At 44.8% G+C, this 121,896-nt stretch overlaps 1 protein-coding gene across 1 annotated transcript; it reads right to left on the bottom strand.

Annotated features, from left to right (window-relative positions):
• Positions 1–10,195: 10,195 nt before the first annotated feature.
• Positions 10,196–83,567, bottom strand: GLDN (gliomedin). Its single transcript, XM_008016609.3, has 10 exons — positions 82,887–83,567; positions 41,339–41,390; positions 35,330–35,347; positions 34,889–34,996; positions 23,616–23,762; positions 20,965–21,093; positions 18,279–18,362; positions 18,056–18,181; positions 16,812–16,962; positions 10,196–14,222 (listed from the first exon to the last, which is right to left on the bottom strand). The coding sequence occupies exons 1-10, from the start codon at positions 83,247–83,249 to the stop codon at positions 13,745–13,747; spliced, it is 1,656 nt and encodes a 551-aa protein (XP_008014800.1). The 5' UTR covers positions 83,250–83,567; the 3' UTR covers positions 10,196–13,744.
• Positions 83,568–121,896: the final 38,329 nt, after the last annotated feature.

The following is a 121,896-nucleotide window of genomic DNA, read 5'->3' as shown; positions in this document are numbered from 1 at the left end:
TTTAAATTAGAAAAAAAAAGTTACATGGCAGGAAATAAGTATATCTGCCATGAATTGGGCTCATGTGCAAATGTGTATAATTACTGGTCTTGTGTCATCTGGACTACTTAGAAAAAGGATGAAAAAGACCCTGTTTAGCTCCAAAAAGGAGAAAGCAGCCCCTCCTGTACAAGTGGAAACTGCAACCTCTTGAAATTAGTAATTACAAATCCCTTAAACCCAAGGTGGGAAAAAAGAGAACACGTATCTCTGGGCATCGATGGAAAAGGACTAAATCCTAGAGTAAATACCTTACTAAAAGTGGAGGTTTGTAAACTCTCTCCAGAACTGGTATTTCAGACTTTCTATGATGAACTAAATGTGCCAGTACCAGAGACTCCAGGAAAAACCAGAAATTTGTTTTTGCAATTAGCTGAGCATGTAGCCCAGTCTCTAAATGTCACTTCATGTTAAGTTTGTGGAGGAACTGTAATGGGAAATCAATGGCCATAGGAAGTCCAAGTATTAGTGCCTACATACTCAGTTTCTGATGAATTCCTGGCCCAAAAGAATCACCCTGATCATTTCCGGTTCTAAAAGTCTCAATCATTAGACAATATTGCATAGCTAGAGAAGGGAAAGAATTCACTTATCCTGTAGGATGACTTAGTTGCCTGGGACAAAAACTGTATAATGGTAACACAAAAACAGTTACATGGTGGAGTTCAAACCACACAAAGAAAAATCCATTCAGTAAATTTCCAAAGTTGCAGACCATTTAGGTCCACCCAGAATCCCACCAGGACCAGACGCCCCCCACTGGGCTACACTGGATATGGGGACATAGAGCCTATGCTAAGCTGCCTGACCAGTGGACAGGTAGTTGTGTTATTGACACTATTAAACCATCTTTCTTCCTACTGCCCATAAACACTGGCAAACTCCTGGGCTTCCCTGTCTATGCTTCCATGGCAAAAAATAGCCATAGATAATTAAAGAGATGATAAACGACCTCCTGAAAAAGTTATACAATACTATGGGCCTGCCACCTAGGTACAAGATGGCTCATGGGGATACTGGACCCCCATTTACATGCTCAACCAAATCATATGGTTGAAAGCTGTCTTGGAGATCATCACTAATAAAACCAGTAAAGCCTTGACTGTTTTGGCCCGGGAAGAAACTCAGATGAGAAATGCTATTTATCAGAATAGATTAACACTCAACTACTTGCTAGCAACTGGAGGAGAAGTCTGTGGAAAATTTAACTTTACTATGTGCTACCTGCTCATAGATGACCAGGGGCAAGTAGCTGAAGATATAAAGACATGACAAAACTGGCACATGTGCCTATACAAGTGTGGCATGGATTTGACCCTGAGGCCATGTTTGAAAATGGTTCCCAGTGCTAAGAGGATTTAAAACTCTTATAATAAAAATTATAGTAGTAATAGGAACCTGCTTACTGATCCCTTGTTTACTACCTGTACTCATTCAAATGGTAAAAGGTTTCATCACTACTCTAGTTCACCAGGATGCTTCAGCACAAGTGTACTACATGAATCACTATCAATCTGCCATGCAGGAAGACATAGGTAGTGAGGATGAAGGTGAGAATTCCCGCTAATAAAATGAGTGAGAGTCTCAAAGTGGGGGAATAAGGGAAGAGACCACCCCTCATATTGTCTTATGCCCAATTTCTGCCTCCAAAGAAAGAAGAAGTAAAAACTAAAAGGCAGAAACGAAATCTACAGGCAGACAGCCTGGTGCCGTGCCTTGGGCCTGGTAGTTAAAGATCGACCCCTGACCTAACCGGTTATGTTATCTATAGATTCCAGACACTGTATGGAAAAGCACTGTGAAAATTCCTGTCCTGTTCTGTTCCGTTCTGATTACCGGTGCATGCAGCCTCCAGTCATGTACCCCCTGCTTGCTCAATTGATCATGACCCTCTCACCTGGACCCCTTAGAGTTATGAACCCTTTAAAGGGACAAGAATTACTCACACGGGGAGCTCGGCTCTTGAGACAGCAGTCTTGTCGATGCTCCTGGCCGAATAAACCCCTTCCTTCTTTAACTTGGTGTCTGAGGCGTTTTGTCTGCAGCTCTTCCTGCTACAACAGGACATGAGACTTCACAACCTGCTGAAAATGAGCTTTCCTAATAACTCGGGACTTACCCATCTAGGGAATACACCATCCTAGCCATGAAAGATCAGATAAAATCTTAGACCAGAGACAGATTCATTTTATTCTAAAATACTTTCTCCAAAATATTTTAAAAAGGGGAGAAAATGTGAATAGAAAATATATTGGGCCCCCAAATACAATAAGCTAAAGGAAAAAGTCAAGCTGGAACTGCTTAGGGCAAACCTGACTTCCATTCTATTCAGTCACCCCGCTGCTCACTGAGACAAATGCATTATATGTTTGCCTCCTTTGGAGGGGCTAATCAGAAACTCAAAAGAATGCAGCTTTTTGTCTCTCTTCTACCTGTGACCTGGAAGTCCCCTCCTTGCTTTGAGTGGTCCCACTTTTGCTTCAAGTTGTCCTGCCTTTCTGGACCAAACCAATGTTTATCTTACATATGTTGTGTCTCATATCTTCCTAAAATGCGTAAAACCAAGCTGTGCTCTGACCACCTTGGGCATATATCATCCGGAGCTCCTGAAACTGTCATGGGTGTGTGTCCTCGACTTTGACAAAATAAAATTTCTAAAATAATGGAGACCTGTCTCAAATTTTGGGGGTTCACAAAAGCCACAGAGCTGCAGCTGCCTTAGGCCATGGGAGCCCACCTCTTACATCAGTGTGACCTGGAGGTGAGACATGGATTCAAAGGAGACCATTTTGGAGCTTTAATATTTGACTCCCCTGCTGGATTTTAGACTTGCATGGGGTCTGTAGGCACTTCACTTTGGCCAATTTCTCCCCTTTGGAATGGGTGTATTTACCCAATCCCTGTACCCTCATTGTAACTAGGAAGTAACTAACTTGCTTTCGATTTTATAGGCTCATAGGCAGAAGGGACTTGCCTTGTCTCAGATGAGACTTTGGACTGTGGACTTTTGAGTTATTGCTGAATTAAGACTTTGGTGGACTGTTGGGAAGGCATGTTGGTTTTGAAATGTAAGGACATGAGATTTGGGAGGGGCCGGGGGGTGTAATGATATGGTTTGGCTGTGTCCTTACCCAAATCTCATCTTGAATTATAGTTCCCATGATTCCCACATGTCATGGGAGGACCCAATAGGAGGTAATTGAATCACGGGGAGGGGGGCGGGTCTTTCCCATGCTGTTCTCATGACAGTGAATAAGTCTCATGAGATCTGATGGTTTTAAAGGGGGAGTTCCCCTGCACACCTCTTTTGCCTGCTGCCATGTAATATGTGCCTTTGCATCTCTTTTGTCTTCTGCCATGATTGTGAGGCCTCCGCAGCCATGTGGAACTGTGAGTCCAAGAAACTTCTTTCCTTTATAAATTACCCAGTCTTGGATATGTCTTTATTAGCAGTGGGAGAACAGACTAATACAGGTATTTATTATGTTTGTTGCTTGTTCGTACCTGTCCTTCTTGGAGAGGCTTTCCAGGTATTCAAAGGGACTTGGGTGTTGTGATTTATGTATTTGCTCACTGCAGCTGTATCTGCATTAGGAGGCACTCCATGCCGGAGAATACTGTGGCTTGTGCAGACTCAGAGGTACTACCTTGGTGGGCTTGGATGAGATCCAGAAGAATTCTCTATTAGCAGGCAGAGAATCTTGTTCTCTTCCTTTACTTTCTCCCAAACAAATGGAGTCACTCTGTCTATGCTGTGCTGCCTGGAGCTGGGAGAGTGGGTGACATAAGCACCCTTATTGGCCACCACCACTGGGACTACACTGGGTGAGCCCTGAAGCCAGCACAGCACTGAGTTTCATCCAAGGCCCACTGTAATGACTATGTGGCTACCACTTATGCTTGCTCAAAGCTCTACAATCAGCAGGTGGCAACACCAGCCAGGCTTGTGTTCTTCCCTTTAGGGCAGCAAGTTCTCTCTATCCCTGGATGGGTCCAGAGGTGCTGTCTGGCATCCAGGGCCTGGAGTCAGATACCTTAGGAATCCACCTGGTGCTCTATTCTACCGTGGCTGAGCTGGCACTCAAGCTGAAGGACAAGACTTCTCACTCTTCTCTCCCTTTTCCACAAGAAGAGTCTCTTCCCATGGCCAACACTGCCACAGGCCAATGGGGAGTACTGCCAGGCTACTGCCAACGTCCACTCAAGGCCCAAGGGCTCTTCAGTCAGCTTGTGGTAAATGCTGCCAGACCCGAGACTCACCCTTCAGAGCAGTGGGCTCCCCTCTGGCCTAGGACAGGTCCAGAAATACCATCTATGAGTGAAGGCCTGGAATCAGGGACCCCAAACCCCCACTTGGTGCTCTACCCCACTGTGACCAACCTGTTACCTAAGCTGCAAGACAAAGTCCTCTTTGCTCTTCCCTCTGCATTTTTTTTAAACAAGGAGTTTTTCCCCACAGCCACCACAGCTGGGAATGTGCTGGGTCTCGACTGAAGCCAGTAAGTCTCAGAGGTTCAACCAAGGCCCCCGACATGTACTACCTGGTGACCCCTGATTATTCAGGGCCCAAAGGCCCCTTTACTCAGCAAGTGATGAATCCTGCCAAGACTGGGTCCTTCCCTTTAAGACAGTGGGTTCCTTTCTGACCCAGAGTATGTCCAGAAATATTGTCTGGGAACTAGGCTCTAGAATGAGTGGCTTAGGACACTGCCCATTGCCCTAGTCTACTGTGGCTGAACTGGTTTCTGAGTTGTGAGATAAAGTCCTCTCTACTCGTCTCTCTCCTCACCTCGAGTAGAAGGAAAGTCTCTTTCTGTGCTGCGAGCTGTGTGGCCTGAGCCTGGGGGAGAGCAGGTGCACACACCCCCTTGGCTGACCCGGCTGGCTTCTCACCAGATTGTGTGCCCCCCAAGTTCACGGGCTCGAAGTGCAGCACAGCACAGCATTAGAACTCACCTATGAGTTTTAGTCCTTGTGGCCTAGACTGCTTCTCAAGGTTAGTTGGAACCCAAGTCACCTTAGCCTGCAGCGGCGAGGCTTGCGGAACTCAATTCTGGCCACTGGAAGGGATGACTCCCCTCTGGCTTGGGCTCATCTAAATATTCTTTCTGTGGGGTCAATGATTTCTGCCTGGTGTTGCTTTCCACTGTGACAGGGCAGCACTGAGTCCAAATGCAAAGTCCCACAATTACTGTCCTCTCTCGCCCCCAAGGACAGATTCTCTCCGTCATGGGGCCACTGTGGCATTGGCAATGCAAGACAGTCTTTCTGACCCGCTCCAGTGCCTCTTTCGGTGATAAAACCAGGTACTGTGATGGCTCACCTGATTTTTTGGCTTCTTAAGGTGCTTTTCTGTGTAGATAGTAGTTAGATTTGGCGTTCCTGTGGGGACGATGATTGCTGGAGGCTTCTTTCACCATCTTACTCCGCCTCCTTCCGAAAAACTAGTTTTTAAAAAGGCTCTGAAAAAATATACACATTATAAACCCTAAAGTAAAATAACACAGAAATAACAATTACACAAATTATAATGAAAAAGCCAAGAAAGGAAATAAAGTGAAATTTTAGAACACATTCAGTCAATTCAAAAGTCATCAGAAAAAGAAAAAATAGGGAACAAAGAACAGATAAACAATAACAAGGTGGTAGATTTAAACCAACCATATCGATAAATGCGTATCTGTTGCATGAAATGTAAATGGTCTAAACTAAGGAGTTGGGAAGAAAAAACATGTAAATTGTCCAGACCAAGAGTCTTCAAACCTTTTCTTAAAGGGGCCAATCATAAATATTTTAAGCTCATAGACCATAAAGTTTCTGTTGCAACTATATAACTTTATTGTTATAAGCATAAAAGCAGCTATGGAGAATACATAAATAGATGTGGCTGCATTTTGATAAAACATTAGTTACAAAAACAGGCAGCCCACCAGGCTGTAGTTTACTAATCCCTGGTCTAAATATCTCAAAAGGCGAAGTTGTTAGGTAAAAAAAGAAAAAAACCCACAAAGCTTAACTATATGCTGCCTACAAAAAAAACCCACTTTACTATGACACCCATAGATTAATAGTAGGGAGGAAAAAGTTATACTATGCTAACATGAACCAAAAGACAGCTGGAGTGCACATGTTTGTATTAGCCAAAGTATATGCTAGAGCACAAGTTGGGGGATGGAGAGACAGTGATGGCAAGAGTGAAAATAGAAATATAGAGCCAACTTTTACCAAGGGGATCAGCTTGCCAACCTCACATGACCTTGTCAGACTCCTAAGGACAAGAGAGACCAAAAGACAAAAATAGAAAAGGACTTGCTGAGTCTCTTCCTATGTGAATGTCTTTAGCCCTTATCACTACAGTAGAAAGGTCAGAGGGAGCCAATGGAGGAATCCTAGGTATACTTAGAGGCGAGAAAGAGTAGTTGCTAAAAGCATGAGCTCTGGTGTCAGACCGCCTGAATTTGAATCCCAACTTCACCACTTACAAACTGAGCGACAGTGGGTGAAGCTTCTTAATTTTTCAATCTGGAAAATTAATTTAAAAATGACTATCCCTTATAGGCTTCCCATGATAATTGCACGAGTTAACACACGTGAAGCATTTAGTATAGTGCCTGGCACATGGTCAGCACTCAAAAACGTCAACAACATTGATGTTGCCACCACCATAGTATTTCTTGTTTAGCTTCTTTGGAGAAAGCAAAATAAAAACTATTGTACCCTATGTGTGCAGCTATCTTTAAGTTGGCACAGTGGCTCCCATCTTCTAGCAGTGGCCAAAAAAATGTTCTTAATGGAAAGTACAATTTGAAGCAGCATGATTATCCCAGGGGTTGGCAAACTATGACCTTCAGGTTAGCTCTGGCCCACTACCTGTTTTTGTATGGTCTGCAAACTAAAAACGGTTTTTATATGTGTAAATCGTTTTTAAAAGTCAAAGATGCTTGTCGAAAGTTTGAGAAAAGAAAAGGTCAAATGAAAAACATTTTGTGAGATGTAAAAATTATATAAAATTCAAATTTCAGTGTCCATAAAGTTTTAATAGAATAGAGCCATGCGTATTGATTTACATATTATAGTTTTCAATTACAATGGCAGAGGTGAGCAGTTCCAACAGTGACCATGTGGCCCACAAAGCTTAAAATATTTGTTATCAGGTCTTCTACAGAAAAAGTTTGCCAACAAACTTGATTTAACCCATCTTTGAATTTCCCCTTTATTTCCAAATGCCCACGAAGTCTACACAAACGGCAACTTGGAAGTGGCCAACACAGACATTTTATCCCATATGTCAGAGCCCCAACCTGTCCCTGCTCACGTTCTAACCTTGGCATAGCAGGTCTTCTTTTGTTGGGAGTTTAACCTTCTTTGGAGGTTGGTAACTCTGATCTTTAAGTCCAGGGTGTGATCCCGAGCTTTTTCTCCCCTTCTGCAGGAGACAAGAGCCTTTTTGTAAGCTGGAGGTGTAAGGAGCGGGTTAGGAGGCCTTTGGCTTTCTCACTCAGCTTTCTATTGGTGATTAGTCACGCTCAGCTTTTTATCTGTTTCCAGTGGGTCAATCAAGCTTAGCAGTAGCCACCTGATTTTATTATCCCTTCAGTCCCTATTTCTCCCATAATCTCAAACATCTGACACATCACATCAGCTAATGCCTTCCTTTCTACCGCTATACATGCCAGTGGATCACCAATGCAAGTTTGAGCAATTCGACGAGTTCCTTGTCCCATTTGCTATTTGTGCTTTATCTATTACCAACCTGGGGTCCTCACTGAAGGAAGAGTGGTGAGTAATCCAGGAAGGGTGGTGAGTGATCCAGCACCAAAGCCCCACATCAGTGGCTTCTGTCTGCGGCCATACCTGGTCAGGCTTGCCAGATTCAGTAAATATAAATACAAGGCTCCCAGTTAAATTTGAATTTTAAATAAACAAATACTTTTTAAAGTATATTTCATGCAATATCTAGGATATATTTTTACTATAATTTTTCTGTCAATTTGAAATTAAAATGTAGCTGAGCATCCTGTATTTTATGTGGCAATTCGACAACAGGTTGGGTTCCCTGGGAAGCAAACTCTGAGATGGAGTTTAGCCAGCATGATGTCATTAAGAAGAGCCCTTAGGATCAACACCTGTGGAAAGGAGGTGCCAGAAGCAGGAAGGACAGAGAAAGTCAATCTGCAGTACAGGCCCAGGGACAGACTTGTCTGAACCATGGGGTGCTCTGGCTCTAGAATTGCTCTTTAGAGTAATTCCAAGGTGGGCTGAGGTGTCTAGGCCTTAAATTCTCACACTGATCAGTCATTGGATGATGAGGCGTATCCTTGGGCTAAGTGGTTCTCTGCAGCACTGACCATTTCTGTAGGTGCTGACAGCTGAAAGCTATATGCTGACGGCATTTCCAGCACCAAAAGCAAACTGTCTTTTCTGAAGTAGAATCCAAGTTGTGAGTGCATCACAGTGTTCACTGCATTTGTAATGAGGATTTAAACATCATGTAGAGAGAAGGGATGATATCTAAGGACTTTTCCACTCGGGCATGATTGAGTGAAATCATGTGTGCTGATTGCCCAGAAGACACCACGGTATAGAGATGATGAGCACTAAGTGGCAGCTACTTTGATGTTTCTAAAGCACTGGGCAAGGAAGGGCTGTCCAGTGGTGGGAATCCTGAGAGCAACAAGTAGTGTTGGACTTGGGCGTGTGTATCTGCTCCAGAAGGTGAGGCTGGCCATTACCGAGTGATGGACCTTCTCTGCAAGACGAGGCTGGGTTTGGCATATTTCTCTAGACATAGTTTTTTAAAAAGGAGTGCCCTAGAAAGCATTCAAAGTTAACTTTTCCACTTTCCAGTTATAAGAACCAGATCCTATCTTTGGAAGCGGTGGGATGAGCTGGAAAACATAAAGTCAGGAACAGCGCTTCCTTTTGACTCTGGCACTTAAGCTGCACGTGGGGTGAGTTAGTCATACATCTCCTCTGGTCTCACTTTCCTAGACTTTAAAATGAGAGTGGGATCGAGTGCTTTGTAGGGTTCCCATCCAGTGTTGACCTTTTTTCATCCTGCAATTGTGGATGTGGCCTCTTGGCAAGCAGCTTGGGACATTGACAATGTCATGTTGCCAGACACAAAAATCTGAGTTTAGAAGTAGTTTAAACCACTTCTTTATTAAAGCTTAACTCAATTGTTGAGCTCGATCATACCAGAGTGTTTGCAGGAAACAGTAATGGAACTGAAAGACCAATTTCACCCTTATTTAAAATCTTTACAGTGAATAGATAGAAGATTAGATATCTTAAAATCACATGCACGGTCAGAATGGTCCACTTAAAGGGGTGAGACTATTATTTTCTCCTTGGACTTTTTTCACTTTGTAATATTTCAATTACAAAAGTCCAGTAACAAGCACTTCTAGGGAAGGTTATAAAGAAGCTCCATAGGTCAAGGTAACAGGTACTTGAACCATTTTTTCATTATTTGGGGAGTTTTATGTAAATCTGTTGTATAACTGAGGGACCACCTTTTGGTGTTGTGACAGTGTTACCTGATGTAACAGGGCTTTGGTCTCAGCCCATGGAAACTATTCACATGGTGTCCCTAACCATTTCTGCAGCCCTAGATAAGGCCATGAGAACAACAGGGTCACTCTGGTTCCCTGCAGGGAGGAACAATAAAAGTAACTATTATAATTTGTCAAGAACTGTATAATTATCAGAGCATTTCACATAGAAAAACCAAGGGAAGTAAATACTGTTACTTTTTTTTAGACATGTTTTACAGATGAAAGAGGCTCTGAGGGATTAAGAGACTTGCCCAAATTCACACAAATCCAGTTTTAAATTTTTGTTCTTTTAATTTTTAGCATCAAATATGTCCTCAGTTGCCTTGCCCATGCTGATGAATTGGCAAATCTTCATTGCATTTATGTTTACGTATAACCCAGTTCTAGTATGATATTTCCATTGCTCGTGTTTTCTTACAGAGAAAAGACAGTCCATATCAACAATTTTCCAGTACTGTATTCAGAAGGAGCTAGCAAATTGAGAGTTTCTGCAGAGGAGCAACTGATATTCTACCACAATATTGTTTTGGATTTTTTCTTTTAAATGTTACATATAGATTAACAAGAGGTAAAAATAACAACACACTTGTTTGAACATGTGATTGTGCTCAGCAATGATTATTTTATTTGACTTGTTAAATTACAACCAAAAAGACATTCATCATTATTCATTTGTTGTTCAGAATCTGTGCAGGTCGGAAGTTACGGCTCTTAATGCTGTGAAACACAAGGCCACGGCATCTGGATGAAAATGAAAAGCCCTATCACTCACTTCTCCTTCACTTGCCATCAGATGATCGTAGCCAAAACGTCCTCCGTGTGACGGGAAGATGACACCTGACTCATTAAGAATTGTACTGTTTCATTTGACTTTTTGCCTTGTGACTGTTAAGACGCCTAAGATCAGAACTCCTCATCTTAAAACTTCCACCCCAGAACTTTTTCTGTGATAGCACCTGTGCCTAATGATACTTTGAGACCAGAACCACCTGTTTGGCTTCAGGAAGCCACCTTATCAGTTGAAAGAAAATGCTTTGAAATAGAGTGTGGCCTAGCTTTGAGGTTGGGAGGGATGGTGTTGTTTACTCTCCAGTGGGAAGCTATCTACTTTAGATGAAAGAAGAATTAGAGAATTATCTGGTTTGATTCTGACATCAGAAGTGCAGATATTTGGAAAGTGCTTTAGAGGAACTTTGGTTATAAGTAAGAGGGCAAACTCCTAAAACAGTATCTTGACTTAAAAACCTTAGGTTGCATAATCTATTTTAGCAGTGAGCCCAAAACTTTTTTAAAAAATCAAGTAATGTTTACAAGAAAGAATAAAATCTTAATCCTTTTCACTTTTAAAGACAATCAGATAAGATTACCCACTGCCATTAAACACTGATCAAACTCAGTTCCTTACATTAGCATTATTCTGTTGTAACAAAAAAAAAAAAGAAAAGAAAAAAGAAAAAAAGTCCCAGTGTAAGCTTCTCCAGCGGTGAGCATGATCCCTTACTCACAAGTAAGGAAGCCAAGATAGCTCAGATATCAAGACTGAGGTTTCCAAACCATTTTTCTAAAAGGAATATGTGCTAATTAACCTCTTTCAGTTGCTACCGTATATACAATTAGTATTGTATATACTATTACTATGAAACTATATCCCTATCCCGGTCTCCTGTGTTCAGCAACGGCAACATATATATTTAAATACTTTAAAAGGACACCAGCACTCATTAGACATATCGATCTTGAACATGAGACTGTTTGTTATAGAACGTGAATCTGAAAAGAGTATTTTTGCAAGCTAAGGTAACATGGCATAACCAATCTAATGAAAAAGTAGGGGGAGAAGTTTCAAATACCCATCATGTTGACGACACAACAAACAAGTCACTAACAGCTGCCTGGGGACTTTCAGGGGAGCTGGGAGATTTGAATATTTAAATCTGTACATCCCCTAAGTTTTATTTACTTATATTTTATTTTTTAGAGATGGGGTCTTTCTAGGCTGGTCCTGAGCTCCTGGCCTCAAGTGATCCTCCCATCCCTGCCTCCCAAGTAGCTGGGATTACAGTTATGTACCACCATGCCTAGCTCATCCCCTAAGTTTTAAAATGCTGCTGTTAATAATGTATTGAACTCAGGGCCACTGAGAATGAATTTGGTCCCAGAGAAAAAGTTTCAGAACACACACAAATTGGGGCAACTTGCTGGAAAATCTTTACATAAGATTTGTCCTGGTTCCCCTTCCTGGCTGCAGAGCCCCAGGAACTTTTCCAGCTTCGTCTCTATTCGCAGTGGCCTTTCCGGGGGCCGCAGCGCTGGACTGAAAGATGTTTAAAGAAGTGAGTTGGCAGAAAATATGCATATTTAAGAGCATTTAGGAGCAAGTTCAACCGGATTCTCTCCTGGCATCCGAGGGGACCAGATCACATCCTTTAAAACTATGTTAAAGAACAGTCCCCTAACCAGCCTTTGTGGAGGGCCACTTCATTTTACGCCGTTATCACCCTTCCCCTCTACTCAAAATGCAAGTCACTCCTATGTGGCTTCTTAGTTTAGAATAAAACAAAATAGGCTCTGGTTCTGATTTTTTCAAGAATCAGGCTCACTTTATATTCTTTATCAGGAGTCAGCAACCTTTTTCCATAAAGGGGCGGCTAGTCAATATTTTAGGCACTGTGGGGCCATACGCTGTTTGTTGCAATGACTCGATTCTGCTGGTGCAGAGCAGAAGCAGTCACAGGCTGTGCTGCATAAACAAATGAGCATGGCTGTGCTCAGTAAAACCTTATTTTAAAAAACAGGCAATGGACTGGCTCTGGCCCAGTTCTACGTAATAACCACAAATGGCACCTCTCCTCTGAACACTGGAAAGTGCTTCCCATGGTTCCAGCCAGATTAATGTCTACTTACACAGCATTTAGTACTTTGATAGTGGATCCACAGAAGAAGCATAAGAAGTCAGCGTGATCTGAGGATTCACTGTTCATGATCCACAGCTACAAATCAACATGATAAGAAGTTGGGGGGAATCTGGAAGATTGTGATTCTCTTTTATTAAGAAACCTGGGGCCGGCGTGGTGCCTCATACCTATAATCCCAGCACTTTGGGAGGCCGAGGCGGGTGAGACCATCCTGGAGAACACGGTGAAACCCCGTTTCTACTAAAAATACAAAAAATTAGCCGGGCGAGGTGGCGGGCGCCTGTAGTCCCAGCTACTCGGGAGGCTGAGGCAGGAGAATGGCGTGAACCCGGGAGGCGGAGCTTGCAGTGAGCCAAGATTGTGCCACTGCACTCCAGCCTGGGTGACAGAGCAAGACTCTGTCTCAAAAAAAAAAAAAAAAAAAAAAAGAAAAAGAAACCTGGGCCAGGCACACATGCCTGTATGCCAGCATTTCGGGAGGCCAAGGCAGGAGGATCACTTGAGCCCCAGGAGTTCAAGACCAGCCTGGGAAACATAGCAAGACTCTCTATTTAAAACAAGAAAAGAAAAAAAAAATAGCTTATTGAAAAAAAAACAAAACCAAACCTGAACATGTAGCTGTCCCTGGCTTTTGCTAATCTCAGAGCTGCCCAGTCAGCAGCTGAGGATAATGGTTATTCTGTGGTGGCAGGTGCAGATGCAAAGAAAAGCAATAAATTATGGATAATGTGATACTTTAGATTAAAGAGTTAATGCACCTTTTCAAAGAACCAGATCTAAGTCAGCACTGAGGGATTCACTACTCAAGCCACTGGACTTCTCAACTCAAAGGGAAATTTGGTCAGCATGTGGCTAAAAAAGCTGAACAACAGAAGCAGATACATAAAAGTTGTGAGAAGAGAAGCCGCCAAGAATCACCAAATTTCCTACAGGTAGAGAAGATCTTCCCAATCATCTTAGCCAGATGGTTCAGATTACCAATGGGGAAACTAAGGCCCAAGGAGAAAGAGGTAACTTGCAGAGCCAGTTGTGGGGAGATCACCACATTTCAGCCATTTCAACTTCCAATCTGTTGCTATTTCACTAAGGGGGGCTCAATGACCATATAAACACCTATGTCATGAGGTTATGTTCTAAATATCTGGCTGCCGTTAAATAAACAAGTTTCCTGTTGGCAGAGAACTGGTCCCAGAAAACACCTGAAATTTGCTGAAGGGAGCAGAATGCAGCACATCACTCATTTAAGGTAGTTGACAAAAACTGCACAGGATAAAGCATTAAATGGCCATCTTCCCACGAATATAAATGCTGATCTCTCATGTTGTATGCTAACATGGCAAGAACAGACTGGGAAGTTCTTAAATAAAAGTTTGCATTGATCTGTTTCCCTCCTAACAAATCAAAGGCAAATGTGACCCTCAGATCTTTGGTGTCTGTGACATAGAGGATTCCTCGGGCAATGAAGGCGTTGCCGGCTTTGGATTTGGGGTACGTGGTATTGATGTGTTGCACCACTGAGAATGTCCTCTCATCCAGCTGTGCTACAAGAATGTTTGAGCCGTCCACACTTGACGCATAGATAATCCAAAGGCCCTTTTCATCTACAGCTAGATTGAAGTAAGTCTTGGAGTTTGCAAAAAGGTATTTTCGATCAAAATACAAGGCATTTTCAAGCTTCAGAGTTTGGGATGTTTCCTTGCCAAATTCAAATCTGAAATATGCAAACAAAGAAAAGTACACATGAATCATTGTTTCTGTGGACAAAGGTGGTTTATTAGGCTCCTCTATTAAACTGAGTTAGTGGGTCAGGGGTGAGGGCTGGGATTTTGCATTTCTTACAAGCTCCCGGGTAATGCCTGCTCTGCCGGTCCTTGGGCAATGCTGTGAGCAGTGAGGATGTAAGAGATGATGACTGGCTGTGCTAGCAGAGGCAACAGGGAGACAGTGGTGTGGTGTTAAAGAGAATACTCCCTATAGTCAGAATGAATTTGCATCTGAGTGACCACTTACTAGCCACGTGACCTCCACTTCACTACTGACCAGATGTTTGTTGACCTCCTGAAATGCCCCCTCGAAGATTCTTAGAGCTGCAAGGGGGCTGTAAAAGAGGATCTAGTCCAATCTTTTCATTTTATAAGCAAAAAATGAGAAGCGACTGGCCCGAGAATACAAGTAAGAGGCAGAGCCCGAGGTTGAACTTAGGGTTTCTAACTCTAAGTGTGGTGGTTATTCCTTTACTCCCTGCTGAAATTTTTTAAAAAGTGTTTCACAGTCTGCAAAGTTGAAAAGAAAGTCACCAGGTGAGAAGGGCTGTTGCAAAGTCATGACTGTGAAAACCATTTTCTTGTCAAGTAAGTGGCTGGATACATTAAACTATAGCATGGAATGTCATGCCCCTTAGCTCCTGGAGGCTGATTTGACAGATTCCAACTCTAGGCTGTAGCATAAAAGTGAACTATAATTCAAAGGGTACTCCAGGAATGAAAATTCAGGAACATTAGGGCTAAAAGAAAACACCAGAGGGTGCCATTGAGCAGCAGAAGAAACATGAAATGTGTGCATCTGTGGATATGCGTTTGAGCATAACAGACTTGAAGTCTATTAAGAAACCGTGAAGAAACTAGAGAAGAGTGAGACTTGGGAAGGTCCCTGCACATCTCAGTTCACGGGAGTTCTTCCTCTGAATGCCTGGGGTTTAGTGCTGCCATTTGGCTGTGTCTAGTCCTGCCACCTCACAGCTGCATTCCTTGGTGAGACCCATCTCTCCCAGCAATTACAGGGTCGAATTCAGCTCTGCCTCTCTGTGAGGTCCCAGTCAGTGGCTTGGCATAGAGCAGTACAGCCTCCTAACCACTGCATCCAAACTTAGCTTCCTTAGAAGATACACCTCCTTGAAGAGGCCAGTTCTCACTGTGGAGGTTATCCACCGCAGAACTCCCCCTGACTCCACCTCCATGTGGCAATAGCCCTATAGAACATGGCAGCAGGGGACCACAAGATTCAGTGAGCAGCATCGGATGAAGGAGTGTGTCTTGAGAGCGAGGACTGCTGAGCAGGTGGTAGGTCAGTTGCCTTTTTCTACTAGCACAAGACTGCCCAAATGGGGCGGCCAGGGAGGTATAGAGATGATGATGGGGGTGTCGTGTAGAGATGATGATGGGGGTGTCATGTACAGGGAACTGAGAGGCAAAGGAGGGGATGTTTCCTGCCACAGCTGACGCCAGTGTCCAATGTGTCTGATCAGATTGCACATTATACTAGGAAACTCACCCCATTCTAACCTGAGCACTCAAACGCCAAAAGTTGTTAAAGCTGGACCTCACTAAGGGTAGGGGAAGGATGAGGGAGAGAGAAGGGATCCAAGTCCTCCCTCAAGGTCACTGTCTCTTGTTTTGAATGAGTAGGACTGTGGCATTCATAATACTGGGTTTACTGTTTCAGACGGGGAAGAGCTAGAAGGACTCAGAGGCTGTAGTCCATCTTTTTATTTTTAGTTGAGGACAGGGAGACACAGGAAGTGCTGTCTCTTGGTCCAAGGCCATAGAGGAGGCAGACGAGTTGGAGCCAGAAACCAAGTGTCCTGGCTTTCGGTTCATTGCTCTCTTGATTTGCCCAAGACGATCTTCTTCTGCCTCCAAAGGCCAGAGCTTGATTTCCTCTTCTTGAACCCTAAATACAGAACTTCAGCAACTCTTGTGGGGAAGGCTCAGCAGCTGCCTTGGGCAATGTTTACTCTGGTGACCCTCCTCGCTTCCCCGTGGGAGAGCAGAGGGCAGCCTGGGAGGACTCCATCAGGATGACAGATGGATCTGAAGGCAGAGATGCCTGACTTGGGGTTCGTTCCCCAGTCTTCAATGATCTCAGTCTTCAATGATCCCCAGTCTTCAATGATCTTCAATGATCTCAGGAAATTCCCCACACCCAAAATTTTCCAAAACAAAACTTCATCAGGGAGCAGCAGCACATTCCACCAGGGGGAGCTCCAAGTTCAGGCTGCTTCTCCCTCAGAAGAAGGGGAAGCTGCCGCCATCACCACTCCAGGTCCACTTCTCCCTGGCTCTGACCTTCCTCGCGCTATCCAGACCAACAACAAATGCAGACCCCAGGCAGGGGCTGGGTCATGGGGCTCACTAACATATCCTGTGATTCATTCAATCGACAAACCCTGACTGACCTCTGTGTGTCAGCCCTAGGGACACAAAGATGATGAAAACACAGTCCCTACCCCCAATTGCTCACAAAAGCACCATAGCGCAGGTGCTGCCTGAGAGGCATGAGAAGGTGCTGTGGTGCGACTCACCTCACTATGGTGTTGGAACCCCCTTTGTGGTAGTAGAGAGAGTTGTTGTAAACCACGTGCCCACAGCCATGGAAATAATACGGAAGGTGGATGAACGTGTAACTGCCATTCAGAAGTGAGGGCTGGTCCTTGAATTCCTTCACCATGATGCCTGTAGGAAGGAAGCCAGGGAGAGGCCGTTACCTACCTCCAGCAATCACAGCTTGGGAGGGAGTCCTTGGGAGGAATTTCAAAGGAGGGAAGTTGAGAGTGAAGTGTTCCCTAAGGTCCCTTCTCCAGTGTGAAGAGTCTAAGACTCCCCATCTCAAAGTCCAGCTCTCCATATGGATTTCTGAAATGTCTTTCAAATGTGGTAGGCATTGAATTGGCCTGACTCCTCCTGGAAGAACTATGTATCACACTCTCCCACCCCACTCTATACTGTTTATCACTTTCTATGAGAGTGGTGTAGGCCTTCACCAGGAATAGCAGATACTTGGCGCTTGGACAGTCACCTCTTGCCTCCTCCCACCTCTTCCTGCACTGTGCAGCAGCCACTACTAATGCACAACATTACTTTCTTTTTGAGTCCCCAAATCCTGGTAATCTGGGCACTTACTACCAGCTTCCCCGTTTAATAACTGGCCTTGATAAAACAAAGAAGTGATTTCTTCTCAGCTATTTCTCCAACCAGTGAGTATGGTCAGACCCCTTCTTTAATGAGGCCACTGTTACTACCACCAGCAATTCCTGGCCACCTCTCTTTGGGACAGTACAACTAGGGTCCTGCTCAGATACAGTGTAACTGCAAGGTGGACCTTCACCTTCTCCCTGGGCTCTCTGTCCCACAGGTGGCTGGGAAAGATGTCCAAAAGTACTCTTCTGGGAGAGGGGGCAACCTTAGAGAAAGATGGGTGGTCCACAAGGATTTTGTCTTTGATATTTTTTTCCCATGATGGTTTGGAGGTTTATGAGGCCTGCAGTCATAATGCTATTTGTTTCCTTCTGGATACTTGTCCTAAAACAGGCGATCTCTGGGTTACCCTCGTCATGCTCCTGTGACCTGAACTTCAAAGCTTGCCACCAGCATGTTCAAAGGAAGAAAGTTTTCTGCCCACTCATTGGTCTTTCTAAAATAAAGAGACATTTATCACACCAGCTACTGAGGATTTCAGACACACACAAATGGAATACGCCCAAAGGTAGGCAACAGATGAAAAATACAGTTACCACACAGATATGGGTCATTGGCCGAGTGTAAGTACCTGAAAAATGCTCTGTCACCCAAATCCGGTCATCGCTCTTGTTAGCAGACTCTCTTATCCAGGTCCCAAATGTCTCTGTCACTTTCAGCACTTGCACTGGGTTTCCAATGGAAGTGATCATGGATTCTGCCAAAAGAAGAGAAAAGAAAGTCACTTACCTGCCAATTATGACTTGAAGGCATTCAATTTCTGACTTTCAAGACAGGATGCTTTGTTTCCATACCTGCTTGTGGGGAATGGTGTTCACTGGCTTTCTCATCAGCTTTTCCAACCAAGGTATCATCATTTGGTATGGCACAGGTCTCACCTAAAATGATGACAATCATCAGAGCAAAGACAGCTGGCACAGTGAGATTTGTTGGACTTTATAGCTGCTGCTCTTCCCCACCTCATTCCAGACTCTAGTCTCATAAGCATCCCTTGCAATAGGTCACCAGATTCCTTGCTTGCTTGCTTTTAAGCAACTCCAAGTCATAGCCTTCCAAATTCTTCGCCCTGCTTGTTGAGCTCCCAAGAAGCTTTTCAGGAGTACAGTTGCTAAGATAATACAATCCCAAAAGGATGTCAGTAAAAGCAACAAAGTGGCCTGAGCCAGCCTGTTCAAGGCCTCAGCAGTTTGGGGGAAATGAGAGGCTTGCTGACGCCCTCCTGGCCCATCTGGCAGGTGGTATCACTATCATGATTGCATTGTTCTGGAAGGATTTTTCACTTTCAGGGAAGCTGGTGGAAGCTGTGAAATAGCAGCCCCAGAGAATGGGGTGGTCCACTTTATGTAGCATCTTCCTGGGAGAGGCATCAGGAGGGGAAATACAGATATAGAGGAAGAAGTAATCTAGATTCCATCCAGCCCAGAGACACAGAAGTCCCCTCATGACCATTTCCCCGCTGTCTCTGTCTAAGGGCCTACATGGGAGTCCCCTCATGACGGTTTCCCCACTGTCTCTGTGTAAGGGCCTAGAGAAACACAGGTCCTTGACAGGGGCCTGGTTCAAGTTGGCTTGAGGCTACAGCTGAGCTATGATTCATCCTCCTCGGCTTATTGGTGTCCCCCTTAATGAATGGGCTGAATTTAGACCTTTGGTGAAGAGGTGCCTTAGGGCAGCAGAAGCAAGGCTGAGAGAGAAGAGGGAGGAGGATGCATGTGGCCAGGGTGAAGAGGACAGGACATGGACTGAACCGCAGGCCCACTCAAATCATGAGGGTTTCAAATCACCCTGTGGTTGCTTGATGAAAAGGGTAATCTGAAGGGGCTCCCGACCCTCCGTGATCTCTAAGTTTCCTTCCAGCTGGATAAGCCTGTGTTTCCCTGAAGTCCTTCTGTCACCTGATGAGAGCAGTCTCAGGGATCTGTTACAACTTCCCACGGACAATCCTGCTGCCCCCAGGGTTTCAACTGGGGTTTCCACTTAGGGAACTATAGGGTATTAAAGACATGGAGTTGGAGCAGGAGAGAGGGCCAAGTTCAGACGCAAATGCCTGGCAACCAAAGACTCATTTCTAGAAGGCAGAGTGGAAGATAATGCCTTTCATTTAAAGCCATTTTTCTTACTCTGCATCCAGCCCCTGCCGATCCAGCCACCTGGTAGATTAGGCTAAGCCCAGAGACTGCTTCTCCAGACAAGAGCTGTCACTGGCTGGCAGAGCCTGTGGCAAATTAGAATTCTGCAAAAACTCGGGTCAGAGCCCCCTTCTCTCAGGGGAGGTCCCGCTCAGTTCATTCTTCAAGGGAAGCTGAGCAAAGGGCTGATGCTAATGGCTGGGGAGGCACTGCACAGTAGCCCAGCAGAGGAGCAGCTCTGCCGTGGTCTCACGTTGCAGAATTACAATCAGGCTCTACTGAACTGGGGAGGGCGATAGTGCCATCTTTGAAAGCACAGATTCGCCCACTCTGACAGCTGACTGTGTGCCCCCAGATGTCTTCCAGAAAGAACAGTGCACCAAACAGAACTCAAGACTGTTTAGGAAAATGACAGCAATGGCCACAGCAAGGCTGAGAAATTCCAGTGAGGATCCTCCTTATGAGTGCAATTGAGGAGATGGCCACAAGTAGCCCTCCTCATAGTTTCAGTTAGGTGACAGATCCTAGGTCACCCCTTTGGGGGAGAAGTCCTATCATCACCCTAGAAGTATTTTCCATTAATATAATCCGTGATTTCCAGTTAGCTTTCAACCCTGTGGCCACTGTGCCACAAATTGGCTAAAGAACAAGTCCACCAGAGGTCAAGTATTCCTTGCTTTTGGTTGGCTTGACCTTGGGTCAGGTCTCAAAGTGTGAATTTTTATCTAAATGGAAGATGCCCTGAGAGCTGGGACTTTACAGTTAGGCAGAACTGAGTTTGAATCCTAGCTCCGCCATTTACTCCTGGAGCGAGTTCCTTAGCTCTTTGGGGTATCGGTTTTGTTATCTGTAAGTTGCACACAATAATGATTCCAATATCATAGGATTATTTTGAGAATTAAATAAGCACATAGCCCTGTGCCTGGCTTAACGTAGCACTGTTGTTACTATTCGTGAGGACTTAACCAATCCAAACTTCCCCTTCATTTCATGAGCATCAGTCAAGCTTCTCACTTCCCAAGAGTGCAAAAATAGCAGCTTAGCTTTCCAGACTGTTTCAGGGGGAAGGGATGGTGGACAGGGCAAGGAGGAGGACTGGGCTGCTGGTAAATGAAGGAAGCAGGAGGAGGGAAGGGGAGTGGGAGGCCTAATTTTAAAACTGTCCCTGGTCTTCAGCCCCAAGGCAGACTACGAAGACCTCCTGTGAGAAGGTTGCAAGAAGGGAACTCTCATTTTGGACAAAACCCTCCTCCCTCTATTAAAACAAATCTGGTCACAGAGCCTGGGGTCCAGACCAAGAGTTTGGAATAATTGACAGAGGAGGCGGGCCCCATGGGGGAGAGGTGGTGACCTGGGCACTGGCCGTTGAACATGTTTGGCTGCCGAGGGCCTTTGGCTCTTCTGCTTCCAGGGGGGCCTGGAGGACCTGGAGGGCCTGGGGGCCCAGGTGGACCGGGTGGGCCTTGGTCACCTTTGGCACCTGGAGAGAGAAAGAGAGAAAGGGAGAGAAGGAGGGAGGAGGGAGAAGGTGGAAGGGGAGAGAGGGACAGAGAAGGGGAGAGAAGAAGAGAGAAAAGAGAGAGGGAAGGAAAGGGGAGGGAGGAAAGGAGGGAGGGAGGGAGGAAAGGAGGAAGGGAGGGAAGAAAGGAGAGAGGGAGGGAGGGAGGGAGGAAAGGAAGAAGGGAGAGAGGGTGGGAAAAAGGGAAGAGAGTGGTCAGCTAAGGTCTCTTTAGCTGCCTCCTCGCAGTCAGACCAAATAAGCCTTTTCAGTTTCTCTACAAGTGGACAAGTGGGGCCACAGAAGCCGGAGGCAGGTCTCTGTCCACCAGGAAGGGGCAGAGATCTGCAAGCAGAGCAGATGAGGCCCAACCTCCTACGCCCTCTCCAGTCTCCTCCAGGGGACACCCTCTGCTCTGACCTGGTCTTTTCAATTGGGGTTCATAAGGGATGGTGCTTTTCTGAAGGGTTTGTCATCACCCCTCATGTGGTCAGCAGCATGGAGGAACACGGTACTCTGGATGTGTAGATTTTCTATGTAACGGAAGTGTAACAGAATTTTATATTTTTTCAAATACATTTATGTATATTACCCTGTCGAAAACACCTCTTAAATTATACATGTTTTGCATAGCAACATCTGCTGTTCATGAGACAAGATGTACTAAACCAAGTTTGATCTTTCCTTGATACTTCGGTCTAAGCACAGTGCCTGGTAAACAATAGGCACTCAATCAAGTCTGAATGGATGGATAGATGGTTGGATGGGCAACTGATTCAGGGTCATTATTCTGAACATTTAGTATCATCCTTGCTTCCTGAGGACAGACATTATGTCTTCCTCATTTCCAGCTACTAGCAAAGTCTCTGATTCAGAAATGGTGTTCTCTGGTATTTGATAAATCTGTATTGACTACATAGTTATATTTACATGTTATATTTTTATCATATAGATGATCTCCAAGGTACTGTGCTTTTAAAATTCTTCTGCCTCCTGCTCCTCCATGAGAGTCAGCTGTTACCTGCTCTTTCCCCTGTGCTGTTGCTTTGTGACTTTCTGCCCCTTACACCAACTATCTGCTTTTACCTTGGGCTGGAAAAGCAGCCACTGTATTTGTAGGGGAAACGCCCCTGATGGCAATAACTGAAGTGTATCCTTAGAATGACCCTGGACGGCAGATGCATCTGAATGTGTGCTCAGAGCTAGGGAATCTGGGAGTTGCCAACCCAGAGCTTTGTTCCTTGATTTGAGGAATATCTGAACCCCCAGCCCATCTCATGGAAGAGGGGCTGTGCAGGCACTTGAGGCCCTGAGTTTGGGTTAAGTGAAGGTTGCCAGGTGGAGGTGGTTAAGGGGAGGGTGTTGATGTGGTGTGGATATCCCACGCAAATCTCATGTTGAATTGTAATCCCCAGTGTTGGAGGTGGGGTCTGTGGGAGGTGTTTGGATCGTGGAGGCAGATCCCTCATGAATGGATTGGGTCATCTCCTTGGTAATAAGTGAGTTATTGCGAGATGTGGTCATTTAAAAGTGTGTGGCACTTCACACCCCACTCTCGTTCTCTCTCTCACTCCTACTCTTGCCATGTGATGTGCCTGCACCTTCTGCCATGATTACAAGTTTCCTGAGGCCTCTCCAGAAGCCGCGCAGATGCCAGCATCATGCCTCTTGTATAGCCTGCAGAACTATAACCTTTTTAAAAATATATAAATTACCCAGTCTCACGTAATTTATAGTAATGTGAGAACAGACTAGTACAGGTGTTAAGTGAAGATGCCAGGTAAATTGCATGCTGTTTGCAAGTGGCTGCAGTTTTCCTGCTCAGTCCACTGCCCCTGGGCTGCAGGTAAGGCAGTTAGCTCATCCAGCCCACTGCCCCTGGGTTGTTTTTGTCCTAAGTTGGTTCTCCTGTCCAGTCTGCCACCACTGGACTCTCTCCTCTGTACGAAGCCCCCAGTAAAGCTCCATGTCACATTTGCTGGCCCTGGATTTCTTCTTTAGCTTCTTGAATCTGTTGCCATCCCTACTGAGGTTGATCAGGGCTTGGCACAACAATATTTTGCCCCAATTATATGTAAAAAGTCCATTAGGATCAGGGCCTAAGGATGGCTCGACCTCATCAGTGAAGCAAATGCTTGTGCTTCCTGTCAGTTGTCCTCTGAGGTGTCGTAAGTTGCCTGCTTGCTTGTCTTATTCTGGATTGTGCTGGATTTCAATATATCTTGGAAAAGAAAACTTCCTTTATTCCATTCAAGTCAACTGTGGCTTTTAGACCCAATTACCTGAACCACTTATGCTTAGAACCCAGATCTGGTCTTGCCACATGGAGTAACACGCTCAGGTTTCTCCTCTTTGAAAGCATAGAACTCCAAAACAAGCTGCAAAACAGATGGCCACATAAGGCCATAAAGGAGAGAAGACACAGGAGCAGCCCTGGTGTTCGAAGCCAGGAAGTTCTCTGGGCACACAAGCCCTCAAAGAGAGCCAGAGCGCACCCCTCTTACCTGCCAGGAGCACATCGTTGGACACATCTCCTTTGTCACCCTTTTCTCCCTTCTGCCCTGGTGGGCCCTCATTTCCCTGCAGGCCCAGTTCACCATGGTCTCCCTTTTCTCCCCTTTCCCCTGGATTTCCTGCAGCTCCAGGTATCCCTGACCAAAAAAGCAAATGACATGTTAGCCTATGGTGCAAAAAGTTCTGGCATACCACTTTATATTATTGTACTTTGTGCTTTCCAGGGAAGCAGTTTTATACACCAAATACACAGCTTTTCATACTGTTTTAGAGCAATAGTGTGACCATACATTCATTAAAGAACAGCATTTCCGGGTGGCTTTGCTGGATTATTTATTTATTTATTTTTTGAGACGGAGTCTGGCTCTGTCACCCAGGCTGGTGTGCAATAGCACGATCTTGGCTCAATGCAACCTCTGCCTCCTGGGTTCAAGCAATTCTCCTGCCTCAGCCTCCCAAGTAGCTGGGATTATAGGCGTGAGCCACCACACCCATCTGATTTTTGTATTTTAAATAGAGACAGGGTTTTGCCATGCTGACCAGACTGGTCTTGAACTGACCTCAGGTGATCCGCCTGCCTCGGCCTCCCAAAGTGCTGGGATTACAGGTGTGAGCCACTACTCCTGGACTGCTGGATTATTTTTAGAGAAATTCGGCTGAGCCAACAGGTTGGAGAGAGGAGTGAACCGCAAGAGGGGGCGATGACAGCAACAGTGGAAAGAAGGTAAGGAAGGCCTAATAAGAAGTCTGCAACCATGATGCTCAGAGGCATGTGTCTGCTGCCATAATAGTGAGTGTTAAACACATTATTTAGTTTATTCCTAACAACATATTGGAGTGGTAGGCTTGGCAGTCATCCTTACTCTCATTTTATAGATGTTGAAACTAAGGCCTACAGTGGTTTTAACAGATGCTGCCAAGTCAGAGCAGCAAAGCACCTCTGATTCCATCTCTGGTGCCCTTTTCTGTGACATTCCAATGCAAAATACTTTCAATCACAATAGGAAAACAGGTAAAGTTGCTTTAGGACAACCATTAATAGGGATGGTGAACAAAAGGTAGTGGGTGAAATTTCTGCCTCTGTTCACAGGGAGCTATGACTACCGGAATTGCTGTCCTCCCCACATTGCTAGAAACCAGTCAAGGTCTAAGTAACAGCTTGTGTCAGCCTTGAACCCTGAGCAATGAAAGCACCCTTGGATTGTCCCTGTTCACTGCTGGGAGGTAGTTCCCAGTGGCACAGGGAGGAGGATCTCAAATAGCCTGTCAGTCTCACTAAGTTGAGGGGCCAAAAACCAGAGTTTGGGGAGATGGAGATGGCTAGAATTTGCAAGATAGAAGAGCAGAAAGGAGACAGCTGTGTGAGAGAGCCCTGCGGATCTGCAGAGGGCTCTCTTGAACCTGTGACTGAGGGATGACTTCCACACATGAGGGAATTCCAGAGGGCTGGGAAAGGAACTCACACACTGTTCGCTATAAAATTCTCAGGGCTCACACAGCAAAAAGTTCTCATTCCCACGGCCAACATGGAGAAATCTCATCAAATACTGAAATACTGGGTAGAGTCCTTGAAATAATCTAATTTTAGTAGTGGGGCTAAATTAGCCCCAGGTTAAAGGCTGTGGTAGACCCCATCATTACAAAGTTTCAACACAAGTTTCTAAAGGATCAAACCTATCTGCCAGTGATTTAACTGCCTGACTCTGTGCCTGCTGAGAGTCCAAAATTTGAATCATTCAGTTCATTTAACTCAGCGTATTAGCAATTTAAGCAAGAAAAAGTATATGATCATCTCAAGGATATAGAAAAGGCATTTGATACAATTCAACACCCATTCTTGATTTGTCAACAAACTGGGAATAGAAGAGAACTTCCTCAGTCTGGAAAAGGACATTTACAAAAAAACCTACAGCTAACATCATCCTTAATGGTGAAAGACTGAATGTTTTCCCCCTAATATCAGAAAGAAGGTGATGGTATCTAATCTCATCACTTTAATTTAACATCCTACTGGAGGTCCTAGCCAGTGCAATAATGCAAGGAAAAATAACTCAAAGGCGTACAGATTGAAAAGGATGAAGACTGTTTGCAGATGTCATGATTGTTTATGTAGAAAATCTCAAGGAATCTATAAAAAGGCTTCTAGAACTCTTGAGTATAAAGTTATACAGGGTCTTTGAGAGGGGAAGTTTTTATCCAATATTGTACAAAGCTATTGCCAGATATGGATCAATTACCATGATACCCTATTTCAGAGAATATGTGCTCATTTTAACAACCGCCCCTTGGAGATATTGCTTAACAGAGGTATTGCCCAAGTGGCAGAGATTTCAGTGATGGGGAAGTGAGCATCTCACAATACCCCACAGTTCATATCCAAATGCCCTGCATTGCCACCAGATTAATTATTCCCTGAAACAGCAATTCCCAACCTTTTTGGCACCAGAGACTAGTTTTGTGGAAGACAATTTTTCCATAGACTGGGGTGTGGGGAGGGATAGTTTTGGGATGATTCAAATGTATTACGTTTATTGTGAATTTTATTTCTATTATTACGTTGTAATATATAACAAAATAATTATACAACTCACTATAGTGTAGAATTACTGGGAGCCCTGAGCTTGTTTTCATGCAACTAGACAGTCCCATCTAGGGGTGATGGGATACAGTGACAGATCATCAGGCATTAGATTCTCAATAGGGTTTGTACTCCTATGAGAATCTAATGCTGAGATCTGAAGGGAGCTCAGGCAGTATGTGAGCACTGGAGAGTGGCTGTAAATACAGGTGAAGCTTCGCTCAATCATCCGCCGCTCACCTCCTGCTGTACGGCCCAGTTCCTAACAGGTCATGGACTGATATGGGTCCGGGTGTTGCGGACCCCTACCCTAAAACATAAACCTGGAGCTCTTAGCACCTTTCATTTACCCCAGAGCAGTAATAAATATTCAAAATGGTTTCTGCTCTTCCATATTCATGTTCATATTCCATATTCAGGGAAGTGTCTGCAGACTATTCTAAGGACGACAGCAGTGCATGACAAAGCCTCAAAGTGTTGATCACAGTTAGAAGAAATCTGTAGTGAACAAAAAAATTTGCTAGATTTCAACCAACCAATAAAAAAAAAATCTTAGTGAAAACCATGAAATTCAGCTACAGCTGGGAGTCAGAAGTCCCAGGGTCCTCACCACTACCAGTGGTAAGCTTGGGCGGCGGCTGCCTGTCCAGTGGAGCTGGGGAGCACAGTAGAAGAGGATGTGAAGAGGAGCAGGGGATCCCTCCATTGTCAGTGGTGGCTCTGCCATGGATTCAGTGATATAGGGGTCAAATCATGCCTCTTTGAGGGGTCATGGCTTGTAATACCTCCCTCACGATAGCACCAAAAACCCATTGCACTGGCTCCTCCCAGCCCTCTGTCATTGGGACATCTGGGTGAAAAGTGGTTCACTCACTTGAGAAGAGCCCTTCTGCCAGGCCCTCTGTGTGAGAAGACATTCTTTTGTCAGTGTTTTAAATAGGCAATTTGGCACATTATCTGAAGGAGACAAAAGACAGGGCATTGCCAAAGAGTCCAGCCCGCACAATGCACCAAGTGTAACTGACACCTTCGAAAGTTTTCACGTGACCCAGATTTAGCAGTGCTCAGGGAAATGGTATCTGCTGGTTACTGCAGGGATATCTTCTTCGGGCATTTATTCTAGTCACAAACAGCCTTCTGCATCATCATCTTATTTCCCCTTCCTTTCTTTTCTTTCTTCCTCTTATGTCTTTTATTTTCTTTCTCGGAAAGGCCATATGTGAAATAGGGGGCAGCTGTTGTAATGCGCCCCCCACAGGGGCAGGTATTTAACGCTATTCAAGGCCTTTGCTTGAGGCTGCATTTTAACTCTAGTTGGGAAATGCATGATCATTTTATAGCTTTCATTAAGAAAGGGTTGGGGGACATTTTGTCTGTATAGAGTCTGCCTTTGCCCTCTTGTCCACCATAGCTCTGACAAAGCATCCCCTCGTCTTTGTTGGTAAAATTGCCCTGGCTGTGCTTTCGCCGTGGTATGTCAGAAATTAAATACCACCTAATCGCGATTCACCATCAGGAACCTGTGTGTGGCATTTTCTGCCCTGCCCTGTCCCAGGGAAGGTCAGGGATGCCGCTGTGCACAGTGACACTGTGACACTATGTGATGTGGACCCCTGGCTGGCTTTGAGTCGGCACATTCTGCCAGAGAAGAAAGGCCAGACTCTGCCTGCCTAACTTGTGCTAGGAGCGGCTCTCTACTGTTTTTCTCTGGTGTCGCCCACTCAAAACAGTTTCATGAGCATTCGGGTTTGGAGTTGTGTGATATCTCGAGACTGAGGTCAGCTCTCATCTTCACAACATGGGGTGAAGGAGGATGTTTTATTTTCAGCAGTATCATCTGTTGCTAAGGCGGGGAAAGGGGCGAGAGGGTGTCACACAAAACCCAGTCCCGAGACACGAAGATGGAGGAGGGCTTTCATTTCTGTTTTTATAAGAATTTGACTTTTAGAGAAGATACTGCAGCATTAACTCTTAAGTGAGAAAATGAGAGGCAGCTGGAAGGAAAGAAACTGCTTTTGAGGCAATGGAACATCAGACTTCATAGAAGATGCTGGTTGCACAATTGACAACATTTAGGTTTCTTTCAGTTCTGACCTTTTTCTTTAGATCTAGGTTGGTGTTTCCAAATGAATACAGAACACTTCCACTTAGATTTCCTTTTGGTTTAAAACAAAGTTTCTCCTTCCCCACTTTTGAAAACAACAACAATAATAGCTAATCCCAGTATAGCACTTACAATGTGTCAAGCCCTCTTCTAAGCACTTTGTATATATTAACTCATTTAATCTTCCTAATAACACTGTGAGGTTAATATTATTATTGTTCCCATTTTACAAATAAGGAAATTGTGGCACAAAGTGATAACTTGCCCAGGGGCATACAGCTCGTAAGCGGAAAAGCCGGGACACAAATCATCTGACTCCAGCTGTGGCTCTGAGCTATTCCACCGTCATTCATCTGACTCCAGCTCTGGCTCTGAGCTATTCCACCATCATTTATCTGGCTCTGGCTCTGGCTCTGAGCTATTCCACCATCATTCTTAGCTTTTCTAAGGTCAGAACCTGAGAAGCTTTGATGTGTCAGTCTCCTGGAAGCAACTGTTAGGCTACAGAGCTTAACCTCTGGCTTCATCAGGGTAGTCTTATAATGGCTCCTGGTTGCCTCCTGCGTATGTGGAGCTGAACCCCCTGACCTCACTTTGAAGGCCATTACCCTCTAGTCCTACCCCAGTCTAGCCAGGGTCCCCACTAGTACCCAGGGGTGGCCTCATAACCTGTGAGCTTAGGCCTTTCTGTTCTCTCCCTGCGGTTAATGCTGCTGCAGTATCTTCTCTAAAAATCAAATTCTCATTAAAAAAAAAAAAACCCAGAAATGAAAGCCTTCCTTCTTATTTGTGTCTTGGGACTGGGCCCCATTCCCCAGCCTTTCCCACCGCTCCTCTACTTATTTCCAAGGTGCTGATCCCTCTTCTCTCTCTCGTCCTTTATGCTTAGTTCTACTGCACAATCCATCCTCTACACAGGGTCCTGTTTGCTCATCTTCTGCACAGGGGAGTTTGGCTTTTTCTTCTGGCAGTACTGCCTGCTGTGAAGTATAAAGCAGTCTTCTAACCGGAATTAGTAGTTACCGAGTACCTGCTGTTACATGATGTATCTTCTCTTTCAACTGGATTGTAAGCCGTTATATACAGACACGATGTTCTAGTCTTCTCATTCATGCATTCGTTCATTCATTCATGCATGCATTCATTCATTCATTCTTCATTCATCAATTATTTATTGGGTCTTAGCTGGCCCCTAGCTAAGAGATGTGATGAATAATAAAATGTATAAAACATAGTCCCTGCCTTCATTGACAAACACTATAGTGGACTATTTAAAACCAGAAACCATAGTAGAGTTGCCATAACCCAACCTCTTCTGGCTACAGATAAGGAGGTCAAGGCCTTATCTTGGAGTGACTTGCCCAGGGCCTCAGGGCCAGTAAGGGATAAAGGCAAGAGCTCCTAGAACTCCTTCCACTGTTCCCCTCTGCCTTGAAGGCAGGGAACAAGAGGGACAAAATCAACCATCTCTGACTGGCAGGTTATACTCATTGAACTGTGTGTTCTCAACAATGTCCTACAGGCCTCTCTGAAGGGCTGGAAGGCTCCCAGCCCTCCCAGGAAGACTCAACCTTGAAGCTCAGGTTGGAGGGTGTCTGAAGCCCTATATTCTCAATCATTAACTGCACCAGCGCTCAGGGCCCTGGCTTCCTTTCTGTTTGCTCCTGCTCTTCGGCACCTCCTGTAACCCTGCTCTCACAACAGGGCCCAAGCCCCTTGAGCACGGAAGTTGAGCGTCACTGTGGTTAAGAGCAGGGGTCCAGAAGTCAGAGAAACCTGGATTCAAGTCCTGCCTCCTTCACTTATTAGCTTTTGACATTATACAAGTTATATCCAATAATTCAACAATGAATTTATTGAGCTCCTTGGCTGTGTGTTCCAGGCACTGAAGGTAGGAACTAAGCAAGACAGACATGGCCAAGCTCTGACAGGCCTCACATTCTGCTTGGGGAGTCAGCCCATCAGCACAACAGCAAATAATCCCCATGGGGTGATTTCAGGGAGGGATATTTCGATTGATTCCGATTGGGGAGTCAGACCATTAGCACAACAGCGAATAATCACCAGGGGATGATTTCAGGGAGGGATCAATATTTTAATTGATCCCACTTGGGAGGTCATACCATTAGCGCAATAGCAAATAATCACCACGGGTCGATTTCAGGGAAAGATCAATAATTTGATTGATTCCACCTGGGGAGTCAGACCCTCAGTGCAGCAACAAATAATCACCATGGGGTGATTTCAGGAAGAGGTCAATATTTCAAAAGAGCAGGGGATGTGACAGAGTAGGTGAGACAGGGGCTAGACACAGAGGCCAGGGATGATGATGTACACGAGGTGACATCTGAGCTAAGAGCTGCACCATGGGAAGACAGGGGAAGTCAGGGAGAGGGCATTCTGGGCAGTTGGCACAGGCCACTATGCCCTAGTCCCACCCCAATCTACTCTGGGTCCCTAGCGGTACTCGTGCTATGGTCCTGGGGCAAGGGTGGACTTGGCCTGTTTGAGAAAGACAAAAGTATCTCCATCTGGAAAAAATATGGCTAACGAAAGTATTCATGCCCTTGGTTGTTGTGAGGACTAGATGAGTTGAGTGTATGGAGACCTTAGTGGAGTGTCTGGTAGTAAATGCTGGCTGCATATTATGGTTCCGAAGGTTGTTGCTAGAAGGCACACCCCACCCTAACTGGGTCCCTAACTCTGTGGAACCCAGGCCTTTTTTCCTTTTCTTCGAAACAACACTTGCTCCCTCTTTGTGGAATGCACTCCCACACCTCTCCTACCCCACCCCTGCCTGGCAAACCACGAATGATCCTTTAACTCTCAGTTTAAATGACAGTCCTTCTTTCTCTACAGTCACAGCAATGGCCTGGCAGGTTGCATACCCACGTGAGGACCTGCAGGGCCATCCTGGGAGCTGGCTGCTTATCCAAAGGTCTGGAAAGGCCTGGGGCCAGCCTCCAACCTCGCCTGACTGTGTGACCCCACCCTCTGTGTGCGCCAGGCCTTCCCTTCATGTCTGGCCAAAGCTGTTACCTCCTTGCCCTCCCTCTCTATCACTGTACCTCGGAGCACCTTGTTCTTCCCTTCAAACACACGTCTCATGTTGAGATGGTAGGTGGATGTGACTGTCGACTATGGATATTGGCCTCTCCACCAAAGATGGAAAGTTCCAGAACAGTGTCTGTGTCTTTTGTGGTTCCCCAACAGCACTCGACGTCTGTTGAATAAGTATTTGTTGATGAATGTCCCTACCCTCTCCTGGTGCTCCTCTTACTGCTCAGTCCCCTGCTCAGTCTCCTTTGCTGACTCGTCCCCTTCGCTGACTTGTCCCCTTCTACTTGGTCACTTGAGGTTGGAGCTTCTCAGGGATGAAACCCAGCCCCTCCTCTCCTGCCAGGCTCTCTCCCTAAGTGACCTCACCCCCTGCCCACATGCCCAGGTGCCTCGATGACTCTCTGATATATATCTCTCACCCCAGACCTCCTCCGACTACAGACCTGTTTTCCAAGGCCACCGTCCCACCTCCTCCTGGATACCTCAGGGCATCTGAAACTCAGCACATCCCAGGCGGAGTCCACGATTGTCCCTTTAGATCTGAGTTGAGTGCGGGGCTGCCCGCCTCATGCAGGAGCAGCTCATCCATCCATCCAGTCGAGCATGACAGCAACCTCAGAGTCAGTCTTGGTGCCTCCCTGACCCCCTAACTCCCTGTATCTACTGTCCACTGGGAACTGCTGGCTTCACCCCTAAATATCACTTACCCCTGTGGGTCTTTCCACCCCTGCCCACTGTCCCCCACCTACGGAGGCCATCTCCCTGCCTCTACGCTGGCTCACTCGCCTGCCGGTTCCAGTGCGCTCTCCACGCAGCAGCCACAGTGGCATTTAGAGAGGCAGATCTGATCCCATCAGTCTCTCCCACCTGACAACCCTCTGGGGCTTCTCATGACCCTCAGAAGGAACCCTGTTCCCCTCAGTGGCCCTGCTGCCTCTGGACCCTCCTCCCTATCCGTTTCCTGCAAATGCTGGGTAGGAAGGGAATCTGTCCCAGGGCTCAGGAGTGGGTGAGGAGGGAAAGTGCAGCCTCGGGGCCTCAGCAGGGTTAACAGGACAGTGTGGCTCTTGATCTGCAGCCTGAGCTGGCCCATGAAGTGAGTGACCCCATCGAGCTGGGTTCTTCAGATAGCCTTTGGTGGCTAGTCTCCCACTTCCCCTGGCCTGGGACAATGGACTCCTTGTGGGGGCCTTGGGGACTCAACTTCCACTCTCAGTATGAGTGGAGGCTTCATGGTCTAACGCTGCCGACCCCCAGAAGCCTTACTCTCTGGGGTACTACTGTAGAGAAGGGGGTCTTTGCTGTAGTTCCTATGAGATCTCCCAGAAACCAAGGATTGGGGTCACCCTCCAGTGACAAACAGGATCCAACACCTTCTCCCTTCTCTGCTGCTGTCCTCTGCTCCAGCCTCTTCCCTTCCCTCCTATAGCCTCTCAGCACAGCTGTCGGGCCAACCTCTCATCCATATGTCAGGCATGGCACTGTTCCACTTCACATCCTCCCTGTTTTGCTCTGAGTACAAACCACAGTTCTTGAAATGCCCAGGGCTGACCTGATTTGGCCTGATTACCTCTCTGATCTCAACTAGACTAGGTTAGCCACTCATCCCTTCTGTCCAGCTGCCCTGGCCTCCTTGCTGATCCTCAAACTGTCCAGGTACCCTGGTGACTTACACGCTCTGCACAGAGCCCTCTGCCCCAGAAACCCTGAGACTCTCTTTTACCTCCTCCTGGTATTTGCTCAAAGGCCCCTTCTTAGGGGGTCTTACTGGCCTCCCAATCTGAACGTACCGCCTCTAACCCCACTTAAACTTCCCACCCCTTTCTATGATATTTTTTCTCCTTACCATTTATCACCATAGACCAGACCATGTATTTTGTTTATCTTATTTACTATCCATCTCTCCCAACTAGAATGTAAGCCTCGTGAAGGTGGAGGAGGGGGCTTATTTCTGAATCTCCAGCATCTAGAATGGTACCTGCCACACAAATATGTGCTCCATAAATGAATGCACTTTTTCTTTTCTGTACTCCCTGGGTTGCAGACTGCATGCAAAGCACATCCTCAAGGCCAGGGATCTGTCTCAAGCCTTTTTGAAAACCACCCCTTTCCTACATGCCCCACACCCAGCTCTAGCAGGGTGCCCTCCTGCCCCTGAGCCTGCCCTCATCATGCCCCTTGCCAAGGCCTCAGGACTGAATCACATTTTTGGAGTCTTCCTGGGATAAGCTAATAGGCATCATTATTCTACAGCGATGCTCACGTATAATTATAATTATTATCCTATATGAACGATCCATTGCTGCTCAGTAATTCCGATGGTAATTGCTGGCCTTCTGAGAACTGAGCTGGCTTGGACGGTGTGTGCCCATTTTCTCTGAAGCTGCCCTCTGGAACACAAGCAGGTAGGCACTGCCAAGTGGCAGAGGTGCTCGACAATTTTTCCCTCTCCACTGGCCCTTACTTCAATTGCTAATGAGAATAAGAGTGGAGGTGACCCAAGGAGTAATTGCTGTCTGGAAGAAGTTACTACCATTTCTTCTAGTCCAGGGCAAGTCCAAGTGAGTTTGGGTAGCAGAGCCAAGAGGTTGAAAATGAGACGGTGCAGTGGAGTCTCTGGCCGAAAACAACCTCCCTCCCCTCTCAGCAGTGGCCTTGACGGGTGGTTGAGAGCCAGGCCTTCATAGGAGCCTTCTGAGTAGTTTTTTATCCTCTGTCTTTGAGCTCCCAACACACCACGTGCTAGCTTTCTTCAGGTGGATCTGCCCTGGGGATCCCAGGACTGGGGCTCAGAGACCTTCAGAATCTTCCCCTCTGTGCCCCAGCCTCCTGCCAGGCCCTGCACCAGCCCCTGCTTCTTACTGCTCCCTGGGCACATCTGATGCCTTGGTGCTTCTGGGCCTTTGCTCCAGTGGTGGCACGGCCCTGCTCATAACAGGGCACAGGAAGCTCCTCCGAGATGCCAGCCATATCTTCGTAGTTATCCTGTGCCCCTGAAGAGGAGACCCTTTGACCTGAGTGCCGGCCTCAGGGACGCCGGGATGCTGCCTTTCCACTCAAGCAGTTTGAGCTATTCCTCTAGCCAAGAAAAGCTTTACCAGGGGCCAACATCAGTTCATTGATTTTCAACCAAACACAGATTCGCTGGGCAGGCGGAGGCAATAGAGGGCAAGGCAGGAGCTGAGGCTCGAAAGAGCATGTGCCAGCAGCAGCTGTCACACGGCCCACAGAGTGCCCCTCCCAGGGCTGTGGGCTCCTGCTCCTTCCACCTGCCGTCTGCAGAAGGGAGTCAGTTCCCAGGAGACGGCTTCTCCAGTTTGAAATAAACATCTGTCAAGGTGGGACCAAGAAGCATACCCTTGGTATCCCAGAACACAATGGCTTCTAGGTAAGAGTTAAACCAGTCTTAAACTGTGCAGAGATGAAGCACCTTACCCCTGCTGCACACAGCTTTAGTCAACCCAAATGCAATCATGGAGATAAACAACAGGGAAATTAATAAGAAGAGTTGCCAAAAATACCCATTTTTCCTCTTTTTCCATTTGCTCCTTTTTCTCCTTTTGGGCCCTGAGGACCAGGCTGTCCATCCGATCCATTGTGTCCTGGCAACCCGCCAGCTCCTGGAGGTCCTGCATCAAAACACAGAAACAGGGACATTAACAACAACAACAAAAAATATTCTTCACTGAAGTTACTGTAATTTCCTTTACCGATGAAACTGAGCAGGCATCAATACCTTTTCCACATCCTCTCCCACTTCTTCCCTTCCTTCTCTGGCTAAAGCAGTGCCAAGTAGGGGAATGGTGATGGCGGAGCCTCAGGTGAGGGGCACAAAGAAGGAGACACATAGCCAGGACTGCCTCCAGGCACTTGCCCTCCCCTCATCTGTCCCATCAGAGAGATCCTAGGGGTCTGGCCACCCACAGCCTCCCCTTAAACTAGAAAAGTCCAAGGGCTCTTACCTGGTGGTCCAGGAGGTCCTACAACAGAAAAAAAAATTTAGATGAGAAACCATGGGTGGAAGAAAGAGAAACCAGCACCGAACCCAGAAAACAAAGATCACCTCCAACCTTCGAATCTCCTAATTATTTACTGACCCTAAGCAACGGATTCTACACCTTGTATTTAGAACTCACTATATTTGGCCAAAAGACCCTTCCTTTAAAGCAATTCAACAAAGACCCATTTGCCAATCAAACCACATTTGCTTGTTTCAATGAACCAAGATTAACTTCTGAGCTGTCCTCACTGTAGATTGATAAATTAGTCATCTCTTAAGCAGTCAACCTAATAAACGGAGGGCCAGTAACAATACTGGTGGCCATGAATGCAGCCCTAGCACAGGGGGTTAGCAAATGATGGTGCTGTCATTGTGGGGCTGAGATTTGGCTGTCCCAGGAGGCCTCCAAGTGCTCTCATCTAGCTAGCTTGTCTCATCTGAGCCACTGGGGGGAGTCGGGAGTGAAAGCTGGCTGGCTAGATTTCTCTTTTGTTACATGAACTAGCCTGAGGAAAATTGAGAGCCCAGATCAGGTAACACATACCTTCCTTAGCGTGTAATTACCCAAGGATCTAAGGGGTTCAGATGAATCCAAATTGATTTTGCTCCCACAAATAGGGGTGTCTTATTGTTGACTATTCTATTTGAGTACTCAGACAAGCTAATGAGGTTGTAACATAAGCAGTTGAATTGCTTTTCTTTTTTTTTTTTTTGGAGACGGAGTCTCACTGTGTCGCCCAGGCTGGAGTGCAGTGGCGCCATCTCGGCTCACTGCAATCTCCACCTCCCGGGTTCTCACCATTCTCCTGCCTCAGCCTTCTGAGTAGCTGGGACTATAGGCACCCGCCACCACACCCAGCTAATTTTTTTTTTTTTTTTTTTTTTTGTATTTTTAGTAGAGACAGAGTTTCACCGTGTTAGCCAGGATGGTCTCGATCTCCTGACCTCGTGATCCACCCACCTCTTTAGACCACATATAATGATTACCAATATTGGAATGGCGAGGTCTTTCTATAAATCTAAGCCTGTGACCATTCACAAAACAAGCATTAACTAAGCAGTTACTACGTGCATCAAACTCCACCAAGAAATCCTGGTCCCTGTATCTGTTGTGTTCACAGTCTATGTGGGGAAGATGGACTCTTTGAAATCATAACGCAGTATGAGAGAGCTACAGTGAAATGTTCACTACCATACCCCTGACAAAGGGTATTGGGGAAGTGTGGGCATGCAGTGGTCTGAGAAGGCATCTCATGAAGATGATCCTGGAGCCATGACATTGAAGAAATGGGGCTTAAGATGGCAGCAGATGAGGTCTGACATTTCCATGAAGGGGCCACCAGGAGTACAGGTACAGAGGTGGAGACTCATAAGAGTCAGGGTGGGAGGAAGTTAGAGGACTGGTCAAGTGTGTAGCGATGAGGCTGAAGAATGACCTGTGTATGGTGGGTGGCACAAGCACTTGAATATCAAGCCAGGAAGTGTAGATGGTATCTGTGAGGCAGGAGGGAGCCATGGGAGGTTCTTAGGCAGGGGGATGATGCTGTGAAAGCAGTGTGGGTTTGATAGCCTCTTTGTAGCTGGAAGATGGATAGAACTAGGTGCAACAAGACGAGCGAGATAGTGACACAGACACAGGAAGAGAGACATGGAGGATGGGCATTGCAGAAAAAAAAACCCTAGGGGATCTTTGTAGTTAAACTCGGTGACAAGGTTGTGTATAAATGAGCTGACTGTAGAATTGTAGAGAAAGCTAGATATTCAAGAGGTATTTCAGCAGAATGAGCAAGAATCCACATCTGATTGGGTAGGAGACAAAGGAGGAGGACTTTCAGATAACAGTGGGCCGGCAATACAGATAGATAGAGGCTATTTTGACTGGCGTGGGGACTCTTGGGATAAATAGGTGTTTGAGGATATGCTTTCAATACATAACAGCCCTACTCAGGGCAAAAATGGCTGGCTAAGACGGCACCACATCCTCTAGGGTCAGTACAGCCTGTGTCTCCATGACTTTACCACCAGATGGCGCACACGTACTGGGAAGGGGGAGATGTGGCCAGTTAACAGAGGTCAGAGGAAATCAATTGATCATCGTTCCTGATGACAGAGGGAGCCAAATTCGGATACAGAGATTGGTGGAAGGAATAATTTGACTGTAAGACACAAGACTTGCCTGTACACAGTAGGTTTCAAGAGTTCCCACGACAGTCCGATAACCATGCCCATGCATCAGTACTGTTGGCGAGAGCTCCCGGCTGAAGCTGTATATTCAGGACATATTAGCCGTGGCCAAGGCTGTAACTATGGTAATTAGATTAGGGTGTCCTGCAAGAGCTCCACTGACGCCCTATGGATAGAGTTCCTCTCATATGAATCCACAGAATTGCCTGCAATGCCTATTAAAATGCAGATACCCAGGCCCCATCTGGGGTTCCTAATTCAGTTTAGATTTAGAGGCCCAAGAATCTGCATTTTTACCAAGCATCATAGGCGACTGGAATGCATCTGGACATGGGCCCTCTGATGTGGTGTGAAAATTTTCCGGGAAAAGAATCAGTCACCATCAGCAGATCCTTAGAGGGGTTCTTGACCCTAAAAAGGTTCAGAGCTACTAGTCTTAAGGCAAGAGTAAAAAGTCTGGGCTAGAATTGGGGATGGAAGAGTGGGAGGGCCACACCCCACCTGGGAAGAGGCAAGTGAGAGAAGAGGCACCAGGAAAGAGAGCTGTCAGAAGACATGTGGAGGAGGAAATCCAGCAGGTCTAATGCCCCACAGCTAGATGAGGAGAGAATTTCAGAAGAGAAAGGAAGACAGCCCCAGAGAACTCAGCAGTCCAGGCAGACATAAAATGTGCTGAGGCATAGGGAGCTATGGTGATGGCAGGATGCCCCCCGTCCTCTCAGAATACCAGCCCAGCTCTCCAGGGGCCTGACATCTGGAAGAGCTCCTACATGTGTCAAATAATGTCAGATGTCATGATGTTTGCCAACTGAGTGTTTAGAAAACTGTTTCTCAGCTCCTGACCCTTCTCCCTTTCTTGAATAGCACATCCTCGAGGAATGTGTGCAGACATCCATGTTCATGCTAACAGTGCATGCAAGGCTGGTGTCCGGGGCCTGCCACCCACGCAGGTGCATACGGTTTCACCTCACAAGGGGGCTTCAGGTGTGGGCTTAATGCTCTGCGGTCGCCATCTAGAAATTCCCAGTGATCTTGTCTTTGAATCTGTGTTTTGTAAGTGAAGTCCAACGGGTCAATAAAGTATGCAAAGCGGGCTTGGTGGGGTCTCACCTCCCACCACCTTCCTAGGACATGCCACCTGCTCCCTTGCCCCATGATGTACTCTTTGTACTCTCTGTACTCCTTGCCCCATCAGTAACTTCTGCCACCTTCCACCCTGGTAGGGACTGGGGCACAAGTGCAGGAAAGGTGGGACTGAGTGGTGCCCTGCATGCCTGAGTCACAAGGCAAGACCCCTGGTGCCTGTGAGGGTCTGTACTTGCCCCAGAAGTATTCCATGCTTCGCGGAGTATGACATCAGGTAGCAGATAAAAACTCACACCAAAACAGGTCAAGACTGTGGAAGAAAGAAGAAAGCCTTTTTCCTGCTTCTTTTGGAGAAGAAACCCTGCATTTTCATTTTGTACTGGGCCCTGCAGATTATGTAGCTCATGCTAACTGTACCCACCCCACACTCCTAACCAGAATCGATTAAAATTGGGTGGATGCTTGATAAGAGCTGAGCCACTTAGATATTTTTTTTTCCCTTGAAATCTAAAATTGGCCCACAATGCCCCTAGTTATGTAAACTTGAGGCCCGTGATGGCCATGAACACTAAAAACAAATCAGTTTGCAGAGAGAAGTGCCAGTTCCAGTCAACTAGTGTTGACTTTCCGGAACAGCAGAAAAGAATGCTGTGAGGCTGTGCTCAGAAGCATTGATCCATGATTGATATTTGCCTAGGTACAGAATGAGAGAGTAGTGACACGTATCATAACTGGGTTAGGGTCACTTGGCTGCAAGGAGAATGTGTAGTGCTTCTGCCCCAATATGCAGTTCAGTAACGTGATGATTTAAATGTTTTCCAACAGATACACATGAAGAGGATGCAGTGAGTGAAGAATAACCCAATAACACGGCTTCTTCAAGACACCTGGTCTCCCAGAAGATACGCTTCTGGGTTCCCAAGGAAATCTGGGCTCCAGAGTAAGATGCATTCAGAAAAGCATGTGTTGTTTGACAAACTCTGTACTAGCAAAAATAACTAATTTCTCTAGCTAGGGGATTACCCTCACAATCCACCTGAGATGTTAAAGGTTGCACAAAATCACATAGCATCTGTCCTGACTGCCATAGCAGCATAGCAGCAACAGCTGGGCAAGGAAGAGGGATGGGAGCCGGGTTACCTGGTCACAGCTGGACTAGCCTCAAGTTATGAGTACCTGCTTTTTCAAAGATGAATCCAGTGGAACGATAAATCTTGTTCCCAGTCCCCAAGCCCAGGTTCTGCTCTGGCACATCTTCCTGCCAGGCATCCTCTTAGGGCTCAAGACCAATGCTCTCTGTCCACCCTCTGAAGCTACCCAGTTCATTCCTGGGTCCTGTCACTCACCCTCCTGCCCACTACCTTGCCCCCAATCCGGACCTCATGGTCTATCCCAAAGCATCCTCTCACTTTGCAACTTGTACTTTTCACATCTAATTTCAATTGAAGAACTTTCTGTGTAAAAGGAGGCCCAATTTCAAGCTGGCATGAAAGGAGAAGGTGCTGTCTTTTGAGAAGCTTTTCAAAGAGCTAAAGAAAACCTACTCAACCCACTTCCAGCGCGGATGTCATCCCCTACTCCCTGCCCATCTCTCCTAAGTGGTCTCAATAGCTCCGTCCCGTGCATTCACTGTACAGCCTGGCTCTCAGGTCTATCACTATTAAAAAAATAAAAAAGGAAGAGGCTTTTCCTGTGCCTCTCAACAGGCTTTTGTGCCTGTAATTCCATCCATCCATTTCTCTAGCACTCATTACTGTCGCATGTAACTCTGAAAAGGGACTTCCAGAGATGGAAGAAAGATGCTTAAGCTACAAGAGTTTCAGAATAAAGGACCAAGCTGTTCTGAAGATCTTTAATTTTCAGTGAGGGCCGGAATATGACTTGAGTTATTCAATTAGCATTTCCCAAGAAGCCACAGGATTATAGTTTTTCTCTCTGAGGCCAAAATAAGTGAACGAGAGTCAGACTTGGATTTGGGGTTCCTGAGGGGAGTTTCTTTCTTACCATCTCACCTCCGTTCACACACTCATATACCCACAGGTTTATTCACTCAGCAAACTCACATTGCACTCCTAATACAAGGCAGGTAATGAGAGGGAGGTGGGGGAAGTACTGTGGAAAAAGGCTAGGCTTCCTACGACATGATGCAAACTGTGCAGGGTTTCTCAAACCTGAGAAGCTCTAGCCCGGCCTCCCCAGAGACTGGGACCATCAACTGAGAGATCCAGCAAAAGCTTCAGGTGGCTTCAGGTCTCATGGTCATGTTTTACAGTCAGAGGGGACTGCTGTAGCACTCCACGACATACAGTTTTGGCCACCACACCTGGCCATTCTGGCCAATAAGTACTTCTGATAAAAGAACTGTATCAATTAGCAAGGTCTTTTCCCTTCCTTTTTTTTCCCCCTTTTAAAAACTAATGGGAATAAGAAAAACATCTATGGCTCTGGTTCAAGGTACCACACGTTTCTAATTACCCAAGTCCTAGTTATTTTCCATGGCTATATTTCTATGGCAATACTGAAAAATATTATTTTTCATAATCATATTACAATGGGCTTTCAACTCATTAAAAACATCTGGTAAAAGTAAACCAACATGTATTTTTATAACACGAAGTGTCCCTAGGCGTTCATTCTGCCACGGGCCTTCGGCGGCGCAAGTCCTTGTTGTGTGAGCGGCTCTGCTCAGCGGCCGGCCTACCTGTGAGGCAGATGCCCTTGGTGCTGTTGCACAGGTCCACCATCACTCGAATCTGCAGGGGAGAGAGGGTCATCAGAGCAGACAGTGGGCAGCAGGCCCTGGGCTCACCCTTTATTCAGACGAGCAGAAAGCAATCATAAAAAGTCACCAAGTAACTTTAGGAGAACTCGTGGAACTTCAAGCAAAACGCAGTGATATCCCACCTAGTGATGTTGCAGTCAACGATGAATCGTATACAATGGTGATTTCGTAAGATTACAATGGAGCTGAAAACCTCATTTGTCTAGTCACGGGATAATGTCTTGGTGCAATGCGTGACTTCGTGTTTGTGGTGATGCTGGTATAAACAAAGCTACCACACTGCAGATTATAAAAAGCATAACACGTACAATTATGTATGGTACATAATACTTGATAATATGTGACTATTACTGCTTTATGCATTTACTATGTTATACTTTTCAAAATCTTTTTAAAAAGTTTCCAGCTGACATCTTGACTCCACCATATTTTGTATTGTTATTTTAGAGTGTACTCCTTCTACTTAGAAGAAAAAAGTTAACTGTAAAACAACCTCAGGCAGGTCTTCAGGAGGTATTCCAGAAGGCACTGTTCTCACAGGAGATGACAGCCCCATGCATGTTATTGCCCCTGGAGACCCTCCACTGGGACAAGATGTGGAGGTGGGACCCAGTGATATTGATGATCCTGACCCTGTGTAGGCCTCAGCTAACGTGTGAGTTTGTGTCTTCATTTTTAACAAAAAAGCTTAAAAAGTGAAAAAACAAAACAAACAAAAAAAACACCAAATTTTAAAAATAGAAAATAGCTGACATAATAAGGATATAAAGTATTTTTGTAGATCTGTATAGTGTGTGTTTTAAGTGTTATTACGAGTCAAAAGGTAACAGAAATTAAAATTTTATAAAGTAAACATGTCACAGTAAGCTAAGGTTAATTTGTTGAAGAAAAATATTTTAAAATAAATTTGGTGTAGCCTAAGTGTACAGTGTTTATAGAATCTGCAGAGGTGCACAGCCATGTCCTGGGCCTCCACATTCCCCCACCACTCACTCACTGACTCACCCAGAGCAACCCCAGTCCTGTAGCTCCATTTATGGTAAGTGTCCTATACAGGTGAGCCATTTTAAATCTTTTTTTTTTTTTTTTGAGATGGAATCTCGCTCTGTCGCCCAGGCTGGAGTGCAGAGGCGCGATCTCGGCTCACTGCAAGCTCCGCCTCCCGGGTTCACGCCATTCTCCTGCCTCAGCCTCCCGAGTAGCTGGGACTACAGACGCCCGCCACCTCGCCCGGCTAGTTTTTTGTATTTTTTAGTAGAGACGGGGTTTCACCGTGGTAGCCAGGATGGTCTCGATCTCCTGACCTCGTGATCCGCCCGTCTCGGCCTCCCAAAGTGCTGGGATTACAGGCTTGAGCCACCGCGCCCAGCCTTTAAATATTTTATACTGTTGTTTTAGGGTACCTTTTCTATGTTTAGATACATAAATGTTTACCATTGTGTCACAGTTGCCTACAGCATTCGGTACTGTGACACGTTGAATAGGTTTGTAGCCCAGGAGTAATAGGCTCTAGCACATAGCTGAGGTGTGCTGTAGGCTATAGCATCTAGTTTCGTGCAAGTACACACCATGATGTTTACACAACGAAATTGCCTAATGACACATTTCTTAGAATGTATCCCTGTGATTACATGACATATGACTGTAGTTAACACTTGAAAGAAACTCTTCAAAGATCTAAGAATATTTGCTGTCAGCAGCTTATCTATCAACATCATCAACAGAATTTCCTTGAATTTCTATGGCATTCTGACAGAGGATGACGAGGGAATTGCCACATCCAACTTTCACCACTGTCATGAGCCAGCCCCCACAGCATCTGGAGGGCTCCATTTGTGGGCCTGAATAAAAGGGGTGGTGAACCTAGTGGTTGGGAGGAAGCACCGACTAACTGGGTGAGCACAGATGAAGTACTTAACCTCTCGGAACTCTGATCTCCCCCTCTGAATAACGTAAGCAGCTGGCCTTGAGGACTGACCTGCTCGGTACCCGGCACGTGGAAACTGCACCTGGGTAGCAGTGATTCTCATGCCATATGGACACTTCCCGCTGGATGACCACCTGTGGCAGGTGGTCACTGCAGCATGGCATTAGCCTGATGTTTTCAAAACCACTGGGAATAAGGAAAACATCTGTCTGCCTCACACCCACTGTATACCCCTTCCCATTCTCCACGCTGCTCCAGTGAGCTTCAGAAAAAACAAATCTGTGCTAAATTCATAGGCTGATACTGAAAGATCTCTAAGATAAATGAAAAAAATGCAAATATAAAGCAGCACATATAACATACTTTTGTTCATGTAAAACAGTGCTGCACACAGAAATGCTTCTATAAGCTTCTCTCTTGGTGGTTTTAAGATAATTTCTTGGTCTTTCCGGAATATTTCTGGAGATAGATCTAGAAAACCACAAGTGAGGGGAAAATGGAGGGCCAGGGTGGAAGGGAGCTGTACTAAACATGATACAGTTTTTGTCTTTTTCAACAATGTCACTGATTACTCTTTCCATTAAACTATTTTTCAAAATGCCATGTTTTGATGTGAGGGGAAAATGATTTTTGTCTTGTATCTAGATTTATTCTTTTTTTTAGGAGATCCAGAGGAAAACTCATATTGTATTTACTTTTTGTCGAGTATGTCAACAGCTATTTATTGCCTGTTTTAGAAACTTATTATGGAATATATCATACATATCACACATGAAGAAAATGTGAACATGATGTGGTGGATCACATCTGTAATCCCAGTGCTTTTTTTTTTTTTTTTTTTTTTGAGACGGAGTCTCGCTCTGTCGCCCAGGCTGGAGTGCAGTGGCGTTATCTCGGTTCACTGCAAGCTCCGCCTCCTAGGTTCACGCCATTCTCCTGCCTCAGCCTCCCATGTAGCTGGGACTACAGGCGCCTGCCACCGCGCCTGGCTAATTTTTTGTATTTTTTAGTAGAGACGGGGTTTCACCGTGTTAGCCAGGATGGTCTCGATCTCCTGACCTCGTGATCTGCCCGTCTCGGCCTCCCAAAGTGCTGGGATTACAGGGGTGAGCCACCGCGCCCGGCCATCCCAGTGCTTTTTTAGGCCAAGGTGGGAAGATTGATTTGAGCCCAACCAGCCTGGGTAACATAGTAAGATCCTTTCTCTGTAAAAAAATGAGAAATTAGCTGGATGTAGTGGCATGCACCTATAATCCCAGCTACTTAGGAGGCTGAGGCTGCAGTAAGCAGTGATCCCACCACTGCACTCCTGCCTGGGTGACAGAGCAAGACCCTGTCTCAAAAAAAAAAAAAAAAAAAAAAGGAAAAGAAAGGAAAAAAATGTGTACAGATATTTAATGATGAATAATATGACAAACACATATATATGAAATGGAAGTTTACCAATGCCTTGGAAGACTTCCGGATGTCCCCTTACCCCCAGTAGCTCTCTGAGTTGGAGTACACTTACCCATTTTATTCAGATAAGAAAATAGAGGCTTAGAGAGATGCCATCATTTACTGAAAATCAACAGCTTGCTGGTAGAAGAATGGGACTCAGCTCCAGGTTTCCTAATTCCAGGTCCACTCCACTTGTCTATTATGGCTCTGGTGATTATCTTAACATCACCAGACAGAAAAAAAAATGATTCACTGCCTTTAGTCATTTTCATAAACGAATGTAATCAGCTGCACTAGAACAAAATTTATTGTCTTAAAAAATGTGTAATTGCCCATTGAAAGGACCAGAAAAGACTTCACAATGGCTTCATTTGTTGCCTGGGGGATCACAGCAGAAGGGGTGGTCAGAAACAACAGAAGCATCAATAGGGAAAATTAGCCTTTCTCTTTGGTACTAATCACTGATCTGGGGCAGGTGCAGCTTTTGTAAAAACTATGAAGCAGTTTTCATTTCCTGACCTTTTGGTTTCATTTGTATGCTAAATGTCAATTTAGATATTTGCCAGTAAATTATGTTAATCTTTACTCGAGAATAGTCTTTTAACGAAATTGGGCTGTATATATAAGATTGTATTGAGATGAAACATATGGTATATGAAAAGGTGTGGCCATAAAGTTAGAAACTTTTTTTTCTGGTCATAGGATTAAAAATTGGAATGAAAATAAGAAAACTCCCAATTGAAAGTCACAAAATCTAGATGGTCAAATTAAGGAGTCATATTTGGCATAAAGAACCTCTTAAATCTTGAAGTAGGTCTTGAGAAAGTTGAAGCTGGAAGAGTCCTTAGAGGTCATTGTCCTGGGGTACTGGGCATGACCCATCCATGTTGTGGCCCTGCCCCCCAACCTTGTAGAGCATCTCCCAGTGCTCTCCCCCTCCCTGCCCGTCACTGTCACTCTGCTCCAGTCACACTGGCCTTGTCGCTAGTCTTGGCTGTGCCTAGTGTGCTATGCAGCACATCTTTACCTGGTGAGCTTCGCTGATGCCTCAAGTCAGGCTATCCCTGGCTCTTAGCTGATGGGAGCCCAGGCAGCCACTCCCCATCACCTAATCTGGCCTTTTGTGTTTGTAGCACTTATCATTATTCAGTACAGTTGACCTGGAATGATATAGGTTTGCACTGTATGGGTCCACTTGTACACAAGCTTTTGTCAGTAAATACAGTCAGTTCTCCATATGCACAGGTCCTGCACCTGCAACCAAACATGGATCGAAAATACAGTATTTGAGGGATGCTAAACTCTCAGAAATGGGTGGCTGAATTTTCATATACTTAGGTTCCACAGGGCCAGCATCAGGAATTTGAGCGTGTGCGGATTTTGGTATTCACAGGTGTCCTGGACCCAATCCCCCACAGATACTGAGGAATGACTGTATTCTCTTGCTTAAATGTTTATTACCTACTCCTGCTCCCCAGAGAAAGGAAGCATTTTGAGAGCAGAAAAACTTCTTTGTTTTGTCTGCATCTCCTGTACTATGTTTTGAATATGTCCTCCCAAACGCATGTGTTGCAAACATAATCCCCAACATAACAGTGTCGGGAGGTGGGGCCTAAAGGAAGAAGTTTAGGTCTGCAGAACCCACCCTCATGAATGAATTAATGCTGATTATAAGAGGGCTTGAGTTCACTCTCTTGCCCTTTTGCCTTCTGCTGTGGAATGATGCAGGAAGAAGGCTCTCACTCGATTCCGGTCCCCCAGTCTTGGACTTCCCAGCCTCCAGAATTATAAGAAATAAATTTCTGTTCATTATAAATGACCTGTGTTTTTCCATTATAGCAGCACAAAAGAGACTAAGGTACCCTGTGTCTAGAATAGTGCCCGGTCCCAAGCCTGGAAGTTCTCTGCAAAGGAGAAGGTTCAGGTGTGAAAACACATCAACAGTCTCCAAGGGAGAGTTTCCCTGAGAGAAGGTGACAGTAAATTGCTAATCAGTTCACGGTACGAGAATCTGGTGGTGCTGGGGAGAGGGTGGGTGAGGCACAGGAAAAAGTCCAATCCAGCCACGATAGCATGGAGGACAGACTTGGTGGGAACAATGGGCTGTCAACCCAAGTGCAAGATAATAAACAGTAGCCCCAAGAGCTCAGGATGAACGCACTGTTGGCTGTAAGCATCACTGAGGAGTGAGAATTATCTCCCAGAAGAAACACCGGGGCCCATCAGGTTCATCTCCCAGGTGGGAAGATCAATGCAGCAATGGACAGGGACACATTACATTGTATGAGGACTTGCTTTCAGCATTCAACGTTTGGTAGCTGCTATGGTTTGAATGTCCCTTCCAAAACTCATGCTGAAACTTAATCCTGAATGTGGCAGTACTGAGAAATGGGCCTTTCAAAGAGGTTATTGGATCATGAGGGCTCTGTCCTCAAGAATGGATTAATCCATTCATGGATTAGTGGGTTATCATGGTGGGGAAACCGGTGGCTTCACATGAAGAGAAAGAGAGTCCTGAGTGAGAACACTTCAGTCCCTTGCTACGTGATGCTCTGTCTCACTTGGAACTCTTCAGAGAATCCTCACCAACAAGAAGGCTGTCACCAGATGCAGCCCATCAACCCTAGACTTCTCAGTCTCTATCACTGTAAAAAATAAATTCCTGGACAGATGCGGCAGCTCATGCCTGTAGTCCCAGCACTTTGGGAGGCCGAGGCAGGCGGATCACCTGAGGTCAGGAGTTCAAGACCAGCCTGACCGATATGGCAAAACCTTGTCTCTACTACAAATACAAAAAAATTAGCTGGGTATGGTGCCATACTCCTGTAATCCCAGCTACTTGGGAGGCTGAGGCAGGAGAATCACTTGAACCCATGAGGCAGAGGTTGCAGTGAGCTGAGATAGAGCCACTGCACTCCAGCCTGGGCAACAGAGTGAGACTCCATGTTGAAAACAAAAATCCTTTTCTTATAAATCATCTGGTTTCAGGGATTCTGTTATAATAAACAGCAAGTGGACTAATACAATAGCATTAGGGGAAAAGATAGCACAAATGGGCCCTACTGGTAGCCTAACCAGATTTTCCAGTTTTTTTCTCTGAAAAGGGATTCTCATTGGATTAGCAGAACTCTTGGGGATCTTGGCCAAGGTAGAGGCCCCAGGAGAAAAAGAACAGACTTCTTGCTAACCTGGCGTCAGATGGCTTGAGCTTGTTTTAATTCAAACTAAAGAGAGATGGGACATAATTTGGCGGTATCTGTTAAAAAGAAAATGCTACAAATGAGGAATCCCACCTGGAAGAGTATACAAGGATATCTGGACAAAAATGCTCAAAGCAACATTGTGTGGCAGAACATGCAAAGGCTCATCAATAAGGGTCTTGTTGAGCAAATTTTAAAGGATGAGGTAGATCTATATGTACTATTGGAAAGACAGCCTTGGCATGGTGTTAAGTGACAAAAGCAAAGTGCAGCCCAAGCCACACAATGCAACACAACTTTTTGGTTGAAAAAGAATCCCTAGATGTTTTTGTATAAGTACACAGAAAAGCTGGGAGGTTCATGAACCCAACCAACCGATATTCTTTCCCCTAGAGACTGAGACTAGAGAACAAGAAGGGGATACTTTTTTCTTTTTTTTTTTTGAGACGGAGTCTTGCTCTGTCACCCAGGCTGGGGTATGGTGGCGCGATATCGGCTCACTGCAAGTTCCGCCTCCTGGGTTCACGCCATTCTCCTGCCTCAGCCTCCCGAGTAGCTGGGACTACAGGCACCCGCCACCACGCCTGGCTAATTTTTTGTATTTTTAGTAGAGACGGGGTTTCACTGTGTTAGCCAGGATGGTCTCGATCTCCTGACCTTGTGATCCACCTGCCTCGGCCTCCCAAAGTGCTGGGATTACAGGCGTGAGCTACCGTGCCCGGCCAGAAGGGGATACTTAAAAAAAAATTTTTTTTTAATTTTTTGAGATGGAGTCTTGCTCTATTGCCCAGGCTGGAGTGCAGTGGCACCAACTTGATTCACTGCAACCTCCGTCTCCCGCGTTAAAGCAATTCTCCTGCCTCAGCCTCACATGTGGCTGGGATCACAGGCATGTGCCACCACACCCAGCTCATTTTTGTATTTTTAGTAGGGACAGGATTTCACCATGTTGGCCAGGATGGTCTTGATCGCCTGACCTCAGGTGATCTGCCCACCTTGGCCTCCGAAAGTGTTGGGATTACAGGTGACTGTACCTGGCAGATTTCTTTTTTTCACTTTTTAATTTAGATGGTTTTAAAGGCATGTTGGAATAATAGGTGGTTTTTTACTTTGCTGTGTTTTTAGTAATCCAGAGAGAATAGAAACCATGTTAGTGTTGTGTGAACCCAAACAAGACATTCTTACAATTACCTCCATCACTTGAAATTACTTGGACAGATCTCTGTTGTTTCTAGGCAAATGAATAGAATGAACTAGAACTCTTGTCTAGTCCAGTGATTTTCAAATTGTTTGTTAGCCATAAGACTTTTCTTTTTCTTATATAAGTACCAAATCCCAAAATATAAAGCAAATAAAAATAAAGCTGCTCTGGGTAAACATGTGGGGTTGACTTTAGTTACTTGTCTGTAAAATGAGAGAGTTGGACATGACAGATGATTTTCAGACTCTGCTCCCATCAAAGGATGCTGGGTAGGAGGTGGGGAGAAACACTCAGAGGATGTGGGAAGGAAGGATGAGAAAGCTGATGCCCAGAGAAGCCAGGGAGTAGCTGGTTTAGGCTCACCTAGCTGGCTTCCAGAGCTGAGACTATTTCCCCTTCATCTACCTTTTTTTGTTTGTTTGTTTTGTTTTTGTTTTTTGGAGAGAGTGGCTTGCTCTGTCACTGAGGCTGGAGTGCAGTGACATGAATGTGGCTCACTACAGCTTTAACCTCCCAGGCTCAAGAGATCCTCCTGCCTCAGCCTCCCAAGTAGCTGGGACTACAGGCATGTGCCACCATGCCCGGCTAATTTATTTATTTTTTGTAGTGATAGGATCTTTCTACGTTATCGAGGCTGGTCTTGAACTCCTTGGCTCAAGTAATCCTCCTGTGTTGGCCTCCCAACATGCTGGGGTTATAGACGTGAGCCACTGCTACTTTTTTGTACTGCTCAGCCTTTGCAAAAGGAATTGTCCAAATTCAACTTGAAACACAGATTTTTGCTTTAGTGTACTTTGCACATAAACAGGATATTAAATTTTTACTAATAGATGTGTAATTTAAAATGTGCCAATTTCTGTGTGCAGGTGAAAGGCTTAAATCAAAAGCATGTCTTTCTCATCAGAATGAATAGAGCTAAATGTGGTAAGCTGCTATTGCTCATTGGAACTCAAAACCTCACAGTGTTTGGCTGGCTGCTCTCTTGAACTCCCCTTCTCTCACCTTTTACTCTCAGGATGAATTCATGCAAAAGTAAGAGAGCAAACCTGCTCATTCTCATCAGCTACTCTGGTTTGTGTGTTGCTAAAACAATGAGGCCTGTCATGGTTTCTCTGAAGTTCTCCAAGCACAGGTTACAGTTTGCTAGCTGGAACACTGTTTACACGCTAAGTCATCTTCCGGGTCTGACCTATTTTGTAACTTAAATTCCACATCTCTTAGACAACTGAATGCTTTGTATGACTCCCCTTAATTATGCAAACTGCTGTTATAATGTGCATGCAAATGATCCTGTTAAAAAAAGCTCCAGGAGCTGATAATTCACCTTACCATTGGCTGAGATTGCTTGGACTGGAGAGATGGGGCTATGAATGTGGTGGTCCATCTGCTTGTCACTGGAGGGCTAGACCACAGATGTTAGAAGAATGCTTCATGGGATCTGAAGCTGGGGTCAGACACCCTGGATTCATTTCTGGGAAAGGCAGGAATTCACACAGGGGCCAAGACAGGGTGAGGGCACTCTGCAAACACCAACGGAAATGTGGGTCTTGCCTTTGTTAAATGTAAATAAATAAAACTGGAGGCCACAGTTTAGTACCCAAGGCCAATTACTCATAGCCACATAACCAAAACTTAGCTCTTACTGATTCCCTGCCCCCCAAAACATAAACCTTCAACATAAACAAAACATTCAGTAAGCTTTTCATCTTATCAGCATGATTCAATGAAATTAAACCAATTGGCTGTAGGCAAATCAGCTTACATAGCCATATGCCTTAAGAAAGAATATAGGACATTCAATCCTGAAACAGGCCAAAATGCTTCCTCCTTTATGCTCTTGAAACTAAGCTGTAACTGCTGTAAATTTGAGACTTTCTGCCACTTTCCAGTTTGAGGTCTCTTAGTTCATGAACTTTTCTTTGTATGCACAATAAACTCTTAAAATCCTAACTTAATTTTGATATCCTGTATGCAGCTGCTTGGAAACACCACAGTAAATTCTGGGGTGTGACTCCTAGGTCCCAGCTCGTATTGGGCTGCAGGCATTTAACAGCTCATGTGAGCCTGTCCAGCCATCTTCTGCCATCCCACATCAGCGGCCTGGGGGTCAAGTGTTCTGTCAGTTCATTCTGCCAGGGATCTGCAGAGTTCAGCGGAATCTTGCTCAGCCTTCCCAAAGAGCCCAGTTCCTACTGACTGCCCACTTCTGAGTCCAGCAGCATGGCCAGTCACTGGCTCACTTTTTCGCTGTTACGCTGACTTCTCGACTAGGCTCTGAATGGTAGAGGCTATTTTGTCCTTTTTCTGTTTGCCACATTCACTCATCCATTCCCTTTCTCAGCACCAGAATGGCATCGGGCACATAGTAGGTACTCAGAAAAGACTTCAGTATTGATTACTTGCTCAACTGGGAGGGGAATGTGCTCCCCAACAAATGATACTCTTCCTTTCAGACAGGCAGTCACTTTGTTCACAGAAACTGAAAATCTCTCATGGGGATACCTGCTTCTCTTTGTGCCTGCCTGTTTAGGATAATTTTATTTTTGCAGACACTCCAATCATCCCTAGAAAACAGGACCTTGGAGATGCTAGGGTTATCTAATTAGGGTTCCTGAGACATGGCTATCCCCCTCCTGTCTCTATTAACATCACAGCAAAACCAGAGACCATTGATGTGGCCTGGTCTGTAGGGGAATAATACACAAGCCTTTCACACTATCTTGAGTCAGGGCACTTGCGTGAGGTTCTGCAGCCAGGGCTGGTCTGGGCTGGGTCAGCCAGGCTGACACTGGGGTGCTGACATGTAAAGGAGGCTAAGACGTCACTGAAAATGCAATGCAATGGGGAAACCATGGTATTCACTAGATCTTCCTGCTTTGCTAAGTGGATTAGGATGGGGATGGAGGCCAGCCTGCCTTTCAAGGGGTAGGGCTTATTCTTGAGTCATTTGTTTTGCTGAGTCAAGTCTGCAAAGCTGAACTGAATTGGTGGAGACTGGGTAGAACTTCTAGCAGCGCTCCTTCCCACCCTGCCTCAGTCATTGCCCTGATTCTCTAATAAAATCTTAAACAAATAATTACCAAGTGTTGGTTTGAAGTCCACCCACAAGCCCTGGCCAGCCCTCTTGCACGCAAGGGCTATGGCAGTCACAGGAGCCGGGGCTCTGCTCAGGATTCCTCAGCAATCTCATTTGGAAGAGGCAGTTCCAGCAAACGCCTGCATGCCAATGTCTCCGGCAAAATTACTTTCAGTTGAAATAAGGGCTTTGGAGAAACACTCCATATGACATTGATTAACATTGGGAACATCTGAAAACGCGCGGCTGAAGTCCCTGAAGGAGGATTTCCCCCACCAGGTGTGCTTCTTCAGGATCCAACCCTAGGTCAAGGGGAAGGCTGAATAAGCCAGCAGGGGCAGCAGATAGCCTGGTAGGTTCTTCTTACTAACCGCAGCAAGACCCTGGACAGGTTCCCAGCCTCTCTGATGAAATAGGAAATGCAATAGGAAAGGTGACAATCCCCAGGGAGTGGCTGTGAGGATTAAGAGGTCCTTATAAAAGCAATCTTTGGCCGGGTGCAGTGGCTCAAGCCTGTAATCCCAGCACTTTGGGAGGCCGAGGCGGGTGGATCACGAGGTCAGGAGATCGAGACCATCCTGGCTAACACAGTGAAACCCCGTCTCTACTAAAAAGACAAAAAACTAGCCGGGCGAGGTGGTGGGCGCTTGTAGTCCCAGCTACTCGGGAGGCTGAGGCAGGAGAATGGTGTAAACCCAGGAGGCAGAGCTTGCAGTGAGCTGAGATCTGGCCACTGCACTCCAGCCTGGGCGACAGAGCGAGACTCCATCTCAAAAATAAATAAATAAATAAATAAATAAAAATTAAAAAAAGCAATCTTTGCACGTTTTTACTGTTATAAACACATTTGGTCATGATTTAAATGTAAATCAATTAATTCTGCTTTCTGAAAAATCCTCAATTCATACTTTTGCTTTTCAAACAGGGTCTTACTCTGTTGTCCAGGCTGGAGTGCAGTGGCAGCCACGGCCTCCCAGGCTCAAGCAATCCTCCTAAGTGGCTGGGATCACAGGCACGTGCCACCATGCCTGGCTGGTTTTTAAATTTAATGTAGAGATGGGGTCTGCCTATGTTGCCCAGACTGATCTCAAACACCTGGGCTCAAATAAGCCTGCCTCAGCCTCCCACAGTGCTGGGATTACAGGTGTGAGCCACCTCGCTTATTTGAATTCCTGCTATTTTAATAAAGATATTCACGAAAGTCTAATCACCAGCTCAGTTTAACAACTGAATTCAAAATGTAATCTGAATAAACCTTACTGAGTAAGACTTATAGACACAGCCAGGCATAAACGGATAAGTGCCTTAACGCACTAACTGTAAGTCGTCATTGGTCATTATAACCACCTTCCTAACCTTTCCCTTCTCCCACCTGGAGCCCTCCAGGCTCCACCAAGCCCCAGGTTTTCAGCCTTGCCCAGTCTTCAGTTCAAGCCACCACCACTCAGTAATGACAAGTCCTTGTGCTTTTCCCTCGGTTGCCTGGTTAGATGGCAGCTGCCGGCAGCAAGGCCTCTTTCTTGCATGAACTGGCTGACCCAGGTCCAGAACCAGAAATCCTGGGCCACTCTCAAAGGTGGCCTCCGACCGTGTTCTCCCAGTATGGCTGTGTTTGGATTGTTCTTCCTCCTGGTCAGAAACACACACACACACACAGTGACAACTTGACATTCTATCTGCTTAACTACTGCAGCTGACCCTGAGATAGTTCTTCCCCAGTCACAAAAAAGGAAGCATTTCTAAATCAACTTACTAATCTCACATCCTTGCCCTGACTTTATTTTTAAGAAGTTGTTTGGTAGTGAATTGCCTATTTGTGAGTCCTGCAACTTATTCGGGACAATTGTTTCTTAAAGGGGACAGACTTTTTTTAAATCTCTGTTTTAAACACATACAAATGTAACAGAATAGCTTTCAAGTGAAATTATATGTATTTATGAGAAAATGCAGGTGAATATTTACCTGATCTTGAGATCCTGAGGTAGGAAAGAACATTCTACACATAAAAGCAGAGGAAGAACCCATGAATAGAAGATTTTATAGATGTGACTACATGAAAATGAAAAATGTCCAATCTCTTCCCAAAATACCCATAAACAAAATTAAAATGTAGATAACACCTTAGGCCAAAGGTGTAATGTAAATATTGTGGACTTTGGAGTCAGACATACTCTGAATTTCAACTCCTTCACTCACTGGCTGTGTGACCTTGTACAGGATGTTCAGCCTCTCCAAGCCTCAAGGACGTGTCTGTAAAATGGGAATAATAATGATGATGATAATAATAATAATAATGACTGCCTCACAGAGTTATTATCAGGATAAGATAAAGACCTTTTTGAAACACATACCTAATGCTGTTACCATAACACCTGGCATGTTGTACGTTCTCAATAAACATTATAATTATTATTATGGGAAAAATATGGAAACATAGGGAAAATATAAAACAAAAAACTAATAATGTTCCTATATAAAGAGCACTTGTAAATTAGTAAAAAAAAAAAAAAAAAAAAAAAAAAAAGACTAAAGGCTCCAATTAAAAATAAAGAAAATTAATGAAAAAATCTCATACAATGAAAAAAATTCAAATAACCAGTGAATATATTTTAAAAAAATTACTCTCACCATAATCAAATACCTGCAGCCCCTTCTTGGTGTCAGTGGTCCAATCCATCAGGAGTTGGGCTCCCCTCTTTTTTGTTTTTGTGCTTTGATTTCTTATTTGACTGCTAAATAAACAGTAGGACATTTTTGGCATGAGGCTAGAATGTGTAGTTTCTGGGATGGTCAGCCATGTGGAACTTACTCAAGGCTATTTCTTCCCCTTGGTAATTAAAGGGTGCCTCACTGAGCTATAGCACCCAACAAGGTAAAATTCACAATGTCTACCAGTCAATAAAAATTACCAGACCTTCAAAGAAGCAAGAAAACACAACCAATAATGAGGGAGAAAAATCAATTAATTGAAACCCACTCAGAACTGATACAAAACAATTAGTAGACAAAGACAATAAAATAGTTATTTTAACTATATTCCTATGTTCAAGAAGCTAGAGGAAAGATTGAACATGCTAGACAGAAATATAAATGATATAAAAACCACCCAACTCCAACTCTGAAAATGAAAACTACAATGTCTGACATGAAAAGTAAACTAGACCGGGTGCAGTGGCTCGCACCTGTAATCCCAGCACTTTGGGAGGCCAAAGCAGAAGGATCACTTGAGCCCAGGAGTTCAAGGCTGCACTGAGCTATGATTGCGCCATTACACTCTAGTCTGGGTGACAGAGCAAGATCCTGTCTCTAAAGAAAAAATAAGTACAGGACTTATTTTGGACAGGACTAAGGGCAGATTAGACATTGCAGATGAAAGGCTAGTGAACTTGAAGACATAGCGGTAGAAACTATCTGAAATGAAACATACAGAGAAGAGATGCTTTTTAAAAATGAGCAGAGTATTAGTGAGCTATGGGACAACTTAAAGTAGCCCAGTACCTGTGTAATTAGAGTCCAGTGCTGGCAGGGAGGACAGAAACATTTCTGAAGTACCAAGGGCAGAAAAAATTTCCAAAATTCAATATAAACTATAAGCCCGTAGATTCAACAAGCTCAAGAAGCCCCAAAGACAAGAAACATGAAGAAAATGACACCAAGGCATATCATAATACAACTGTTTAAAACATGTGATGAACAGAAATTTTAAAGGCAGCTAAAGGAAAAATGGCACATTCCACAGAGAGAAACACAGCTAAGGATAACAGCAGACTTCTTCAATGGAAACAATGCAAGTGAGAAGATAGTAGAGTAACATTTTTTAAGTACCGAAAGAAAAACATGTTCTGTCTAGAATTCTATAGTCCAAATAATTTTCAAAAGCAAAGGTAAAATAAATAATCTTTAGACATTTTTGCATCTACCTGTATCATGCTCAAGCTAAAGTGAACCACCTGCTGTTCAAGGGCATTCCCCTCTCCCATCCTTCAAGATTTGACTGGTGCGCTACCTCCTTCTCAAAACCCTTCCTGATCGCCCACTGGACTTTATTCATATCCCTCTTAGGGTCCTATTATCTATTGCTTGTGTCGTAAGTGTTTGAGGATTTTTCTTTTCCCTCCCACTCGCCTGTGAATTCCTTGAGGGTTCCTTTCTTGTTCTTCCTCAGCACCCACAGTGTGCACCCACATGCCCATAACAGGCGCTGAGTGTTTGTTATATTGATTTACATTTTACTTGGTTGCGAAAAGGCTTCTTTTAAGCTTCTTTCCAAAATATTTTTGACTGATTTAGAAGTGCCGATGTATTCATCAGCAAACACATGATAAGCCGGGCCCTGTGCTTTTAAAAATAAGGCAAAATCTGTGGGCACAAAAGACTCACAGTTGATTGATTGAATTTCGTTGTTTATAAAGGACTTGAAAAAATAACAGTCTGGGTTTCATAAGGAATAGACAGACTCTTGATGAAGCCTCCCTAAGTCCCAGTAATGAATAATATCATGCTTAGCATCTCCATGATTTCCTGACTATGCCTCCAGCTGGGACCCCCTCCCAGACCCAAGTATGCAGCTACTTCTTGATGACATCTTCCCTTGGACATCTAATGAACATCTCAGTGTTAACAACCTTCAAAACTGAACTCTTGATCTTCCCCCTAAACCTGTTCTATCTGCAGTTTTGCCATCTCAGTTAATGGCAATTCTTTCCTTCCCACTGCTCAGTCACTGACCTTGAAGTCCTTCAATTCCTCTATTATTTTTCTCTCACATCACATTTAAACTGTCAGAAAATGTTATCAGCTCAAGTATCAGACATATCTATACACCATTCACTTCTTATCATCGCCACTGCTTCCACTTGGTCTAAGCCACAATCATCTTTCACCTGGATTATTGCAATGGCTCTGTAAATAGCCCCCCTATTTCCACTACCTAACTTGCCCACCCAGAGTCTATTCTCATCATTGAAAAGTCAGATTCTCATCACTGAGAAGTCAGAGTGATTCACTGAGAATTCAGGTGAGATCATGTCACTCTTCTGCCCCAAACCCTCCAAAGATTCCCCATAAAAGTCAATGTGCTTACAATAGCCTCCAAGGCTCTACATGAACTGGTCTCTTGTTCCTCCTTCCCCCACCCCACCCAATTTTCTTTCCTTCTTTCCTTCTTTCTTTCTTTCTCTCTCTCTCTTTCTTTCTCTCTCTCTCTCTTTCTTTCTTTCCTTTCTTTCTCTTTCTTTCTTTTCTCTCTCTCTCTCTCCCCCTCTCCCTCCTTCCTTCCTTCCTTCCTTCCTTCCTTCCTTCCTTCCTTCCTTCCTTCCTTCCTTCCTTCCTTCCTTCCTTCCTTCCTTCCTTCCTTCCTTCCTTCCTTTCCTTTCTTTCTTTCTTTCTTTCTTTCTTTCTTTCTTTCTTTCTTTCTTTCTTTCTTTCTTTCTTTCTTTCTTTTTCTTTCCTTTTGACAGAGTCTCGCTCTGTCACCCAGGCTGAACTGCAGTGGCACAATCTCGGCTCACTGCAATGTCTGCCTCCCTGGTTCAAGCGATTCTCCTGCCTCAGCCTCCCAAGTAGCTGGGATTACAGGCATGCACCACCATGCCCAGCTAATTTGTGTATTTTTGGTAGAAATGGGGTTTCTCCAAGCTGGTCAATCTGGTCTCCAACTCCTGACCTCAGGTCATCCGCCCACCTTCTACTCCCAAAGTGCTAGGATTACAGGCATGAGCCACCATGCCTGGCCCTGACCTCCTTTGTTATTACTCTTCTTCCCATTCACTTTGCTCCAGTCTCCTTCCCTGAGCTCTCTCACCTCCGGGCCTTTGCACTCGCTATTCCCTCTGCCCAAATGGCCCTCTCCCTACGTATCCACATGGCTCATTCCCTGACCTCCTTCAAGTCTCTGTTCAAATGTTGCCTCCTCAGTGAGGCGTTCCCAGCCCCACTACGTATAATTACAGCTTCCTATTACCCCTCCCTAATCCTCCTCCCTGCTTTAGTGTTTTTTTTTTTTTTTCTTTTTGTAGATGGAGTCTTGCTTGCACTGTTGCCCAGGCTGGAGTGCAGTGGCATGATCTTGGCTCACTGCAACCTCTGCCTCCTGGGGTTCAAGCAATTCTCCTATCTCAGCCTCCTGAGTAGCTAGGATCACAGGCATGTGCAACCACGCCCAACCACTTTATTGTTCTTCATAGCACTTATCACCTTCTACCACTATAGATAAATTACTTGTTTGCTTTGGTTTTTGTCTCCTTCCCCCCAGAACATAAACCTCAAGAGAACAGGGATATGTATGTTTTGTTTACACTGTTTCTTGAGTACCTACAATAGTGCCTTGGATATAACAGGTGCTCAGTGACTTCATATTGAATGAATGAATTTTTGATCAGTAGAGCAGTTCTCTAAGTCAGTCTTACCAATACCTGATCTCATCTCCTATTTGGTGAGTAGCACGAATTCCTAGGAAGGAATTTTTTTTAGTGTTCTGGGACCCACCTCCAAAACTCTTAGTATGGCAAGAAGCCAGGTTCAGAAACTGGCAGATACACAAATTTATTATGCACTCATCGAGTCGTGGATCTGTCTATAGTCAAGAGGTATTCATCAAATACTTCAGTAAAGGCATAGTAAAAAACTGTAAGACATATTTAAAGAGATAAGGTGACTAAAGGTGACAAATTAGAGGCTAAAATTGTAGAAAACCAAAGTTTGAGTTGTATGATACAAATAAGTGCAGAATAAGTTAGGGTAGGAAGGGATGAGTGTTTTGAAGTGAGCTGAGAATCACTTGTCTTCCCCAGGCCTCTAATGGAGTTTCTAAGCAGGAGTACTGCTGGGATCATCTTTCAGTAACCGCTAACAGCAATATTTTGTACTCACATGGTTCCCTTCAAAAACAACTTCAGATACTTTCTGATTTTTATCTAAGCATTCTTACATTCATCCAATAGTCAGAAATCATAGTTAACCAACTCGTCTGATGTTGGGAGGAATGGACAAAGAATTAGACCATTATCTTCAAATGCTGCCCTGTGGTGTCCTTTATACAGAGCAAAAACATCTGTAAGAGTGTTTTCTCAACCTCCTCCCTGCTCAGCCCCCTCCTCCCTCAACGCAGGGGATAGCTACCTGTGTACCTGCTGCTCAAGCAGGTTCCCCTCTCCCATCCTTCAAGGTGAGACTTATACCCTGCCCTGGGGTGATATGATATATGATATGATATGATATGATATGATATGATATGATAATTCCAGGAAACATTTGAGTAAGATCCTTTGGGGTATAGTAAGATGCTTACCCATGAAACAATTGTTGATGCTGTTAGCATCAGGACACTGGCTGGACGCAAGCATTGGTCTAACCAGCATGCAGATTTAGTCAATAAAAAAAATGAATGCGTGAGTTCACATTGGACATAATGAATAAAAAATATTTGCAATTAAAATAATTTTAAATTTTTTTTGTGAGATATATATACTTATGGGATATATAGGATATTTTGATACAGGCATACAATGAGTCATTGTGTAATAAAGCAGGGTAAATGGGGTATCCATCACTTCAGCATTTTTTTTGTGTGTTATGAACAATCCAATTATGCTCTTTTATTTTAAAATGTACAATTAAATTATTATTGACTACAGTCAAATATTTTCGTTTTTTTTTTTCTTTTTCTGTGTGGAGGCAAGATTTATTAAAGCAAAAGTGAAAGGAAAGCTTCCACGTGGTGGAAAGGGACCCAAAAGGGTTACCATTTCTGGCTTGGGTGTTTTATGCTTATATCTGCTTGTGTCTCCTCCCCTTTTCCTTTTTCTGTCCTATCGGATTAGCTTATTTTCTATCTGCTTGTGGGTTGGCAGGCCTGGTTGGTTAAAAACGTCAGGCTGCAGCTAGAGCTTAAACTCCCTATATGATTTGTTGAAGTTTCAATCCCTTAGTTTGCAGCTGTGACTCATTTTTGCTTAGAGGAAAGTCCGTTTGGATTGGAAGTTTCAATCCCTTAGCTTGCAGCTATGACTCATTCTGGTTTAGGGGAAAGTCCCCCTAGGGAAGTCCCTACTGATGCAGGAAGTCCAGCCAACTTAGCCACGTAGACCCTCAGTCCCCCCTCTCAACAGGAAAGCCCAAGTGCTGTTGGGAAGTTGGACGATGATCATTCTAGCTATTTCCTGCTGAACTGGGGTGAAGAGGGAGCTCTGCAGTTGAGGTTTCCTCAAGAGGGGAGTCTTCGGTGTCATGGTACCAGAACAGGTTGGCGGGTCGGTCTAGGGGTCCTCGAAACTAGGTACTAGTGGTGGTCATTTGGGGCTCCATTTGTAGAACCATTTGCAGTTTTATGGTTCTATTCTGGAAGAGACAGATTTTACAGGGAGGTTAAAAATGCAGGGTCCAAAGATAAGCAACATCACAATAGCCACCAAGTGTCCCAAGAAGGGGAGAAGCCAGGGCATCCACTGGTTGACAATACTCCAAGGTCCTGTGTCTTAGAGCTCTTGTGCTCGGCACTGTATCCGGTCTCAAAGCTCTTTAACTTTCTCGGTGACAATTCCGGATTGATTAATGAAATAACAGCACTCTGCTCCTAGAAAAAGATAGGTTCCACCTCTTTCGGCTGTTAATAAATCTAAGGCTCTCCGATTTTGAAGGGCTACTGCTGCTAAAGAGTTAAACTGGCTTTGTAAGGTGACCAGCGAATCTGCAATTCATTCCATGTCATCATTTAACTCTTGTGATAATTTGTAATAGAATTGGGGGGAGGTGGTAATGCCTCCAACGCCGGTTCCTAGTCCTCCTAGTATCCCAGCCCCGATAATGAATGGCAGGACTAGTGTCCGTTTATAACGGGGTTTGGGTAGAAGAAAATTATTTAACTCCTGATCAGTATAGATAGTCATAGGGGGCGCCAAAAATGAGAGAAAGCGTAGACTTTTGGAGGAACTGTTTAAGCAGTGGTAAGCTGAGGAACCACAAACAAAAAAGATTCCTGATGGTAAGCAAGAGAGTTGTGGAGGTAGGGTAATCCGTGTTTTGCACTGGAAGGCGGCTGTGTCAATGGTTGTGCTAAACTTTACACAGGTGAGATTTGATGTATGTGTTATTTCTAGATTTGAAACTAAAGGGCCCACCAGGCCTGTGGTGTTTGTTTTCAGTTCAGTGGCGTTCCAACGTTTGGGAACAGGAACTGGGACATATGGTTTAAAGCGTTAAGGGGAGGCACATCCAGCAGTCTGTTGGATTTTGGCTGGAGGCCTTGTGAATTTCGGTAAGGGTGACATTAAATAAATTTAGCAAGCGGGAGTGAATGACTAATCCCTGTACTTTTAGGTCTTTGACGATCTTTTGTAAGCCTTGTTGGGCTTCTGGTCTGAGGGGGGTACTGCCTTTGATAAGGAAAGGAGGTAGGATCATTTAATTTAACTTGAATTGGACAAGCGTTTTTGGTTCGTCCATATTGTCCTTCCTATTCCCAGATGTCAGGATTAACTCCCTCCTCAAGTAGAGGGTAGCAAACAGGTATTCCTTGTCCTATATTTAAGTATATAATGGCCCCTGCTTTAGCTAGTACATCCCTCCCTAGTAAAGGAGTAGGGCTCTCAGGCATGATAAGAAAGGCATGTGAGAAAAATAAGGTTCCCCAGTCACAGTGTAGTGGGTGGGAGAAATATCCAGTAGTGATTGGCTGTCCTAGGACCCCTTTGATGGTGACAGACCTGGAGGATAGTTTTCCGGGACAGAAGAGTAAAACTGAGAAGGCCATGCCAGTGTCCAGGAAGAAGTTAGTTTCCTGGCCCTCAATGGTTAAGCTTACCCAGGGCTCTCTGTGAGGGTGATGGCATGGGCTGGTGCCTGCCCCGGGCACCCTCAGTCCTGTTGTTGTACCATCTGGTTAGTGGCCTCTGGCCCAGAGGACCTTTGCCCTCAGGGGCAGTGTGCCTTCCAGTGATCCCCCTGGCACAAGGGACATGGACGAGGGGGTAGCTTGTTTGGGCAGTCCTTTTTGAAGTGCTCCTGTAAGCCTCACTGATAACAAGCTCTGTTAGGCGGGTTGCCTGCCCAGCCTTTCTTTCTTTCAGAGCCACCGAACTTCGTCTGCCTGAGGGCCACGACTAAGGTGGATGCCTTTTTCTTGTCTCATCTGTCTCGTTCAGCCTGCTCCTCCTCATCTCTATTATAAAACAGCAAAGTTGCCGAATTCAATAGAGTTTCCAAATTTTGCTTGGGGGCCAGGGCAGACTTTTGAAGTTTTTTTTCTAATGTCTGCAGGTGACTGAGTGATAAACTTATCCTTTAAAATTAGTTGACCTTCAATAGAGTCAGGTGACAAAGAGGCATACTTTCTCTCTTTTTGATTTTTTTGAGATGGAGTTTCGCTCTGTCACCCTGGCTGGAGTGCAGTGGCGTGATATCGGCTCACTGCAAGCTCCGCCTCCCAGGTTCATGCCATTCTCCTGTCTCAGCCTCCCGAGTAGCTGGAACTACAGGCACCCGCCACCATGCCTGGCTAATTTCTTTTGTATTTTTAGTAGAGATAGGGTTTCATTGTGTTAACCAGGATGGTCTTTTTCTCCTGACCTCGTGATTCGCCTGCCTCGGCCTCCCAAAGTGCTGGGATTACAGGTGTGAGCCACCGTACCTGGCTGAAGTATGCTTTCTTAATGCCTCCCTTAGCCTCTCTAAAAATGCCATAGGGTTTTCTTCCTTTCCCTGTGTTATGGCGGACATCACTGAGTAATTCATTGGCTTTTTTCTGGTCTTTCTTAATCCCACTAGTATACAAGTCAGTAAATGCCTGTAACTCCAGTCTCCATGCTCCAAATCAAGGTCCCAGCGGGGGTCCACACTGGGAACCACCTGTTGGCCTGTGGGGAATTGTTCCCTTTCTTCTGATGTCATTTTATCATTTACCTGGCTTAGGTACCAGAGATCCCCAAACTTGGGGGCCCCAGCTAAGGCAGACTCTTTTTGGTTGGGAGTTAATGTTTGACCTGACGACAACATAATATCTCTCCATGCTAAATCGAAAGATTGTCCTAATCCCTATAAGACGTCTATGTATCCATCAGGATTATCTGAGAATTTTCCTAGGTCCAGTTTGATCTAAGTCTGAGAGGGAAAAGGGGATATATACTTGCACTGGGCCAAAGTCTCCTCCTCCTACGGCTTGGAGGGGGCACAGTCGAGGGTCATTGGCACCTTTCGGTTCCTTGACTATCTTTTTATCTGGTTCCTTTTGGGCCGTTAGGGCCAAAGGAGAGTCTTTACTAGTGGGAGGGGAAGCCGTGGGGAGACCTGAGTACGGGGGTAGGCTTTGAGGACCCCCGGTAGGATGTAAATTACATTTTTTACATAATTGTGGGTTATCCCTTAGTGAGAAAAAAACCTGTATATATGGCACTTCACTCCATTTGCCCTCTTGTTTACGAAAGACATCTAGTGTAGGATGGTATTATAGTTTATACTTCCCTTGGGTGGCCACGTCTCTCCTCTGGGAAGAGGCTATTGTGGCCAGGCAGTGCTGCAGAAAAATATAAGTCACTTCTTCTTCAGCGTTTGAGGGTCAAATTAGCCCCAATTATCCAGAATACACCTCAGGGGTGGTTTCACTTTTGAGGGATGTCTCCCATCTGAAAGGAGAACATAGGAGTGCCCACACCCCTAGTCATCCACTAGTGAGCACTAGCCCTAGGGTGTCCCCTATGGTTCTAATGTCCTTTTCTTTCCAGGGTGCACAGCCACCCATGGAACCCTGTTTATCGGATTTAATTGTGCTTACTGACGTAGCAGTTTCACTCACACTTGTTTCCCGCCCTTTTTTAGCCACAAAAAAAAGGGGGCTGGGGCTGCTGGATTTTAGTGGCTCCTTAACAGCGTGCCCACAATTGCCTTTGCACCTGCGAGTGGGTCTTAGGTTTAGGGTATATTTTGAGTTCAGATACCAGGCACCAGTTAGCATATTTCTGGGCTTAGAGCTGGCCCAGCAAGATAAATTCCTTGAAAATGGCACTGAAGCACAACAGTTTTAGGGTAGGCAGCGGCAAATTGGAGGACCAAGGTTGGAACAGTGCTTTTCGTACCTGAATTTTCTGTCCCCTATTTGACCTCCTAAGAATATTCATTGACCTTTGGACTTGAATCGGGGGACCTGTTGTCTATTATATTGTTTTCGGCCCATATGTCTGACTGCTTCGAGTGGAGAAGTTCTACAGTTCTAATCACTGATCCCAGACGGGAAAGGTGGTAATTAAAGTAGCCTCTATAATCTGGAGTCAGTTTAGGGCAACAAAAGGAAAAATGTCCTAGGCCTTCTATCAGCCACTGACATGCCTTTTGATGTCCCAGATAGTGCCCAGGGTACAGGTTATGAGGGACAGGTCCCGTATATTGATACCCATTTGAATAAGAATAAGCCTGGGGGCACCATGGGCAAGGGTCTTTGGATTGCCACCCCCCTCGACTTAGGCTCCTAGCCCAAAGATTCTTAGACTCGGGTAGGAAAGATCCTAGAGGATAGGGCCTCTAGAAAGTCTTCTCTAAGGACGTTAGGACCCAGGAGGCATGGGTCAGAAAAGGCAGGGAATGCATGCATGGGTGGCTGTGGAGTAGCTTCTGGCTGTGCCATGATCTCAACTGGGTCAGTGCTGGGAGTTCGGGATGACAGTTTTCTGCCTCTAGTCAGCCCTTGGCTTTTCCCAGGAAAGGTAGAGAAAGGTGGAACTGGTTCCAGGCAAACCAGTGCTCCCAGCCCGGAGGGCCAGGGGTTGTTAGAGAGCCCTTGCCCAGAAAGCCTCACACCTGTGTCTTTAGTCCAGTGGCCATGCTAATTGCTTTTATTTTTTTTTTATTTTTTATTTTTTTAATTTATTTATTATTATTAAACTTCAAGTTGTAGGGTACATGTGCACAACGTGCAGGTTTGCTACATATGTATACTTGTGCCATGTTGGTGTGCTGCACCCATCAACTCGTCATTTACATCAGGTATAACTCCCAATGCAATCCCTCCCCCCTCCCCCCTCCCCATGATAGGCCCCGGTGTGTGATGTTCCCCTTCCCGAGTCCAAGTGATCCCATTGTTCAGTTCCCACCTACGAGTGAGAACATGCGGTGTTTGGTTTTCTGTTCTTGTGATAGTTTGCTAAGAATGATGGTTTCCAGCTGCATCCATGTCCCTACAAAGGACACAAACTCATCCTTTTTTATGGCTGCATAATATTCCATGGTGTATATGTGCCACATTTTCTTAATCCAATCTGTCACTGATGGACATTTGGGTTGATTCCAAGTCTTTGCTATTGTGAATAGTGCTGCAATAAACATACGTGTGCATGTGTCCTTATAGCAGCATAATTTATAATCCTTTGGGTATATACCCAGTAATGGGATGGCTGGGTCATATGGTACATCTAGTTCTAGATCCTTGAGGAATCGCCATACTGTTTTCCATAATGGTTGAACTAGTTTACAATCCCACCAACAGTGTAAAAGTGTTCCTATTTCTCCACATCCTCTCCAGCACCTGTTGTTTCCTGACTTTTTAATGATCGCCATTCTAACTGGTGTGAGATGGTATCTCATTGTGGTTTTGATTTGCATTTCTCTGATGGCCAGTGATGATGAGCATTTTTTCATGTGTCTGTTGGCTGTATGAATGTCTTCTTTTGAGAAATGTCTGTTCATATCCTTTGCCCACTTTTGGATGGGGTTGTTTGTTTTTTTCTTGTAAATTTGTTTGAGTTCTTTGTAGGTTCTGGATATTAGCCCTTTGTCAGATGAGTAGATTGCAAAAATTGTCTCCCATTCTGTAGGTTGCCTGCTCACTCTGATGGTAGTTTCTTTTGCTGTGCAGAAGCTCTTTAGTTTGATGAGATCCCATTTGTCAATTTTGGCTTTTGCTGCCGTTGCTTTTGGTGTTTTAGACATGAAGTCTTTGCCCATGCCTATGTCCTGAATGGTACTACCTAGGTTTTCCTCTAGGATTTTTATGGTATTAGGTCTAACATTTAAGTCTCTAATCCATCTTGAATTAATTTTCGTATAAGGAGTAAGGAAAGGATCCAGTTTCAGCTTTCTACTTATGGCTAGCCAGTTTTCCCAGCACCATTTATTAAATAGGGAATCCTTTCCCCATTTCTTGTTTCTCTCAGGTTTGTCAAAGATCAGATGGCTGTAGATGTGTGGTATTATTTCTGAGGACTCTGTTCTGTTCCATTGGTCTATATCTCTGTTTTGGTACCAGTACCATGCTGTTTTGGTTATTGTAGCCTTGTAGTATAGTTTGAAGTCAGGTAGCGTGATGCCTCCAGCTTTGTTCTTTTGACTTAGGATTGTCTTGGAGATGCGGGCTCTTTTTTGGTTCCATATGAACTTTAAAGCAGTTTTTTCCAATTCTGTGAAGAAGCTCATTGGTAGCTTGATGGGGATGGCATTGAATCTATAAATTACCTTGGGCAGTATGGCCATTTTCACGATATTGATTCTTCCTATCCATGAGCATGGTATGTTCTTCCATTTGTTTGTGTCCTCTTTGATTTCACTGAGCAGTGGTTTGTAGTTCTCCTTGAAGAGGTCCTTTACATCCCTTGTAAGTTGGATTCCTAGGTATTTTATTCTCTTTGAAGCAATTGTGAATGGAAGTTCATTCCTGATTTGGCTCTCTGTTTGACTGTCACTGGTGTATAAGAATGCTTGTGATTTTTGCACATTAATTTTGTATCCTGAGACTTTGCTGAAGTTGCTGATCAGCTTAAGGAGATTTTGGGCTGAGACAATGGGGTTTTCTAAATATACAATCATGTCGTCTGCAAACAGGGACAATTTGACTTCTTCTTTTCCTAACTGAATCCCCTTGATTTCTTTCTCTTGCCTGATTGCCCTAGCCAGAACTTCCAACACTATGTTGAATAGGAGTGGTGAGAGAGGGCATCCCTGTCTTGTGCCAGTTTTCAAAGGGAATTTTTCCAGTTTTTGCCCATTCAGTATGATATTGGCTGTGGGTTTGTCATAAATAGCTCTTATTATTTTGAGGTACGTTCCATCAATACCGAATTTATTGAGCATTTTTAGCATGAAGGGCTGTTGAATTTTGTCAAAAGCCTTTTCTGCATCTATTGAGATAATGATGTGGTTCTTGTCTTTGGTTCTGTTTATGCTAATTGCTTTTAAATGGCTGACAGGTGCCCGGTGTTTTCCTCCAATTTCTAGCGAGAAGATAGAACAGAATAGCAAGCGAAAGCGGTCTAGTGTTACTCACCGCTTTGGAGAAATCCCCGACAGACCCCCAGAAATGAGACGAGAAGTCTTCTCCTGATCAAAGATTTTTCTCGATTGAAGGGTTCGTGGTCTCACAGGCTTCAAGGAATGAAGCCGTGGACCACAGTGGCAAGTGTTACAGCTCGATTAGAGAAATGTGCAGACCCAAAGAGTGTGCAGTGGCAAGATTTATTAAAGCAAAAGTAAAAGGAAAGCAAAAGCTAAAGCAAAGCTTCCATGTGGTGGAAGGGGACCCAGAAGGGTTGCCTGACTCCAGTCAAATCTTTTCAAATTATGCTTGGTATAAGTAATTTCCCTGAATCCAATATCCAAAACACATTTTTCCTTTTTAGTCCCCATTAACTTTCAAAACACCTATCTGGAAAACAGTATTTTTTCTAGAGGTCTGTGTGTTGTCCCAATCACCCAAGATTCCAAACTTTAGGGTCATTCTAGAATCTGCTGTTTCTCTGGCAAGTTCTTTTGATTTATCTCCAAATTCTTTTTATTACAAGGCATCCAAATTCCCTGAAGCACAGAATGGCAGCATTTGAAAAATACTAAAATAATATCGATGAGTGAACACATATTGAGTTTTAGATACTGTAGTAAGGACTTTACATAGATTATTGAACTGACTTCTTATGATAACTTGTAGGTTAGATACTGCTATCACTGCCTTTTTAAAGCCGAGGGAACTGACATGCAGAGGGGTTGAGTGACCTGCCGAAGGTCACACGGCTGATGGGGAGCCACAAGTGAACTCACAGTATGATTCCAGTGCCCATGCTCTTTATCATTATAAAGGCTTAGATCATTTTGGGGTCTGCCTTTTACTTTTTAATTTGCAAAGGCCTCTTACATGGAGAAGACAGAGTTCTCCTTGGAAGTAGGATGTTCTCCTTTCCCTGAATATTCTTTCTTATCTCAGTTTTCCTTCTCTCTTTTAACGTCATATTCAGTCCCAAAACAAACTCAGCATCCTCACTTCTAAATTAGCCCGCTTCCATGTTTCCTCACTTCTGTCCATAGCACCACCATCCTTGATGTTAAATGCATCTGGACCAAGTGGCTCCTTTTGTCAGAGGTGTTCTAACCAGAGCGATTCCATCTTGAATAGGGGGTGGGTAAAATAAGACTGAGACACCTGCTGTGCTGCCGCCTTCCCAGAAGCTTAGGTATTCTTTTTTTTTTTTTTTTTTTTTTTTTTGAGATGCAGTCTTGCTGTGTTCCCCAGCTGTAGTGCTCTGGTGTGATCTTGGCTCACTGCAACCTCCACCTCTTAGGTTCAAGAGATTCCCCTGCCTCAGCTTCTGGAGTAGCTAGGACCACAGGCGCACACCACCATGCCCGGCTAATCTTTTGTGTTTTTAGTAGAGACAGGGTTTCACCATGTTAGCCAGGATGATCTTAATCTCCTGACCTCATGATCCGCCCACCTCAGCCTCCCAAAGTGTTGGGATTACAGGAGTGAGCCACCACACCCAGCTGAGGTTAGGTATTCTAAGTCACAGGATGAGACAGGAGGTCAGCACAAGATACAGGTGACAAAGACCTTGCTGATAAAACAGCATGCAGTAGGGCCAGGCGCGGTGGCTCATGCCTGTAATCCCAGCACTTTGGGAGGCTGAGGCACGCAGATCATGAGGTCAGAAGATCAAGACCATCCTGACTAACACGGTGAAACCCCGTCTCTACTATAAATACAAAAGATTAGCCGGGCTTGGTGGTGTGTGCCTGTAATCCCAGCTACTCAGGAGGCTGAGGCAGGAGAATCACTTGAACCCAGGAGGTGGAGGTTGTAGTGAGCCGATATCACGCCACTGCACTCCAGCCTGGGTGACAGAGTGAGACTCCATCTCAAAAAAAAGAAAGCATGCAGTAAAGAAGCCAGCCAAAACCCACCAAAACCAAGATGGCAATCAAAATGACATCTGGTCGTCTTCACTGCTCATTATATGCCAATTAATAATGCATTAGCATGCTAAAAGACACTGCCACCAGCACCATGACAGTTTACAAATGCCATGGCAATGGCTGGAAGTTATTCTATATAGTCTAAAAGGAAGAGGAACCCTCAGTTCTGGGAAATCCCTGCCCCTTTTCCCAGAAAACTCATGAAGAATCTACCCCATATTTAGCTTATAATAAATAAATAACCATAAAAGTAGCTAACCAGCAGCCCTTGGGGCTGTTCTGCCTCTGGAGTAGTCATTCTTCTGTTTCTTTACTTCTCTAATAAGCTTGCTTTCACTTTTTTCTGTGGACTCACCCCGAATTCTTTCTTGTGCATGATCCAAGAACCCTCTCTTGGGGTCTGGATCAGGACCTCTTTCTGGGAACGCTTTTCCTTATATCCAATTAGTTAGCAAGATTAATTCATGCTTCTCTTTTGATTTTTCTATGATATAACCCTTCTTCATTTCCAATGCCATTATCTTAGCCAGATATGAATTGTTTCTTGCCTGGATTCATGTAATAACTTTCCAGTTTTCTTCTTGCCTCCCTCTTTCCCCATTTCCAGTCTTTCCTGCCTTGCACCAACAGATCTGTCCTCCTATAACACCACTGTCTTTATGACTCCTCCCTGGTAAAGGATCTACAATGGCTCCCAGTTGTTCATTAGGTTCATTCTCAACTTCTCAAAAGTAGAAATTCAAGCCTCTCTCTAACCCAGCCAACCTTCGTTCCCTTCTCGCTACTCCAAACTCTCCAGTACAGGAAGGTCTGTCTGGCTTCTTATTCTTTCTGACTTGCACCATTTTCATTTCAGTCCCTAGACCTTGGCTCAAATTATTGCCTATACTTGGAATGATTCACCCTCCTTGCCTGCCCCAGTCTCAACAACTCTCCATTGCCCATTTTGAGTTCAGTTTCCTTAGTGAGGACTTATTTTCTCTCTTCTTCACTGCCCCATGCTCTCCACATAGTCACTGTGAAGGATTTTCCTCTAAAGGTCTTCCTGTTCAGAGACTGATTCCAAGGTCCCCAAATGTGGCTTAGGTTGGGGTAGGTATTTTCCACCTTCCAGTAAAAGGGATTCCAGACTCCATCACTCATCCACTGAGTAACAAAAAAACTGGGGAATTATTTTTGCCATCACCAGCTCAACATTTTAGAGTGCACTTATTCACAACTCATTACAAAGTACTTCACAGTTTTTATAGAGAGCCTAGGCAGGACCTCCAAATTCCCCAGCACTTTGGCAAGCACAAACTTTTTCTGAGTGGTAGATGAAGGGGTTACTCTATTGGATTCAGAACAAACTCCACAAATTGCATTTTGAATGATCTTTAATTGGCTTTGTTGTTTTAAGGCTACCTTTCAGAAAAGAAAATTGTGTCTTCAATTTAGATAACTAGAAGCAGATTATATCTATTTAAAGTATAGAGCTGTTAAAATCTACATAAAAGCAACTGATGGGCTGCAAAATGCTCCCTTTGTAGCTTAATTACAACTTAAAAGTTTCAGCTTGTTTTAAACAACATGACCTTTAGTCTGTAGATAAAATGCATGTAAATTAATCTTGAATGTCAAGTAGATTTGGCCAAGAATTTCTTTTTTGTGTGTGTGGTGGTGGTGGTGGTGGCGAGTTTGAGGAATGTAGAGGGAATAAAAGAGTATCTTTTTTTTTTAAATTGACTGTTTTTTTCTTTCTTTAATCAAATCTGAGGACTGTTCTGATAGTTCCCACATTGGCAACAATATCCTGGAGAACACAAGACCCCTAAGAAGTAAAATTGTTCTTTCTCAACCTGTTTTTGCTCTACCTTCCACTCACATTTTCTCAATTTTCCAAATGCAAGCATGCAATAATTTTTTCAGGAATGTCACCAACAGGAATCAACAGAAGTTGACAATAGCTGAGAGCCAGTCGGAGAGTGGTGAAGATGACTGCCTTTCAGTGAATGTCAAACCTCATCACCAGTGGCCACACAGAGGTATAACTACCCAACAGGTTCACTTGCCTGCTGTGCAGATAGTCGATTTATCAAGACAGGGGAATTGCGACCAAGAGTTTAATACACATAGAGCTGGCTAAACAGGAGACCAGAGTTTTATTATGACTTGAATTAGCCTCCCCAAAAGTTCAGAGGCTAGGGTTTTAAAAAGATAGTTTGGCAGGTGGGGGTGGGGGGGCTAGGGAATGGGAAATGCTGATTGGTTGGGTCAGGGATGAAATAACAGGGAGTCGAAGCTCTCCTCTTATGCCAAGTCTGTTCCAAGGTGGGGGCCACAAGACCAGATGAACCAGTTTATTGGTCTTGGTGGTGCCAGCTGATCCATCAGAGTGCAGAGTCTAAAAAATACCTTGAACACCAATCTTAGGTTTCCCAATAGTCAAGTTATGCATAGGAGCAACTGGGGAGGTTGGGAATCTAGAGGCGTCTGGCTGCATGACTCTTGAGCCATAACTTCTAATCTTGTGGCTAATTTTTTTGTTTGACAAAGGTGTTCCACTTCCCAAGCCAGGAGGGAGTACATTTTGGGGAGGGGCTGATATCTTTGTTAAAAAGTTGAACTATAAACTAAATTCCTTCCAAAGTTAGTTCAGCCTACTTTGAGGAATGAATGAGGGTAGCTTGGAGGTCAAAAGCAAGATGAAGCCAGTTAGGTCAGATTTCTTTCACTGTCATAATTTTCACACTGTTATTATAATCTTTGCTAAGGCAGTTTCAGGGGGGTGGGAGCTGAGAAATCCTAAATCTCTGAAGAAGCCCTGTTGCCATATCAAGGGGAACTCTGTTTTGTTGTCAATGGCAAGATGATTTAGGTTGGTATGATTCCAATCCAGACTTTAAGAGGCCAAATATTATTCCAAAGCAGCAGCTGCTAAAAGCACAGATGAACAGACAAGTTGGCACCCTGAAGGAAATAGAAATAAAGAGTAAACCCAGAAACAAGACACTAGCAGCATAGGGCAAAAAGGGCTAATGGCAAAGCAATATTGAGTGCCTTGGTCTGAATATTTGTGTACCCCCAAATTCCTACGTTGAAACCTAATCATCAATGTGATGGTATTAGGAGGCAGGGTCATTGGAAGGTGACTAGGTCATGAAGGGAAAGCCTACATAAATAGGATTAATGACCTTATAAAAATGATTTTATAAAATCATAAAAATGATTAATAACCTTATAAAAATGAGGCCCCAGAGAGCTGCCTTGCCCTTCCACCATGGTGGAAGGTGAAAAGGTGAGAAGGTGCCATCTATGAACCAGAAAACAGACCCTCACCAGACACCCAATCTGTTGGCACCTAGATGTTAGACTCCCCAGCTGCCAGAACTGTGAGAAATAAATTTCAGTCATTTATAAGCTACCCAGCCTATGGGTATTCAGTTATAGCAGCCTGAATGAACTAAGAGCATGATAAATCTTAGTAACAGCAACAATGAACACTTACTGAGAACCTGACTATACCAGGCACTGCACTTTACCTATATGATCTCCCTTAAACATCCTAACAACCTAATGAGGTAGGTACTATTTTCTCAGTCATACAGATGAGGAAACTGAGGCTTGGTGAAGTGAAAAGATTTGCCCAAGATCACCCAGCTACCAAGCTGTAGGGCCAGAATGTGAATCCATCTGACTTCCAAGTCCACACTGCTTACCACCGTCACATACTTCAAATAATTAGGGAGAGAGAATGGGGCTGGGAACTTAACAATGAAGAAAGATCCCAGGTTACTTGAGCTAAGGACAGGTACATGAGGGCTGAAGTTGGCAGCAGTACCATGTGCAGGGGAGCCTACAACTGCCATAGGGAGATCCTGGCACAAGAGCTTGGGAAGGATGAACCAGCCTTCTGCTTTGAAGGACTTGTGATCTGAGAAATTGTTCTGAAACTCACACAGGAAGGGACCTTTGCCTAAGGATCTCTCAGCCTGTGGTCTAGTGGGCAGTGCTACTAACCAATTGGCTGATCACAGGGTACTGCTGTCTCACCACGGTGGAGAGACAGTTTTCAGGTACTTTTAATGTGGCTCTGAGTTCCAAGACAAAAATCAATTTTATCCCTGGCGTAGTGGCAGGGAAGGTTGAGGGAAAGGCAGGGAAATAGTGTGGATAAAGACATGAGCAGCTGGGCATGGTGACTCATGCTTGTAATCCCAGTACTTTGGGAGGCTGAGGCAGGATGAACACTTCAGCCCAGGAGTTCCAGACCAACGTGGGCAACATAGTGAGACCCTATCTCTAAACAGATCTAAGAGAATGCTGGCTATCAAGAGATGCAAGCATTTTGAACTGGGAGGAGATAAGAATAGAAAGGGCCAAGAGATCTCATTTTAAATGTCATCTTTTGTTTTATTATGAAGACAATAAAATCTTGAGTTTATGTTCACTTAAAAAAAAAAAAAAAAGACAAGAGCACACAACTCACCAAGCCCCAGAAGGTTCTACCCTGCTCAGTCTATAAAGCCTTGGTAGGCTCATTCCTACTGCCCTCACCTCTGCTGCTTTGGATAGAAAGAGACTGGAGGCTTTTAATAGTTCTGGGACATGGGAGTAGGTCCTGATAGTTTCATGCCATTCATTTGGTCAATACAACTGCTCTATTGGGTCCAGATGATCAGCCTTGACCCACCTGTTTCTTATATATGTCCCTAGAGAATCATGCCAATAATTTCTTACATGGAATGCTTTATTTGTGTATGTGCAATGGATCTCAGGGACCAGCTCCCTCCTGTCTTCCTTGTGCACCATCATTGCCTAAGACATGAGTTAAGCTTAAAGGTGTGTTCCCATCACCAACACCACTAGACACAATCTTAGCAGACATATGGCTGCAAGCTCTCTCCCAACCCTTAATTGATAACTAGAGGTGGCTTCTAACATGGGAACAAAGTACACAGTGCCGGGTGTGCTCAGAGTACACAGCCCTGACATCCTAAGTGCACCTGTGCACATGCTGCCGTGAGAAGGGCCACAGAAACCCACTTCCCAGGGTCTGCATGGGGTTTGACTTTGGCCACCCTGTCTTTTTTAATCCTCCTGTATCAGGCCTCTAATCTCTCACCAGTTCCCCCAACCCCTCACTCCGCAGGAGCTAACGTGGTATGCATCTCTCTCCTTCAATCAAAGGGAACAGAGTTTCAAACAAGGCCTAGATTTGGGAATAATGGATGGCTAAAAGCTCCCCTAACATTGTTTGCTCTCAGTCTGGGAAGCCAGCAAGCAGCCTGGCTCAGCCCTCCAGCCTCACTGTAGATGGAACAGCACTCTTAGTGTGTCTCTGTCTCACATTCCATCGCCTTGGGAAAGGTGTTAGACCCCCGAGTTACCCAAGGCTGGAGCACCCCTGATTGAGTAGCCCAAGCTACTAAGGATCAACCCTAGGCCAGGCGTGGTGGCTCATGGGGGAGGCCGAGGCTGGCGGATCACGAGGTCAAGAGATCAGGACCATCCTGGCTAACACGGTGAAACCCCGTCTCTACTAAAAATACAAAAAAAAAAAAAAAAAAAAAAAAAAAATTAGCTGGGCGTGGTGGTGGGTGCCTGTAATCCCAGCTACTCGGGAGGCTGAGGCCGGAGAATCGCTTGAACCCAGGAGGCAGAGGTTGCAGTGAGCCAAAATCACGCCACTGCACTCTAGCCTGGGTGACAGAGAGAGACGCTGTCTTAAAAAAAAAAAAAAGAAAGAAAGAAGAAAAGAAAAGAAAAAGAAAGAATCAACCCTAGTGCTGTTCCAGGGAAATACGATGTAAGTGGAGCTCTGGCAAACTTTTTCTGAGAAGAACAAGACAAAAAGTATTTTAGGCTTTGTGGGTCACATGGTCTCTGCTGCAGCTACTCAACTCTGCTGCTGTAGTGCCAAGGCACCAATAGACAGTTTGTAAACAAATGGGCATGACTGTATTCCAATAAAGCTTTATTTATGGTTACTGAAATCTGAATATCATATCATGTTCACATGTCACGCAATATTATTATTCTTTTGTTTATTCCCCACCCATTTATAGATGTAAAAACCACTCTTCATGGCCTGTACAAAAACAAGTCAAATAGCAGGCTGGACTTGGCCTACAGGTCATAGTTTGCTGACCCCAGTCTAAATCCTCAGCTTTTACAACGTTTGGAAATAACCCAGTCCAAGGAAGTGGGAAAGGGAGATAAACTCTGGCACAGCCAATTTAAGGAAATACAGCACCCATGCAAACAGGAGCTGTGATTGCAGGTAATCTGATTTTTTTCTCTATAAATAATAGAATTTCTAGATTCATATCAGTGTAGCTTACAGCAGTCATAATGCAAAGCTACCTGTTTGCTATAATAATGTGTTACTGCTTAATCCAGCTGGAATCTCCCACTCGGGAACTACCCTGAGAATCAGGAGCACATGCTTTTGAAAAGCCACAGTGACAGGAAATCTCCATCCACTGAAGATGGAGTTGATTTTTAGAAACAGCAAAAAAACAACAAAAACTGAAACCAAACCCAATGCAAAAAACCACATCGACCTCAATCAGTAATAGCAACAATCACAATGACACAGTAACTACTATACTTTCAGAGTCAGGCTGGTAAATAAGGGCATTGTGGTCAAGCTAAATAAAGCCCTTTGGGTTCAAAGCCGCTCATGATGCTGAGATGAGACTCCTGCAAATGCATGATTGGAAGTCCTAACATGGCCCCTAACAATGTGAGTGTTGTTTGGCCAACATTCTGTCAGCCAACTTAAAAAAAAAGAAAAGAGAACTTTTTTGAATTGCTGTCAATATTTAAAAGCCAGGAGATTTCACATAAAAAAAAAAACAGATTTTGTACTTCTCTTAAAAAAAATAAATCAGGCTGGACACAGTGGCTTATGCCTATAATTCCAGCACTTCGGGAGGCTGAGGCAGGAGGATTTCTATAGCCCAGGAGTTCAAGACCAGCCTGGGCAACATAGTGAGATCTCTACTAAAGAAAAAAAATTTTTTTTTAATTAGCCAGGTGTGGTGGCACACACTTGTCCCAGACACTCAGGAGGCTGAGTCAGGAGGATCATTTGAACCCAGTTAGTCAAGGCTGCAGTGAGTTATGATCACTCCACTGCACTCCAGCTTGGGTGACACAGTGAGACCTTGTCTCTAAAATAAAAAATAAAATAAAATAAAATAAAATAAAATAAAATAGTAAAGAACAGAACAGAAAAGAAAAAAAAAATCAGGCACAGGAAGCAGAAGGCTTTGGTTCTTGTACAGTCACCATCAGCGGGAGCCTCTCCTTTAGACAAAGCAGAGGAACCTCAGGTTGGTGCAGTCCCTACCATGCTCTATTGCTCCCCAGCCCAGGAGCAGCTACCAGATGACCCGGTGGGCAAGGCCCCTTTTACTCACATAAAGAAGAGAGTAACACAGTCACATGATTCAAAAGTCAAAATGATACAGAAAGCTATACAGTGAGGGGTTCATTCCTCCCTTATACCCTCCAAAAGTAAGCCCTTTTGTTAATTTCTTCAATTAGTTTTCCCTTTCTTGCTTACACAAAGTAATACAATATATATTTTTCTCTGCCTTGCTTTGTTCACTTAGAATATATCCTGGGGATTGTTCCAACTCTCATTATAGAGATAATTTCCTCATTCCTCTACAGCTACTTAGTATTCCAGTGGGTGTGTACATTCATTTAACTAGTACTGAATTGGTGGATATGGGTTATTTACAGTCTTTTGCTTTTGCAAATATTCTACAATGAATATGCACATATGTCATTTATAGGTGATAAAATCTATGGTGAGATTGCTGAGTCAAAGAGTATTTGTAATTTTTTCCAGATTTTGCCAAAGTGCCTTCTGTACAGGTTCCGTCATTCTGCACCCCGAACAGCAATGCAAGAGCTTGTCTGTTTCTCTTCATCTTCCCTAATAGAGCGTGTTGTCAAACTTTTGTAGTTTTGTCTTTCTGTTAGGTTAGGGGTGTCCAATCTTTTGGCTTCCCTGGGCCACAATGGAAGAAGAAGAATTGTCTTGGGCCACACATAAAATACACGAATACTAGAAATAACTGATGAGCTAAAAGGAAAAAAAATCACAAAAAAACTCATACTGTGTTAAGAAAGTTTACGAATTTGAGTTGGGCCACATTCAAAGCCATCCTGGGTCACAGATTGCATAAGCTCGTGTTAGGTGAAAATTACATTTTGGGATAGTTGTAATCTACATTTTTAAATGAAGAGATCTTTTCCCATGTGCTTATGAGACATTTGTATTTCTTTGCCTGAGAACTGTCTGTCTCATTTTCTTATTGGATTCTCATTTCTGTTGCTGATTTTTCTGTTAAATTTTTTTTATCATCTTTTAGGAATGCCAAATGTATTAGAAAGATTATGTATCTATGAGATATGATATGAGTATTCCAGTTTGTTTTGCTTTTTTTTTTTTTTTTTTTTTGAGATGGAGTCTTGCTCTGTCACCCAGCTGGAGTGCAGTGGTGCCATCTCGGCTCACTGTAACCTCCACCTCCCGGGTTCAAGTGGTTCTCCCTCCTCAGCCTCCGGAGTAGCTTGGATTACAGGCGTCCACCCTCATGCCCGGCTAATTTTTGTATTTTTAGTTTCACCATGTTGGCCAGGCTGGTCTTGAACTCCTGTCCTCAGGTTATCCACCCACCTCGGCCTCCCAAAGTGCTGGGATTACAGGCGTGTGCCACCACACTCAGCCTTCTAGTTTGTTATTTATCTTTTGCTTTTGTTTGTGGTGTTTTTATTTTTGTTGTTGTTTGCTACGCAGAAGTTTTGTTGCAGTTTCATGTGCTTTTAAAATATAGTCAAATTTATTTATTGTTTGTTTGCATCTGGCTTTTGAGTTATAACTTGAAAGAAAAGCCTTCCCAATTCCAAAATTAAAAATGATATACTCATATTTTCTTTTAGTTTCATATTTTAAAAATGTAAATCTTTGACCCATTTAGAGTTTGTTAAAGTAGACATTGTGAGAATAAAACTATTCTTTTCCAGCCTTTATCTTTTCCCAGAGGGCTTGCCCGTTGTCTCAAAATCATTTATTAAATTCATTCTTCCTTGCTGGTGTGAGATACTGTCTTTATTATGTACTAAATTGCCATATGTATTTAAGATTATTTCTGGACATTCTACTCTGTCCCATTGGTTTATCTATTCATATCCCACTCTGTTTTAATTATATCAGGCTTTAATTATATTTTAATATCTTGTAGAACCTAGTGTTCCTCCTTGTTCTTTTTCAGTGGTTTCCTTGCCAGGAACGCTTATTTTTCCATGTGAACTTTTGAATCAGTTTGTCTAATCCTAGAAAATAAAACCTATTGATAGTTTTATGTTGGGGTGGCATCAGATTTCTAAGTTAACTTTCAGTTAACTCATTATGATGCTAAGTTTTCTATCCAAAAACATGTTATTTTTTCCATTTGGTTTAAATATTTTGTGCTCTACAAGAGTTGTCCCCCAGCCCTTTCTTAACGCAAAAGATAAGTGTATAGATACACACACAGGTTTTGCACATCTTTTCTTTCATTATATCTTTCAACAGATGATTTGGTATAAGAAGTCTATTGATTTCTTAGTAATATTTTAATACCTTGTTTCCCACTGAATTCTGTTATTGTTAGTGGTAGGTTATCAACAGATTCTCTAGGGTTTTCCAGGTATATAATCGTATGATCTGAATATAGCCAGACTCTCACTTCTTAACATATTTAGACCATTTTCCCTTGTTTGTTGCTCTGGCTGATCCTTCTGGGACAATTCGAGATACTATTGGTGATAGTGGGCATCCCTGTCTTAATACTGATTTTAGTAGAACCATCTCCAGGATTTGACAATTCAGTGGAAAGCTATAGTCTTGGGGGCAAGACACAATTGCATTTTATCGTGTTAAGAAATAATCCATTGATTCCCATTTTATTGCATATTTTTAAACTTAAGCATAGATGTTAAATTTTATCAAATGCCTTTTCATCATTTGACAATTATGGAATCATATTTGCCCTCCTTAAAAAAATCATTTGAATTGTAACTCCTGCTTTAAAATAGCCAGGCTAATTTTCTTGTTAGAGAGGTTCCAAGGACATTTTGAACAATATCCTGGGCGTAGAAATGCGTATGGTCCCTCAAGGACAACAATTATCATGGATACGTAATCACCAGTCTCAGTGTATTACATCTTCTCTATGTTTGTTTAATTTATGAAAATATTTATGAAACTCCCTGTGGGTGCTTGACCCTAGATTTTGGACAAATAAAGATAGGATGACAAAGCTACCAGAACATCAGCAAATGTGAGACAGGAAGAGAGGAACGAGAGAGGGTAGCTGATGGGAAGAGAACAAAAAGAATATGAGAGGAGATCAGAGAAAAAGAGAATAAACAGAAGTAGCATCTCCCGCAGGAGTTAGTAGCAGATGGGTCAAATTTTCTCTCTCCCCACTCACGCTCACCAGATCCCCATTCCCATTATCGGCCTAATTCAGTGGTTTCCAAGCCCCATCCAGGGCCCCTTTTATTACTTTCTCTCAAGAGTATGCACATGGTTTTAAAGATTTAATGTGCTTCTTGGCTCTGTCAAATTAACTGTACTTAATAATTATCTTGCCTTTTTAATGAAGTCATTTACAGCTGCCAACCAGGTTCTGGTAAGAATGTGCTCAGCTAAACAGAATTCTCATGCTGAGTTGATGTATTTTCAGCCAACCAGTACAGAAACTCAAACTATCAGTTAAATTGAGGTTCATCTTGGATAAATGAACCATTTTGGAAGGCTTTTTGAAATGTTGACATTAGTCTGCATGGAGTTTGTTTCTTTGTTCCTAGACCTCTAAGGACATAAGACCTCAGGGTGAGGACCTTGGATCTCACTCTCATTCAAGATCTGGTGGTGTATAAAAGGGCGAGGGAAGGTGTAGCCTTCACCTATGAGAAGTGTGTACACTTGCCTCCACGATATACACTAGATCATTCTCTTAACTTCTCTCCAAGAACTACCAAATGAGGTTTTTTAAAAATTGTTTTCTTATATGAATAATTGTTCTGAGAAAAGCAGAGAGTAAAGATGAGGAAAACTGTGAAGCTGAATGGAAAGAATCTTGCTGTCATAAATTTAAAAGCTTTTCAGTAATAAAATTGGCTCCTCAGCCTGAAGCAAAGGCCTTGATGGGGATCTGGTGGGAGTGTGATGCCTAACACAGCTACTATCCACAGGAAGTCATGCCAAGGTCCTTCCTGCTGGAGAGTGAGCCCTCCACCCCCAGGCAGGGGCCTAACAAATTAACTCAGAATCTCTCAGGATGGGATTCAGCATCAGTAAGTTTGAAAGCTCCCCAAATAGTTCCAGTAGGCAACCTTACTACTCAAAATGTGGTCTTCAGGCCAGTAGCATTGGTAGCAGTGGGAGCTTGGTAGAAATGCAGAATCTTAGGCCCCAGCTTAGACCATCGGAAGCAGAATCTGCATCTTAACAAGATCCCCAAGATATTCGTGTGCACAATAAGGACTCAGTATTAGAGACTGAGTAGTGTGTCTTAAAGTGTGGTGCCTGGACCATCTGCATCCAACTCACCAATGGCATAGGAGGTGGGGGGATGAGGGTCAGGGGACTTCTAATAAAGAAGATTCTGGAGAGGATTCTATAGGTCTGAGGGAGAAGCCCTGGAATCTGCACTGTAATATGCTTCCAGTTGACTCCTGAGCCTACTGTTTGAGAACTGCTCCCAAGAGGAAAGTCAGTAGTAAGATGATTGCCTTCTCCTAGCCTCAGGGACAGGCCCTCATGACTCTAAAAGGTCAAAACATACCCATTGCAGGTGGGGGATGAGTTGATGATAATCTACTAATAGTTTCCAGTCTGAAAAATGTGATAGTTCTGCTCTCTGCCCTGTAACAGAGTTAGTGGTAGCACTGCTAGGTCACCTAGAGTTAATTTGACACAGAGATGAGTGTCTCCATTCAATTTGTTAGTGACAGAACAGGTTGCAATTTGGATACAAAACCTTCTACCTTAAAAGCAGGATTAAAAATATAAAACAATCATGCTCATGAGGGTTTGAGGGTTTTTAAAAAGCCTTAAAATGTAGGGTAGAGAGCTGAGAGGGAGAGAATGAATCCCCTAAGGAGGCATTTTCATCTTACAGAAGTCCTTTTTGGAAATTTCTGCTTTGGTCCAGATTTTTAAATAACATGAGTTTAAAAAACAAATGAAGTGAGGAATGGAAAACTTGATCTCTCTCAAAAGATGTATTTGAAGTATGCAGTGCTTTTACGTAATTTTAAAAGCATTTCAGCTCATGTAAGATATTTAAAAGCTTCTATGATAATGGAAGCTTTAAGTCGATTTATTTTCAAATACCTAGGATTCTGAAGTATGGCTCACACTTGACTGGAGGTAATAGCCGAAATCTTTGTAAGTATAAAGTGAAATAAGACTGTCGCAATCGTAATAGATAATGAAATGGGATGGGGAACTGCAGTGTGATCTAACAATATTTGTTAAATACTTACTGAATTAAAAGCGGCAAAAGCAAAGAAACTTAACAGTGGAAAACAAATCTTTGAGGCTTTGAAGACTTTCTTCAGAGCAGTGTTTCTTAAACCTTTTGGGGGCGGCATGCAATGGGGGACCCGTTGAAGATCTAGTGAAAAGCTGCGGACCCTCATCCACATGGGCAAGAGGGCACAGGCACACACACTGGGCAATTTCTGCAGTTTCATATATTCCCTGGAGCCCAATGGGGAGAGTAATCCACAGGCCCCGTGTTAACAACTTCAGCTTTGACGCTGCATTTTAAGAAAAAAATTGCACCGTATTGATGTCTCTCATTTGGAACTGCTTGAGATCCAGGGGCAACTTTCCCAGCATCTAGGTCCCAGGTGGGCAGTTAAACTAGGGATGTTTTCACTTAAACGGAAACATTTAGGCCGGTCATCTTGTAGGAATGAGGTGATGCCAAGTGAAAAGCCAGACCACTAGTTGATGCCAGAGGAAGAATCCCTTTATTGAAAAAGCCTACGCTCTTTCAGAAACCGCCTCCATCCTCTCAGAGGGCCCCACCCACAGGCCAGTGGCACAGGCGGAGCCCCAAGGCTGCTGTGGCTCCGTTCACACCAGAAGACGAAAACTTGTGTAAGTAGAGGAGGAAAATAGGCTTTTAAAAACACTGCCTTCGCCCTTCATTTACATGCGGACTCAAAGAATGTCAGAGGTAGAAGAGACTCCCTCCTTCACCCTCTCCCCAACCTCGCAGATGAGAAAACAGACTCCAGTGGGTTGAGGTGCTTGCCAAGGTGACATCCCCAGCTACTCGTGCCCACAGCCCTCTCTGCAGCACCTCGCCGCCTGGCCAGGGGAGAAGAGGGCGTCGGCGTTCTCGCCCCACACCCCTAGCCGCCCACCCGGCAGGGGCGCCACGGGGAACCGAGCCCCCGCCTACCGGCACCATGGAGTAGGTCATCATCATCAGCATGTCCTGGCTCTCGGCGCGGATATGCGGCGCGGGCTCCCCGCTGTGGCTGCGTTTGTTGCGAGCTGAGCTGGTCGGGTCTTGGGGTGGCGCAGGCGCCCTGCGCGGCGCGCGGCTCAATTCGGCCAGGAAGGAGCGCAGGGCACTGTCCTCGCGCTGCTCCAGGCCCCGCTGCGCCTCCAGCGCCCGCAGCGCCGCACTCAGCCCGCGCCACTGGCACAGCGCGAACACCGTGCCCGCAGCGTTGAGCGCCGAGAGCAGCGCCACGGCCGCCAGGGCTCCGCGCAGGCCCCAACCCGCATCCCCACGGCCTCGCTCAGCGCCTTGGGCCATGCTCTGTGCGCCTTGGGCCGGGCAGGGCTTGGCAGCCTTCGGCCCTGGCAGCCTTTATACGCCTCCGGCAAGCCGTGGGCTGGTGGCTGCGCCGTGAGTCAAGTCACCCTTTGGCCCAGCTGGCGGGGCGGGATGGGGACAGTAGTGGTGGCGCCCGAGCAGCCCAGAGGGACAGGCGGGCAGAAGCAGGAGAGGAGCCAGCAGAGACAGCCCGCGGAGGAGGGGCTGGCAGGGCTCACACTGCCAGAGTCCCGCCAGCTGAGCAAACCCTCTCCTCCTCTTCCCATTGCTCTGCCCGTGGGCACTGCCGTGGCCCAGACAGGCAAAGCAAGGGTCAGACTGAGGGGGAGAGCAGGAATTCTTATGGAGAGAAGTCTCCGGATTCCACCCCCTTCTACCCCCACACTGCCCTCTTTGGAGAAATAGATCAGCATGCCCAGATGCTAAGGCACGTGCCCATTGTCCATGGGAGGTCTGGTCCTGGCCCCAGCCCCAGGCTGCCCATCGGCTCCCCACCCATGGCCATGAGGCTCCACGGGGCCACTGAAGACCCAGATGATCTTTCACAGGAAGGGGATCGATAGGGGCAGGAAGACACTTGGCACTGGAAGGCAAAAATGGCCACCCATCAGAACCAGAAAAGCCCAGGACTGCCTGGCCAACAGGGCTCGTCCTTGAAGGGAGAGTTCCAGGATTTGACAAGCCAGGAACTCTCCGATGAGATCCATATCCAGAAAATGGCAGGGTGATGAGGAAAAGAAAAACAGGAATCAGGAGACCTTGCTCTAAAGTCACTCTGTTGCTATTCAGCTGGGAGGCTTTGAACATGTCCCAAGACCATGAGGAGGTGCTTTCTGGCCTAAGGGTTGGAGAGCTGGGCCAGGGTTGGGTTCTTACCTAGTGGTGGGAAAGCATATTGTCCCATGCCTCTCATTTACTCCTCACAACTATTATGTTGCCCAATACCTGCTCTGCCTCGAGGGCCACTGTCAACCAAATGCAGAGGCACTTTTGAGCCTCCTCAGAAAACCTCTTCACTCATGATCTTTCTCAGCTTCTCCTAGAATGGCTCTGCTTCCCTGGGGCCCCAGGGCCTATGGAAAACTAAAGTAGATAGCAATCTTCAAACCCCATGTTAAGAACCTCAGGTCTGACATTATTTAAGAAAAGAAAAAAAATCACTTTGTATGGATGTCTCTTTGGGAGACCCAACCAGAAGGCAGGATTGCTGTTTCCATAGCCCAATAACTCAAGGAAGAGGTGGCTCCCCGCCATTGAGCCAGTTGGAGCAGTTATAGAGAAAGGACTTCCTCTAGCAGAGGTCACACTGTTTCAGCACCTGGGGGAGACTAGTAGAATGATCAGAGAGCAAGCACCTTTTGACTTAATGGTAGGAGCTCTGTAACCATCTACTCCCCAAAGATTTGCATTCCGATGTGGTTTGGATCTGTGTCCCCATCCAAAATTCATGTTGAATTGCAATTCCCAGTGTTGGTGGTGGAGCCCAATGGGAGGTGATTGGATCATGGGAGTGGTCCTTCATGAATGGTTTAGCACAGTCCCTCAGTGCTGTTCTCATGATAGTGAGTTATCATGAGATCTGGTTGTTTAAAAGTGTGTAGCATCTCTCCTGCCCCCTCTTCCTCCTGCTCCCACCATGTGAGATGTTTCTGCTCCTGCTCTGCCTTCCTCCATAAGTAAAAGCTCCCTCAGGCCTCCCCAGATGCAGGTGCTGCCATGCTTCCTGTTCAGCTTGTGGAACCATGAGCCAATTAAAATTCTTTTCCTGTAAGTTACCCAGTCTCAGGCTTTTCTTTATAGCAAGGCGAGAATGGACGAATACACATTCCAATTCTTGCAGGTAGGTATTTTTGGCCCAGCAGAGAAAGCTGGGTAGCATCTGACTTCTTGCCCCCTACTTTCCAGGGTGAGCCAGGGTAGAGCCTCTGAGAATGCACAAAGAAACTGACGTGACATCTCAATCAGAAATTCTGGGTCAAGGTTTAGATTCCTGAGTTTTAATAGGAACATTGACCAACTTCAGTATTCTTAGAAAAGCATCCAGGATAAGGAGAAATTAGGAAAGCATGAAGGTCCAAGTGTTTCATAAAGTACCCCCACTGTGGGAACATGATGACTGGGAGGGGATGGCAGCGATGTAAAAAACTTTGTGCAGGCCAGGCGTGGTGGCTCACGCCTGTAATCCCAGCACTTTGGGAGGCCGAGGCGGGCAGATCGTGAGGTCAGGAGATCGAGACCATCCTGGCTAACACGGTGAAACCCCGTCTCTACTAAAAATACAAAAAAAAAATTAGCCAGGCCTGGTGGCAGGCACCTGTAGTCCTACCTACTCAGGAGGCTGAGGCAGGAGAATGGCGTGAATCCGGGAGAGCGGAGCTTGCAGTGAGTCGAGATCGCACCACTGCACTCCAGCCTGGGCGGCAGAGCAAGACTCTGTCTCAAAAAAAAAAAAAAAAAAAAAAAAAGCTTTGTCCATTTCCTCCCAACTCAAACAACGTTCTGTGACCTACTTGAAGAATTGTCATGTATTCTTATCTCTTTTCATCCAGGTATCAGGTTTAGGGCCAATGGGGAGGAGCCACTGAGAGAGAGGATTGGCACTTAGCATCAGTCAGATCTTCATTTAATTCAGTAAACACTTAACTGAGCACTTCCTGTGCTAGGTGTGGTAATGGGCATTGGAGATACAGAAATAAACAAGACAAGCAGCTTACCCTGTGAGCAGCTGGAACATCATGGAGCCTTCTGGGCTTCTCTTTATCCTAACATTCATTACAGTTACTGTTGACTGATCATCTGTCACCAATACCCACCATTAACCACGGAATAGAAGGCTCCCGAGGCTAGGGGCCATGTCATCCCTAACACATAGCACAGTTCCTGGTTTGGAATTCAATATTACCCATTGAATAAGTGAGTGAATAAACGAATGAATAAATGAAAGGCTGTATCGTGAAGGCATTTCTATGTAGAACAATGTGGTGTGTGGTAGGGGGTGTGATCTTATGATTACATGTATATAGGTTTTTGTCCGTGGTTCCTGGTCCATAACTCCTATGACACTTGTTGTGGTCTTTTGCTGTCATGTAGAGGTGCTTTAGGCCTCAGGAAACAGAATGTTTCTCTGACCTTCTTTGCCCTCCTTTCATCCACCCAAGGCGGGACTCTACAATCTGACTGTGGGTCATAAGACCCTCATTCCAGAGGAGGTCATGCCCCGTACCCTGGAGGAAGGAATGCTGCACAGAGAGATGAAGAAGAATCTGGACAGACAGACCTTGCTGGGATTATATCATACCCTTTTTGTCCAATCGCATTTTGTTCAATCACATGCTTCAGTCATGGACAACAAATGAAATCTCCATAAAAGACCCAGAGGACAGGGTTCAGGGAATTTCTGGAGGGCTGAACACGTGGAGGCAAATAGGAAGGTGAAGAAGAATTTATCCTGTCAGCACAGAAGCTCCTGCACTCAGGATCTTCTAGACTTCGCGTATGTATCTCTTCATCCGACTGAACCCTCAACCTGTGGGATCAGACGCTCTTTCCAGGTAGATAGTGTTGGAGCTGAGTGGGAGGACACCCAGCTGGTGCCCGCGACTTGGTGTGTGTGGGAAGATCCCCACACATTTGGTCGCGGAAGTCTTCTGTGTTGATGACTGGTGTCATGGTGTGAGAGCAGAGGGAAAACTTGGCTTGAGTGTTTTTCTGAAATAGGAGAGCCTAAGAACTATACTGTTCTATGCCACAGAACTGGCCCCTCACCTTCCTTGCAAGGCTGGCTATCCAATGGTGAGGAGAGGAAGTGATAGCCTGAACCAGTCTCCCCACTTCCCCGCCTCCCACCCCAGTTCAGAGCCCAGATCCAGTAGACAGAGCAGACATGAGGCCCGCTTGGAGCCAGGCAGGCTCTATCAGACACCTTCAGGCCAAGAAGTTGCCCCTCTCGGGCTGCAGGACTCAAAAGGCTTGTAGCATGGCCACCCGGTGGGCTGGGTGGGTGGAAAGCCTGGGCTATTACTCTGGGGCAAGAGAGGGGCAGAAGGAAGGGCAAAGGAAAGGCCAGACTCCTTTCCAACCAGACTCCACTGTCGGATCCCTCTACAATTCTTCCTGTGTGGGATGATGGCATTTTTCACAGAAGAAGGGGGACATGTCGATATGGCCTACAAGGTAGACATCTTCACTCATCCCTCATCCTAAAGTGGCTGTGCCCAAGCAGCTGCCATGCTCTTCCCCTTCTCCTCTATCTTCTCTCTCCAACTCTCTTTCCACCACAGTGCCACACAGTGACCTATCTCCATCACTAGCCTATTTCAGTGTTGCCCACTTTAAGGCCTAGCTCAGAGCCCCCTTCCTCATCCAGCCTTGACTTCCTAGGCCAGCCCCAAGCACTGTGAGCTCTACAATCTGCAGGGGCTCTGTGGTTATACACTTGGGTTTTGGAATCAGACCTGACCTTGAAACTGTTTTTTAACTGCATGACTTTAGATACTCAAGTTCTTTAAAGAGACTGTAATTGTATCTATTTCATAGGGTTATGGAGCTTTAATGAGAAAATACATGTAAAGCACTTGTTGTATAATAAATGTTCAACGCAGGTTGGTATTGTTGGATATGGGCCGTATGAACCGGCTGAGACTTACAGTGTGTGCCTTGTGCTGTTAGTTGATATCTTAGTTCTTCTGTGCCTTATGCTGTTAATTGTGCCTTATGCTGTTAACATCTTAGTCCTTCCACATCCTATTTCTTCAGTTGGGTTACAGTATTCTTAAGGCAGGGACTTATCTTAACTGTGTCCTCTCACAGCATGGACTTGTGCCAAGTAGGAATATTTGATTAATCGATTGACTAATCATAATTTGTAGATGCTTTTTGAGGAGCAGAACTTTTGAATGCATGATAAACTTGGGTTCTTATCTGAATACAGTGGCTTTGAGGTTGGTTATATGGAGCCTTTCAGTGTGGATCCCTAAGCCTCCTGAGATTTCTCGAGAGGCAGATATGCCTGCATAGGCTGCCCTGCCTGCTACTTCACAGAATGGGCTGCTACTTTTTACTTATTAAAAAAAAGTCAGCTATCAATCTGGCCTGTTTTGTTGACACAGGAGGTTCAAGATATAGTGGGGACACAGGGAGATATCTCAATTCCCTTTTTTTGGAGACCAAAGCGGCCAAGAACATGGTGTGCTATCTGTACAATGAGAAGTAGGTTTTCCATTAAAAGGCAGATGCTTCATTTCCAAAAGTTAAATAGAATGGTCCTTAAAAATGATTCCAGCTGGTTAACTTTAGGGCTCTGGAGAATAAAATCAAATTCAAGAATATACCCCTACTTTAGTTCCACAGCATTTCTTCCTGATTGTGAAGTGAATAATTTTCCTGGCCTAGCACTCGGGTATTCTTGTCTTCAGTGATGAGATTGACAGCTACGCTGTGACTTCTGATGGCTTTGCTGCCCCACTGCCCTTCCACCCCACTGGTGATTAGGGAGAGAGCCACCCTAAAAGTTGTCACCACATGTACCTTCCACTCAGCCTCTTCTGGTTGTAACTCCCCATTCCTACTGTTAAACCCCAGGAAACCTCACACCACCCAACCAAAGTCAGCAATTCTCCCTTTTTTCTTTCTTTTGTTCTTTCAGGTATTCATTTACTCAGCAAATGGTAATTTGGTGCCTACTATCTGCCAGGAACTGTGCTAGGAGCCAGTCATAGCATGGCGAGCAAAGCCAGGCACCATTCCTGAAGTCTAGAGTGGGGAGACAGATTTACCAAGCAATATTAGACATGAGGGTGCAGTTCTAAATGCGGCCACGAGATAAATGCTCTGGAAGAAAGGAATGCAGTTCCTTGAGATCGTATCACTGAAGAGCCTGTCCTAGAGTTGGATGTGTGGTTCAGGGAAGGCTTCCCTGAGAAAAGGATGCTTGTGTTGGCACCTGAAGCTGAGTTGTAAACTAGGCGAAGGTGGGGGTGAGGAGAGATGCAGAGAGGAGGAACAACATGTTCAAGGCCCTATGGCAGGAGATGACATGGCTTATTTGAGGAACAATAGGAAGGCAATGTGGTGCTGCATGGAGTGTCAGGAGCAAGGAGGAGGGAGTGAAAAGAGACTGTAAGCAAGGCCAGACTCTGTGGGTGGGACGTGCCGTGTAGGGTTGAGGCCTTTACTATAAAAGCAATGGGAAACGAAGAAGGAGTTTTACATGTGTATGGGATGGGAAGGAGTGGGTAGATGGATGACAGATTTTCATTTTAAAAGACCACCTTTTGTTGCCAAGACTTGCAGTGGCTTCTGTCACTATGGAAACCATGTATGGTCTCTGACCTCCACCAGGGCCAACTTTAGGCCTTTAAAACCTTTTAAAGGTTTTAAAACCACCTTTAAAACCACCTTTCCAAACGAAATAGGGAAGTGCTGAGTTCTACAAAATGTCACTTTCTCTTTCATCTGTATGTAAAAAAGTAGTTGAAAAACAGAACTGTGACTAACATTTAGATCATTTAGCCAATCTTGATACTAGTAGGGGTCTTTGTATAATACACAGCGTGTTGTTAGCATTTTCTTAGAAGTTAGCCTTTGGTGCTTCCAGGTAAAAGCACCAAATCTGCTTATCTCTAGGGTTGGGAATAAGAATAGACAATATTGCTTCCCTTGTGAGATTTTAGTCCAAGTCGGGCTGGTAACAACAGATTTCCACCTATCGTAGCAGCAGTGTCTTAGACCTTTGAGTTGCACACTCATTGTTCGACGTGGAGCTGTCTGTGGTTGGGAAGGTGATGCCATTTCAAATCCCTGCTTTCCATTGTTTTCTCTCCTTCTTCGCAACAAACATGCCCTCCCACCCCACCCCACTCCACCTTTCTAGTGTAGTGTACCCGATTGTCACAGGTTAGATTCTCTGGAAACAAGTGCTGAGGTGGAATTTGGAGTACAAGATGGTTATTAGGGATCAGCACCTATGAAGGAAAGAAGGAGAAGCAGGATTGGGCAGAGGGAGAAATCCAGCACAGTCCAACCCTGTGAAGCCTCAGCCAACCCACTGGGAAGCTCTGGATTTGTATTGCCCATCAGAGTGTCCCGTGTCAGGCCAAAGTGACTGGGCTTTTACCCACTTCACTCAGTCACAGGACAGATGTGGGCTGCCCTGGGGCCAGGTGGCTTTCTGCAGCTGAAGCATGCTTTAATCTTAATCTCTGCAGCCAGGTGGTCAGTCCTTTCTTGAAAGTGCTGTGCAGGTCTACCACATCAACCACCTGAATCTGCCATTCCAACATTAGCAGGCTTTAAATTGTAACCGTGTCAGGCTGTAGAAAGAAATCTTTTCCTTTTTCACCTGGAGTTATGGCCTTTCAATGAATAAAAAAGCGATTGTTTTCAGAACAATGAAAATATAAAGGGAAGCTCTAAGAGTGGATTCTGTGAAATCATGAGAATGGCTCATGAATTTGAAACTGCTAAATCCACAGAAGTAAGTTAATACTGCAAAGCTCCACTTACGAAACTCGAGTCACTGTTTTTGAAAGGATAAAACAAAGCCTTACATGTGTAGAGCACTTCAGTTTTCACAGCACTTTCTCTTGTCATTTGAGTCCCATAATAAGCCTGTGAAGGGGGCAGGGCAGGTTTTATAAGCATTTCACAGATGAGGAAGTCAGCGCTCAGAAGGTTTAAGTAATCTGCCCAAGGTCACATTGTTGAAACCTCATCAGCGTTCACCCACGCCCTGTTTATCAAAAGTAGGAACTTTTTTGGCCCCCATCTCAGGCCACTGAGGAATGCTCAAAATGATGGACAGGAAGTGAAACAGTAGAGCAGGGAGGTGATTCAAAGTGATGGAGTGGAAAAGGGCTCAGACTGGCACTTGGCTCCAAAGCTTAAAAACAAACCTGGAGCAGGTGCTGAATGCTAGAATGTGTAAGCTAGTCAAGAGAGAAAGCCCAGCCTGGTCTAGCAGAGTAAGGAGGGTTTTAAGAGAGCAATGATGTAACAACATGATTTCCTAAAAACCATGTAGGGGAACTGTCATCTCTGCAGTGAATAGGTGCATAGAAGTCCTAAAAAAAAAAAAAAAAAGTGATTTTGGGGTCTGGTAGCCTAAGACCTTTCCTTCCTGGGTTGCAAAGGCAGAGTAACAAACTAGAATAGATATGCCTTACCTCTCCAGAGAGACTGGTTGGGAGTGACCAAAAGGGATTCCTGCCAATATCAAGCCTAAAGAAGATGACACCCCATCTGCTGAGCCTGGAGACTCAAGCCAGGGACCAGAGGAGCGGCCCCAGCTAGGGGAAGCTTACCTTTTATTGCCAAGACTTGCAGTGGCTTCTGTCACTATGGAAGCCATGTATGATCTCTGACTTCACCAGGGCCAACTTTAGCCTTTAAAACCACCTTTCCAAATGAAATAAGGAAGTGCTGAGTTCTAGAAAATGTCACTTTTTAGGTCAAACTGTGGACCCTAAACCCGTGCTACTTTCTTAAAGCTGTGTGAGCAAACACATGGTCTCCAAACCACCCCCGATTCTGTAATCATAAGAGGGCACCAGTATCCGGGCATCAGTGAGTATCCTGGCAGATGGACCTGGCTGGATGAGGTAGGGGGGTTGTACAGGTGTGCTGAGTCTATTTCTACTCCTGAGCCTGGGAGATGTGAGAAAACAGGAAGATGAGAGTCTCCCCGCAGTGACTTGATAGGGGATTGATAACTACCATTTGTGGATCTGTCCCTTCTGAGAAGGCACCTCAGCTGCTGGGCCTGAGCCTAGAGAGCAGACAAAAGAAAACATTACCCTCATACCTAAGGGGCATAGCAATGCTCTTAGAAGAGGCTCACATGAAACCAAGCCACTAGGGAACAGTAATACATTTTAAAATATTAACATTAGGACATAAAAATTCCAGTAGCGCACAAAAAGACTTTCTGCAACCAAATGACAAGATCTGCAGACAAATTCAGTAGCTGAAGGAAAGAGAGGTGGTAGTTAATAGGAAGTGAATTTTCCAAGTTAAGAAAGGGCCTCAGTCTGCCTATTGGAAGGTTTTGGCAAGTTATGGGCAGGACAAATGATTCACAGGTTGGGAAATTCCAGAAGTCTAAGGATGAAAAGAAAATCCTACAATCTTCCAGAAAGTACAAGTGACTTATAGGGGAAGAAGGATCATGGGAGCATCAGCTTTCTCTTCTATGACACCTGAAGTAGGGATGATTGAGGCCAATTGCGTGAAGATTACTGAGAGAAAAACACTACACACCAAGAATCCTGTAGCAAGACCCCACTTCTCTGTCCGGGTCAAGGAAACATAGTTGAGAATATACAAGGAAAAGATTTGTCACCCATATCTTCCATCAGAGAAAAGGGTGTTAAGATCTAACCAAACAATCGACGCATCAGCTTCAAGGCTGCAGGATGAAAGGAGGAAAAGGGAGGAAAAAATTAGTGGTGAGCAAGGAGCCTTACAACACATCATCAGTTAAATTCAGACAGATAATAATAGACAGTTCAGGAATGTGTAATTGCGAAAATAGAAGAGACATATTTCAAAGGAAATGTTAACAATAGCCTGGAACAAAAAGTTCTAAAGGAGAAAGAGGGGAAGTGAAGTTTCCACAGGTCTCACATTGGTGTGTGAGAGTGGGAAGTGAAAGCACTCTAAAGGCCTCATGCTGGGGGAGGAGGAGCAGCAGGAGAGGAGAGAATCTGGGGAAACAGTTGAACTCTTATGTTGGTATAATGGAGTAAAAAAATGAGTTTGACTACCAGTGACAAAAATGAGAAAGAGCTGGTAGAATGAAAAACTAGACTAGAGCTCCCAAATTAAGAAGAGAAAGAAAATAATGAATAGCAACTTGATAACTAATTAATACAAAGAACATCAAGGGGGCCTAGATGAGTAATACATATTAAGTAAAATAGAAGAAATAAAATTCAGTGTATTATTAAATGTGAATAGAATTATTCTTAAAAGAGAGACTATTAGATTAATCTAAAAGCAGACAGTTATATGCTTTCTTGTTTATATATATATGTATATCTATATACATACACACACAAACACAAGAAAGAAACACATTTAACAAATGTGATAAAGGTTGAGAATAAAAAGTCAAGAAAAAATACCAGGCAAATACAAATAACAAAGCAGGAAAGAATTACTATGTTAATACCTAACAAAATGAAATGTAACGAGCACTGAATAAGACAGAGTTGCTATGTAATGATAAGATAATAATTTGCAAAAAGTCACTAACCAGTATGTGTTAAAAATCAAATGTGAAAACTAGTAAAGCCATGTGTGATTCCAGTACCTTTTTTCTTTACAGACAGCAAGAAATTGCGCCCCCCTGAACTCGATCCCATTCTATCCAGTTCTACTCCATAAATAACCATTCTGGGTCATACAAATACATATGCACTTGCAAAGACGCAGACAAAAGATGCTAACTATACTTATCTCCTTCTGGGTCAGTATTTACAGATTTGCCCCCATTCCTTATTTCCATGAGGAGAGATTTCTCTAAAATGTCCCATGTCCTCTTTCCCCTTCTCCCCCTTTGCTTCTCCCCAGAGAGGAGGAATGTCTTGGCTGACTCATCTTCTTCACCTCTCCTCTTTCCTCTGTGTAGCCAGCCTTATCAGCAAGCTGTCATTCTGGTCTACACTCACGTGGTTCCAGCTCTCCAGGGGCAGCCTCTGTGCAGAAAGGCCTCGGGTGTTCAGTGCTGCCTGTGATCAGTGGGTCTGTCTTTCTCATTTTGAAAAATTGTTGCTGAGCATTTAATGTCACCATTTCCAATGTCAGCTTTATCCCTAATAAAGTTGATGTTTTGATCTCCATCTGCTTTGCTCTCATCCTACCACCTGATTGGTTTAGAATTCTGGTAGAGAAAACAGGAACTCAATTCTGGGGGTCTCCTTACAACTCCAAAGCCACCTTCTTCTTCCCAAAGTCAACCAGCCATCTTTAATACGGCTATACTCCTCAGCTGCACTTCCTCACCCCTCATTCATTCCCCAAGTCATGGCCATATAGCTTCTCCTCCCACCAAACATTGAACCCATCCTGCCAATGTCGCTGATGACTTATTTGCAAAATACAATGAAAACTTTTCAGTCTAAAGGTCAATCTTACTTGAACGTCTCTGCAACTTTCAAAGCTCTTCATCACTTCCTCCTCCTTGACATCCCTTCCTTTCTGAGTTTCCATGACATTACTTTCTCTTGGTTTTCCTCCTACTTCTCTGACTGTTCATTCTTAGCCTCCTTGAACTGTTCTTCACCTTCTGTGCACCTCAACTGCTAGTGTTCCCCAGGGTTGTGCCCTACATCCTCACGCTGTTGACTCTTCCTTGATGATTTTATCCACTGCCAAGGCTTCTGACCACCACATACACAAACCCTGCCTGCTGCCCAGGCAAGTACCAGTGGTGTGACTCCATGTGTGACGGAAGAAGGTACCATATCATTTTATTTTTTGTTGTTTTATTAATGACAGCAAGATGTTTTCATATTTTACTGATCAGTTGTGCATGTTTGTAGGTATATGTGTATAAATCCTTTCCTGACTTGACATTTCTTATGCTCTTCCCTCCTCCTCTTCCTTTCTGTCCTGCACCTTAGTTTGGGTCCACAACACACCTCAACGATGTCACTGTGCCACTTCTCCAAGTGCACCTTCTACTCCCAGTCTGCTAGTTTGTAAGCCCAGACTCGATTCTTCAGTCCGTGTGATATGTTCACACACAGGGCCCTCCATGCCCCACCTCTGCCTACTCTCTCTCTGCCCTGTCTCTCACCATTCTGCCCTTGTGCCTTATGTTCCTTCTTCTAGCTTCCGGGAGGTGCCTTCTCCCTCCCTGCTCCTTGCCACTGTCATGCTTATTTCTCTGCCTGTTTTCCTCTTCTCCCCTTCTCTGACTGGCTGACTTTATTCTTTAAAACACACATCTGGTGTCCCTTCTGGGGAGCCCTCCAGTCCCACCTCCCAGGGAGGGCTAGCTGCCCCGACTGTGCGCTCCCACTGCAATTGTATTTACCCATCCTGGTGTATATCTGGTCATTTCTCAATGGCCTGTTGCTCCCTGTCTGTCTCCCTGCCAGGCTGTGAACTCCTTGGGGATACGCCTGTATCTTGCTCATCTAATACTCCCAGTACCTCAGGCATACCTGGCATGTAGTAGATGTTCAATACATTTTTGAATGAGTGAATGTGTGACAGAGGGCAGTGCCCTTGCAATTTCTTTTGGAGATCTCCCTTCCTGACCACAGGATTCACTCGCTGAAGGGCAGTGATCAGTTTCATACCAGCAGCACCCTCTGCCCACTGAGAGATGGTTCTCCCCTGGGAAACTTTCTTCATCCCTGGTGGTATTTGAAGGGAGTTCTCTATACGTGTTTACCTTGTAAAATTTCCCTCTGTCATTGGCCCTGGCCTTGCTGGCCTTCCCATTACGCTTCTTGGGGGGCACTACTAATAGCCATGTCTTCGGCTGTTTTTCAAAAGGCCCCTATCCTTAATATCCAAATAGACACTGAAAAGGAGTGGAAATCCTGGGGGCAGTCAGCTCTCAGAGGGTGCCTTGTTGGTGCCTCCTGCCCCTCTGGTTTGCCATTGCCTGGCTCCTGCTGAGTCTGGAGTGGGGCCCTATGTGTGAAGCAGTAGCCGCCTGTTAGAGTGCTCCAGGTCATCTCAGCATGGACCAAGGGCTGTTATGGCCAAGAGCCTGGCATCCCAGAGTCAGTGATGAGAAGAGAGGAGGCAGGCCAGGGCAAGAACATGGCTCAGACTCGTGTGGGAGTGTATTAGTCAGGGTTTTTCAGAGAAACAGAACCAATAGGGTGTATACAGAAAGAGATTTATTATAAGGAATTGGCTTATGCAATTATGTAGGCTGACAAATCCCAAGATCTGTAGGGTAAGTTGGCAAGCAGGAGACCTACGAGAGTGTAGGCCTGGTCTGAGGACCAGCAGGCTCAAAGCCCAGGAAGAGCCAATGTTTCAGTTTGTATCTGAAGGCAGGAAGAAGCCAACGTCCTGGCTTGAAGCCAGTCAGGCAGCAGCAATTCTCTTACTTGGGGGATGGTAACTTTTTGTCTATTCAGGCCTTCAACTGATTTTTTGAGGCCCACTTGCACTGGGGAGGGCAATTTGCTTTACTCCAACTCATTCCGTTTAAATGTGAATCACATCCAGAAACGCCCTCCCCAACACACCCAGAAAAATATTTGACCAAATATCTGGGCATCCTATGACCCAGTCAAGTTGACACATAAAATTAACCATCACAGGGAGCAATAGGGTGATCAGGTAACTCTCAACTCCAGCTATTGGAAGGCACATTTAACCTACACACACATGTGTGCGTACACACACACACACACACACACACCCCTGCCCTGTAACTCAGGATTCCCAGTGAGGGTGGTTCCATCAGTTAAGAGGTGTCTTTGGAAATTTATGGAGGCATTTGTTACTATCACAGTTTGTTATGATGATGAATGTGGGATGCCATTAACATTTATTGTCCAATAAATGTCGATGGGGGACAGGTGGGGGGGATGTCAGATGCTCTGTGGTGGTCAGGACCATCCACATCACAAGTGACTGTCCCTCATGACTTTCAAATGTCCCACTTGATGTTTATGTCCATGAAAACCTGTGTATACTTAGGTGGATCTAGCATCCAACCCCATTTTACATATAAACACACACGAATTTTTTTTTTTTTTTTTTTTTTTTTTTTTTTTGCAGTTTTAACATACACTAAATTTTTCAGGAATGCGGCATAGAGTGAAGATGGTACATGTTTGTTCAGGACTTTATGAAGATTGTTCACCATTTTGGAAAATCATGTTACGTATGGCAATGGTGATCACAGTGTTTGAGCCATCCTAAAAACACATGTGAATCTGTGTGCATTTATATCTATTGCATTCATGGCGACTCTACACATAGGTGCAGACATCTAACTACACACTTGGTTTTCCAGTGTAGTCATGTACAAGTTTTTTCAGATACTGAAATGCTTATTTTTCTATAAAATTGCTTTTCTTTCTTTCTTGATTATAACCCAGTGAGTGCATTACATTTTTTTTGATATTATGAATTTTGGGAGAAAATGTTGTGTGTAGGTAGATATATTATCTATGGGTTTCATCTGAGCATAACAAAAGTAGAGTTACAAGTTATGTGGTGTTGGTTTGTTTGTTTTCATTGGTTTGATTTTTCTGAGACAGAGTCTTATGTTATAAGAAGGGACACTGATGTGGCAGAGAGCCACTGTTTCAACTGAACTAGTGCCTGTGAAGAACACACATCTGTCTGTTGGGCTGAGCCTGGCCCCAAGGGGCCTGTGGACACTGGATCCCAAAGACACTGGATCCTTGATTACCTTATTTTCCACTTCGAGGACACTTCATAGATTAAGTCCCCAAGCAACTGACTGATAAGTCCAACTCCTCAGTGTCACTGGAATATTTCTGTGTTCTACCAAGGAATGGAAGAATCAAGAGGCTTCACACCTAGCTCCTCCCAGAAGCTTGCAGGCCCTGCCTCCTCCGTGAAGGCCTCCCTGATCAGCTCCACATCAAGGAGCCTCTTTCTCCACTTCTCTGTTCTGCCCACTTGCTGCACCTTAACTTTTTTTTCATAAGTTCATTTCTTATGTTCTCAAAATGACTGTAAACTCCTTGAGGGAGGAAATGGATGTGTTCTGTGTCCTAAGGCATTCATTAAGAATGTCAAATGGGCCGGGCATGGCAGCTCACATCTGTAATCCCAGCACTTTGGGAGGCCAAGGTGGGTGGATCACTTGAGGCAAGGAGTTTGAGACTAGCCTGGCCAACATGGTGAAACACCATCTCTACTAAAAATACAAAAATTAGCTTGGTGTGGTGTGTGCCTCAGGAGGCTGAGGCAGAAGAATTGCTTGAACCCCAGAGGCAGAGGTTGCAGTGAGCTGAGATCATGCCACTGCATGACAAAGCAAGATTCTGTCTCAAAGGGAAAAAAGAAGAAAAAAGAAGGAAAAAAAAAAAAAAAAAGAATGTCAAATGAATTAGTGAATGGATGGATGAGTGAATGCATGATTTGGGGGATGAGAACATTAGATGGCTCTACTAATTTAATCCCAGTGTCTGTGGAAATCAAACACAGGAAACTGCTTTGTGCTTTCTACCAACCAGCTCACCAACTGAGCCCCTAATGGTGCCTTAGGCTTTACTCAGGAGTTTAATTAAGCCCTGGCACTTGATTCTGAAAGAAATGGAGAACAGTGATGAACACAGACAGGAGAGATCTGGGCAGTAACCAACCTGGCATATGGCGCCGTGGATCACCCACTGGCCTTAGGGCTGGACTAAGTCCTAGGTAACTTTACTTCTAAATGTTACTCGTGTTTATTCTTTCAAGATGCTAGACGATTAAGACCTTTTCTTGACTACCCAAAACCAAAAACTACGGGCTGCATTTGGATCATTACTGGTGTATGCAGAGTCATTGGAGATGTAGTGGGAGTAGGGAAAACAGTTCTGGGTTTGGATGCAAAAGACTGAGCTTGACCCCAGACTTTCCCCACAACTAGATGTATGGCCATGGGCAAGCTAGTTCATATTTCCAGGTTTAAACCTATGGTTCAATGAAATGCAGTAAACAACGATGCAGAGGAATTACACAGCGATGTGTTTACAGTAGATACGACATGAAGTTAAAAATACTTGTACTTTCAGGCCTCTCATTGCCCCGGCCCCTTCCAAAGCCCTGTGTTGCATTTTGTTAGACGGTATCACTATCCTAAACCTGGGTCTCATATTAATTTCTTCCAGGTTCAAAATTCTATGTTTCTGGCCAATGAATTTGAAAAAGAACATTTTCTGTTATACAACTGCATTCTATTCCATAACTTGTCATTTTTTATTTTCAAGGACACCGCTGTGTCATATATACATTGTTCCTTTCTTTAGGTACTTAGCATGATTTTGGACAAATCTGATACAGAAAATTGAAAGTCTAGATCCCTGGGATTTACTAGTATAATGCTTAAAGTTGAGCCACATTCTCAACTTTATCGTAGTTGAAAATTCTACAGCAAGAATTCTTTAACTGTAAGGTCTATGTTGGGTTACTATGAGTTTTGTTCTAGTCTCATTTTCATTGTTCAGGAGTTCTGGACATCTGATGCTGCCCATGCAATTCTCTTCCTTTCTTTTTCTAGAAGAGCTTCGCCTCTGGCCACTTGGAAGCTGGGCCGTGGGAGGTCCAGGGGTAAACTATGCATTGAGCTGACAGTGCTCAGTAAGACAAATCTTTACTCTGTGACAGTCTGGTTTGGACACCTACCCTAATCAAACTGGGAACATCTGGGGAGGACTCAGGAGTTATCTTAATTATAGACACCTCTGACTTATAGTGATTCAACTTGTGATTTTTCAATTTTATAATGGTGTGACGTTCACTTTCAGTAGAAACTGTACTTCGAGTACCCATACAACCATTCTGTTTCTCACTTTCAGTACAATATTCAATAAATTACATGAGCTATTCAATACTTTATTATAAAATGGGCTTTGTGTTAAATGATTTTGCCTAATTGTGCACTAATGTAAGTGTTCTGAGCACATTTAAGGTAGGCTGGGCTAAGCTATGATGTTTGGTAGGTTAGGTGGACTCAATGCAAACCCCCCCCCCCCTTTTTTTTGAGAGGGAGTCTGGCTCTGTCACCAGGCTGGAGTGCAGTGGCGCCGTCTCGGTTCACTGCAACCTCTGACTCCTGGGTTCAAGCTATTCTCCTGCCTCAGGCTCCCAAGTAGCTGGGATTACAGGCATGCGCCACCACGCCTGGCTAATTTTTGTATTTTTAGTAAACATGGGGTTTCACCATGTTGGCCAGGATGGTCTTGATCTCCTGACCTCGTGATCCGCCTGCCTCAGCCTCCCAAAGTGCTGAGATTACAGGCATGAGCCATGGCGCCCAGCCTGCACTTTCAATTTACAATATTTCCAACATACAGTGGACATATAGGGATGAGCACCGTGGTAAGTTGAGGAGCATCTGTACTTGTTGGATAAGTATGAGGCTCAGTCCCCATGGTTAGTGTTGTACTCTGCTAGCCCAAGAGGCTAGAACAGAGAAAGTGGATGGTAGGGAGGCGAATATCTATGGACTGCAAGTCCTTACAATGGGCTCTTTCTTCCCAGACTTCAGTCCTCACCACCCCTACACCCTGCCAGCAAAGAACACCCACAGGACATCTGTCTTCAGCTTGCTGTTCAGATCCACTATAAGGGCTTCACCCTGTAGCAACTTGGCTTGGACACTAACCCTAGGCAAACAGTCAATGTTTTTTGAGATAGGGTCTCCTGTTGTCCAAGCTGGCCTCAGCCTCCAGGGCTCAAGCAATCCTCTGGCCTCCCAAGCAGCTGGGACTGCAGGCACATAACTGTGTGCCCTAAACTTGTAAATTGTGTCTGGTTCAGGAATTCTCTTAATTATTTTGTTTTTCTTGTAACTGGTATTTTGTTCCCTTTGTGAGGAGGGAAAAGGAAGTGTTTTCTTTATTTATCCTGTTTTGTCATTTTCACCAAAAATGAGGTTACAAATCTACTTCTGACTTTAATTTGTAACAAACCCCAGAATTTTGTTATTGTTTTGCCTCTGACTTTTGTTTTCCCAACGACTTTTGTTTTCCCAACATAAAATCACTTCCACCTCAGATTTATAACCCCTAGGGTCCCTAGAACTCTAAAAATTCCAGATCAGTGGACAGCTTAAAGGGTTTCCCGTTAACATTTACTCTACCTGTCTGAAATTTGCATCTTCCATTGCTCTTTCTCACTTAATTTTAATTTGTATGTGTTTGTTTGTTAGTTGGGCTTAAATAGACATTTCATTTTTAACCAGTTTTAAAGTTGCCTTTTATTTTTGGCTCATAATTATGTTTTAGTTTATATTATTTTATTGCCATTTCATTCTCAACCAGCCAGGAGCTGGCCTGGATTAGAAGAACTGGGTTCTAACCTACCCCTCATTGGTCTGTTACATTGTCACACAGGATGCATTACTTAATTCATCAGAGTGGGGCTCAGTCAATGTGATGGCCCCTCTCTTTACAATGTTCTAGTAGCCTATAAATTGGCTTTGTTTTATTCACTCTGATTTCTATGTTAGCATCTTTGGAAAAATTCCTAAACTTATTTGGGAACAAATTGTTATTATATGAGGCTAATGGTAACTAGAAATAACTATAATAATTCCCAAGAAGTTATGACTTTATAAAATATTCATCTTTGGCAATGACTAGAAATGTCTACCTTTACATAAATAAGTGTGTCCACTCTTTTTGGGGCTGGTGGGGAGTCTTCTGACTGGCCTTCATGTGTGGGAATAGCCCCATTCCAAGTGCTGCTTGCTTGTAAAATTGGACCAAGCCTGTCGTCACACTGCCCAGTCTTTGGGTGGGGGGAGCTGAGAGATTCTGTGAATATTGTCAGAAGGGACACGTTTTTGGATAGGGGGAAAAAAAAGAAGCAAGATCCCCAGGTCCCCTGATTTTAGCCATGACGTAGAAAAGCTCCACACAGACCCTCCTCCCTTCCGCCCTGGCACAAAGTCCCGTTGTCCTTTCATAGGCGGTGTCAGAAACCCTGTGGTGAAATTCAGCTTGTGGATTCCAGAAATTTGGAGTGTTCTTGGGGGGAAAAATCCACACACACAAAGCAACATTTGGAAATCCCTGTGGTGAGTTGGGAGGTGGGGACGGGATGCAGTGTGGGAAGGTTGGAAGGGAAAGCGCCGGTGTACATCCTTCCCTCTTCTCTCCAGGGCTCTGAGTGTCAGGGCTGAGATGACGATGACACCCTGGCAGAGGAGGAGGCAGGGTACTGGGGGCGGGGCATGGACATTGAGGTCTGTGCTGAGCTTTACAGTTTGCAAGCACTTTCACGTTATCTTGTGGGGGTAGATCAGTGGCTCCATAGCCATTTTATAGGCATAGACATAGAATTTTATGGTGGTTAAATAAATTTCCTAAGACCACATGGTTGAAAAAAAAAAAAAGTAAGAGACACACCCAAATCCAAAAATTTTGTGCTGGAAGGTTTTCATGCCATAAAACATTTCCATCTCCGTTTATCATGGATCCCACAAGTTCTACTACTTTAATTTCTTCGGAAGCTTAATTGACTTTTTCCTTCTATAGGACATCTGCACTTAAATTCTTCAGGAAGTATTATGCCTGAGTGTGGCTACTCCCTACCTGAGAGCAGCTTCCTATAAGGAGGAGCTTCTCAACAGGCAAGGAGAGAGACAGCTGGAGAAAGGCCAGGCATGGCGAGCAATTGTGGGCCACCCAAGGGCCTGGACTCTCAGGGTGTGATAACATGGTGGTAGAGGTTTGGGAAGAGGCCCAGAGACAGCGGCCCTGGAGGCCCCTGCAAGGGAAAACAGGAAGGTCAAGTTCCTTCTTCAAACCAAACCAACTGAGCCCTGTCCAGGGCCCTTCCTCTGGCTCCAGCATTCATTTGTTGCAGAAGAAAACACTGAATTCCTTGGAGCCATTATTGAGGCTTGAAAGTTTGGAAGCTCTATGTTAGCAGCATTTTAGGGACAGTTCAGCCAGAAGTGGATGTGTTCCCTACAGACATAAAATTCTAGAAACTGCATTGTTTCCTAATGGGATCACTGGTTATGGGCTCATGGAGCTGAAAAAGTCTCCACAGTGGGAGAGGAACTGAGAGGTGCTGAATCCAGCTGGTGAGACCCAGCACAGTAGGGGCTGGCTCAATGCCACCAGTGAGTTAGCGTCCCCTAAGGTTGTGACAGTCAAATGCATTTGCAAAATCATAGTGGGGAAGCGGGCAGTGGGGGTGATGCAAGTACAGAGAGCATTTTGTCAAGCATCAGATTATGACAAGGGCTCTTCCTGAAAATTAAGAATGTGATGACTGAAAGGGGCCTAGGATATATTTGGAGGTGGTACTGGCATTTGAGTATTTCTAGTTGGCTTTTATTATCTGGATGATGAACAGTAACAACAGCAGCATCAGCAACAAACTCTTACATAAAATTTATCTCTAAATGCCAAAGCAGTTTGTTTCTCTAAATATAGCATACAAAAAGAGAGAGGCATTTACATAAAGTGACTCGCTATTAATTGTCACTTGCACTTCCCAATCAGGTAAGGGTTGCACAGTTCAGGCGAAAGCCTCCACTGGCTGCTTGTTCTTTGCTCAGCTCTTGGGCACAGACACCTGCCCTGCCTTGTAATGAGGACGCCTTCCTCTGACAAAGGCAGACATCTCCATACTCACTGAAAGCTCCTTTCCATGTACAGGGAGGCAGGAAGGGGCGCGCAGGTTTCCACTCAGCCTATTTCAAGCCCAGCCTAAGCAGCCCCTTTGCCCGTGGAACCAGGTCTGACCCCTGGCCCGTGGCGGGAAGGCCACACCAGATGCAGGTGTGGGACGGGAGCTGTAGCTCCATCTTCTCATTCTCTTGCAGAAGGGGATGAGTGTGGTGCTCCCTGGCTTAGCAGCTGCTCTCAGGAATTTTATTTATCATGTTTTTTTTCCTAAACAGCATTTCTCTCCATTTAGTTCACAGGATGTTGATGGGTTTCTCTTCCTTTTGGGGCCCCTCCCTGTCGATGAGAGTCTAGGCCTTCCCCCTTCCCAGCGTAGTCCAGCCTGCCTGGATATTCTTTCATGGGCCTCTGGGGCCAGAGGATGAGTCCCTAGTGCTGTCCATCTGCTCTGTGAATGTCTGTTCAGTTCAGTACACGTTCACTGAAGAGCCACCCTGGGAGGATCCAGATTAGGCCTGGAGAATATAGCAATGGAAATGTTTGATACCTGACTTCATGGAGCCTGTAGACCAATGAGGGACACAAGTGGGACCTTAAAAATCACCTACAAGACAGAGAGAGATATGATCAAGTTAGAAGGTCTTTTCTTAAAGAACTCAGAGATAATCTACCCCTAGATATGCAGACGAAATTAGAGCCAAAGCGGGTGGATGAACTGGTTTGTGGACTCTAAGGATGGCACAAGTGATTTCAAATCGAAAGATGGGGAAGGAGCTCCTGGAGAAGGTGGCAACTGGGCAGGGCATCATGAGGGAAATTGGATTGTGGCAGAGGGAGAAGGGTGAGCAGAGGCTGGGAAGACAAGTGTGGTGGGCTCCCCCCGCCAACAGTAGGCAGTCATGGGGGGTCTAGGGGCATGGTGGGTGGATGGGGAAAGGTGCTCACAGGGTCCATCAGCGATGATTGTGAAGAGCCTGAATTCCATGTGCAATGGAGAGGCACTGGTGGGTCACAGATGACTTCTAGAGGGGGCTTGGCCAGCAGTGTGCAGGGTGGTTGGGAAGAACAGGTCTAGTTCAAAGGCTATAGCTTGGATGTGGGCAAGAGACAGCAAGGCCCTGGAGTAAGCTGGCTGGAGTAGGGAGACAGGAATGGGTTGAAGGCACAGGGAGGAGAGAACCCACCCATTGGGTTCCAGCTGCACTGTACAGGCCACGAGCCGCAGGTGGCTCTCGAGCACTGGAGTGTGGCTGGTCTGAATTGAGATGTGCGCTAAGGATAAGACACACACTAGGTTTTGAAGGCTTGATGTGAAGAATGTACAATTCTCAATCATTTTAAAAATATTGATTACATGATGAAATAATTTCACTAGCCTATACTGGGTTGAATTAAATATATTATTAAGATTAATTTCACCTGTTTCTCTTTTTAATCTGTGTGTTACACAATTTAAGATTACTTACATGGCTCACATTCTATCTCCATTGGACAGCACTGGGTTAGAGGGGAAGATAATAAGGCAAAGTTTTGGGGACAGGAGGAACAGGGCTGAGAGGAGCACCTGAGAAGCGGGGTTAAGGAAAGAGGAGAGATGATGCAGATTTGGTGTCTTCCCAGATTGAGGCAGCTTTTGGGCCTCTTGGGGCCACAAGGAGCTTCAGAAATTGCCGGTGTCTTTACATGGAGCACCTGGAATGTCCCTCTGGCATCCCCAGTCACCTGGCACCTAACCATGTGCTGTTTTTGTTTTTTGTTTTTTGTTTTTTTTTTTTTTGAGACAGAGTCTCACTCTGTCGCCCAGGCTGGAGTGCAGTGGCGCGATCTCAGCTCACTGCAATCTCTGCCTCCTAGGTTCATGCCATTCTACTGCCTCAGTCTCCTGAGCAGCTGGGACTATGGGCACCCACCACCACGCCTGGCTAATTTTTTGTATTTTTAGTAGAGACGGGGTTTCACCGTGTTAGCCAGGATGGTCTCGATCTCCTGACCTCGTGATTCGCCCGCCTCAGCCTCCCAAAGTGCTGGGATTACAGCTGTGAGCCACCGCGCCCAGCCCCATGTGCTGTTTTGTGCTTGACTGTTGCTTACCTGTGTCTCTGAGTCCTTGCCTCAGCCAGATGAAAAGCCTTCTTAGGGCAATGCCATTGTATCCTGTCTGTTCTATCCAGTGCTTACTTCACCCAGGCCTGGGGGTAGCAGGAGCTCCCTGGAACTTGGCAAACATCCTTATATTGGGAGGAGCTTGGCTGGTTTTCCTTGATCTCCCTCTTCCCAGTGTGTGGCTCTTGACAACCGATTGGACCCCAGATTTAAGGTAAGACTGTATGATGTGATGCTCACAGTATGCACATGATGCAGCTGTGAGCAGGGATGGGAGCCGAGGATGGTGCCTGGGCACAGAGGGGAAGAGCATTGGATGGGGAGATCTGAGTTGGAAGGTCAGCTCCTCAAGAGTCTACTCATTGGAGTCTCCACATCTGTGAAAGGAGGGGATGATATCTACCTCCTAGTGTTGTAGGAACTAAGAGTTAATATATGTTTACAAAGGATGGCTGGCATTCAAGTGTTGCTCTGTAACCCACAAAAGGTGTTCACATCCATGAGCTCATCTGAACTTCACAGTAGGGCAGGCATTATTATAATTTCCATTGACAGACAAGAAACCTGAGGTTCAGAGAATATAAATGACCTGATAGAGATCACCTGACTATTAAGGTAGAGCTGGGTCTGGAGCCCAGCCTGACTTCTGCCACTGTCTTTTGTTGTCCACTTAAAAGAGCAGCTTGCACACATGCAAGGTTACATAGGGTTCAAAGGCCTGTCATGCCCATTAACTGCTTATTCTTCCTAGAAGGATGCATAAGCCCAAAGTTTTGCTATATATGAAGACATGATTTTCATGAGATTCCTGCAGCCAATGAAGAAGCAAGCCTTCAGTCATCATGGGGATCCAATGGTTTAACTGTCACCTATGGGTGACAGGTGATGGATTATGAGGATTAGATAAGAGCTATTTGTAAGAATGTCTACAAGGTACAGTGACAGGCTCTGGTCAGATATTTTCATCATGCTACAGTGCATGAAAGTGTAAGAATTTCATCACGCTACAGTGCATCTGTATCTAACAGGATCTGCTTATATCTTCAGAAAACTTTGTCATAAATTTAAATTACTTAAAGTGTCTGATCTTCAGACACTTTAGTGCATTTGAGAATGGGAATATTGATTACAGTATGTATAGGGAAATAGATGAATATTCCATTAATAACTATTAAAATCTGCTAAAGCTTAGGCCAAGCTGAATATATTTAGTTATAATAAAATTGGGTGAACACATTCCAACTTCAGCCAGATTAAGGGAAAGGGTGTAGGGGTGAGACACATAGGCGGAGCCTGAAAAGGAATGGTGAGAGTTTGGCCAATGGGAAGGGAGGCTGTGCCAGACAGGAATCATGTGGGCTGATGACAACTGAGGGCAAACTGCTTGTCCCCTCATAGTTGCGCAATGAATGCAGAGGGGCTGAGGTTCATCTGTCGCCTTCAGCTCTGCAGGCTACATCTCAGGGTGTTCCCTGTGAAAGTTCCAGAAGAGAGCCGTATGGTCAGCTTGGGGAAATATGTGGTTCATGCTGGAACGCTGGACATACCACATTATTGGAAAGATGCACATTGAATGACTGACAAAATGAAACTCAACTTTCCAAATGCTGGTAATGAGAGAAGATTCTGTTCTAACGACCAGTTGTTTCCTGAAAGAATGTCAGCTCGATTCATAATTAATGCATTCTAACCATGACAGCCACAGTCAGGACACAAAAAACAAAGTGTCCTTGATCCCAGGAAACAGCCCTCTGGAATCTGTGAACTCTAGAAACTAGATTGGGAAAACTCTGACACCCCTGCCCCATGACCAACCAAGACTAAGAGTCCCAGGAAGATTGAGGTCACAGAAGGCAGGGGCCTGCCCCCTGTCCAGGAGATCCCTGACCCATGTAGGGTCATGGGCGGGGCATGAGTGATGTGATTGATGGAGGGGAAACTGGCTCCTGGCTCCAGGTAGAACGTGACCAGCTGGCACCCGACAGGAGGTCCCTGGCACTGGTCAGCCCATCAAATCAGGTAAGTTCTTGGAGTCTGAGTAGGGACAGGAGACTGTTCTATGCTTTGGCAGGGATCAGGAAGATGTTAGAATGTGGTTGATGGAACTTGTCTTTGGAGTTGAACAAACATGGCTTTGCATCTCCACTTTGCTATCAACTGAGTGGCTTTGAGTAGGTGGCTTCATTTCTTAGATACTCAGTTTCTGCATCTTCACCTATAAAATAAATATATTTTTAACTTTTTTAGACTGCTGAGGGCAGTAAATTAGACTATGTACATAAAGCACCCAGCACTGTGCTAGACACATTGATACTTATTCCATAGTGGGATAGCACCACAGCTGTGATAGCCTTGTGAGGGGAGCTACACAGGAAGCCCATGGAGTGGGCTCTGAGTTAAGGATAGATCCAGATCCTAGACTTGTAACAACCTCCAAAACCTCCCTTGAACCTGTTGGGGTGTGATGGGGGTGGGGAGATACAGTCCTGTTCTCTGGCTGTGTCAAAGTGTGACACCTTTATTCCTACTCTGTCTGCCCCAGATTCAAAGAGCACAAAATTGAAGGATAGCACTGGACCAAGGGTCAGGAGAATTGAGATGGGCTCTGCCACTGCCTGGCTGGGTGACCTTGGACAAGTCCTTCAACCTATTGAGGTCTGGGCTTCTTCATTTGTACATTGGAACAAGATTATCTGCTCTGTCACAGGATGAACTCCAGCCTCATTAGCCTGGCATTCAAGAGCCTTCCATCATACTCCTTCACCACATCTCTTCATGCCCACATTGTTCTGCCATATCAAACTCTTCTGGGCACTTCTTTCACCCCTAGACAGAATGTTCTTGCATTCTGTCTAGGGGTGAACACTCTTGCCCAAGTCTCTAAGGCCCATATACATTGGCATCCCCTGCAGCATCTAGCACAGGGGCTTGCATAAAGCAGATCATTGTTTTCTCAGTTAGGATTAGGTTTGGGACAGGAAAACAAACACAATAGTTATTTAGCAAGTTAGAAGTGATTTTTCTCTTGCCAGGTGCGGTGGCTCATGCCTGTAATCCCAGCACTTTGGGAGGCTGAGGCGGGCGGATCACGTGGTCAGGAGATCGAGACCATGCTGGCTAACATGGTGAAACCCCGTCTCTACTAAAAATACACACAAAAAAATTAGCCGGGCGTGGTGGCAAGCACCTGTAGTCCCAGCTACTTGGGAGGCTGAGGCAGGAGAATGGCGTGAACCCAGGAGGCAGAGCTTGCAGTGAGCTGAGATCATGCCACTGCACTCCAGCCTGGGCGACAGAGCGAGACTCTGTCTCAAAAAAAAAAAAAAAAAAAAAGAAAAAGAAAGAAAAGAAAAGAAAAGAAAAAGTGATTATGCCAAAGGATCCTAAAAGGAGGATAGCCCAGGGCTGGGAAGGTAGCTCCTTTTGTTGGCTCCTTTTTTGTTGCTCCCTCTGTCTTGCCACACCAGCACTCTTGGCACCTTACCCCATAGTCCCATATGGCTGCCTGGGTTTCAGACATCTTATTCTCATTCAGCCAGCAGAGGATGAAGAGGGCAAAGCATGTATTCTCTTCCTTAAGGGAGGCTTCCTAAATGCTGCACATGACACTTCTGCTTATAACTTTTTGGCTACAATTTAGTCACATGGTCATATCTAGCTGCAAGAGAGGCTGGGGAATAGAGTTTTTAACTGCACATATTGCCCTTCCTTCCTTCTTTCTTTTTTTCTTTTCTTTCCTTTTTTTTTTTTTTCTATTTTGAGACAGGGGTCTCCCTATGTTGCCCAGGCTGCTCTGCAACTCCTGGGCTCAAGCAATGCACCCACTTTGGCCTTCCAAAGAGTTGGGATTACAGGGGTGAGCCACCATGCCTGGCCATATTGCCATTTCTAATAAAATTGATAGGGGTGGCTGGGAGAACAGATATTGGCAACCCATACAGTTGCCTCTGCCACAGTTACTGAAAGAATAAAAAATATAAAAACTCACTAAGAAGTTTAAAATTTTATCTAATACATGAGATTATTATTACAAAACACTTCACTCATTTTAGGTAAGTTAATTGTCCTGACTTTTAGGTTGAAAACAGCCCAATTTTTCTTCACCTCTAGTGGAAATATGGTGACATATTTTTTCTTTTTTATTTTTTGTAGAGGCAGAGTCTCGCTATGTTTCCCAGGCTGGTCTTAAACGCCTGGCTCAAGCAATTCTCCTTAGACTCCCAAAGTGCTGGGATTACAGACATGAGCCACCGTGCTCAGCCAACATACTTTTTTCGTAGAATAATAACTCAGAGTTGTAAGTGAAGATAAATTATTGGTTCTTCCCCTTGCCTTACCACATTTTGCTACTGAGGAAACTGAACTCCAGTGAGGCTAAGTGATGTGCCCATGATAGCACAGCTGAATGGCGAAGGAACCAGAACTGGAACTTGAGTTCCTGGACTCCATCAGGGCTGTTTCCTCGATGAGCAGCCCATTCGGGTTCTGCTAACTGTCACTCGGAGGCCTTGAATTCCATGCATCTCCTAACCCTGCATGAGGGCCCTGCTCTGCCAGCACCCTGGAGGCAGATCCAGGTCACCGTGTTGTCAGCCACATTCCTGCCAGTACGCAGTTCAAAAACTTTCCATCTGAAGAGAGGGAAACATGAAGAAATAGAGGAGCATGCTATTAAAATAACAAGGCTTTTTTGCTAAGAGCAAACAATCACTTCTTTTCCTTGGCACCCAGAATCTGCAGGGCCCTGAATTAGGCACTGAAGGGAGATCCAGGGAAGCAAGAGGAATGGTCACTGCCTTTGAGGGCCTGGATGTATAGGTTCATTCTACTTTTCATCCATTTATTCAAGAATTATTTATTGAGCCTCTACTAGCAGCAGACACTGAGCCTGGCACTGGGTTTAGAGCAAGAACCATGTAACTGGGTATACAACAGTAAACTGTGCAGATATGGTTCTTGCTCTAAAATTGCTTGTAGTCTAGTGAGGGACAGAGGCAAGTAAACAGGCAACTACAAAATGGAATGAAGATTGCAGTGATGGGAAGATTGCAGTGATGGAATGAAGATTGCAGTGATGCAATTACAAAATGGAATGAAGATTGCAGTGGTTACTTTGGGTGTAGACTGGGATGGCATGGCAAGTCCGAGTGGGTGAGATATCATTACAGTGGAGACCTGAAGACTGAGTATGTGTAAGCTAAGCATGCACCAAGAGGGGTGTGGCAGGTGGGAAGGAAGTGTATTCCCCGTGGAAAGAATGTGCAGGAGCACGCATAACCTTCTGGCCAGACTGCGGCCGGCCTGGGTGATGGTGGTTGTAAAGGTGGGGAATGTTGAGAAACACCAGAAAGGTAGGCAGGGGCCCGTAAGTGAAGGACTTTGAAAGCCTGTTGAAGAGTTTCTGTGTTACCTCAAGGCCAGTGAGATAAAGGACTTGAAGCAGCAGATTTGTATGTTAGAGTCCTCTGGCCTCAGGATATAGAGTAGATGAAAGCAAGCAGGACTGGATTCAGAGAGGTTAATTAGGAGCTGTTGCTGGGATGGTGGCTTGAACCAGGAAACAGCCCAGAGAGGTGCAGAGAGGTTGAGGAATTTGAGACTACTTTAAGAGCTACAACCAACAGGTTTGGTGACTGGGCTGGAAGTAGGAAATGAGGAAAATGGAGGAAACCAACATTTATGAAGAAACAAAGACAGAGGGTAACAAACAAAAACAATAGCCTTTCTCCAGGAAGAAAATGGTGGCATGACCATGTATTTTGAGCAAGGAAAAATCGCTGTGGGCTACAGAGGTTTTGAAGGACTTTCTGGAAGAGTTAGAATTGGAGCTGGGTCTCAGATATGGGTAGGATTTTGGTGGGTAGAGACGACATTCCAGGCTAAACAATGATGCAAGTTAGAGTTCTAAGGCAGAACAGTGTGTGATTTGTTTAGCATGATTTGGTCATGGTTTTCTTGGGAGACTCCCAAAGAGCTGATTCTCCAGGGGGTGCTACTAAAACTCTTATTGAAAGGAGGGATTACAGAGATGAATTTCATCACTCTCCCAGAATGGCACAGAGCTCTTCATGGACCCCCGGGCCACCTGTGTAGGAACCTTAAGGGGTCAGTGGATCACTAAACAGCCCAGCCTGCCTGAGACCCTCACAGACACTGGCTTCCACCACAACAAAGACAAAAAGTCTCTCTTTCTCAAAATCAATACTTTCATTCTCATAGGCCTCCTGATGTGGTCCAGTCCCCATATTGACAGCTGCCATCCCAGGGTGTTGCTTCACTACTTCTAGGCTCCGGCAGAGTCCTGCCTCGCAGGCTGCACTGGTGAGTGAGGCCTGCAAACCCATCAGGGAGACTACGTGAATCCAAGGCCATGGAAGACTTAGGTTTGGTACTCCCTCTGCTCCTTCCTGGCTGTGTAACCCTAGAATAATTATTCGACCTCTCAAAACCGAGACTCAGAGAAGTTGGGTATTCTAGGGTCACACAGCCAGGAAGCAGCAGAGGGAGTACCCAAACCTAAGTCTATCTGACAGCAAAGCCTGTTCTCTCCATCTGTCCAGGTTCCTAAGCCAGGTGAGGGTTGAACCTCCTTTCTTGAATCAAGTTTCCAATTCCTAGGTAGGAAAGCACAGTGAGTCAGGGAAATATTTATACTGAGACCACACACCCCAGCCCTTTCCCAACCTGCTCTTGTGTGATCCTTTTGAGGTTTTTCGTTTGTTTGTTTTGAGATAGAGTCTCACTCTGTCGCCCAGGCTGGAGTGCAGTGGTATGATGTCGGCTCACTGCAACCTCTGCCTCCTGGGTTCAAGTGATTCTTCTGCCTCAGTCTCCTGAGTAACTGGGATTATAGGTACCCGCCACCATGCCTAGCTAATTTTTGTATTTTTAGTAGAGACAGGATTTCACCATGTTGGCCTGGCTGGTCTTGAACTCCTGACCTCAAGTGATCACCCCGCCTCAGCCTCCCAAAGTGCTGGGATTACAGGCGTGAGCCACTGTGCCTGGCCTTGAGTTTTTTATAGACGGGAAAACTGAGGTCCAAACATGAGCAAGGGCTCCACATGCTACCTCTCTATTTTCTCAGCCCCTTCTGCAGGCTCCATGCCATAAGAACATGGCTCCTAAGGTTCAGGCCTATGGCCCCAGTTTAGGTGGTGCCTCCACTCTGCTCCCCCCAACCCCAGCCTCCTATTTGAAGGCCAAGACTACTCAGCTTTGATTCAGGTTAAATGAGTCATCAAGGGTAAAACAAAGAAGAGAATAAAACAAAGAAGAAAATAAAACAAAGAAGAGAAGGCCTATTCCCTTGCAGATGAAATGAACCCACCCACCTTTTGACATCTTTTTGTTCTGGAATGATGACAGCATGCAATGACTCAGAATCATCACACTCACAGAGACTACTTTGTATTTTTTCTTGAAAACGAAGAGACAATATGCCAAAAAATGAGCTGAAAATGGCTCATGAAGGGAGGGGAGAATGACCTCCAGCACACCAGGGCAGAGTGGGGGCCACATGAAGGTGCAAGAGTGGGAGGGAATCGCAACACCTTGGCAGAGAGGAGAGCAAGTGGGGGCCAAGCCGCAAAGCTCTTCAAGGCCAATCAATGGTGAAACCTGAAGGAGTCCCATCCATCCCCAAGTCTGCTTGAGTTAAAGCCCTGCACCCTCACAAGCAGCTGGAGGGAGGGGAGGAAAGATATTTTCAAAAGAGCCATCGTATGTGGGGTGTGGGAATGAAAAACTTGCTGTGTCTAACACCAGAGAGCCTCTCCAAGCCAAGCCATCTGCCTCAGGGCAAAGGAGGGAATGGAAGCGGGACAGAAGAGTCTTGGAGCCAGCTCTCAGCACTGTACTTCTGTCTGGAGAAATGAGCTGAGAAGATCTGAATCTTCTCCAGCCTGTTCTGCAAATGTGAGACAATCGGCCCCTGGCCCAATGACTGGTGCTCACAGCGTGGCTCGGGCATTACCCAGGACTCTGGTTCTTGGTGATGGGAAAGAGGACAAATTTGGAAGCCAGACAAGCTAGGGCTGGATGGTCTGGAGGAAAACGTCCACTTCTCTCAGACTGTTTCTTCTGAGGAAACAGATGATCGCAACCTCAGAGGCTGGGAGGATGAAATGATGTAATGCATGGGAGCTGCTCGGTAAACTGTAAAATGCTATGCAAACGGTGCTTGTTAACGTGTTTACACATGTGGGTGAGTTAACACAGTCTGACAGACTGGATGCCAGACTCAGAGTCCAAGGCAATAGGGGCATTATATTCTGTGCCTTAGCATCTGGAAAACATGATGAAATTGGAAATGCATTTATTGAAAATGAAAAGTTTTCTACAGAGCTTCCTGTCCTTTCCAATGCATTCCAGGCTTCCCATGGTGCTTGCAGGGCTCCGCCGGAAGCTGCTGGGAAAGCTGACTTCCATTCCGGTTGCTATGAAACTCCATTTTTGGTTCTGTTTTGTAACCATCTTCATTTCAGTCACTTGCACCATTATAAGGATTGAAAGACTCTTGGCAGAAAAGTAGTTTTTTGTTTCATAGCATTAGGGTTTGATACATAATATCATTTTTGAACAGAAAAAGTTCACATAGGAGTTGATAAAGGGTGATATTTTAGAGCTGAAGGGACTTAGAAGACTGTCTAGTTCAACCCTGAGATTTTTTTCAGGTGAGGAACTGAGGCCCAGGCAGAAGGACTGGTTTTCTCCAGCTCTCACACATGTCAGTGAGCCAGGGTTAAAAATCACCAGAGGTTTGACTCCTATTCATGTGCCCCTTCCCTTACCTCAAGGTCAAAAGCTCAGATGCTTTCAGAGTCCAGATAAGTGAGGAGGAGGGCATTGGCGAGTAGGAAGGTAAGGAGTTGTGAGATGTTCAGTTCTGTTTACATTGATCCTGTTAAAGGTTTAAGGAGCTGCTTGAATCTTAAATTTATGTCAGTTGTCAAATCTGGGAAGTTTTCAGCCATTGTTTTTTCAAATTTTTTTTTCTGTAACAATCTCTTTCTCCTTGCCTTTAAGGATTCCAATGACATGAACATTAGACCATTTGGTATTGTCCCACAGATCCCTGAAGCTTTATTCATTATTTTCCAAAAACTTTTCTATCTTTCAGATTGGATCATTTCTGTTGATCTACCTTCTAGTCTACTGACACTACCTCTGTCATTTGCATTCTGCTATTGGGCTCATCTCATCCAGTGAATTTCAGATATTGTGATTCTCAGTTCTAATATTGCCATTTGGTTCTTCTTTTACATAGTTTCTATTGCTTGACTGAGAATTTCTATGTTTCCATTCATTGTAAGAGCATTCACCTTTATGTCACATAGGATGATTATAATAGATGCTTTGGAGTTTTGTTTTATTTTTTTTTCTCTAATTCCAATATTGTCTTATCTTTTCCCTTGAGAACTGGTCATGTTTTCCTGGTCCTTATCACATTGGGTAGTTTTAAATTGTATCCTGGACATTTCATATAGTACATTATGAGACTCTGGGTCCTGTTAAAATCATAAAACATGTTGAGTTTTGTTTTAGCAGGCAATCAACCCCGTTAAGTTCAACAGCAAGTTCTGTCTCATTACTCCTGTAGGCAGTGGTCTCAATGTCAGCTCACTTTTCAAAGCCTTTGTTAAGCTGTTTGTGTTCCACACGTGCACGTCTTGGGGGTGAGCTCAGGACTTGTGTTGGCTCCTAAATGAAGTCCCTTTCTCCCGCTCTTTCCTCTGCAAGATTTCTCTCTTGCAGGAAAAGGACCAGTTCCTTTTCCTGGTCCTCTAGCTAGAAGGATAGATTTCTCTCAGAGCTGGAGCCGCTGATGATACCACAAACTTTCATTCAACTTGGCCAGACCTTAGAGCAAAGTGCAAGAGGAAAAAAAGTGAGGACTCTCCTGACACTCTTGACATTAACGGGGATCCCTTTTCTGAATTTCTCTACCCAGAGGGACAGGTTTTCTCTAGAGATTTTAGTGCTCAAGCTGCTGCCAAGGTGGTAGCGGTGCAGTTTGGGGGCTGCATCTGACTGTGGGGCTGAGCTGAGAGAGAAAAAAAGACAAAGATTTTCCCCACGCTTTCTGTCTGGCAGGGGCCCCTTTTCTAGATTATCTATCCAGAAAGATGGGCCATTTCTTGGCATTGTTGCTGTCCATGACTGCTGGGAGGTCTCATGATTCAGCTCACCCTTGGGTCAAAGCCAGGAGAAAACAAATTCCAGGAAATTCACCATATTGGTCATTCAGCAAATTTTGACTTCTTTTTGCAATCTAGCTGCTTTTAGAGGACTTTTCAGAGACCTCGGTTCATTTTTTTTTTGTTAAGAGTGTTTGGTTGTAATCATGAGGGAGATAGTGTGCAATGCATGCCTTCCATTTGGTTGGAACTAGAAGTTGAGCAACACACTTGGAATTCATCTTTTTTGGTTAGTGCATCCCCAGGACTTTCACGGACAGAATCCGAAAATAGAACCTGTATTTGGGAATCCTATATTCCCTGGCCTGGTGGTGGCAGGTCCCAGGAGTCTATGGCTCCAAGTTTTCTACCTGATTTGGGTAGACACGTGAAACAATGCTCATTCAACAAAGAGGTAGTGGGTGCCCACCATATGCTATATCCTGGAGACACAAAAATCACGAAGACATAGTGCCCACCCTCAGTGAGCTCATGGGCCAGTGGAATAAAGGGATTTGCAGTAAAAATTTAGGATCCAAGCTTGAAAGCTTCTTTCTCAAGACATCTTGTGGGTCCCAGAACCACAACATATTGTCAAAGAGCAATTTCTAGCCTGATTCTGGAGCTTTGCCTTTCTAGAAACTTCTATCATTGCTTCTCTCCTCTGAGGGGAACCAATAGCAAAGCACTGTATATTAAAAAACAGTATATAAAATGCTCCTTTTTTTTGTGAACTCTACAAATGCCTAGATTACCTGTTTGTAACAGTCTTCTTGCCTACTAAACATAGACTTAGAGAACACAGTCTGGTTTAGGGCTCCAGAACTCAAAAGGGAGGTGAAGACAATGGAGAGTGTTCAGTTAGCACCTTTAGTAGGTTGAATCTGATATTTAAAAATAAAGAGTGGGGGAGATGGGGGCCATCTGCCAAGGAGATAATCCTTCATAAAGCAGATTAACCATATCTTTGTCTTAGTTCAAATCACTATAACAAATTACCATAGACTGGGTAGCTTAACCAACAAACATTTATTTCTCATAGTTCTGGAGGCTAGAAATCTGAGATCAGGGTGCTAGCAGAGACAGGTTCTGGTGAGGGTCTCTGCCAACTTTTGCCGTATTCTCACATAGTGGAAAGAGAGCTAAAAAGTCGTCTGGTACCTCTTCTTATAGAGGCACCAATCCAATTCATGGATTCAAGGTGATTCATGACCTAATCACCTCAAAAGGCCCCACCACCTAATACCATCACACTGGGGATTTGATTTCAATATGTGAATTGTGGGGGAACACACTCAGTCCATAACACTCCCCCAGCCCACCTCTGCTGCCTTTTCTCTTTGAAAGCACTTACCTTCTCTTTCTGCATTGATGTAATGCCAGAGCATTGGATCTGGGAAAGGAGGTAAAGGTGGGAGGGAAGCATCGGGGTTCAGCCATTTAGGTAGCACAAGTAGATGCCATGCACCAACAAGGGTACCCTGTGCATGAGTTATCTTACCACCCTTACAGCAATCCAGCAGGTCTGTGTGATAATGCATGCCTTCCATTTGGTTGGAAGTGTTGTGTGATAAGTGTTGTGTTTCCTATGTGGTATACGAGGAGACCGAGACTCTGCTGGCAAACTGTAGACTAGAATCCAGGTCTCCTGAGTGTGGGTTCTGTTTATCTAGTTTACCTACTGCACCAGCCTCTAAGACTTTGGGGTCTGAATATGTACCTCTTCATACCACTAGAGCCCCAGCAGTCTTCTAAGTGACATGTGAGCCATACTGGGGAGAAGTGTGGGGAAAGGAGACCTTACCACTGACAGCAGAGTCTGGGGGCTCACGAGAGAGGAAGATGCCCACTTGGAAGCCAGATCCCAGATTCTTTAGACCTATATCTCCCTGGAGTATAATTCAATCAAGTGCTTTTTCCCCTCTTTAAAAAAAGCTAAAATGGCGCAGAAACTAATTATGAAACAAAGGAAGAAAAAACAAGGGAAGGCAGGGATTATTTCCCAGGACATTTTCCTCTGACCAGGAGGGTAAGTTGGATACAGAGGACAGACTTGGTGGGGATCAGAGGCAGCCCAGGGGAGAAGAGTCATCCCTTCTACTCTCCCACCTGTCCTCATTGCTGGCTGTGACCCAGACGAGAGCTGGGGGCATTGACATGGGAGGCTTCTCTCCTTCGTGAGTGGTCAGTGAGGGGCAGCTTCTCCTCCTACTCCAGGAGGGTTGGGGGAACCTGCATGTTGCATTTCAGAGCAGCCAGGGCTGTTTCTTGCCAGTCTCCTACCTTCCCTTTCTGGCTCCTTTCCTCCCACCTCCTCATGCCCTCTTTCTCATTTAATAGCAAGGAGAAAGGAAAGCCCGACTGTGCCAGGCACTGTTCCAAGAACTTTGTGTTCGTTTGTTTCTAGAAAAAAGAGGGCTTGGTGTACTGTAGATGCTCAATAAATGTTAGCTCTTACCTTTAGTGTCTCCATGTCTTTCATTTTACTGATCTCCAGGCACAAGGCAGCAGTTGATGGCTCAGTTTCACAACTGCTGCAGAGAGGAGGCAAGAACAATGTCAAGTGGTTGGGTGGGGGAAGATGAGACTGGCATTAGGGCTAATCACACACATTTCTCAGGGTGCTCCTCTTTTGAGGCCCTATTTCCATGAGAAGGAATTTGAGGCAAACCCAGAAATTGACAGCTTAGCTGGGAACCAAAGATGGAAGCCCATGGAATCTCAGGGCTCAAGCAGCACCTTTTGGCACCCACCTGCACCCAAAGAGCATCTTTAAAAGTTGTCTCATACTTGCTCCAGGCAGCTCTTTCACACCATTACCATGCTCTGTGCCAGACATGACTAATTTTTTAAATCTCTGACACTCTTAATTAGGCATGAGCTAATTCTGTAAGAATGTTAGAGTAAGCACACCAAAATTATATTCTGCAAAGAGAAAGAAGATTGCCTGAGACCACTTGTCCCCCCTCAAAGAAGCAAGGTCCCAGCCCAAACCTTTGAAGCTTTGTGACATCAATAGATTTTCTCGAGTGGCATCATGTCTTTTGATTTTTCTGTATATTATATTTTGAATGCCACCTTCTCCTCTCCTTTCCACTGCCACTGCCCTGGCTGGGTCCTCATCAGTGCCATAAACTCTCACCAGGTTCCCTGCTACCAATCCAAACAAAACCAAACACTACTAACCATGGATCTTCATGGCACATTTGCTTTTGTTGGCTCCAAAAGCCTTCAGTGGTTTCCATTGCAGATTGGAAAGGTCTAGACTCAGCGATCAAAACTTCCACCGTTGATTGCTTTTCCAAACATCTCCCCTATTTCCTGTTGTGAATACCACCTGGTTTACTTATTATCTCTGGTTTACTATTATCTGGTTTACTTATTATTGGTGCATCAATATGTCTAGACCCTTCTGATCTTCCCAGCTTTACCCGTGCCTTTTGAGTTCTCTTCTTCTCATTGCTCACCACTGATGGACAGTCATCCTTCCTTCCAAGAAGGGCTTAAGTCTGGTTGCCTTGACTCTAGATAATTTCCCTCCTCCTTAGCAATTCCACTTTTGATTGTCTGGACTCCTCGTGCCAGGTACAGTTATCCTGTATTGTTAATTGTCTTTCTATGTCTGTAATTTGCTTCTGTGTTGTAGACATCATCATGGCACACTGCCATGCTTTTCTCACATAATAGGTACTTAATATTCTATTATTCAATTTGCTAGAACTTTGCAATTTCATAAAGATAACTCTGTCATTAAAAATGTCTCCAGTGGGGATTTAGGGCCCTTGAGATGGTGCAAGAAAAGGAGATAAAGGGTTTTTTAAAAAGCTATTTGTTCTTCCTGTGCAAATTATATAACTTCCAATTATTTCCAACATTAAAGAAATAGTCCCTCTGAACCCTTTTAAATTATTCAAACATTAAAATGATTCACCAGTTTTTTTTTTTTAAACTGCTGTGACCCTTCCAAAAATGTAAAAAAGAAGAAAGAAAACCCAAATATTGGCTCTTTTGGAGGAAAAATAAACTGACTGTGCTTTTTTTCCTCCAATATTCTGAAAGAACTGGGAATGCACAACAAAATGGCAGCGCTTGTGTGCACCTGAGTGTGTACACCTCACCTCTGTCTTGATTTCACTCTCCCTACCAAGCTTTCCTTGGGTAGCAGTCATGGAGCCATAGCCGGCACCAGTCACCTGAGCACTTCTCTCGCAAAGGAGACTTTGGTTTTCATCCCTGCCAGGGGGATTCAAGTGCTGCTCTCCTGAGGAGAGCAGGTTTTCTTTGCTTGACTGTATTTCAACACCTTTGGCGGAATGACTCCAGCCAGCCACGATGCTTTTTTGCTTCCCAGCTTCTCCTAGAACCCTAGATGTAGCATCCTTTCGGTCCTCAACATTTACTTCCCTCTTTACTCACTGTATTAGTTTTCTGTTGCTATGTCATTACCAAAGCTTATTAATTTAAAGCAATACAAGGTGGGGCGCAGTGGCTCATGCTTGTAATCCCAGCACTTTGGGAGGCCAAGGTGGGCAGATCACCTGAGGTCAGGAGTTCGAGACTAGCCTGGCCAACATAGTGAAACCCCGTCTCTACTAAAAATACAAAAATTAGCCCAGTGTGGTGATGCACACCTGTAGTCCCAGCTACTCGGGAGGCTGAGGCAGGAGAATTGCTTGAACCCAAGAGGCAGAGGTTGCAGTGAGCCGAGATCTCACCATCATACTTCATCCTGGACAACAGAGCAAGACTCCATCTCAAAAAAAACAAACAAAAACACATGCAAATTTATTATCTCATGGTACCAGCTGGCTCCTCTGCTCAGGGTCTCACTAGGCCCAAAGCCCTTTTCGTCCTGTGTCCCTGTCTGTCACCGCCATCATCCCACAACCCTGTCTCTGTGGCACCTTGTGCTTCACAGCTCAAGGTCATATTATCTGCATTTGGTTTTGAGACAATCATAACCTTATGACCACTTTTTCTCCATTCTTCTCTGCTAGCTGAGTTTCTCCAAGGCCTAAGACATAGGCCATGCCCTCACAATTCTATACTCAGGCACTTTCCAAAATCACACATTCCTTAATGCAGTGAAGAATTGATGCTCATGAGTGACATCCTACATTGAAAGGAAGAGACACGGCCAGATGCAATGGATCATGCCTCTGATCCCAGCACTTTGGGAGGCCAAGGTGCGCGGATCACTTGATGTCAGGAGTTTGAGACTAGCCTGGCCAATATGGTGAAACCCCGTCTCTACTAAAAATACAAAAATTAGCCGGGCGTGGTGGCAGGCACCTATAATTCCAGCTGCTCAGGAGGCTGAGGCAGGAGAATCCCTTGAACCTGGGAGGCAGATGTTGCAGTGAGCCGAGATCGTGCCACTGCACTCCAGCCTGGGTGACAAGAGTGAAACCCTGTCTCAAAAGAAAAAAAAAGGAAGAGACACAGTTACGTGGGGGATGGATGGCAAATGTTCTATTTAGAAATGCATTTCTAAAGCTCACCTTGTAGAGTTTCTTGTCATGCATCTTTTAAAAAACTAAATTAAAAACCTTGCATATTAGACTGAGGATTTTCTCTTGAAAGAGACACAGAGACAGGGTCAAGTCACTGGGAATTTCATGCTTTGGAGGATTTTCTCAGAAGACTTTCTAAGAATAACTTCAATAAACTCCAGTAATCTGCAACCTACTTTTCTTTCTTTAAAACAAAGTTAGCTATGGAATTAATATTTGGAAAATGCAGAAAGCTTAAAGGAAATAAACATTTCCCGTGATCTTACCATCCACTGAAAACCATGGTTAACTTGACATGGGAGTGGGCTTGGGTTGGAAAAAAATAGGGAGAGAGCTTTATCTCTGGAAAGCATTGCGGGCTCCCTTCCACACTCACTTATTATCTTAGTGACACTGTAGGGGGAAGCACAAGCTATGTAAAGAGGACTTAATTTGGCAAGATCTACTGACTAGCGAGGGGCTAAAAAGAGATGAGTGGGGTGGAAGCGATGGTTTCCAAAACACCTCCAAGATAAGGGGCACCACTTGTGCA

This window comes from Chlorocebus sabaeus, chromosome 26 (genome assembly GCF_047675955.1).
Source record: "Chlorocebus sabaeus isolate Y175 chromosome 26, mChlSab1.0.hap1, whole genome shotgun sequence".
Classification (NCBI taxonomy): domain Eukaryota; kingdom Metazoa; phylum Chordata; class Mammalia; order Primates; family Cercopithecidae; genus Chlorocebus; species Chlorocebus sabaeus.
This window is presented reverse-complemented; position numbering and strand designations above follow the sequence as displayed.

Excerpts from the sequence above, each read along its gene's own strand:
- GLDN (XM_008016609.3), bottom strand. The coding sequence starts at position 83,249 with ATGGCCCAAGGCGCTGAGCGAGGCCGTGGGGATGCGGGTTGGGGCCTG. Across the intron at positions 18,363-20,964 it reads GTTCAACGGCCAGTGCCCAG|GTGAGACCTGTGCCATACCA; the intron begins GTCACCACCTCT and ends TCATCATTTTAG. Across the intron at positions 18,182-18,278 it reads ACACCATTCCCCACAAGCAG|AATCCATGATCACTTCCATT; the intron begins GTATGGAAACAA and ends TTCTTTTGGCAG.